Raw genomic sequence first — 144179 nt, 5'->3', positions numbered from 1 at the left:
ACGACCTGACTAATCACTCCGGGCCGTGGCTTCCCAAAGTGATAAGGTAATGTAAAGCATCCCTTCTTTCGGAAAGTAGTATACCACTTATTTTTTTCCAATATTACGCGTATCACTGTTCATTAAAGTGTGATAAAGTACTTGGAATTTATCATACGTTATGAGGGTTTTGCCTCAAATGTGAGAGTTTCGGGAAATTCTACATCTACATTAATTCTTGGCATGTATACCTATTTTCCCTTCCTCACCCAACAGGGGTCGTTTTAGCAAAGCTAGGTTTGATTATGAAATAACTACTACGGTCGTCAGGCATATTCATTAATTTATAATTTGGTAGTTAACTTCCATGTGTTAATAATATGTATTATTCCAACGCTTTTCTCTACATGGCTAAGCCGCTAAAGGCTTAAAAACTATAATTGTTTTGTGCACGGGCAAGACATAAGCATATGGACATGTTGTTTAATCGCGCCGTAAGAGCATCGTAATCTTTATGGATCAAGCCCACTCCATCTAGTTAGGCTTTTGATTAAAGATTAAAAGTTGTTCTGAGTCAAAAATTGTAAATCCTTGTGATCGATTGCTCGGTGACAAAGAGTTAGGTTCTTAAACCCATCTATCGGTTGGTTTTTTCGAGTTCATACTTGCCTGTGATATAGTTCTGACAGTTTAAGAAGCTGACCCATAATCGTCTAAGTTAAAGGGAATGTGAAAAACTGCCAATAATAATAAGAACAGTATGTAGGCGAAACTTAAGTTTTTTCAGTTTAAAATGTGAATGTGCGTGAGTTTGGATGTTTGTTATTCAATGCCACTTGAAGGCTAAACGTATTTAGTTTTGAGTCGGATTGTGAGTATTTGCAACAAAACTATTGTTAGCAATTATCATGCCAAACCAGTCGCGAGAAAAAACTTAATTATAAACTATTGCTGTATTTCTGCATTATAATATTTTTTACTACTTTTCGATATACGGCAAAAAGGGAGACTCATTAATTTTGTATCTATGTACCTACATACTACAACCATATATTTATGAAAAAACCTGCACCACCAATTGGCTAAAATTACTCATCTTTTAAAAACTTACAAAATCCACACGATAATAGCTAAAGACGACTTTATCATTCCAAGAACATTTCTTAATATGTTTAAATTGTATTTTTATTTGAAGTCCGCATATATTCGAAGCAAAATCATGCAACCTTCACCATGGGTGAGATAATCTCGCTGCTTTAACGGTCTGAAAACGATACTTACTTCGATGTTGGACGGATCTGCAAACAGGCCTAGTTCACACTGTTCCTTTCCATGGTTCTAGCTGCATTATTTATTAGTTGTTAAAGAAAACTCCCTTATGGTCTTTATGTAAGAATAACCTAATAATTCACTAATGAAAAGATTCGTGGACGTAGACAATGTGGTTCCGGAGAAAAGCTAATGTACTATTGTATTAAAACAAAGGATATCCACGAAGGTATATCCTATAATAGTTATAAAATACAAATACCTTACCCCGTTGTGGGCGGATGACGTTTCCTGAGTTGTTAAAAATGGATGGTATTTGACAAAGGACCATCGTCATTTCCGGTGGGTGGCGGATCATTATTTTTGAAGTTTAACCGATTAGGTGCCTGAAAAAAAGAGAGTGTGGGTCGTTTTCCTCTTGAAGAGATTTATGATTTATGTCCGGAGAAGGATAACGGAAGAGGGAAGTTATTTTATCTGAAAAAGGAAGGCGCAACAACTTCCTTTTGAGGAAATAAACCAGGAAGCTCCCCTAACATTGAATGATATTTCGGAAGTCCCAGTTTTAGGAAACGACTCGCGTCCAGCGAATCATCCGCTCTTCATAGAATTAAATCCTAACTCCCAAAACTTTCTTAGAACGAAATGGTCGTAACTGTCCGGAAAACCCAGAATAATTATGATTCAGAAAAATCTTCTCGGACCAAATTACTTTCCTTACTCCGTGTTTGAAAATAGTTTATTTTACGTTTGAAAGCAGTTTATGTATTTAGATGTGTAGAATACGAATATAACATTTTTATGCAAGAATACTTCAACCTTAAGACAAAACTTAAAAAACGCCGCTGATCCTCAAAGTGATGGAAGTTCATAGCGTCAAGTTGTTGAAACGTTTCACGCGCAGCTTTCTTATACTTAACAAATGCAATGAAGGGGGATTAATAATAAATGGTCTTGAAAAAAGACAATACCAGAAGTTAATGACTTCTTATCCTGGGAAGTATTGGACACTAAGACTTTATATAGTATCCATCCCTGTTAGTCAAAATTGCTTATGGCATTCGTAAAAGAGGGTCAAAAGTTTCCTCCCCACTAGGAAAACGATCTAATCTACTGAAAAAATCCCACGCCGCGAGGCTGTGGCTCTCAAACTTTGGGGCGGGTTTAAAACTTCTTCAGCGCCAATCGTTGAAAAGCCGTCTGTCTTGAACTCTATGAAAATCCATTACAATCCGTGGGCCTAGGACCCCACACTAGTTTGAACGGAATTTCTAGCAGTCTATTAAAACAGCTGTTCTTGTCACCGTTTCTGATTCGTTACCTCAAACCACAGGACACTGCGACATTTTGTTATTTATTATTTAATTTAATTTAGAATATTAATTAAGGTTCGGTTGTCTAGGGTTTTTATAATTTTGATTATTAAATGTCAGCATTGGTATATTAAAAATAAGGGAACATGACTCGGGGAATTAAACTTGGAAACACGTGTTTATTCAAATAATAAAAACAGGAAATTGTAATGATTGCCTCGTAAGAGGTTTAACATAATAACTTATAATCTTAATAGTTCAAAATTGTTCATATTAAGTTTAGGCTGGTTAACCCCTGAAGATTTCAAAGTTTTTGGGCACTCACGGTTATTTACGCGTGTTGGTTGTCCTTGGTCTTTTGTTGTTCGCACGCGTGGAGAGACCTCGCCGATGCTGGGGCACCATTGGTGCCGGACGGTTCGGTACTTGGTTCCGTACGGTCCTCAACCTCAAGATTTGTTCGGCCGGAGCTTTGGTGTTTAGCGGCAATGACTCAGCGTTTCATCCAGGATACCGCGTTAGGCTGTTCGGTACTTTTTGGACGGCCATCGGTTATTCGGTTATTTAAGAGTCCGAGCTCTGAGCTTTAGAGAAAGCTAGCGAGTTAGAGATTGTCTAGATCTAAACTGTTGTCTATTGTTTGTGCCCGGCTTTTATAGCCGGTACCTTGTCCTTTTCCATGAAAAGCTCGACAGCGATTGGGTAGAAGTTTTTGCGCTTTCGTCAGAAAGCCGGACCGTGGTTGGTTGGTTTCTTTTATCAAACCCGAATATTCCGAGTGCGACCTTTGACCCGTTGGATCGCGGGTCATCCAACTTTGCAGGTGTTCGCATCGCGTATGACTTCGCGCACTTTTTGTTGACCACAGGGGTCCGTGATAAAAGATGGGGTTAACCAGGGGGGTGTAACCAGCCAAAGGGAGTTTTTATAAAAATAAATATAGTATAATGCTTTGAAAGCATTTCTTAAGGTTAAATAAATATATATAGGTTCAAGAGTGGGTATTGAATGGTATAAAATTCAAAAGTGGATATTGAATGGTATAAAATTCGTCACAACTCTCCCCCACTTAATTTTGAACGTCCACGTGAAACAAACTTCGTGGTTCATTAACAGGTTCCAAGTGAATAATAATCAAAAAAAAAATCGTATACGTAACTATGTACAATGGCCATAATGAAAACATCAACAAATGAAATTGTAATAATAATTAAAAAAAACTATCCTACCTAAATTAGATTACAAATAAAACATTAAAACAGGGCAGAACATCATATGGTAAATTTAATAAGGGGCAATTAAATTTAAAAAAATCTATACTAGTACTAGTCAAAACAATAGGAATTAAGTCCTAGAAGCAATTAATTTACGAACAGATTGCTCGTCCAGTAACTGGATTGCGAGGTCTGAGGCTACGATAATTAGAGGGGTGTTCATTGTCGCTTAAATCGGCAGAGAGTTCACTATCATCGTCTAACGCGCTACAAGACTTATCAATGTCAGCAGTACGCACGACTGGCAAAGGTTCTATGACCTGGTCAATTTCTTGGGTGGCAATACGCGCAACCGGCAAAGGTTCTAAGACCTGGGTAGTTTCTTGGTCGGCAATACGCACGACAGGGGAAGGTTCTATGACCTCCCTAAGGTCAGACTCGGCATCACGCGCAAAAGGCTGATTCTTAGGACAAGGGGTGGCAACACGTTCAATGTGTTGTTTCAATTCATGAATGTGAAACGTGCCTTTGAGAACTCTCCCACCCTTAACACATTTCAATCTGTAAGTTAGTGGTGAAAGTTTCTCAGCAATAAGAAAGGGGCCATCCCAACGGGGAGCTAGTTTTGAGGTGAAACGAGCGCCGGCGGACGACAAAAAGTGGGTACGCTTATATACTAATTGGCCTATGGAAAACTCAACATCGCGATGGTGCTTATTATAATACGCGGCTTGACGCAGTTGCGCGGCCGCCAGATTTTCTTGGGCTTGGGTTATCGCGTTTTCTGTGGTTTCTTTAATAGCTATAGCGTGGGAATGTAAGTTAGCATCATTGATTACGTCATCAGGGGATAAGGGGGTACCTATGTCAGCAACAGTACGCAATTCGCGGCCAAAGTTTAAGAATGCAGGTGTGAATCCTGTGGATTCCTGTGTTGCGGTGCGCAGGGCCATGGCATATTGTTGGATACCAATATCCCAATTCTGGTGGTTTTCCTCTACGTACGTCGCAATCATTGTTGACAACGTACGGTTAATTCTCTCTGTCTGGTTAGACTGGGGCGAGTAGAAGGAAGTGTACCTATTATTGATACCTAACACACGGAAACAATCTCGTAAGATTTTCGAGACAAATTGTTTACCATTATCACTAACGACTGTCAAGGGTAAACCGAAACGGGTAAAGACCTGGTCTACTAATACAGTAACTATAGCTTTGGTCGTAGCTCTGCGTAAGGGAAAGATTTCGACCCATTTGGTCATCATATCCGTCACGACAAGGAGTTGGGTTATGCCGCGCTTACTGGGAGTATAGGGTCCTTTTAAGTCAATTCCAATGACGCTCCATGGGTCAGTTATTTTGGCTGAACGCATTAGGCCTGCAGGGGATTGCTGGGGGACTTTGTGCCTTTGGCAAGCTTCGCAAGAATAAACATAGTCCCTCACAGCTTTGGTCATACCATCCCAAATATACCTCTCCTTCATGCGTCGAAGAGTTTTAAAATTTCCTAAATGGCCAGCTGACCTAACGTCATGGGTTAATTGTAGTACTGTATGGTAAAGGGACTTTGGGACCCAAATTTTATAATTGTCATCAATAGGTGCAGCGGAACGGGGCAGTCGATGTAAAATCCCATTAATTAATTTGCATTGTTTTGCTAACTGAGAATCATTATTTTCACCTGGGGGCAAAGGAATGTTATCGGATAGGAATTTCATAAAAGGGCTAAGGCGATCGTCCTTAGCTTGTTCTTCTATGAAAACTTCCGGCGAAACGGCTATAAGCTCAGGGGGTGCTGCCAACGCAACGGCGATTACGCCATCGGTTTCTGAAATCGGGGTCGGGGACGACTCTTCCTCCATGGCCGCTGGTAAACGTGACAACGCGTCCGCTATCACATTTTTATCGCCGGGAATATGGTGCACGGTGTAATTAAAAGCCTGAAGCTTTGCATACCATCTCGCGTATTTGCCGGTAGGGTCGGGTGTTTTCAAAAGCCACACAAGAGCTGAATGGTCGGTATAGAGGTCAAAGTGAACGCCTTCAACATAAGGGCGAAACTGACCCACCGCCCACACTGCAGCCAAGGCTTCCCGTTCAGTGGTACAATAATTTTTCTCAGCGTCACTAAGGGTACGACTAGCGTAACGTACAACAAGTAGTTTGCCATTATGTTTTTGTAGTAAAACGGCGCCAATTCCTGAATCGGACGCGTCCGTTTGGACAATAAAGGGTTCTTTAAAGTCGGGCGCGACGAGAATGGGGGCTGATGTTAATTTGGCTTTAAGCGCATTAAAAGCGGAAAGATGGTCCTCGGACCAAATAAAGGGAACATCCTTATGAAGTAACCCAGTTAGGGGGGAAGCCAAGGTGGAAAATCCTTTTACAAAACGCCGGTAGCTCGCCATCCCCATGAAGGAGCGTAGCTCTTTAATATTTTTAGGGGGCGCTAAAGCACTAATCGCGCGGGTTTTCTCGGGATCAACTGAAATTCCCTCTGTACTAATTACATGCCCTAATAATTGGGTTTTATTGACGCAAAATTTGGTCTTGCTAGCCTTAATGGTTAGCCCTGCGTCAGCTAAGGTTTTAAAAACTTTGGACAATGTAGCCAAGTGTTCCTCAAAAGTTTCTGATATAATCAGTAAGTCATCTAAATAGGCGCTAACACCTTCTAAAGCTAAAGGGGCAAACAAACGGTCAATCATCCGCTGAAACGTCGCGGGGGCATTGGTAAGCCCGAACATTAGGACTTTTGGCCGGAATAAACCTCTGTGTGTAATAAACGCGGCTTTATCACGGCTTGCGGGGTCAAGAGGGACCTGCCAGTAACCGGCTTTCAAATCTAAGGTTGAGATGAACTTAGGGGAGCGTACTGAATCAAGTATGTCGTCAATGCGAGGAAGGGGGTAGGAATCTTTAATTGTGACTTCATTTAAAAGGCGATAGTCAACACAAAGACGAGATCCACCATCCTTCTTCGAGACGAGTATACAGGGAAAGCTCCACGGGCCGTTACTAGGTTCTATTAAGTCTTGACCGAGCATTTCGTAAACTATTTCGTCAATTTTCTCCTTTTTGAATGGAGAATAGCGGTAGGGGGCGCGGCCTATAGGGGTTGCGTCACCTGTGTCTATATGATGCGTTATAGTATTTGTACGACCAGGTTCTGTAGCAAACAAGTTTCTATGTTCATAAACAACTTTGGATAACAAAGAGCTTTGGTATTCTGACACATGAGCTACAGAAAGAGCGGCTTTTAATTCAGCCTCGTCGATTTCGACGTCAGTCATATGACATAGTGAAGGGTAGCTTGATACCTGCTCGTTTGCTACAGTTTCCTCGGTATAGAAATCATAGGATTTCGTGGGGTCACTAGACCAAGCATAACGCATTTCTTTGTAATTAGCTATAAGGCCACACTTCTGAAGCATGTCCATTCCTAAAATACACTGACAGACTAAATTTGGTACAAAATAAACAGTATTGGATTCAGTTTTATTAGGTAAAGAAAACTCGGCTATGGAAGAGCCAGTGGAAGTTAAGCGTGTTTTATTCGCTAATTTTATTCCTAATTTATGCCTATTTCGGCGATTACGAGTTAAGGTTAATTTATTTTTAAAACTTTCGTCAACTAAGGTGAAAGAAGATCCAGGATCTACTAGGGCCTTGCATTCTTTACCATTAATACGAATCTGAATCCAAGCTAATTTCGGGAGATCACAATTCTCGCCCGAAATATTTCCTAAGAGTGGGTCTAAATTTAATTTCCGGGGGGAACGACCGAACTTTTCCCTCCGGTTGTTCCGTTTCCCTGGCGGTTACGAAGGGGACAGCGGGGTTTGATATGACGAAGTTCTCCGCACCTGTGACACTGCGGGACAAAGGGTTTTGCGTTGGCATTCAACGGCTTACTACTTGGCTGCTGTACCTGAGTTTTATTCTCAGCTCGCCTGGGACAAAATTTTTGATAATGCCCGTGACCACCACAATTCATGCACGTTAGCGGCGCTTTCTGAGAGGGGGCCGAAAAATTTGAGTTTGAAGGCTTGGTCTTACTAGATTCTCCGCGGGGGTCAAAAATGGCATGCTCTGTTAGAACGGCGTCGGACAATAACTCTCTTACACGAGTGTACTTTTTAGTAGCTAAGGGCGTTCTAATATCCGTTCGCAAATTTCGCCTAATTAACCTTAATTGATCGCGGATTGATAGGGGCTCTGAAAGCTTACGCATAAGGGCTAACATAGCTTCAACATAATTGGATGAATTTAACCGCTCTTTTTGGTGGCGATTATTTATTTGTTCTAAAATATGCTCATCGTCTATATCTAGCTGGAATTCAGCCGTAATTGCGGATGAAAATTCACCAAAATTATCGAATGGGGGCTTAGTTTCGAACCACTCCCATGCCAAACCAGTTAACATGCTAGGCACCCAACGTTTAATGAAAATATCCTCAGGACAGTCGCGACCGGCAAGGATTTGGCGCGCTTTCGTCAGGAATTCCTTAACGGAAGTGCTATTAGTGGCACCAGAGAAACTTGGCATCGTTACAGAAGGTAACCATGAAGTTGGTAGCCCTGAGTGGGGCGGAGAGGGATTTGAATTTGAATTATTTACTAAACCAGTTGTCGAAGAACCAGATACAGAAGGATTTAAACTAACAATACTTGGCGGGTTTATACCTACTCCTTGGGTACTAATAGTGGGGATCCCAGTACCTAATAAGGGGGCATTTAAATTGGGATTAAAAGAACTACCCTGTGGCGATGGAAGGGGTGTGTTTCCGGAGTTACTCGAGGGGCTACTAACACTTGTATTTATCGCGCTAATTACAGGGTTGGAAACAATAGGGTTTCCAGCGTTAATGACGGCAGGAGTATTAGCGGGTGGGTTTCCTACAATAGGAGACGGGGTGTTTGAACCTGAAACGGAGCTTGGTATAGGAACAAGGGGGATACCACTAGGTTGGGAAACAATGGGACTTGCAACGTTTACTGGCGTAGACCCTATTGGAACTTGATTATTAAGGCCTGGGTTTTGGCCATTTTGCTGTGCCGCGATATGACTAGTAAGGAAGGCCACCTGCTGCATTAGAGCATTCATTTGTAACTGAATGGCGGCCAAGGGGTCATTGGAAGTAGGCGGGTTTAAACTCGGGGCAACGGTCCCTGATACTATAGGAGCTAACGGTAACGGCGACGCTGCGGTGACGGCACTAACAATAGCCGAAGCGGGCGGTATCGGGGCATTTTGCGTCAACGTGGTTTGGGTCAGCGATAAATTATTCGCGGGGCTGGACGACACATTGGCGCTACTAACGGGCGGTACGGGAAGCGTCCCGGTACCGGTACTCGCCTGGGACATACCGGCGGAATTTGAATTGGCTGCCATAGATTTACGGCGGGCTATACTAATTTTCTTTACTGAGGAAAGGGGTAAGGAGCTATTTGACGTTCTACGGGAAGCGCGCTCGTCTCTCTCAAATTGTTTAAAAGCTCTATAGCAATTATCACAACTAAGTTGGCGACTATAGTGGGGCAAACACTTAGCGTGTTTTGGCGTAAAATTCATGAATTGAGATTACCAACAATACCAATAAGGTTCCCCAAAAACAAAATAAGGTTAACTAAAATTTTGAAAATTATCCTTTTGACCTAACAATTAGAAATTTTGAGCTACAGGTCCTACGATTAAACAAATTACACTGGCTAATATTGCCCGTATTCTACCCTAAGAAATACGTAATCAGATTAAGTGAACAATTAACCGCGGGCGCAAAGCTAATATCTCAAAGTCAAGTATTTAACGCATTAGGGCCCTAATAATAGCCCTAGTGAGTGACTTAGAAATAGCCACAATGAACATTGGTTACTGCAAATAGGGGGGTTTCGATTTTAGATTTAACTAACTTGCTAGCTTAAATTAATTACTAGAAACACATTCCAAGGTTTAAAACTGCGAGTCATTAAAATCCCAAGGACGGACCCCCAAAATGCGACATTTTGTTATTTATTATTTAATTTAATTTAGAATATTTATTAAGGTTCGGTTGTCTAGGGTTTTTATAATTTTGATTATTAAATGTCAGCATTGGTATATTAAAAATAAGGGAACATGACTCGGGGAATTAAACTTGGAAACACGTGTTTATTCAAATAATAAAAACAGGAAATTGTAAGGATTGCCTCGTATGAGGTTTAACATAATAACTTATAATCTTAATAGTTCAAAATTGTTCATATTAAGTTTAGGCTGGTTAACCCCTGAAGATTTCAAAGTTTTTGGGCACTCACGGTTATTTACGCGTGTTGGTTGTCCTTGGTCTTTTGTTGTTCGCACGCGTGGAGAGACCTCGCCGATGCTGGGGCACCATTGGTGCCGGACGGTTCGGTACTTGGTTCCGTACGGTCCTCAACCTCAAGATTTGTTCGGCCGGAGCTTTGGTGTTTAGCGGCAATGACTCAGCGTTTCATCCAGGATACCGCGTTAGGCTGTTCGGTACTTTTTGGACGGCCATCGGTTATTCGGTTATTTAAGAGTCCGAGCCCTGAGCTCTGAGCTTTAGAGAAAGCTAGCGAGTTAGAGATTGTCTAGATCTAAACTGTTGTCTATTGTTTGTGCCCGGCTTTTATAGCCGGTACCTTGTCCTTTTCCATGAAAAGCTCGACAGCGATTGGGTAGAAGTTTTTGCGCTTTCGTCAGAAAGCCGGACCGTGGTTGGTTGGTTTCTTTTATCAAACCCGAATATTCCGAGTGCGACCTTTGACCCGTTGGATCGCGGGTCATCCAACTTTGCAGGTGTTCGCATCGCGTATGACTTCGCGCACTTTTTGTTGACCACAGGGGTCCGTGATAAAAGATGGGGTTAACCAGGGGGGTGTAACCAGCCAAAGGGAGTTTTTATAAAAATAAATATAGTATAATGCTTTGAAAGCATTTCTTAAGGTTAAATAAATATATATAGGTTCAAGAGTGGGTATTGAATGGTATAAAATTCAAAAGTGGATATTGAATGGTATAAAATTCGTCACAACACAACTTAAAGTTTCGTTACTTGCACGCTGCTGGCGCGCAAATCAGCCTGCCAGCACAAAACGAGAGAAGCGCCGTAGGTGGCGCGGTGATCGGACCTAATAAGAAGTTGGCTAACAGAGATGGTTCCGGATATGGTTCCAATACTTCCCAGGATAAGAAGTCATAAACTTCTGACAATACCGATAAGAATATTCTTTGGGTCTCGTTAGTGAGATTATTTGAACTTCGGAAAGCGCCTCCCGGGTTTTAATAAGAGATGAAATAGTTCTAGACCTTGAAATGTAAATTTGCGAAATAACGCAAGAAAACATTGCAAAAACCCGGTGAAAATATTTTCCGCTGATTTTTGTGCGATTGTAGAAGGTTCTAGCCAGACGGCAAAAACAAGGGTCGGCAATGGGAGTAGACACGGAAAATGCTGTTGAGTCGATTTTACGAAACACACCGGTTTGAAATGGCGATGGTTTAGAAAGAATGCTTCGAAATGATTAGCAAAAATTCGGTTGCGATATAACTTTCGCGCATGCGTATGAACTTGGTACTATAGTGCCCCATTTTATGTGCGTGGAACTAAATACAATTTAACTAGCATATTTTAGGGAATTCCTAAATTTTTCCGGTGCTATCAAGCTTTTTTGAAGATTGGTTTAGTACACCTAGAAGGCAGGTAAATGAAATTGTTATATTTTTCACTGAACTTCGTCAACAACGTCTCTAGAATCCCCTTGATACTTGAATAGCCAAATTACATTAGTGCCAGATTCTGATTCATTCGATTTGCTTTTTTTGGTTGCATTCGAATAATAGAAAAATTTTCTGATTTTCCACAAATTGCAGTAATGAGACAGATCCAGTGTTGCACACGTTATAAATGGAACCTAACCACCTAGAGGGATATTAGACCGACATTTAAACCTCGTGCCCCCGCTTAATATTTAGTTCGTTGTAATCTACTTCTCTCTAACGTGGCGTATTGTCAGTTCTAGCATAGCCCACTTGATCACGCACGCTGGCTGCACGCGCTCTAGAAGCCCGTCCAAACGATTTTTTTACATGTTAACTCGCGAATACGGCGCGTCACATAGGTTCGGTCTAAAATTCAAACCCGTCTGGTTTTAACATGGGCCTCTATGGAATGGGAGCAGTTTTTTCAACGTTTTTGACAATATTAGTGCATCTACTGGTTCAAATCTCTTGATTTTTTAATGAGACGTGTATTGAAAGGTTTGATATTATCCTGTAAAATTTAAAGTCTCCAGCTATAATAGTTTTTTTTATAAAAAATAAAAATCATCACATAGTAGAGAAATTGATAGTAGAGAAATCCTTCATTTTCTCTACTATGTGATGATTTTTATTTTTTATAAAAAAAAACTATTATAGCTGAAGACTTACATTTTACAGGATAATATCAAACCTTTCAATACACGTCTCATTAAAAATTCAAGAGATTTGAACCAGTAGATGCACTAATATTGTCAAAAACGTTGAAAAAACTGCTCCCCTTCCATAGAGGCCCATGTTAAAACCAGACGGGTTTGAATTTTAGACCGAACCTATGTTATTCTCATTTTTAGGGTCGATTGAGCGGGCTTCTATAGCGCGTGCAGCCAGCGTGATCAAGTGGGCTATGGTTCTAGAGAGGCAGAGCGAATCTTTATAATAGCAAGAATTTATTTACTATAAGAATGCCTAAAAAGGCGTCCGGTGCGCGCGTGATAGTCGACAATCCCCCCTCATGGGTGGGGGAGGCTGGAAACGGAGGCGGGGCTTAATATTTTCTCTTACTCTATGTTTTCCACCATCTATCTCTTTTACCTTTTCATTAAGCCTTGGTTTGGTTTTTGGAACTCACGAAATCATAAGTATAGTATACACTTGATTCGATTTAGAAAAAAATAATAGAACTAACGATTTTCACGTAGAGACACGTATTCAAAATCCATTAAGTTAGGTTCAAAACCTTTAACTAACTTGTTAATGGCAATTAAAAACCATTCGCACCGCTGGCAGCCTCCATTTTTTGTTTACTTTGCTCGAGGTTTTTTTTCTCTATTCGGAATACGTCAATCGCGTGTGTATGACCTATCCCTACGGGATCCAATAGAGTAATTTCTTTCCCATATACGGCAACGTCATAACCCTCTATCTCTTACCTTAGTGATATCCCCCCTCCCCTTCCCTTCCGGGGGCAAATAGTATTCTCTAGTACAATGTTGCCCCTAACGTAGGGGATACACAGTTCACTCCCCCTCTCAACCGAAATTACTCTATAGGAAAGCGCAGAGCAATGACGGACATGAAAGAGGTGGGGCTTATTTGTCCACTAACACCGGCGTAAGAGTAGAAGCGTAAAATCTCGCTACTTAGGCATTCTAATAGTAAATAAATTCTTGATAATAGACAAATTATTTGTGTCGGTTGACTTAATTTTGACCTGGCGTATCCGCGGAGTTACGTCAAAAGCACTCTATCCCTCGTAGCTGGCAGTTCCGGCGTGGTGCTTGTCACAGTATGGTCATGGGGCTTGGCCTCGTGAGCTGAAATCGAAGCATCCAATCTGAGGGGCTTTGTGTGTTTAATAACTCACCCGGATGAACCTCGGGGATAAAAGAATGGCCGAGGGGATAATCACTACCAGACCCTCTATGCACCGATTACGCGTAATCCTGCCAAGAGCAGGAAATTTAGATTACCTGTTATCCTTTTAGTACAGTCAAAGGTACAGTCGTGTACACTGATTACGCTAAGTGGCTGGCCCCTCGAGAATGACTAACGGATCAGAGTGCCGCTGCCTGTTTTTCAAAGGAAGGAGATGCTTTTTATACATAAATTATGACCCATCTGACGCTAAGCTCTTTCTTCTTTCGCCTAATCGCCTTGGGTTCATGGGGAAATTGATTTTCAATGTTTGGCCGAATTCGTGGAAGAATACGCCTCTCACTTTTATTCTAAATTCTTCAAGGAATTCTCGCAAAATTAAGTGATTAAAATCAGCTATGATTCTCGGCTTTTCTCGCAATCCAAAATATACTAGACTGTTTTCCGTTCGGATCATTTATGCGCGCTACAAAATAATCGATATAGTTCCTGAAAGAAAGAGTTTGAAAGAAGAAGGTATATTAATCTTTAGTGCAGTTCAAAAATTTAAATTCATTTATTTTTTTATTCATGTTTAACCAAAATTTACATTATGTCTAGTCAAAAGACAAGATTTTTTTTATCACAAGTTCTATTTTCTATGGGTAGGGTTATTAAAATTTTGACTAATTACTATTGAGACGATATCTAATTATAATTATAATTAAATTAAATTAATATTAAAGTTAAGTTAATTTAACTAATTCATAACGTTCCAGGAGTTGTTTTTTTGAAACAATTTTGATTTGAGGAACGTGCTTCAAAAATAGAAAGTGGGGGTTTATTAATGTTCAAGAGGAAAGACTGCATGAATAAAGTATATTTCCAATGTGCTGCGTGTCCCCTTGAATATTAATCCCATGGCCTTGGTGTCTTTGATGATTCCAGTTTCCAATTAGCGTAACTTTTCAGTTTATCTATTAGCACTTCATTCACCTGTGATTAAATTACCATGGTATAAATATTAGCGAATAATGCCACGTCTTGTTTTGGACCCAAGGTTGAGGTTCCTATATATAATCTAGGATTATATTTAATTATGAATGCCCATGTCGTAGGTTTAAAGATCAAATAAAAAAAACTGAATCAGAACGGGTTTTGGTTCCGTTGTCAGCGGAGCACTTAAATTTCAGGGGTAAGAGTCTCAGAGACATAAAGGTGGTCTTAAAAGTGTCCCCTTACAAAAATGTTCTTAAGAGTTCTAAAGGAATTTCTTTGGAACCCTACGGAGCCCTTGGGATAATTTTCTAAAGAAACTATTTCCAAAGACTTCCTTGGAATTTCCTAAAGAATTCTTGAGACAAATTTCGAAAGAATGTCTTGGGATTATTTTCTAAAGAAATTCTTTAGGGATTCTAGAGATAAATTTCTTAAGAAGGTCTAGGGATTATTTTCTAAAAAAATTCATTAGGAATTCTAAAGATAAATTTCCAAAGAATGTCGTGGGATTATTTTCTAAAGAAATTCTTTAGGCATTCTAGAGATAAATTTCCAAAGAACTTCTTGGGATTATTTTCTAAAGAAATTCTTTAGGAATTCTAGAGATAAATTTCCTAAGAAGGTCTAGGGATTATTTTCCAACGAAATTCTTTAGGAATTCTTGAGATCAATTTCCAAAAAAAGTCTAGGGTTAATTTCCCAAGGAAATTCGTTAGGAATTATTGAGATAAATGTCCAATGAAGCTCTAGGGTTTATTTTCCTAAGAAATTCTTTAAGAATTCTAGAGATAAATTTCCAAAGAAGATCTAGTGTTTATTTTCCAATGAAATTCGTTTGGAATTCAAGAGATAAATTTCTAAAGAAGGTCTAGGGTTTATTTTCCAACGAAATTAGTTTAGAATTTTAGAGATGAATTTCAAAGGGCCAGATATATTGCAATTATGCTTTACATATAATTATCTAAACAATATTTTTACCCTAATTGTTTAGCTAAAGTTTTCCTAGATAGATATTAACTTGATGGTTAAAAAAATTAAAAACTTTCACGAAGGCTATAAGACTCAGCAAGCGCTGAAATGAAATGTTATATTTACCCATTGTTTTCTTTTTTTATCTTTTTTTTTTTGCCTTTAATAATCCGTGAGGTGTTTATGTAAAGGATGAAATAGATTGAAAGTAAAATAAGAGTAATTAAAATCGTTATGTTTAGATTTACAGGGAATCTAAGCTGTCAGTCGGAATTTTTGCTTAATTCTCTTATGGCATGTTTTATCTTTATTTCGAGCGTAATTAGAGTCCAAAATAAATATTTTTTAAAAAACATTGTAGAGAAAATTAGGTTAAACGCGTTTCTGATACTCGAAAAACTCTCAGTGAATATACATTATTAAATTTAACAACAACGTCTGTATCTACTGCTTGGCCATTAAAGCCTCCAAAACCCACTTAGTACCCCATACAATTGGACAAGTTTAAAACTTTCTGCCGTTTACGGATGTTTTTAAGTCGATTAAATGCCTGACTTTATAAGCCATTTCACACTGCATGCGAGAACTTCCCTCGCTATAAGGGGTGTAGTTCAGCATATAAGAACTACACTCCCTGTATTGGGATATGGTTTTCCATGTGAGAACTATCCTAGTTTCAAGTGACTAAATGAATTAACCCATAATCTTCCCTATATATTTCTCAAGAAAATTCCATAGACATTTCCCACGAAAATTCCAAAGACATTTCCCAAGTAAATTCCAAAGATATTTCCCAAGAAAATTCCAAAGATATTTCCCAAGAAAACTCCAAAGATATTTCCCAAGAAAATTCCAAAGATATTTCCCAAGAAAATTCCAAAGATATTTCCCAAGAAAACTCCAAAGATATTTCCCAAGAAAATTCCAAAGATATTTCCAAAGAAAAAGGGGCCAATATTCCCCAATTTTCTAAAGAACGCCTTAAGGATTTCCAAAGAAATTTCCCAAGGAATTTTCTTAAGAGTTCTTAAGAAGATTTTTGTAAGGGTCAGGCGCCTGACTTCAAAAAGTACGAAGATCAAACTTCAACTCTTGCTTAGACAGGAGCAGAGTAAACATATTTTCAACACTCATGATGTCAGCAACCGTTCAATAAGTCCCGTCTAAAATACCCTCTTTCTGAAATCTTTATCCCCATCTCAAGCTACCGAGATTTTTAGGTCGAAGATGGCAACTTATATTCTAGTATACCATGAATATGTTGTCAAAAATGACAAATCAAGTGTCAACAGAATTCAAACTTTTGAAAATAAATTTCTTTAAATCCTACTAATTCCACGGTTGGATTAATTATTTCATAATGTCATAGTGCACGTTAAAGTTACAGGGTTCATACAAAACTGGGAAACCAAAAAATGCAGTTACTATGTGACCTTGCACCTAGGAATATCAGGGAAAAATATGGGAAATAAGGCTGGGAATGTCAGGGAAATCAGTTTTCTAAAAGTTGTATGAACACTGAGTTAGCCATAGCTACAAACCCATATTACACGTTCATGAATATACATAATATATCGGAAGAAGATGTTGCAAGTTTGAAATGTGTTAGGGTTGTAATTAAAGGGTGTAAATTCCCTTTCTAATCAACACTGTTGTCTTCCATAGTAATGCACGGGTGTACAAAACACGTCATGTGGAAAATGACGCTTTTTTGATTCCACGTATCACGATATTTTTATTTATACCTAGTCTAAAAAGAATGTAAACTTTGCTTACCTCCATCTGAATCAAAAGGAGCGTGAAAAAGAATGCATATACATTAATTATTGAAAATTTGAAAATACTGAAGAAGCCCTACTCCAAATAAATATAAGCTTGGCAAGGAATGCATACAGTTAAAAGGAATAATTATGTCCCCGTGTTAATTTTTTTGGTTTTGCTAGATTTTTAAAAAACCAATTTATTTTCACTATTTCAAAATTAATATATTTCTGATCAGTCACTTGATGGTATAAGAGAGTAAGGACGGCCTTATAACCCAGGTTTTACCCCCCTTCTTTCCCCCCTTCAGGGGGGGGGTAAAACCCGGGTTATAAAGCCATCCCTGGGGTGGGGGGATGGGGGGGGGAATCGATGACGTCACGTGATGGTGTTGGAGGGGGGGAAGATGGGGGAGGGAAATTGATGACGTCACGTGATGGTGTTGGCGGGAAATTTGAATTCTTGAGCCACCTGGTGGTGGTTTTCTTGATGACGTCACGGCTAATTTTTGATGACGTCACGTGGCTGGTACCTGTAGGGATAGGCTCATGCTATGGTAGATCCTGAAAAACATAGGCTTATGCTAGGTTATTCTAGGCTTATTATTATTAAGAATCGAATTTTAGTCAAAAACTTTTAATGAACACAATCAATTCCAATTAATTCGCGAATGTACGCGTCGTTATTTAAGCAAATGTAGAATAAATTATATAATTGTAGTTTACGCGTCAAGTTTTTGTCACGAACCAAGTTACAAAAATCTTCGAAAATGCTCGAAGGAACTATACACGCCGCTAGGAAATTTTTTACACGGTCGTAATCATTGTGAGACATAGTACCGCGACTTACATAATATTTTTGATATATATCATTCATGCGTTTTACAATAGCTTCGTACATGCATTTAATAACTTCGGCTTGATCGTTTAAAAGCTTGAAGTGAAATCTCATAAAACTAAATTTCTCGTTCAGTTTCCCTGCCTCGGCCTTTGTTAGAGTGAATACGCTGCCATCGTCGAATACTATACTCCCCTCCATAACGGTTATTTTTATTTTCAAGTTCAAGTAACGATAATTACCCAGGTCGCCAGTCTCCAAAGCTGAATAGATCTCCGTCCACTCCTCCATAAATTCCTTCAAAACGTCTTCCGAGATTGTAACAATAGTCCCGTCCTTCTTTGTCAGAAGTAAGCTTGGCTCGAATCCATTTACACCGAAAACGGCATAGCAATCAGCCCCAAGTCTAACACGGGCGTTCACGCGGTAATCTATGATCTTGGTGGGCATTCTTACGGCAGGTCCTTACGGTTTAAAAGCTGACGACTGAATGATTTTTATTGCGTGATTTTCTTGAGTGCGTACTTGATAATTAGCCTGAGGGTATATTGACTGGTGCTTTTCTTTTTTTATTGCCCTTTATGGGCTACATACCACCCCCTAAAGTCGCGATGGTTTAGTACCTTAAAGGGGGGCGAGGGTAAACCTTTTGTATATCAATGGAATCTGAGTGATTTATGACTCACACAAACATGTTAAGACATTCCATCGGCTTTTTATTTATACGTAATATTTATACGTAACCATGGTCAGACGGGTCTATGGCCATAAAAAGGGGCAGAACTTGAACAAAAGAATTTATCCCCATCCGTTTTTATTTTTACTATAAAGACGTGTTTTAATGGGTTTAGGGGTATGGTCGAATCAGTTGTATTGTTATGAATTCAATCTATTTTCGGATTTATTGCTTTGTTAGTCGGTGACTCTTCCTACCACGAAACATTTAATTGTTTCCAGGTGTTTGCCCCTAAGGCATTATCTTGACAAGTCTCAACATGTTATGTCTTTGTTGCGTTACCCGAAATTAAAGTAATATTTTTAAAATACCAAAATGCAAATTCAACTAGGAATACAGTTACGAGGATGAAAGTAACGGCCACTATTTTCCCTGGCTTTGAAAGAGCTTCGCGAATTAACGTCTGCTTAGTAACAGCATCCATTACAATCTAACCTTTCATCCCCTTATTTGGGATATAAATAGCGTCTGATTTGGTCAGGACCTCATTTGATTGTTAGACACCGCCAGGATAAGATGAATCGAGAAATTACCCGTCTAGAAACGTTTGGTGCATTTGCGAGTACGTTTGTAAAACCGTCAGAACTAGCCCGTCATGGGTTTTACTATTTAAGTTCGGGGACGGACACTGTTAAATGCCATTTTTGTGACTTAACGCTACGAGGATGGGAACCTAACGACAATGTTTTCGAAGAGCATCAGAAATTCAAGGCAGACTGTCCACTACTTCAAGGATTACCAACAAATAACATACCTATATTCATCCAAAACCCATTGACTAAAGACATGCCACCAAACAGAAAGTACAGAGATGTCCCTCAAGAAGAGTGGGAGAAAGAAAAAGTCATTCCGCCAACCCAACCCATACCAACAACACTTACTCCGAATGACGATATTGTACTAAGAATTAAACGCGTTAATCTCGAGAAAGCTATAATTGAAATGTTTATTCAAGAACTTTTGCGACATGAAAGTTAGATCCAATTGTTGTAATATATTCCATACCTTATTACGTTTTATAAATTATAAAAGAACCAGTCAAAAAACTTGAAATATAACTCGAAATAAATATAATTTTTTTCCTTAATTTGTTCTTTGTAATACTATTATACCTACTACAGTCTTGACAAAACCTTTTCAGTGGTAATAGTGTAGGGTGTTACTTAGCTTTTCCCAACACATTTCGTGTTAAAAGTAAAACGTTTTTGAACATTTACATTGCATTGTACACACACGAAACGCGTCATTTAAATTTTTTAAAATCCCATAGGAATACATGTGAAATTGAATAATCCACCGACACGAAATCATTCATGTACGTGGCAATTGACTGACACGAAAAGCGTCATTTGAAAAAAACATTTCAAATGTTTAAAGCGTTGAAATAAATTCTAACTAAATTTATCAAAATCATTCCTATTTTCAGTCTTGAGAGTTCCTCAAAATTATTTATGGCTTTTAGGGATGGGGGGAATGACCTCGGGTCCCTGCGATGCGTGGGAATTTATTTTTCTTTGATTGGGCCACCCCACAGGTTGGTTTATGACCTTGAAAAGGGGGGCTGAACTTGAACAAAAGCATCTATTCCCTTTGTCTTTCTGGGTCATTTCAAGACTTCTATGGCCTTTAAAAGGGGCTGAACTTGAACAAAAGAATTTATTTTGTCAATTCTTTAATTGGACCCCACACCAGGTGCTTTAGTTCCTTAAAAGGGGGCGTGGTCGAAACAGTTGTATTGTTATCAATGGAATTTATATTTAGAGTGTTTTATGACTAGCCCAAACGTGTTAAGACATGTTTATGACATTGAGGGGGATCTATTTTTTTTTTCTAATTGTATCACGAAAGTATAAAAGGGCGGATCAGTCTAGGCTACTTATCAGTTTACTTCTGACCGCTGTTGATGCAAGCCAAGAAATCTTCTGCTCCCCAACAAAACTTGTGAGTTTTTCCGTGCCCATATCCTAGTGCTTTAGTATTTTTAACTGTTAGTATTGGTATTTGACTCTTAGTATTTTAACTTAATTTTCACAAGTGTTTTCAATTTAACTTAAATTTTTTACAAGTATTTTTTTTATAAGTATTTTCAATTTTTTTATAGGTACATTACTGTTTTATTGTTTTAGCATTAGTGTTTTAGTATATTTTTGTGTTTTAGTATATTTTTGTGTTTTAGTATTATTATTTAGGCCTATTCAGTTTTATTATTAGTATTTTGCGGTATTTGTATTTTTAAATTATCGCAATGGCCAACTCTAATGTAGAAATTGAACTCCCCATTGAAGTTGATAGTTTTTTAGTCGACTTTCCAGACTCGTTAGAAATAGCCTTTTTAAATGCCGATGACACGTTTATGGCAAACTATTCTACACCCCCGTCTATGTTTAACATTACCCCGCAGTCTAGGGCAAACCATAGCCCTCTTCATCCTTTGTCCCCTCTAGAAGAGGCGTTTCAAAACGACGACGTTTCTTTCTTAGATGGTTATACTACCCCTCCTATAGCTCCATCTCAGAACGAGTCAATGGATTTGGGGGAAGGACAGGTAGGGGGTGGGGTTCTTACTCCTCCACCTCCACCCCCATCTCCGCTAGTTGCACCACCAGGTGTAAACGTACTTTCTAGCGGGGTAGTGTCCTTCCCCAATTTTAATCTTGATGGATGGGAAATGGAAGTACAGTTTAACAATAACATCGTTGAATCTGTAAGCGACTTCCTAGAGTACGTTTTGGACGACTGTTTACCCGATGACATGATTGCAATTTCGATGACAAGCATTAATAATCCAGGCATTCAAACCGCAGACTTTAGTTTTAGAAGAAGGGATCAAATAGATATTGGATTCATACTAGAAGTAGTGGCTGATAAAGCCTATAATTCTGAAGGGGGTTCAAAGTTTTTTCTCGGTCCTATAGGAATAACCATACAGCGTGTGAGATTGCCCCAAGGCGCCTACCGATGCAAGGCTATTGGAATCTGTAGCTTCGAGACTTTTGCCAGGGAGAAGAAATGCATTGTTCAGATCAAGAACAACGATCGCCTATGTCTCCCTTATTCTCTAGTTTTTGCTAGAATACACAGGGATCATACATTGCATCCCCTTGACAAAAGCCTCGAGGCGGATTTCAAAACACTATGTCGTCCCACTATTAGGAAAAAAGCAGGAGAGAGGCTTAGGAAGATGGCGGAGGAATTAGCCTTGGCGGCGGAAATACCTTTGGACGAATGCTCGGGGGCGGGTGCTCTACCTAGATTTCAATCATACCTGGTTGATTACCAATTAATAGTTTTTACGGTTAGAGCAAACGTCCCCTACCGCATTTTCGGCGACCCTGATTTCATTATCGGAGCCGATGGTAATCCAAAGCCGAGGCTATACCTTTTTAACTATCAAAACCATTTTGACGTCATCACCAAACCTAAACCTCTCTTCAATTTTCATTATTTCTGCGAGAGGTGCCTTGTGGGCTATAACCATTTAAACTTGCACGCCTGCAATAAGTATTGTTATTCCTGCCAAAGGGCCGAAGATTGCGAGGGGGAAGAAATTAGATGCGGTACCTGCCATCGCGACTTTAGGGGGCAAGAATGTTTTGACGCCCATAAGGCTAGTGGAAGCAAAACCTTATCCGTTTGCCAAAGGGTTTTTAATTGCCCCCGATGCGCGAAAACAATAGATATGGGGAAACGCAAGTCACCTCACAACTGCGGTGAAGTCTATTGCGTCATCTGCAATAAATTCAACCCACACCCCCACTATTGTTTCATGCAGGTTACCGACTCTAAAGCCCACCCTGCGGCTAAAAAAGCTAAGACCCATCCTTCGGTTACTATCTTTTATGATCTCGAATGTGTTCAAAATACCCCAGACCCTTCAAACCCTAATGCTTTCCTACACACTCCTATCTTATGTATTTCTCAAAAAATTTGTGATCAATGCATTCTCGAGAAATCCGATCAATTTACTTGCGCCACCTGCGGGCCTCGAGAACGGGTGTTTCTCGGGAATGATCCTGTTCTGGATTTTTTAAATTATCTTCAAGAATTCCACAATTCTCCCAAAATAACCGTTATAGCACATAATGCGAAGGGGTACGATTTACAATTTCTGTACAAAGCCATGTTAGCCATCAAAGCGTGGCGCCCTCAAGTGATAATGACGGGAACGAAGATTATGCAAATTCGATATGAGAATTTGACATTTATAGATAGTTTAAATTTCATCCCATCCCCCTTATCTAGCTTTGTTTCCACTTTTGGCTTAGACCCTAGTTTAAATAAGGGATATTTCCCGCACTTGCTCTTCAACTTTGTTCCCGAACACGTGTTTGATCCAAAAGATCCTACGAGTACAAATTATGTCTTGAGGGAAAGCATGCCTCTTTTAGAATCTTACGCGCCAGACAGGCTAACCGAAAAACAACGTTCGGTTTTAATTTCTTGGTACAACGAACAAGTTGAAGCCAAAAAAGGTTTCTCTCGGAAGACGTTTTGAAGGAATTTATGGAGGAGTGGACGGAGATCTATTCAGCTTTGGAGACTGGCGACCTGGGTAATTATCGTTACTTGAACTTGAAAATAAAAATAACCGTTATGGAGGGGAGTATAGTATTCGACGATGGCAGCGTATTCACTCTAACAAAGGCCGAGGCAGGGAAACTGAACGAGAAATTTAGTTTTATGAGATTTCACTTCAAGCTTTTAAACGATCAAGCCGAAGTTATTAAATGCATGTACGAAGCTATTGTAAAACGCATGAATGATATATATAAAAAATATTATGTAAGTCGCGGTACTATGTCTCACAATGATTACGACCGTGTAAAAAATTTCCTAGCGGCGTGTATAGTTCCTTCGAGCATTTTCGAAGATTTTTGTAACTTGGTTCGTGACAAAAACTTGACGCGTAAACTACAATTATATAATTTATTCTACATTTGCTTAAATAACGACGCGTACATTCGCGAATTAATTGGAATTGATTGTGTTCATTAAAAGTTTTTGACTAAAATTCGATTCTTAATAATAATAAGCCTAGAATAACCTAGCATAAGCCTATGTTTTTCAGGATCTACCATAGCATAAGCCTATCCCTACAGGTATCAGCCACGTGACGTCATCAAAAATTAGCCGTGACGTCATCAAGAAAACCACCACCAGGTGGCTCAACAATTCAAATTTCCCGCCAACACCATCACGTGACGTCATAAATTCCCCCCCATCCCCCCCAACACCATCATGTGACGTCATCAATTCCCCCCCCATCCCCCCTAAAGGGTGAAGGTATAGAACCAAAAATTTTACCCCCCTTCTTTCCCCCCTTTCAGGGGGGGGTAAAAAATTTTGGTTCTATACCTTCACCCTTTAGGGGGGATGGGGGGGGGAATTGATGACGTCACATGATGGTGTTGGGGGGATGGGGGGGAATTTATGACGTCACGTGATGGTGTTGGCGGGAAATTTGAATTGTTGAGCCACCTGGTGGTGGTTTTCTTGATGACGTCACGGCTAATTTTTGATGACGTCACGTGGCTGATACCTGTAGGGATAGGCTTATGCTATGGTAGATCCTGAAAAACATAGGCTTATGCTAGGTTATTCTAGGCTTATTATTATTAAGAATCGAATTTTAGTCAAAAACTTTTAATGAACACAATCAATTCCAATTAATTCGCGAATGTACGCGTCGTTATTTAAGCAAATGTAGAATAAATTATATAATTGTAGTTTACGCGTCAAGTTTTTGTCACGAACCAAGTTACAAAAATCTTCGAAAATGCTCGAAGGAACTATACACGCCGCTAGGAAATTTTTTACACGGTCGTAATCATTGTGAGACATAGTACCGCGACTTACATAATATTTTTTATATATATCATTCATGCGTTTTACAATAGCTTCGTACATGCATTTAATAACTTCGGCTTGATCGTTTAAAAGCTTGAAGTGAAATCTCATAAAACTAAATTTCTCGTTCAGTTTCCCTGCCTCGGCCTTTGTTAGAGTGAATACGCTGCCATCGTCGAATACTATACTCCCCTCCATAACGGTTATTTTTATTTTCAAGTTCAAGTAACGATAATTACCCAGGTCGCCAGTCTCCAAAGCTGAATAGATCTCCGTCCACTCCTCCATAAATTCCTTCAAAACGTCTTCCGAGAGAAACCTTTTTTGGCTTCAACTTGTTCGTTGTACCAAGAAATTAAAACCGAACGTTGTTTTTCGGTTAGCCTGTCTGGCGCGTAAGATTCTAAAAGAGGCATGCTTTCCCTCAAGACATAATTTGTACTCGTAGGATCTTTTGGATCAAACACGTGTTCGGGAACAAAGTTGAAGAGCAAGTGCGGGAAATATCCCTTATTTAAACTAGGGTCTAAGCCAAAAGTGGAAACAAAGCTAGATAAGGGGGATGGGATGAAATTTAAACTATCTATAAATGTCAAATTCTCATATCGAATTTGCATAATCTTCGTTCCCGTCATTATCACTTGAGGGCGCCACGCTTTGATGGCTAACATGGCTTTGTACAGAAATTGTAAATCGTACCCCTTCGCATTATGTGCTATAACGGTTATTTTGGGAGAATTGTGGAATTCTTGAAGATAATTTAAAAAATCCAGAACAGGATCATTCCCGAGAAACACCCGTTCTCGAGGCCCGCAGGTGGCGCAAGTAAATTGATCGGATTTCTCGAGAATGCATTGATCACAAATTTTTTGAGAAATACATAAGATAGGAGTGTGTAGGAAAGCATTAGGGTTTGAAGGGTCTGGGGTATTTTGAACACATTCGAGATCATAAAAGATAGTAACCGAAGGATGGGTCTTAGCTTTTTTAGCCGCAGGGTGGGCTTTAGAGTCGGTAACCTGCATGAAACAATAGTGGGGGTGTGGGTTGAATTTATTGCAGATGACGCAATAGACTTCACCGCAGTTGTGAGGTGACTTGCGTTTCCCCATATCTATTGTTTTCGCGCATCGGGGGCAATTAAAAACCCTTTGGCAAACGGATAAGGTTTTGCTTCCACTAGCCTTATGGGCGTCAAAACATTCTTGCCCCCTAAAGTCGCGATGGCAGGTACCGCATCTAATTTCTTCCCCCTCGCAATCTTCGGCCCTTTGGCAGGAATAACAATACTTATTGCAGGCGTGCAAGTTTAAATGGTTATAGCCCACAAGGCACCTCTCGCAGAAATAATGAAAATTGAAGAGAGGTTTAGGTTTGGTGATGACGTCAAAATGGTTTTGATAGTTAAAAAGGTATAGCCTCGGCTTTGGATTACCATCGGCTCCGATAATGAAATCAGGGTCGCCGAAAATGCGGTAGGGGACGTTTGCTCTAACCGTAAAAACTATTAATTGGTAATCAACCAGGTATGATTGAAATCTAGGTAGAGCACCCGCCCCCGAGCATTCGTCCAAAGGTATTTCCGCCGCCAAGGCTAATTCCTCCGCCATCTTCCTAAGCCTCTCTCCTGCTTTTTTCCTAATAGTGGGACGACATAGTGTTTTGAAATCCGCCTCGAGGCTTTTGTCAAGGGGATGCAATGTATGATCCCTGTGTATTCTAGCAAAAACTAGAGAATAAGGGAGACATAGGCGATCGTTGTTCTTGATCTGAACAATGCATTTCTTCTCCCTGGCAAAAGTCTCGAAGCTACAGATTCCAATAGCCTTGCATCGGTAGGCGCCTTGGGGCAATCTCACACGCTGTATGGTTATTCCTATAGGACCGAGAAAAAACTTTGAACCCCCTTCAGAATTATAGGCTTTATCAGCCACTACTTCTAGTATGAATCCAATATCTATTTGATCCCTTCTTCTAAAACTAAAGTCTGCGGTTTGAATGCCTGGATTATTAATGCTTGTCATCGAAATTGCAATCATGTCATCGGGTAAACAGTCGTCCAAAACGTACTCTAGGAAGTCGCTTACAGATTCAACGATGTTATTGTTAAACTGTACTTCCATTTCCCATCCATCAAGATTAAAATTGGGGAAGGACACTACCCCGCTAGAAAGTACGTTTACACCTGGTGGTGCAACTAGCGGAGATGGGGGTGGAGGTGGAGGAGTAAGAACCCCACCCCCTACCTGTCCTTCCCCCAAATCCATTGACTCGTTCTGAGATGGAGCTATAGGAGGGGTAGTATAACCATCTAAGAAAGAAACGTCGTCGTTTTGAAACGCCTCTTCTAGAGGGGACAAAGGATGAAGAGGGCTATGGTTTGCCCTAGACTGCGGGGTAATGTTAAACATAGACGGGGGTGTAGAATAGTTTGCCATAAACGTGTCATCGGCATTTAAAAAGGCTATTTCTAACGAGTCTGGAAAGTCGACTAAAAAACTATCAACTTCAATGGGGAGTTCAATTTCTACATTAGAGTTGGCCATTGCGATAATTTAAAAATACAAATACCGCAAAATACTAATAATAAAACTGAATAGGCCTAAATAATAATACTAAAACACAAAAATATACTAAAACACAAAAATATACTAAAACACTAATGCTAAAACAATAAAACAGTAATGTACCTATAAAAAAATTGAAAATACTTATAAAAAAAATACTTGTAAAAAATTTAAGTTAAATTGAAAACACTTGTGAAAATTAAGTTAAAATACTAAGAGTCAAATACCAATACTAACAGTTAAAAATACTAAAGCACTAGGATATGGGCACGGAAAAACTCACAAGTTTTGTTGGGGAGCAGAAGATTTCTTGGCTTGCATCAACAGCGGTCAGAAGTAAACTGATAAGTAGCCTAGACTGATCCGCCCTTTTATACTTTCGTGATACAATTAGAAAAAAAAAATAGATCCCCCTCAATGTCATAAACATGTCTTAACACGTTTGGGCTAGTCATAAAACACTCTAAATATAAATTCCATTGATAACAATACAACTGTTTCGACCACGCCCCCTTTTAAGGAACTAAAGCACCTGGTGTGGGGTCCAATTAAAGAATTGACAAAATAAATTCTTTTGTTCAAGTTCAGCCCCTTTTAAAGGCCATAGAAGTCTTGAAATGACCCAGAAAGACAAAGGGAATAGATGCTTTTGTTCAAGTTCAGCCCCCCTTTTCAAGGTCATAAACCAACCTGTGGGGTGGCCCAATCAAAGAAAAATAAATTCCCACGCATCGCAGGGACCCGAGGTCATTCCCCCCATCCCTAAAAGCCATAAATAATTTTGAGGAACTCTCAAGACTGAAAATAGGAATGATTTTGATAAATTTAGTTAGAATTTATTTCAACGCTTTAAACATTTGAAATGTTTTTTTCAAATGACGCTTTTCGTGTCAGTCAATTGCCACGTACATGAATGATTTCGTGTCGGTGGATTATTCAATTTCACATGTATTCCTATGGGATTTTAAAAAATTTAAATGACGCGTTTCGTGTGTGTACAATGCAATGTAAATGTTCAAAAACGTTTTACTTTTAACACGAAATGTGTTGGGAAAAGCTAAGTAACACCCTACACTATTACCACTGAAAAGGTTTTGTCAAGACTGTAGTAGGTATAATAGTATTACAAAGAACAAATTAAGGAAAAAAATTATATTTATTTCGAGTTATATTTCAAGTTTTTTGACTGGTTCTTTTATAATTTATAAAACGTAATAAGGTATGGAATATATTACAACAATTGGATCTAACTTTCATGTCGCAAAAGTTCTTGAATAAACATTTCAATTATAGCTTTCTCGAGATTAACGCGTTTAATTCTTAGTACAATATCGTCATTCGGAGTAAGTGTTGTTGGTATGGGTTGGGTTGGCGGAATGACTTTTTCTTTCTCCCACTCTTCTTGAGGGACATCTCTGTACTTTCTGTTTGGTGGCATGTCTTTAGTCAATGGGTTTTGGATGAATATAGGTATGTTATTTGTTGGTAATCCTTGAAGTAGTGGACAGTCTGCCTTGAATTTCTGATGCTCTTCGAAAACATTGTCGTTAGGTTCCCATCCTCGTAGCGTTAAGTCACAAAAATGGCATTTAACAGTGTCCGTCCCCGAACTTAAATAGTAAAACCCATGACGGGCTAGTTCTGACGGTTTTACAAACGTACTCGCAAATGCACCAAACGTTTCTAGACGGGTAATTTCTCGATTCATCTTATCCTGGCGGTGTCTAACAATCAAATGAGGTCCTGACCAAATCAGACGCTATTTATATCCCAAATAAGGGGATGAAAGGTTAGATTGTAATGGATGCTGTTACTAAGCAGACGTTAATTCGCGAAGCTCTTTCAAAGCCAGGGAAAATAGTGGCCGTTACTTTCATCCTCGTAACTGTATTCCTAGTTGAATTTGCATTTTGGTATTTTAAAAATATTACTTTAATTTCGGGTAACGCAACAAAGACATAACATGTTGAGACTTGTCAAGATAATGCCTTAGGGGCAAACACCTGGAAACAATTAAATGTTTCGTGGTAGGAAGAGTCACCGACTAACAAAGCAATAAATCCGAAAATAGATTGAATTCATAACAATACAACTGATTCGACCATACCCCTAAACCCATTAAAACACGTCTTTATAGTAAAAATAAAAACGGATGGGGATAAATTCTTTTGTTCAAGTTCTGCCCCTTTTTATGGCCATAGACCCGTCTGACCATGGTTACGTATAAATATTACGTATAAATAAAAAGCCGATGGAATGTCTTAACATGTTTGTGTGAGTCATAAATCACTCAGATTCCATTGATATACAAAAGGTTTACCCTCGCCCCCCTTTAAGGTACTAAACCATCGCGACTTTAGGGGGTGGTATGTAGCCCATAAAGGGCAATAAAAAAAGAAAAGCACCAGTCAATATACCCTCAGGCTAATTATCAAGTACGCACTCAAGAAAATCACGCAATAAAAATCATTCAGTCGTCAGCTTTTAAACCGTAAGGACCTGCCGTAAGAATGCCCACCAAGATCATAGATTACCGCGTGAACGCCCGTGTTAGACTTGGGGCTGATTGCTATGCCGTTTTCGGTGTAAATGGATTCGAGCCAAGCTTACTTCTGACAAAGAAGGACGGGACTATTGTTACAATCTCGGAAGACGTTTTGAAGGAATTTATGGAGGAGTGGACGGAGATCTATTCAGCTTTGGAGACTGGCGACCTGGGTAATTATCGTTACTTGAACTTGAAAATAAAAATAACCGTTATGGAGGGGAGTATAGTATTCGACGATGGCAGCGTATTCACTCTAACAAAGGCCGAGGCAGGGAAACTGAACGAGAAATTTAGTTTTATGAGATTTCACTTCAAGCTTTTAAACGATCAAGCCGAAGTTATTAAATGCATGTACGAAGCTATTGTAAAACGCATGAATGATATATATCAAAAATATTATGTAAGTCGCGGTACTATGTCTCACAATGATTACGACCGTGTAAAAAATTTCCTAGCGGCGTGTATAGTTCCTTCGAGCATTTTCGAAGATTTTTGTAACTTGGTTCGTGACAAAAACTTGACGCGTAAACTACAATTATATAATTTATTCTACATTTGCTTAAATAACGACGCGTACATTCGCGAATTAATTGGAATTGATTGTGTTCATTAAAAGTTTTTGACTAAAATTCGATTCTTAATAATAATAAGCCTAGAATAACCTAGCATAAGCCTATGTTTTTCAGGATCTACCATAGCATAAGCCTATCCCTACAGGTATCAGCCACGTGACGTCATCAAAAATTAGCCGTGACGTCATCAAGAAAACCACCACCAGGTGGCTCAACAATTCAAATTTCCCGCCAACACCATCACGTGACGTCATCAATTTCCCTCCCCCATCTTCCCCCCCCCTCCAACACCATCACGTGACGTCATCGATTCCCCCCCCCCATCCCCCCACCCCAGGGATGGCTTTATAACCCGGGTTTTACCCCCCCCCTGAAGGGGGGAAAGAAGGGGGGTAAAACCTGGGTTATAAGGCCGTCCTTACTCTCTGGTATATTATCCCCTTTTTATGCACTTAATGAAAAAGATGAATTTCACTTACACAAGGCAGCTTATCATTGTGCATGAAAAATTCCGTGTAAAAGATAATTAAAATTAAAGTTTTCTCCGCTTTTTTACGCACTTAGTGAAAAAGATGAATTTCACTTACTTAATTGAGCTAATCATTGTGAATTAAAAGGTGCGTGTTGAAGATAATTAAAATTGAAGTTTTTTCCGCGTTTCACGCGATAAATGAAAAAGATGAATTTCACTTACCTAAACCTTATCGTTGTGAATTAAAAATTGCGTGTAAAAGATAAATAAAATTAAATTTTCCTCCGCGTTTTTAGGCACTTAATGATAAAGATCAATTTCACTTACGTCCGACTAATCATTTTGATTTAAAAGGTGCGTGTTAAAGATAAGTAAATTAAAAATTTCAATAAAAATACTTTCCAATTACTATTAAACCGCATATATAACTATATTTTTTTCTTATTGTATAGTATCAATTATTTGAGCAAGTAAAAGTCTAAGTCGGTTTGTGGCCATTTTCTTAACCTCGTTGCCATTTTTCTAAACCTTGTTTGAAGTTGTTTCCATTTTTCAAACTACTTCTACTTTCATTTAGGTGTTATAAGCATTTTAAAACCAAGATTGTTTTAGAGCTTTCTTACTAGCAAGTGAATTCGCCAACTCCGCTAGCACGAGAATGGCAATAGAGAATGCAGCAAAGAGGCGAAACATTTTGTTGGAATACATCTTGCAGAGAAATTATATTACTGATCGGCTATAATAACTATAAAATATCCCGTATTAAAAGGATAGAGTGGCGTTTGTTAGTCAAAACTTGGATTAAAGTGATATTTGTTATAGGTTGATGGACGGTTTTATACTCTTTAAAGTTTAACTCTATTAAGCTTCGACAGACGTGGGAAATAGGGATCACGTATTGGCCTATTTTCATATCTCTTTCTCGTGGCTAGCGGAAATAAAACCGCATACCATGGAGAACCCACACAGGGGAGCAGCAGTTCAATTAAACTGTTTATTTTCACCTATGATACGCTGGAAAATATAGTTTTCAAGTTTTTTAAAATTCATCTCCACTAGTAAATCATCCTAACGTTTATTCCAAGGCACGTTTCATCGAAATGGTGCCAAATATTCAAATAAATTGCTTTCCACATATTCCGGTTTTAGAGTGTTGTTATCATTAAAATAATCCTGCAACGGCTCTCTTTTCTCATATATGGAGCACAACAGTACACTCTCCGCTATTTGAGTTCATTGATCTAACGAAAAGTGAAATTTTGCCATATTTTTCATCTAATATTTCGAATTAATCCTTATTTCATATTTTTAATCATTATGGAAAACGGTGGTTTTAATTGAAGTTCCACGGGTGTTTTGAAAACGGGGGAAGATGACGTCCAGGAGGAATATTTTACGAGTATTTTTGTTTTTGGTAAGGGACCGTCCATAAACTACGTCACACTCTTATGGGGGGAGGGTGTTTGTAAGTTTGTGACGGTCCGTGAAGAGGGGGGAGGGAGGGGTCCTTCGATGCGTGACGTCACATTTGAAATTAATTTTACTACGAAGTCAGTAAGAGGTCGATTGACCCTTTTGTTATAGAAGAAAAAACACCACGTTTCAAAGTCCACCGTGAGATTGACCTCTACAATAATTTAACAAAAATTTTTTTTCATCATCGCTTAAATAGTAGAAACTGTAAGCTATGATCTTAGGTGTAGCCAATTTAAGCAGCGCATTTAAAATAAAGAGACCCGTTCACTGCAGAGCTAAATACACGTACGCATAAGGACTGCTAAATGTAGTGTCAGCTTGAACTCTCAAATGTCACTGTTTATTCGCCACTAGCATTAGCAAGGATGAATCGGATCCTCCATCGGATGTAAATGGTGTCGTTTCTTTCGCACATTTTTACCTCTCCGAGTGACGTATGTCACGGAGAGGTATTACACCGGCCGTATCTGTCTGTGTGTCTGTCTGTCAGACCCCACGTGACCGCGTTCGCAGTTTGCGTATCGGAGCAAACGTGTTCCCAATTTCCGGACTGCATTGACAGTTCACGGAAATTTGGGTTTGTCTCCTCTGGCTATTCTACTTGAGTTCCAACACCACCAGCTTTGGTTTTCGTCCACTCCACATGGACACTAGTCTGTATTTGCTAGCTTCCAAGCACAAACATCTTCTGTTCTTCGTCAATTTCACCTTGACACCAGCTTCTATGCACCACCATCTTCTGTTCTTCGTCTATTCCACATTGACACCAGCTTCTATGCACCACCATCTTCAGGTCTTTGTCCATTCCACCTTGACACCAGCTTCTATGCACCACCATCTTCTGTTCTTCGTCAATTCCACATTGACACCAGCTTCTATGCACCACCATCTTCAGGTCTTTGTCCATTCCACCTTGACACCAGCTTCTATGCACCACCATCTTCTGTTCTTCGTCTATTCCACCTTGACACTAGCTTCTATGCACCACCATCTTCTGTTCTTCGTCAATTCCACATTGACACCAGCTTCTATGCACCACCATCTTCAGGTCTTTGTCCATTCCACATGGACGCCAGTCAGTCCATTCTGGCTTCTTTTCCTTCGTCATCGTTTGGTTTCAAGATATACGCGGCGATCGGCTAGGGTTACGAGAAACGTCTAGCCTCCCAATGGCAGGGCTTCCACCATCGGTTCACGCGAATGCGTTTTTTTATCTATTATTATAATGGAAACGAATCGTGTATATACCCCAAAATTTGAAGAAAGCGGGCAAGAGGGGTACCCTTCACTTTAAACGTCAATATTAGCAAAGTTTCGAAAGAAAATAAGAACAACTTTATTTTAAACGATTTAACTATTTTTAAAGTTATTTACTGGCGATTAAAATAATTAATATCATTTATATTTAATTAATTATTTAAGATAAACTTATTTCTATGTACTGACACAAGTGAGAGTTAATATAGAACGAGTAATGAAGATTGCATCTGAATCGAAACACTACACGCATATCAAAGTTAATATAAAGCGAGTATGGTGAAAAGATCTCTTACAAAACGATAACATTTTCTTTTTGCAGAATATTAAATGGAAATACTTAAATATTTTTCGGCATTTCGATTCTTTTATTAGTTGTTAGCTATAAAGCTCTGTTTCATCTCAATATTCCAAGAACATCTTTTGATATTAACATTTAAAATTTGGTGTTTACTTTTTAATTCATCTTTACTACATTTATATATAGTGTAAACGTAACTTTTAGCTTCATTAAATAATAAGGATGTTAATACTTCAACTCTCCATACGTGTTGAAACGACTGGGTCTATGAGATAAGATAACCTAGATCTTAACCATAATTGACCTTGTTTCATGTCCTCTTATAGGAGGTCTTAACGGTTCAGATTGAGCCGAAAGTTAAATACACATTTAAGTGATAGATATTAGGTCCTCATTAGAATTATTGTGGATACGCAGGAAATTATTAAAACGCTTTAAACTAAATGATCATGGCAATATCTCGCCGATTAGAACTATGTATTTCCGGTTTGTCTCATTGGCTTGCGGACCTGTGTTTGGAAAGTAAATTCGTCTCGGCTCGGAGAGGTTTAGTTTGGTTTCCCAACTTGTTACTTTAAACAAGTTTATTGAGAAAGTGTTTCAAAATTAGCACATGCCACATGCAGAGACAAAAGTGAAGAGCATATCAGTAGAGTGTAGACCAATCAGACATTCAAACGAGTTTAAAAATGATTCTACACTTCTACAAACTATAATAAGATACATTTCGCAACTCCTTCTAGAACCCTAGCCATTTACTGAACGTCAAAACGATCCTCCTGCCAAGATTTTTGAACTATCAAAGCTGTCACTTACACCAGTGCCCTTTACGATTGCAATATCCATGGCGTCGCGTGCATCACGCTTTCATGTGTATATAAAGCAGACGACGGAGTAAACATAACAAGTTTGGAAACCAAAATAAACCTCTCCTAGTCGAGACCCAATTCAGAGGTTTTGTTAAATAATTAAGTAAATATAATAAATATTATTTTAGTCGTCATTAATTTACCTTAGTTCCAGTTAAATTGTTTTGAGATACTTTATTCCAAAAATAATTTTAAACATAGCTTTTTGATTTTTTAATTCGAGCGTCTGCCTCTTTAACAATGTTTGGAAATTTAGAGGATATAAGGCGAAAAAATGATAAGTAAACCAAAAATTGCACGGACATTTGACTGGTTAGACGTGTTTTTGTAATCCTAGCTGATCGCCGCGTTCTTCTTAATCCTGTCGATGGGAGTGGAAGCCAAAAATTGCTTTCTGCGAACGCGGTCCGAATATTGTGAATACGTTTACTCCGATTTGCCAACTGCCAATGCGGTGACAGACACACGCACACAGATACGGCCAGTGTTCTACCTCTTTGTGACGTCATCGTCACTCGGAGAGGTAAAAGTCCCTCAATTTCCCATGACCTTTTTGGCGTATTTTAAATTCCCCGGTTTTCAGGTTCTCTTGATTATCCCTGACTTGTGGTGCCATTACCAAGTCTACATTTCGTTCCAGTCGCTCCAAAACTTCCCCATGCCCGTATTTCTATTCCCGACCAGACGATGGAAGCGGGTAAGGTAGGGAGAGGGATTTTTGCGGAACACGGGAGTATCTTATTTCCGGCACTCGTGGCATATTTCTAAAATTATTCGGAAAGCAATTTCCGCGATTGGGCGAAAAAAAAAATGCCAGAAGACCACGGTGGTTCTTCTCAATGTTTCTCGGCAGCACTACACAATGGAAGACGCAATGTTACTGAACCCTTTCATAGTAATCCTAAGTAACTATCGAAATCAGGACAATCATACTTGCCGGCTGCTTACATTTCGCTAATATTATTGGCTTCTTTATGATCATACAAAAGTCTTAATTTGATAAGTAAACGAATATTAATATACTTGAATTCGATAACAAGAAATGAAACGACGAAAAATTTATTTTAAACTTGATGTGATCGGAATTTATTCAATTTTACTCAAAGTTCGATCCGATTCAATTTTAGCTTATGTACTTGATCTTGTCCAAATTTAATGCAACTATGAGAAAAATTTCTTTCAAATTTAAAAAAACCATTTGAAAGTTTCTTTTAGTTTAATTAAAGTTTTAGAAAAATCTTATTCAAATTTAATTAAAATTTTAGAACAATTTGTTTAAATTTTAATAATACCATAAAAACAAATATGATGAACTTTGCATTAGGAAATGGTCTATTTCATAGCCTACAATCAGGCTTTGTACCAGGACATTCGACTCTTACCGGTACAGTTAATTTACACGAAAGAATAATTAATGGACTAGAGAATAACAAGTTTGTGGGCATTGTTTTTATAGACTTATCTAAGGCGTTTGACTGTGTAAACCATCAGGTCCTCTTGAACATATTGAAAAATTGTAATCTTAACTTTTACTCATTACTCTGGTTTAAATCTTATCTCGGAAATCGTAGACAACAGGTTTGCCTTAATGGTAGTTATTCGGAATTTGAATATCTAAGATCTGGTGTTCCACAAGGTAGCATACTGGGCCCGTTATTATTTAACCTATATACTAAAGATAACCACACGGCTGTTAAAGAGTCCCATCTTTTAGAATATGCGGACGATATGGCCATAATAAGTTCTAACAGTGACTCGGGGTCTTTGATCTCCGAACTCGAAACTGACGTAGATTCATTACGACTAGCACTCCTACAAAAGGGCCTAAGAATGAACGTCCAAAAAACGGTCTTTATGATATTCTCTCCATCTCAGAAAATGAAGTTAGAGGTCAGGGACGTGAAAACACTGGGTAATACCGGCGTCCAAAGAGTCTCGATAGTGAAATATTTAGGTATATATATAGATGAGAACCTCAAATGGACCAATCATATTGACTATACTTGTAAAAAAATAAGAAAACGTATTTACTTATTATATCCATTCTTCTGTGCCCTGGATAAAAACTCTTTATGTATTCTTTATAATGCATTGATCCAACCTTTGTTTGATTATTGTGATATCCTCTATACTACCTCAAATAAGTCTACCTTAAATCAATTGCAAATACTACAAAATGGTTGTGCGAAACGCATTTTGCGTAGAGATAAATGGTGCTCGGCTTCAGAAGCTAGAACTGATTTAGGGTGGTTGAATTTAGTCAGTAGACATCAACTTCACCTTCTTACTCTAATGTATAAAATTATAAAAAATGAAACCCCTGAGTATATCCGCAGTATTTTCAACAATTCCCTTAATGGCCCAAAGAAATATCTTACAAGAGGTAGTGTTCAAAATCTATATGTCGAGGACTCTAAGAATAAGTATAGTCAAAAAAGTATAAAAACCAGAGGGGTAAAACAATGGAACACTTTGCCGGAACCAATTAAGAAATCAGAATCAATTTATATATTTAAACGAGAACTCATAAACTACTTGAAATCTAAAACTTAGCTTATGAAGATTTTGTTGACTGTAAAGGTAGTAAACTGGTAACAAAATTGTAATTTTAAAGTCAAAACTGTAATTTTAAAATCAAAACTGTAATTTTAAAATCAAAACTGTAATTTTAAAATCAAAATTGTAATTTTAAAATCAAAATTGTAATTTTGAAATCAAAAAATTTTAATTTAACGCTGGACTCCCTTGTAAACCAGACTTTAGCCTGAATGGGATTATCCAAATAAAGCTTTATTATTATTATTATTAAGTTACTACTTCTCATTTTACGGTAACTTGTGGAGTACCGCAGGGTTCATCACTAGGACCGCTCCTATTTAACATCTACGCGTATGACTTGCAGTTCGCTATTACGCAGGCTAGGTTGTTTCAGTTTGCGGATGACATTAAAATATGTAGATCTATAGATTCCCTTGCTGACAGCTTGCGGTTACAGGGCGAGTTAGACATTATCTCTGTATGGTGTGATACCAACAACATACCTATCAACCCCACAAAATCGGTGTATGTAAGCTATACGAGAAGGGTTTGCCGCGAAGTACTCTCTAAGTATAAAATTAACAATTTAAACATCCCACAGACAGCAGTTGTAAAGGACCTAGGAGTTATATTTGATAGGACACTTCTTTTCAGAGAACATATCCATTTCACAGTCAGTCGTACTCGTCGTACTTTAGCGGTTATTTTAAAACTATCTCGTTCACTTCACTCACTAAAACATTTCAGATTATTATATCTTAGTTTAGTTCGATCTCGAGTTTTATACGGATGCTTAACGTGGAGCGGTTGTAGTCACTATCTTCGTGATAAAATGGAGGGTGTGCAAAGAAAGTTTATTGAATTCTGCCATACGTATTTCCTAACAGACCAAGAATATGTTTATGCTTCCCTATTAGAACATTTAGGTTTAAATTCTTTGGGGTACATCTGGAACCTTGAAGATGTGAAATTTGTCCATAGGTTACTTAATGGTGTTTTCGCATCACCAACCTTACTATCCCAACTTGCCTTTTTTGTGCCCACTACCCTAAGACGGACTACCACGTTTTACCCTTCAAGAACAAAATTAAACCCTATACTACGTATGCAGAAAACCTGCAATGACCTCCAGGACAAATTTGACATTTTCTCTGCAAAATTGAAAGATATAAAGTAAAAAAGTAACCCAACTAACATTCTTCCTCAGTTTTGGCTTATTCTTGTTTATAATTGGCAAACAGTGTTAATGGTCAATAATTATGACAATACTCTCTGATTTGTATATGATATCAGTATGACAATACCCTCTGAATTGTATATAGTGTAATTATGACAATACCCTCTGAATTGTATATAGTGTATTTAACGGTTCTTTTTAAGATATATTTGTTATTATGTATGTACTATGAATACCGGTTGATATTTTCTGTGAATAAGTGTGTATTATCTCGTGAGCTGTAGTAGCTTTTATTATACACAATAAACCAAATTTTCATTTCATTTCATTTCATTATTATTATCTAAATTTAATCAAAATGTGATTTTAATATAATTAATGTCTAAATTGATTACATTCAATTAAGAAGGATCAAATTTTGAGCTATTTTTACGGAAGTATTTGAAAATGTCTGAGCACATGTCCCGATTAGACAATTTGTCTTTTGAAAGATCTGAGTCGAAATATTCTTCATGTTGAGTCTTAAACCAGGGCTCGTTTCGAAAATAAATAGGGTAGACTGTTTTCGATTTATCGAGGTAATGAGCCACAACGTGTACCCAAGTTCCCAACCGTAGACTCTGAAGGCTTTAGTATCAGGTGTCCCATGTCCCAGGAATACTTTTCTTAACAAAACTTTTTAAATCAAAACTCCATCAAACTTGAAATATGATATTCCTTTCAGATCGAACTACGCGACATTAACACCGTATTCAGCGGAGTAATTTTACTAGAGTTAAAATGAGTCTCTTTTAAAAGTGCATTATTTTGCAGCTGTCTCTATTAATACGATTCCATAATGGCAGATTGAATTTTTCTTAACATTACGCAAACTCTGAGGTATTCTGCCTCTAGGAACGTAGTTTTTTTCGACGCGTTGCATTTTTTATGCATCATTTTATTTGATTTCAAAGTTGTAAAAAGTTTAGTTTAAAGAGAAAAGAAAATAGAATCATCATGCAAGTTGGTAGTTTTAAGACTATTTAGTGTCCAGTTCCTTAATACACCCGGGCCTTGCCGTATAATTGCGGATATTTCAGTTTTGGATAAAAAGGTTTGAGTGAAATATGGCATCTTAGGTCTTTGTTGCCTAATGGTGGAAATACATGTCGCGTCACCGAATTAGACGAAATGATAAGTGGAATTGCAGTGAAAAAGAAATAGTCCACCTAGCTCTGTGAAATGAAGGTTTACTTTTGTTGTTGACCTATATAAAACTTGTTGAAGATATGGCCAACCAACCAGTCAGCCGAAAACCCAAAACCTTCCATCGATAGAGTTGACACATGCTTTAGGGATGTCTTTATCGATCTGACTAATAGGTACGTGTAGGCGTAGTAGACTTCTACCGCCTTCTCACTAGAACACCCAACAACATCGAGAGATATCGTGCTAGTAACCCATACTCTTCTCATCACTGCCTTCCCGAGTTTCCATACAGGAGTTATTTATTACACTTTCTGCTCACACTTATGGAGATTATTATACACACACAAGCTAATAACACTCTGTTTGTATTAGTTGTTAAAAGGCATTGATAACACTGTGAGAGAAGTAGTGCAGTGATTAACGCGCGTACTTAAATAACTTTTTGGCATTAGCTGCGTTCAGCAGAGCTCAACGCTGTTAGCCGTGTCCTAGTGAACGGGATTTTGTTTTTGGGGTTTGACGACACGCTGCTCAGCGCTGAACCAGCGCGGTCACCAAGAAAATAGTCTTTTTTTGGATCGCATGACGTAGAACGCGTAGTTCTCAGCTTGGCGAAACAAACATGGAGGAATTATTACAAATAGCTCTTGCTTCTTCTGGTTTCCTGCTCAAGACAAGGTTTTGAAACTGATATGGTTGACTTTTTCCAAAAGTTTAATTTTGAAGTTAAAATACATCTTTAATTCCAGTATAACCAAAGCCTAACTAATCCTCAACCCGGCTTAATCTAACCGAACCTGAACCCAACCTAATAGTATAAACGCATTTTATCTTTTGTTAGCCATACTTTGATTGTAAAAACAACTTGTGTAAAAACACACAGCCTATATACAACATTTTTAACCAGCTGTTCTAATATCAGGGGATAATTGGTTTCATTTCTCTTGAAATCTCGTTGCGTAGTCAGAGCCGCGCTTTCCCAGCTAGTAGCTGAAGCGACTTAACGCGTCATCGATTTTTAAGCTAAGCTCCAGACGGGAAATATCATAATCTCCCTCGGCCTTAGTCCGCCCCGATTTAGACCATCATATCAGAAGCCGATTAGGCTTTACACATGAAGTACGTAACATGTGCCTGGGGGAGCTACACGATATTCTCTAAGCTCCTAGGAAAGAACCTCCCCTTACGCGGAGGGAAATAGTTCAGTAACGCGGCTCCTTCGGATCCATCCGATCCTTCCGCCTAAAGAACCGATTTACCACGTACCTAAAATCGAGAACTACTATAAAGACTGAGTAGGGTATCTAAAATATTATTTAGATAAAACTGTTCACAATACCAAAGTTTATTTGGGAGTAAGGCGTTAAAATGTTATCAATCTGGGGAGCTTTTGCTTGGACTATTTAAGACGCCGTGCATCTGTTTTTTAACGAGGTATTTTTCTGTTCTCGCCGTTAAGCTTTGTCCACATTGAACTCGCGTTCGCGTAGTCACGCCTTCGTCTATTCGCATCTTTGCAAAAGATCACGAAAAACATTTGCACTTCTGTTCTGATACACGCAAAAATTTTGCTTTACCAATTCTGAGAGCCAATAAAGTTTGAGCAATCATTGCCCCATCTGCCATTCTCCATCGACGTTGTCCAAAGAGAAAAACGAAACTAATCGCCCTCCCTTCCTCTCGTCTGTGATTGGTGCTTTTCTCGCGAAGGCGCGAAATTCTTGACCTAGTCGCAAGAAATTTGTATTTTCGCGAGGTGAGGACGCAAAGTAGCGAAAACCCAATGTGGACAGTAGTGCTATCTTGCAAACAAGCAAAGCGAAGATGCGAACTTGCAAAATGTGTCAGTCAAGACAGGCCTTTACCGTTACGGCAAGCCCGGCCGCCGGCAGCTCGAGATGCGCCGCTCGGCCTCAGCCGCTGATATCTAGCCAAGGCTTATTTGTAGTTTTCGTGTTTAATTTTATTCGCAGAGCTATTTCTCTGTTGAAATTTAAAGAAAATCTTATAATATTTAGTTGAAGACTGAAGACTAAGTAAATGTCTCAAAAAATTTCGAAACTTGAGCTTTAAAACGTTGAATATTTTATAACGACTACGGAACGATACCGCAAATTCGCCTTCCGGGCCTCCCAAGGTCGAGTAGAGGTCTCATGCAAGAAAACAGTAATAGCCGTCGCCTATTGGTCTGTCATTGAAGAGGTTATCTATGGTTAGGGGGCTCATGATTGGTTAAAAGCTTTTTTGTTCGTCTGCTTAGTTTTTACTTCGGGAATATCATGAAATCCATGGCCAAAGGTAGGGAAAAGTGGGACTTACGTACTTTATGTGTGAAGCATAATCCGCTTTTGATCATATTAATCTTAGCCTATCACCGGACGCAACTCATCCACGAGCATCAAACCACCGTCATGGAAACGTACGGAAATATATGTATATGGTTACCCTGGTCAGGGTTGCCACAAAAAAAATCCGAAAATAATTCCTCGTCAACTTTTCTACGCATTCTCTGTTTCTTTTGATATTTTTGGCAAAAAGCTAGTTGTCAATGTTAAGAGCGTATTTCTTACAAACCGATCAACTCTTCACTTTTGAATGTATTTATAGTAAACCCGCAAAGCTTGAAAGGTTAATCCCAACAAATTTTACCCACAAAATTAATATACTACCTTGACTTTGTTAAAATTCTTAAAATACCTTAATTGCACTGTGGCAATCGTGTGCACATTATTGTTGGTTACCAAGGTAAAGTTTTTTGAACTAGTTAGTCCAGAAGCAAAATATTTCTGAGATAATAAATTAATTATATACTTACATTCTACTAACAGCAAAGTAACCCAATGTTTTCCGTCATTACATTTTGGAATGACATTGTAAAAGATGGCATGGAAATAATAAACTAATCTCCGGACTGGTCCCACCCTTTGTTCTCCCATAGATTTGCAATTAATAAACTGGTCCCGAGGAGCAGTAACCCCACTTCTCGAATTCAAAAACTAGTAAAAGCAATTAATAAACTGGTTTTCGACCAGTGGAAGTGTGCTATTTCTCAGACTGTCCCCTAGCCCTGGTTCCAGTATAAAATCGTCTTCTAGTTTAACTGCTAAAATGTTTTCATGAAATCTATTTCTTTCCTGAGTGCACGAGCCTAACACTAACAGTCGCTTAAGTTCGAGTGATACTGGTATAATATTGTAAGCTATAACTGGACAGTAACTACTAACATAACTATTAGTTTTATCATTTATGATAAATAATGTTTAGATATCTCTTCATATATTTTTGCCTTGTTTCTGGTTGTATTTTAATTATTTTTATGGCACAAAATTGTTTTTCCCTCATTCATAATTAAGCCGGATTTTTAGGTGGATTTTTTTAAGTGGAAAAATTCGGATTAAACCAGGTGGTTTAAACCGGACTGGGTAGGTAGTTGCCAACCCTGTCCAGGATACTAAATATACAAGTTGGGAAATCTAAATAATACCTGTCCTAGTCGAGAGGATGACTTCCTACAAACATTTTTACCTAATATGTACTTATGGCGTATGTTGTCATTAAAGTTTAAATTAGCAATTTACACTCGATTGTGAAACTATTGTCCTTACATAAATTGAAAGGGTTTAGGCGTAAAGTACAGTTGTAGTTTACTGGTTAAAACTTGAAAATGCCTCTTTTAGAATTTGAAATTCGTGGAAACGATCAATTAGTATTACCTATTCAAATACAAAATGATACTTGATTTAATTCCGAGCTAATTCTTGAATTAATAATACACTTCATTTCACACTAGCAAAGTAAGTTAGGGATATTGAGTTTTCTTTTAAAGGGATGTACAATCCGTTTTGTATGGGCGTGTCTATAAGACTCAAGAACTATATTTTTTAGTAGTAGTGTTACTATTTCCTGGAGTAGTGATTAGGCTGTCGTCTGCTTGAACGTCTGTTTCTACGGTAGATGCCCATTCCCAATGCACTGATAATGCTACGAACTTCACGCATGCTCAGTAGAGCTATATTTGATGGAAGATAAGTTTGATATAGGCCCCGCCCATACATAACGGATTGTACATCCCTTTAAAAGTTGAAAGGTTATATTTTAAATACAAAACAATTTTCTGCTTCGCTAACATCCAAACTAAATTATCTTACTTTCGTTTCAAAAATTTGTTGATTGATTAGTTTGACCGTCGTTTTCGTGAAGGCTTTGACTTGCACGGCAAAATACAAATAACCGGTTGTAACGTGAAATAGCGCGGATATTATTGAAATTTATTACAAATGGTCAAAAACAGTTTATTTTTGATGTAAAATGTCACCTTGGATTTTAAAAACGAGTCATTTGACATTTCGAGCTAAATTTAAAATTAAAAATAGACTTTAGTTTTACACGAGTCAAGTTAGTTTTGGTTTCTGATATCGAATTTTCTTGCCAAAGTTCAAACGTTCAATTTTAAAGGAGGCTTGAAAGCATTAAGTTAAAACCGAGCTTTAATGTTCATAAACTAACTCCATTAGGAGGATAATTAACTAACTTTGTTCAAAAATCATCCAGCCGTAATATCATTAAATGACGTGTAATATGAGCCTGCTTGTAATAGAATTCAGTCTTGAAAGGGTAAATATTTCCGTACCTATCGGATTCTCTTCTATGTCCAACTCTAGCCAATCTCGATTCGATAAAACTTTTAGAACTATTAAACAAATTTTCCGGGTCTAAGATGTCGTTTAATAACTATAACAGTAATTAATAAATTTCATTGTTGAGTCAAGCTTCCAGATTTCGTCTAATTTTTCCGCGATTCGTTTTGAACCCCAGCAACAGTTTAGTAAGTGCGAGTGAGTGGTATAATAACGCGTTATACCAAAACTCTCCTATGGTACAAGTCGAGAATGATTTGATGCCATAACTGTACTTATTCTCTGAGCTCTCTTAAAATATTATCGATTCTAGGTTTGTTAATTTTGTCTTCACCTTACCCTTAAGTTTCTAGCTAATTTGTGAACACTTAATTGGCTTGTGTCAAATTAAAATTGACCTCGACAGCAGTATACTGGATTAAAACCGCGCACTTAAATGTTTACGCGAAAGTTCATTTTAGACGCTAACTTAAACCAGAAGAAGAATAAGTTCCCATCCTATTTCTACTAAAACCAACAATTATAGTCTCTTTCCGTGAGTTCATAAGATATGTTCCATAAGCTTGTCACTGGTTACTGAGAGAGCTTGTCATGAAGCGGCGTTGGTGAAACGTCATAGATTCTCGTAAAGCGACGCATGGTGCGGCGCTGTCAAAGGATAGGACAGACTAAATAGAAAGATGGACTGCAACACAGAGTGTAGTCTGCAATTGTCGCTTGTCGTTGTCGAACTAGCTCTCAGTAAGTCTCTAGAATTACGAAGTATTGGTAGTGTCATACTTATGGAACATACCTCATAAACTTATGCTGCTACTAAAAACAATCACTTTACAGGGTATAAGTTAATTATAAGTCAAAGCAAAAATAACATTTATTACATTTCTGTTTGAGTTTAGAGAGTCTAAGCTCCTCCAATATATTTTACTACGACTTAACACACTCTTTTTGTCGCTGTATGATAGTATAAACAATCGCATATCAATCAGGTACACTTTGCAGCCTTCAGAGGTTTCGCATGGCACACGCTTGGATTTAAGTGGAACCCAAAATGGCAATGAATCCATTTAAATTTCTTGGAAATACTCGATATTTTAAATACAAGTAACTCTTTGCCTATTAAAAATCGTAATGTGGTCGTCGATTGGAAAATAATTTTTTTAGGTACGCCGAGGAAACTCCACTAAACGTGACGACAATTACTGTGAGTTTATGGAAATCCGGTGGCGTGTCTTGGAGAATGATTTTTCTTCGTGGAAAAAAATGTTTAAATATTTCTTGTCAGGAATCGTGGGAAATGGAGCGTCCGAAGTCATCTTACATATTTATAGCGGAATATCTAAAACGATCCTTCAACATGCGGTATTTTTCATATTACATGGAATTTCATGGAAATTTAAATTGTGTCGAGACTAGAGCGAGAAAGAATTGCGTTGCTAGCGTCTAAGTCCTCGCTAATCGACAAATTCTTTGCTTTGTTCAACTCGATTAATTTTGAATTTTAAACCAATAATCGAGAAGTATTTGTTTATACGTTAAAAAATTTGAGAAATCAAATCGGTATTCAAATCATTTCGAATCGTAAACAAGAAACCCTTAATCTCACAAGCAACAAAGGGTTTCTTATATTCTTTGAAATGTTAACTATCTCTCTGAAAGTAGTTTTAGCTAATTTATGGCCAATTTTAAACTTACGTTTATATCTCATAGTAACATAATTTTGTCGATGATTTAGACTATGTTACGAAGACCATAAAATTAGCTTTAATGAAGTTACCAACCTATACAATGAGCCTAAAGCTTTCAACGTAAGTTAAACTGAAAGATAAATAGGAACGAATTTAATTAAACTGTACGCGGTACACTGTAAAAAATGAGCGTGCTTTTGGCATTCAAAAATGGTAGCGACCGTTCAATTTTGAACAAGCCTCTATTGATGCATTCAGATTTAACCAGAGATATTCAATTTTGAACGAGGAGTGTTTTACGCGTTCAAAACTATCCATTAGCATTCGTTTTTGAACAAACTACCGTCATATTGATTAGAACTTAACTATAGCATTCATTTTTGAATAACTTATGTATTACCATTCAAAAATTAATCTTTATCCCATTCAATTTTGAATAACCACCTTGCGCTAATGAAGCGTTCAGTTATGGTAGTTATGGCGTTCTATAGGTTATATAAGTATTAAAAGAAGAGCGTTTTAGACGTTCAAATAACAAATTTTTGCGCATTCAGACGAGGATGTTAATGGCGTTCCAACGAGATTGTTTTTGACACTCAAATGAGAGCGTTATGGGCGTTCAAACGAGTGTGATATAGGCGTTCAAACGAGAGCGTTATGGGCGTTCAAACGAGTGTGATATAGGCGTTCAAACGAGAGCGTTATGGGCGTTCAAACGAGTGTGATATAGGCGTTCAAACGAGAGCGTTATGGGCGTTCACACGAGAGTGTTTTTGGGGTTTAAACGAGTGTTTTGGCTAGAAAACAACACTATAAGAAAAACAGCGTTCAATGGGTATTCAAAAGTGGGATTGTTCACGAGCTCGAGCCAGCTCGGGTTCGTGACGAACGAGCCGAGTTCGAGCCGAGCCGAGCCGAGCCGCCACTTTTGCGGCTCTATTAATTAACGAGCGTCGAGCGAGCTTTTTTATGGTCGAGCCGAGCCGAGCCGACAGGCATCGAGCCACTACGACTCGCGAGCCGGCTCGCGAGCTTGGTCACTGATATAGTGCTTCCCTTTTAGTCTTTATTCTCTCCACCAATAGCTTTCCGATGTATTTTTACACGAAATATAGCGTGGGAAAAATCTCTCGTCTCTAACCCTGAGCACATTTTACCGAGCAGGTTTTACTGAACCTCTACATTCCTAAACATGAGATGGCATTTCGTTCTCAAGTTTGACGTTGGTAGTAGCAATTTTTTTAAAAATGTATATATTAATCGAGCCAGCTTGGCTCGGCTCGATCATTTTCGAGCCGAGCCGAGCTAGAGCCGAGCCAAGACCCAGCTCGACTCGAGTCGAGCCGAGCCGCCGGTTTTTTGAGTCAAGCCGAGCCGAGCTTTTAAAAAGCTCGCTCAGCTCGGCTCGTGAACAGTCCTATTCAAAAGTAAGCGCAATTGTTCATTATTGAACAGTTTGGAAATGTCAGGCGTTCAATCAGGAAAAGTGTGCAGTATCATCCAAGATCTTGGGTATCAAAACAAAACTTTCAATAATAATCCAATAACATCTCAACAATTTACTGTAACTTGCTTATTTACCCTGAATTAAATATATTATTTGTCTGTATAAACATCATTATATAATAATATCAAAGTAAAGGTTACGGATTATGGTGTATTTCACCAATCCCTTATATTTACATAGGCCTTCAAATCGGTTGATAACGTAAAACGCCTTCAAATCGGTTGATAACGTAAAACGCCTTCAAATCGGTTGATAACGTAAAACGCCTTCAAATCGGTTGATAACGTAAAACATACTCCTTTATAATTGAGGGGAACTTGATAATGAACACGTCCCTTAAAAGTGGAGTCTCTCTTCATAAAATTGAATTATTATTCTACACAACGATTAATATATATGTGTTTCAAGTCCACCCGCCCTGAGAAGATGTACTAGCTTTAAACACATTAGATTTCTTCCTTATCAGTGCCTACATTTAATATAGTTTGGCCTACCATAAGGAATTCAATAATGAAATTTGAAATCGAACTTCTCTATTCAAAATTGAACGCTACTACTGTTAAGTTTCGATGCTTCATCAAACGCTTGTCCACCATGTATTGTTAAATGGTGAACTGCTCAATTTTGAACGTAAGCAATTGAATATGAACGCTCGATCAAACTATCCGATGTTGCTCAATAATGATTGCAAAAACATACAATATTAAACGTTTAATTTTCAATTTAAATTTGAACAGTTTCGTGCTTAAATTTACACGATATACTAACCTTTTACGTACCGTTCAAATTTGAATGCGTGACCGTTTTATTTTGAACAATAGTGATCTGTTCAAATTTGAACGCAAAGAAACTATTCAAATTTGAACGTTAAAGCGTACCACCACAGTGTTGGGGCTATGCACGTCTAAGCATTCAAAGATGAATCTCACTTTTTTACAGTGTACGCGACAATTTGGTCTCGCCGTTATGGTCTCGCCGATTTGGTCTCACCGTTTTGGTCTCGCCGTTTTGGTCTCGGGACAAATGGGTCTCGGGTCAAATGGGTCTCGGGACAATTGGGTCTCGGGACCTAACCCAACCCAACATTGTTTGGGGGTAAGAAGATTATTTATATGAGTATTAAAAGCCCGCCTTTTACCACGAACAATTTATTAGCAGTAATTGAAATATTTTGGAAAAGGTGTCAGATAATTAATTGGAGAATTTTTTGGAAAAGGTGGCAGCTAATTAATTGGAGAATTTTTTGGAAAAGGTGGCAGCTAATTAATTGGAGAATTTTTTGGAAAAGGTGGCAGCTAACTATTAGAAGAATATTTTGGAAAAGGTGGGAGCTAATTAGTAGGAGAATGTTTGGAAAAGGTGGTAGCTAATTAGTAGGAGAATGTTTTGGAAAAGGTGGTAGCGAATTAGTAGGAGAATGTTTTGGAAAAGGTGGCAGCTAATTAATAGGAGAATATTTAGGAAAAGGTGGCAGCTAATTAATAGGAGAATATTTAGGAAAAGGTGGCAGCTAATTAATTGGAGAATATTTTGGAAAAGGTGGCAGCTAACTATTAGGAGAATATTTTGGAAAAGGTGGCAGCTAATTAGTAGGAGAATGTTTTGGAAAAGGTGGTAGCTTATTAGTAGGAGAATGTGTTGGAAAAGGTGGCAGCCAATTAATTGGAGAATATTTTGGGAAAGGTGGCAGCTAACTATTAGGAGAATATTTTGGAAAAGGTGGCAGCTAATTAATTGGAGAATATTTTGGAAAAGGTGGCAGCTAACTATTAGGAGAATATTTTGGAAAAGGTGGCAGCTAATTAGTAGGAGAATGTTTTGGAAAAGGTGGCAGCTAATTAGTAGGAGAATGTTTTGGAAAAGGTGGCAGCTAATTAGTAGGAGAATGTTTTGGAAAAGGTCTTAGCTAATTAGTAGGAGAATGTTTTGGAAAAGGTGGCAGCTAATTAATAGCAGAATATTTTGGAAAAGGTGGCAGCTAATTAATAGCAGAATATTTTGGAAAAGGTGGCAGCTAATTAATAGGAGAATATTTAGGAAAATGTGGCAGCTAATTAATTGGAGAATATTTTGGAAAAGGTGGCAGCTAACTATTAGGAGAATATTTTGGAAAAGGTGGCAGCTAAATAGTAGGAGAATGTTTTGGAAAAGGTGGCAGCTAATTAATAGCAGAATATTTTGGAAAAGGTGGCAGCTAATTAATAGGAGAATATTTTGGAAAAGGTGGCAGCTAATTAATAGGAGAATATTTTGGAAAAGGTGGCAACGAATTATTGGGACCATTGCTTTGGAAAAGGTGGCAACGAATTATTGGGACCATTGCTTTGGAAAAGGAGGCAGTTAATTAGGTAACCAAATAATCACGAGACCAAATAGTCCCGAGACCAAATAATCACGATACCAAATAGTCCCGAGACCAAATAATCACGATACCAAATAGTCCCGAGACCAAATAATCACGATACCAAATAGTCCCGAGACCAAATAATCACGATACCAAATAGTCCCGAGACCAAATAGTCCCGAGACCAAATAGTACCGAGACCAAATCGGTGAGACCAATTAGTCCCGCGACCAAATCGGCGAGACCAAAATGGCGAGACCAAATTGTCCTGCTCCGAACTGTACGAGTTTGCCTGTTAATCTATACTCTGGTTTAAGAAATCAAATTTTATCATGATTCCCGGGCCACTGACGATTTTCGATGGTCGACAGGAGTATTTCAGTCCGTCTCCGGTGTACGAAACGGCTAGGATGATTATCGTGTCGGCCTCCCCCAAAAGAGTCGTGTCCACATCCTTATCTTTCTTAAATATGGACACTCCAGTAAATTTTGCAATCGAGTCGCTTCCCAATTCATTGAACTACATTATTCCCTTAATTAGGTGGTGATTTTAATGGTGTTTACCTTGATGCTTTTGTCACTTTTGCTCGTCATTCACTCCGTCGTAACCAACAAATACCAATCGGTGTCCACCAAGAAAGTTGTCAAGAAGCTGGCCCAAGAATCCCTGGAAAATGTCTGGGAGAACGCCTCGCTCTTGTGCGCCGAACGTAAGCAATCCAGAGCTTGTTTACATTTGATAAAGAAATTTCCCATTACTTCAGATTTCCACAATCCAATTAGCGGAGAATACCACCGAAAGATGGCTAGCGCTTTAATCTGACATAACTACATTCCCTACAGCTATTCCCTCCATTTTGCCCCACGTTACTCGTCGTCTGCTCGCTTCGTCGTGGCTGATCGGAGTGACTTTCATTCTGTTTTTCTTGAGTTGTTTCTTGCGCACGGAGTTCACGACGGAAAGCTACAATTGCATCGATACCCTCTCGGACTTGATCAAATCGGGAATTCCACCTGTCATGTTCGAAGAATCTGGAACCCTCGAGTATCTGAAAGTATTGGTAAATAGACGTTTCCGTGTTAAATTATTCTCCTCTTCGGAAGTCATTGTTGCGTATATTTATAGGCAACGCGGGATCCAGTTGTTAAAGAATGGCTTGACGCGCTGGATAAGAAGAGCATTTACACCAGGCCTGAGGAATATTTTGCGCTTGACGCGTACATTCCTCTTCTTTCTGGAGAAAAAGCTCTGATCACGAGAGACACTTTTCTGATTTGGTTCTTGGGACAATTCTTGACTTTCGATTACGAGAATAAAGAATTCTTCCTGAGCCACGGAGGACTTTACTTTTCGCGACAAGAACTGGCCTTCGAATACTTGCACCTCATGTTCAACGCCACTTGGATGAAAAACAACCCCATCATTCACGAGCTCGTCCAACTGATGTCGGTATGAGTGTTATCGTAAAATGATTAAGGGGCTTGAGGAATGTTTTATTGCAGCGTGGAACCGTTATTCGAAACGCAAGCGTTGGACTATCTGGATCTTGAGATGCGTCATTTATATGGGCATGTCACTTGGAAGAGACCAATGAAAAGCGCGGCTGATTTGGACCTGAGCAGCGTCAGCGTTCCCTTCTACTTACTTTTCACGCTGTTGTCGGGAACAGTAGCCGTGCTCATTACCGAAATTATCTTCAACCACTTTGCTTAGACGTTAAATATTTAATATGTCACGAGACGAATTCGATTTTGTTGAAACGCAAAAAATAATTTTCCACTTCAATATAGAACACCAGCAACGTAACAACTCCATTCTACGTCACTTTCAATTTTACCTTTAACTAGGTGGTAATTACGCACTAAAAGATCATTAAGGTTTAAAAAATAATTGCAATATAGTCTAGAATTAACTAGCAGTCCAATACAGATTAAATGTCTTATATTAATTGACACTGGAATATACAGTCCATCAATAGTGAAGGAGTGTGTATATTGGGCCCAACTGACTGAAAAGTATCTAAGAACATGGTTTGTACAACATTTGGTTATACCCTTCTGCTGAGTAAAGGTACAAAACGGTTTTAGATAGTTCAAAAACAAGCTGGTCCCTCGGTTTAAAGTCGTACTCTACATTGTTGGATATTTTCTTGTTTTAGGGGCCAATGTTTGGGGGCTGTACAATCCATGTTATTTTATACTTTCCACTCAGTTGGGCCCAATAAACACGCTCATTAACATAGCACCCTATATATATCGTTTTTGTCTTAAAGACAAAAAGTACACTGGAAATTCCGGTTGAAAACTGAAAAACGCACATGTTGAATTTGACTTCAAAAGGTAGATGCAAATAAAAATTGGTTTTTAAATGTAAAAGTTCATCGTTATTTAAAAACATCTTCTCGAATTAGAAAAATATTTCCAAGTGCATGCCCACTTCTTAAGAGTAACGTAACTGAGAATTTTCAGCCCTGAGCGTTGATTATTATTAAGTTAGTCAGGGCATCTATAGATTGAGCTGTACAGCTAATACGTAAATGCATACATACAGCCATACAAGAGTGTCCTTATTTAAGATCCTCGTGGTGTTATTAGCGGGCGTTCAATCCTTTAGAATAGAGTGGCTCTTAATATGGTAGAAGCCAAGGGTTGAATGAGGGAAGTTTGCCTTAGGGCTTATTTCTTTTGGGAAGCCCATAATGAGGAGCCAACGCTTAGAAAAGCGATGACTTCAGCAGACTCTTCTTTAAATATAAGCGACGATAAGCATCGAAATACATAAGACACTAACACCAAAACTCCCCCGAAGTCACAATCAACTATCAAATGCAGTCTCTATTACCAAAGGCAAATAAACAGTGAGGATGTAAGGAGATCCAAAGTAACAACGTAGAACTCTTTGCTGATCCATTCCCTATCGGCATACTAAGGGAAAACTCGCATTTGGATATCAAGGAGAGTACTTCTGTAAACCGAATTACAATTACCAACCAGGTTTTCATTACGAAACCTTTGATAACTCCAAGAAATCAAAATATCGAAAGTCGAATCAATTGTTTTTTAGGGATGAGATTAAAAAGTAATATTGAAGTAAAGATCTAATTGATTGATTTTGAGAGTAAGCTGAGAAAGAAATATATCAAGATTTGTTTGGTGTGTGTTTATTTTACTGAGAACACACAAGCCAATGTTTCATTAAACTACCCAGTTCTCAATTGCTTTCTTTTAATTCTATTTGCTTTGGATTGATGGAACTTCCGAAAATAGCCTTATGAGGCGCAAGAAAAAAAAATAAAAAAATTGCAAATATTTTTTTTTGGGGGGATATTGATTTTCGTTTGAGATTGGCGGTCGCTCGGTCCTGAAGGAAACGGGTCCAGAGTAGTCAAGCGTTTCTTTATAGAGGGCGCCGCTATTCATTAACGCGGCAGAACAATTTTATCTTTTGAGCCATCGGCTTCGCGATTATGATTGAAAAAATTAACCGACAGTTTTATTTTATCGTCTGCGTTCTTATGATGTGCGGTACCTCACTACTTAAATTCTGTCATATCCAAGTAGCGGTTTTCCTTCCTTTAGAGACCATCTTTAGCACCATCTTGCTTTCAAAATAAAATTAATGTTTGCAGCGATAGTCTTTTAGTAAGTTGTTTTATTATCAACATCCAGTCTCAAAGCAAAGCGCAAAAGTCGGCAAGCAATTTTCCCCCCTTTAAAGGTCACTTTTTTGCGCCATCTTGCGCTTAAAAGAAGCAAATACAAATTAAGCTGTCTGAAACTTAATTTTCCCAATAATTGCAAAAAATTTAAATTAGAAGATGACTGTTCACTTAAAGGGATAGGATCAACGTTTTCCGACTAGTACAAGATGAGGGCAGTTTTAGGTAAAAAAAATGTGCCTAAAATTATGTGTGCCTAAAATTATGTGTGCCAAAAAAAATCGAATTAAAACGTTTAAAATTAAGAAAAGTACGTTAGATATTTTGAAATTCAAACTAGCCGCGAAATACTGCCCGACTTGTTTTTCACACTATGACGTTGTAAATGTCTCTTGATTCATTGGTTGTTTGGTAATAGGAGAATGTAGGGGAACTCAAGTTGAGGATAGTAGGTTTTTTTTTCCGTCGTCTGCTACAGGAGCCAAATAGAAAATGTCATCGTCGACGTCGAGTCGTAGCTCGGAATCCGAAATATCAGACGGGCCTGACTCTGTAGTAGAATCCGATAGTTTAGACTCGGTTGAATCTTTCGAAATTCGTGAGTCAAGTGAGGAAAATTCAAGTTCGGATAATTCGTTACTTGGTAGACTATGAAATGACAGAGATTTGTCCGAGTCTGTATTGGTACAGTCAAAAACAACGCACTTTCTACGACATTTTGGCAAAGGCTTAGTTTCCATGATCGATTTTTTTATTCTAAGTGGCCCTAAATTCAAGCTTTTAAGATTTATTTTTCAAATTAAATGTGCTAAACCTCTTACTTAAACGATTTAATTGCTATGAAACTATTTAGCTTCTTTCACGCCTCTCAAAACACGTAAATCGAAATAAAAGTCAAGGCCAAGTTTATTTGTGATCCACAAGTGAAATAGTATGAAAACTACTGTTAGTCGTAAAGCTACCATATCTTCAAACAAGAGGAGCGTATGGAGGGGTGGGTAGATGTTTCAACCGTGTTTTTTCCAAACGACGCAGGAGGGGGTAGTGATCGGAGCAGTCCCAAAAAACAATACTTTTAAAAATTAATTAAAAATAGTTAAGTTATTAAAAGTATCAATATATATATATTTTTGAAAACGTAATTTTAGGTTCTATCTGATTTTAAAATATGAAATCTTTTCATTAGTAGCCAAAACATCGATTCTATCCCTTTAAGGTTTGTAAAGTAGTGATAGGTCTTAAAAACAGTGGATGTTTGTCAGCGTCTGTGAGAAAATGAACTTTGACCTAATATTTAAATTGACCACTAGTGGCGTCCCAATAGCTCAAGCCTATTCCAGGAATCCAGGGTAAGCTTCTTTTTGGAGTTGGGAAAAGGCGCAGTCTAGTTTTGGTTATCATGAATGACAGTTCCTGTACTCTACTCACCCTCACCTTTAATTTATTTATTAGTTGTAATATGTTTTAGTTGATCTTGTTATCGTTTAATTAAAAGCAAAAGTCCATAATCCCCCTCGAAGTACTGAGATGTAACGGTTTATACTAGTGATGCCGCGAATATTGATTTTGCCGAATACCGAATATTCGGCCATGCTCTCGGCCGAATCACCGAATATTCGGGCGTGAGATATGTGCAACTCGCGCGAAACCGGTTATGAGCTGTAACCCGTTCCGCGAAATACGTACATCCCCGCACGGACCGCAATGGGACAGGTCTCATCATGGAAGAAGAAGGGTATGGAATGGTGAGGTGAATAGGCAGACGGCTACGCGAAATGTAGGGGTCACGTGGGAAAACTCTCCTCTCCTCTCGGCACTAGCTGTAACGTGATTACTGCTCTGCGCAATATTGGCGCGCAAGCAGAAAGAGGGATACACTGTTTAGACATGGAAGAACTCGCGTAGTTCTTCCATGGTTTAGATCCGCTCTCTACCGCCTCTGCTACAGCGCGCCTGCGCGGAAGCTTTCAACGTTGGTGATATACTCGGGAAGGAGGGAATGAAAAGGGGCAAGTAACGATTTTTCGACGCGCTCTCTTTAACACTATAGGACCCGTCTATAGCGTTTTTAGGTTTTTGGTTTATTTGCGAGTAGATCGTGTCACTATATGCTTTCTTTTATTCATCACAACTTACCACTGGTAGATTATAAATATTAAAGTAAAAATTGTTATTGAAATAAATAATTTTTTAGTAATTTTTCCGTTTTTTTTTCCTTCATGATTGGAGATTCGGTATTCGGCCGAATATTACGAAATATTCGGCCGAATACCGAATACGAAAAAAATGGCCGAATAGGCCGAATACCGAATAGTAACCGAATATTCGTGGCATCACTAGTTTATACCCTGGCCGTCTTCAGTGTGGAAAGTTTGTACCAACCCCGCCGTTTTCCGACTAGTTTTGGGGAAATATTTTCCCCCCTTTCAAGCCGGGCTTGGCGCCAAAAATATTTTTGAGAGGGTAGTTTTTTCACGGACGGAGTGACGTTGGGTAGTATTGTATGGAACGCCGTTTCGGCCAAAGTTATGTACTTGCTAGGTTGTTATATAGTACGAGGCAAGTTGTTATATAGTACGAGGCAAGTTGTTATACAGGGTGGCTTCGGTATTTGTGGCCAATAGCTTCTATGGGATAGTATTATTCCACTGAAAATAGTATGTTTCCTACCATATTGTGTTGCAGGATTGATAACGTGAATATTAGATATGTAATGCAATAGACTGCTGTAATCGAAATAATGTTTAACGTATTGCCTACAGTTTAAAGGGAGGGTGAAGTAGAAAATCAAGTGATTTTTTATCGATTTTTCTACTAATTATAAGACCAGTCTGCATAGTCAAACATCCAGGAAATACTTCCGAATGATTTTAAAATTCAAATTAGGTTCAGATTTTAAGGATAATTTTAAAGAAGGTCCTCCGGCCAATCGCGTAACGTCTTGCCTTTTTATTAACAAAATTCTCGTGGCATGTTACGTGTTGAATGAAATTTATCATGAGATTTGATAAAATTCATCATGAGATTTGATAAAATTCGCGCGCGACGTGACAATCGTGGCGCGAGACATGGAGCGTGCCACGAGAAATTTGTTAATAAAAAGGCAAGGCATTACGCGATTGGTCGGAGGACCTTCTTTAAAATTATCCTTAAAATCTGAACCTAATTTGAATTTCAAAATCATTCGGAAGTATTTCCTGAATGTTTGACTATGCGGACTGGTCTTATAATTAGTAGAAAAATCGATAAAAAAATCACTTGATTTTCTACTTCACCCTCCCTTTAAACTGTAGGCAATACGTTAAACATTATTACGATTACAGCAGTCTATTGCATTACATATCTATTATTCACGTTATCAATCCTGCAACACAATATACTATTTTCAGTGGAATAATACTATCCCATAGAAGCTATTGGCCACAAATACCGAAGCAACCCTGTATAGTACGAGGCAAGTTGTTATATAGTACGAGGCAAGTTGTTATATAGTACGAGGCAAGTTGTTATATAGTACGAGGCAAGTTGTTATATAGTACGAGGCAAGTTGTTATATAGTACGAGGCAAGTTGTTATATAGTACGAGGCAAGTTGTTATATAGTACGAGGCAAGTTGTTATATAGTACGAGGCAAGTTGTTATATAGTACGAGGCAAGTTGTTATATAGTACGAGGCAAGTTGTTATATAGTACGAGGCTAGTTGTTATATAGTACGAGGCTAGTTGTTATATAGTACGAGGCTAGTTGTTATATAGTACGAGGCTAGTTGTTATATAGTACGAGGCTAGTTGTTATATAGTACGAGGCTAGTTGTTATATAGTACGAGGCTAGTTGTTATATAGTACGAGGCTAGTTGTTATATAGTACGAGGCTAGTTGTTATATAGTACTAGGCAATTTTTTATATACTACGAGGCAAGTTGTTATATAGTACGAGGCAAGTTGTTATATAGTACGAGGCAAGTTGTTATATAGTACGAGGCAAGTTGTTATATAGTACGAGGCTAGTTGTTATATAGTACGAGGCTAGTTGTTATATAGTACGAGGCTAGTTGTTATATAGTACGAGGCTAGTTGTTATATAGTACGAGGCTAGTTGTTATATAGTACGAGGCTAGTTGTTATATAGTACGAGGCTAGTTGTTATATAGTACGAGGCTAGTTGTTATATAGTACGAGGCTAGTTGTTATATAGTACGAGGCAAGTTGTTATATAGTACGAGGCTAGTTGTTATATAGTACGAGGCTAGTTGTTATATAGTACGAGGCTAGTTGTTATATAGTACGAGGCTAGTTGTTATATAGTACGAGGCTAGTTGTTATATAGTACGAGGCTAGTTGTTATATAGTACGAGGCAAGTTGTTATATAGTACGAGGCAAGTTGTTATATAGTACGAGGCAAGTTGTTATATAGTACGAGGCTAGTTGTTATATAGTACGAGGCTAGTTGTTATATAGTACGAGGCTAGTTGTTATATAGTACGAGGCTAGTTGTTATATAGTACGAGGCTAGTTGTTATATAGTACGAGGCTAGTTGTTATATAGTACGAGGCTAGTTGTTATATAGTACGAGGCTAGTTGTTATATAGTACTAGGCAATTTTTTATATACTACGAGGCAAGTTGTTATATACGTGGACTTAGATTTACTTTTTCGAAAAATTGGGAGAGGTGAAGACAGTAATGGCATCACTATATATATGAAAATAGCTACGCTAAGGAAAGAAATGTCATTTCCCTCGTGAGCTTGGACGGGGCAAAAAACGAGCGAAGCCGGTTTTAGGGGGACGAGAAGCAGCATTATATATTGGTGAAATTTCAGGGGTATTGTACCGCACCCCCCGATTGAGTGGTTTTCTATTGCACTTAGGCTGCGTTCAGTAACGCTCATTGTAGACCAAACGCGTTGAGCTCCGTTGATCAACGTGACGTCATGCTACTGAACGGTTTTTTGCGAACTTTGCGTTGTGTCGTCTGCTTACTGTACATGGAAATGTATAAGCGAGGGCCTGCTAACCGAAATAAGAGAAAACTCTGACCAGTAACTTAGCCAAGGCTTAATCTTTAAAACCCAATAAGTTTTTAAGCTTCATAGATATAATCGAAAAAAATTCCATAAAATACTATCAGACATTATTCTTTCGCATTCAGTTGCTGCTACACCGATTTTATTAACATTTCCGAAATTATCCGTCAAATTAACCTCTCGAAATCCTTCAGGGAGATATGTTTCCGCCATTGCCACTACGTCACAAATTGCGTTGGTCAACGAAGTAATCGGCTCTTACAGCCGATGACTTCGATGCCTCTTCGCTTACAATCGTGACGTCAAACCGGAAGTTATGAAAATCGTTCAGTGGCGAATGCGCATTCAACGGAGCCTCCGTTGAGCGTTACTGAACGCGCCCTTAGTTTTATATGTAGGGGTAAAGTCTATACCGTTTGTAAAGAGGTCCAACGCCTATAGAGTGCTGTCAGAAGCCCCGGTTTGACGTCACCCACTATGTTCCCATAAAGAACAAGGCTCGTAATAGTAGCCACATCGTACCGTAATTAACAGGCATACAGAAAAAAATTTGAGTGAATAGCCCCTCGATGCGCTACCTTTAACTGTTGTAAAATTATTACTTAAATTTTTTTACTTCTGTTATAATTATAATAGTGTGACACGAACGGTAAACGTGAGTGAGTACCCCCACGATGCGCATCCTTTAACAGTGGTAAAACGATATACCAGAAAACACCCATTAAAATAAGTACTGAAGATCAGAGTGAATAGCCCCTCGATGCCCTAACAAAAAATTATAACCCTTAATCCTTTACTTACGTTATAATTGTAATATCAGAGGCCCCAAGCTAGTACCTTCTTTTAAAACTCTTCTTGATTTTTGGAGAAATAGACGTAACTTCCAATAATAAACACCGCCTTAAAACTATTCTAAATATAACGTCGGTTTATACTTCCTTTTGCTTCTTAAAAATTCCCCTCGATTTCTTTGAATTTTGCAATAGGGGAGTGGGATCTTGGTGGGATAAAAAGCGTGAAACCCTTATTGTCGACGGGTGACAGGAATTTTAAAGGGAGTATTAAACCGTCCATTTAAATTAAGGCAATACCATAATCCCCTCTCTCTCTCTCTAGCTTTAAATATATCGAGCAAACGTAAAACACAATTCTCAATGTTTAACTTTACTAGTACAAATAAATCCAATTCTTAAACTTACTGTTATAATTCCCTTCATTTTAAAATACACGAACAAAAAAATATCACCTCACCACAATTCTCTCCCATTCACTCTCCCTTCAATGACGATCGAAAATTTTTATACTGTCAAAGGCAGTTCTCTTTCACGACGCCGCCAACAACAGGCCAGGTCAAACTAAGACCCACATCGTAGATGTTCATCATACGATGTGGCTAAAAAACGGAAACAAGCATGGCCTCCCTTTGCTAAAGGCAGACTGGTGACGTTTAACATTGGTTCTTACGTCACAACTGACAGCACTCTATAGTTGGCAGTCTAATATTCGAGCATACCTAGCTCTGTTGACTAGATGGTCTCTCTTTTTAAAGTTAGGGAAAACCAAGGATGTATGGAGTCAGGGGGTATGCAGATGGAGGGTGGTGAATTTAACTACTTGTTTTCATTTTTCCCTATAACTTCAAAGGGCCAATGGTTTATGGAATTGTTTGTTAAATGTTTTTGCGATAATAACAGCCTCGACGATACATTTATTCATACTGTATCTATTGAAAAATGAATACAAGCATTTTGACTTTTCTGTTATTCTCTATCGTTTCCTCTTGCCACTAGTCCCTACCACAAAAAATGGTATAGGGGGGGGGGAAGTAGAATAAGGCTTGGCGGGAGAGTTCCACGAGTGCTGTTTTTGTCACGTACGTAAAATCTTGAATTTTGGATTTTTTATCAGTTTTCGGTTATTGTTACCTCTCCATTTTTTAATATATTGCTCATATTCAGAAGACTAAGTTATAAAATATTCTTCATAAAAAAATTTGATCTTAACTTAAACGATATAAAAAAGGTTTTTTCGTATTTAAATAAAACTACTGGGTCCCTAACCCTAATATCCACGCTAGCCGCTGTGCCGCGTTGAGTTCTGGGAAATTTCCGTTGTCATTTTTTACAACCTCTCAGACACGCCCTCTGTTCGTATAGGCTCCCTTGTGTTCGGGAAATTCAAAAGCCAAATAGAAACGCCCCTGATATCTGTAATTTTTTACAAATTTCCCGAATTGGCCATTTTTCGGAGAGAAAGTATGGTGATATTATTAAATAAAAGCGGTGCACGTTGTTCGTCAATAAAAAGGAGCTTAGGAGGAATAAGTCAAGACTTGGTTGGCATTGGTATACATCGTAAACATAATATTGATGAATGATTTCATTAACCTCTCTAGTACCTAGTTCTCACTCACCTTCTGTTCACTAACTTTGAAATCATTCGGCAACGAGCATTTTCAACCAATAAATAACATAAAAAGTGCGCTTCAGCTAATCTACAATGCAAATAGCTACTGGATACTGTTATTTTAGCGCATTTAATCATCAATATTTGACTTCATTTGTCTTTGAACCAAAATGGAAGTACTGAATTTACAACATTACCAAAAAATCGGTTGTAATATTATACGTTTATACGCATTCGCATTCATACATCTACGGTGTACATTACAAATTGAAAATGTTACGTGAGAAGTTATTAGAACATTGAGTTTAAATTGACTCATGAAAAGGGCGCGGGCTGGTTTTCAAAAATTGCAATAGGGGTTTTTACAGCGTATAAGTCGGTTGGTAGTTCTCCATCAAACGGTGGTGAAGGCTGAACGGAGAAACAAATCTTCCCTTCCCCTGAAAGATATTTGTTCAAGTGTTATAAGGATGTCTCGGGTGAAGTAGGCTTAGTTATTATTATTAACCTGGTTCTACGATGCAATGTTCAGAAGCGGTAGCGCATCTGGCCATAAAGACAATAACGGCGACAAGAAGAAAAGTTTCAGGACGCATATTTTGTCTTTGACTCTTAGTACAAGAAGATCATTAAATATCCCTTTTGCCAATGCAGAAGTACAATCAACTTACCATAATGGTCGAGAAAGCAAAGTTAAATGGTTCTCTTTCCAAGTTTCAGCTCATTTTCTAAAATACTTTTATCTTAACACTCAAAACAACCTCGAAAGAAGTTGATAAAGCTGTAGGAACGAAAGTGTATTTAGAAATAATTTTTCTTATCAAAAAAGTATTTTGTTTATTTGTGAAATACATTCCAAGATAAATGCGGTCACACGGCAGTTATCGCTAGAATATTGGTATAAAAAGTTGTTGAAACAATTTTTCCATTCACAGAGACTCAATTCTTGGGTAAAGTTTTCAAACATTGCTGATGAGTTGTAAAAGATCGTTTTGTCAGTCACACACTCGAAGCGTTGGCCCCTATTAAAAGAGTTCAGTCGCATAAAACTGATAGTATAAAATTAAAAAAAATATAGCAAGTTAATTTGAAATCTCTCATTACAGCTATGATTGTAAACAAAAAACTCGGATCGGTATCGGTTTCGGTTTCTGGTATAACAAGATGAATCGGAATTAATTGCAATGTCATCATAGTTTAATGGTAGGTGCGCTAGATTGGGTGTGAGTAAATGAAATTATTGGAACTAATTTTAAATTCAATAAAACGATGTTGAAAAAGGGTTTATTTCCAAAGCTAAACTTACACGTTTTATGCGGGCTTAATGGTTAAGGCTTCGCAGACCCAACATTGAGGTACTGAACCTAACCACTCCTTAACCCTTCTCCAGCACGTCTACGAAGTTGGGTTAAATTTGAATTGTGGCTGTGCATGACGAAGAAACCTAAAAACAATCCAACTTTCGTTGTCCCTTTACTTTTATCACTATATATTGATTTTTATTCAGGGTCCTAGTCTAGGTTAGGGTCGCTGCGTCTAGGCCAATATCTGTAGATACTCATTTAATTTGGCCGGCGGCTACCATTTCCCGCGAGAACTATAATAAAGGTAAGGCCCTCTGCATTTGCTCCCATTGTAAAACGTCATCCTCACAGTCGAGTGAAGATTTCCACATTTTCTCAGTCTACTACTGTTATTTTCCCACGAGGTAAAATTTAAACAACCTATTAAGTCTTTAACGAGATTACTCTAGATAAGGACCGGCTTCCCCAAGGAGAATGTATAAGAGAGTCAGACAAAACACATGTAGTCCCCCATTCCAAAAACGGCACTGTGCCCTTCCCCGGTTACCATGGTTACCGCTTCCCCCATACGGCAAGAGAGCGTACATTCTCGCGCATGCGTTCCAGCCTCTTCGCTGTAGCCTCATGAGCATGTTTATCGTTTAGAAAAACGTCCCTCGTTTCCAACAACGCGCGCCATTCCCAACGGCTTGCGTGTTGAAGTTGCGCGCCACTGTATGTGGTAATTGTTTCACTTTAATACCTCCCGCTTTTCCAGAACGAATCTCCCCTCTTATACATCCTCCTTAGGCTCGTTCATGAAAATAGCCAAATAAAGTATAAATTTTTAGATACACGTGGTTACGAAGTATACCTTTCGTAGCTAGTGCGCTTATGCCTCGTGTATGTGAACCTTTAATATTCGTGCACACGATTTCAAGAACACTTCAAACCCTATTGGTAAAGTGAAGAAAAGGTTTTTTGGTAGTAGAGTTATATGTAGCACGAAAAAGGTTTAAAGGGTATGCGAATTTACAATTTAATAATTTTCCCACGAAAGTGGTATTATGTTACACTTTCAAGTCTCTACTTTCAAAATATCAAGTTTTTAATATAATTGAACCAATGTTTCTATTTTTGAATTCCATTGAAAAATCACGAAAACTCAGTTTCGTTATATCAACAATTTTGTCTTGCCGAGTTTGTTTGCCTGTTTGATGACATCACTATGACGTTGAGGAAAAAAGCGCGGGAATCCTATACGCGCGAGGTATACGCGTCTCTAGCTTCTCTCCAGTCTAAACTCTGGGTCTGATCGCAGAGAGAGTGGCACCATCTCACGTGAAAAAAAATATATTTGTGACGTCGGACTACAGGGAAACGTTTTAGCCTTTCATAAAAAAGGATTTCAAATAATTCCATATGAAGGATTTTCAAATACATATTACCAAATAACCAGAAATCGGAGAATTAAAAGCTTGATATTTTTGAATTCACAGAAATTATTTCTATCTTTTGTTGTATAATCACAGGTTTTTCAAACGAAGCTTCTCATACCCTTTAAGGTCTTTAAGGTACGAATAATTTAAAGGAAAGGACCACCACATTTGCATTTCATGAGGCCATGATAAGAGGGTCTAAAATTTGCTATTATTCATTCCAAAAAAGAAAAGAATTTAGATCCTGCGTTTAATAATCGATTTACACTCTACTATTTCTGTAAAAGACGATAAAGCAAACCTCACCACACGTAGCTATTACATAATCGTTTACGTCACTTGTTTTCTCCATAAACGTTCAAACAATGTACTTTACCCAAGGAAACTTAAAGATAAGGGACACAACATTCAACGCTTGATGTAGTTGCATAGGAAAAACAGATAGTGGGGTATTCAGTAAGATGAGCGTCATTTGACTCACTATCATTGCTTCTGAGAAAACGACTATAATATTAATTGGCCCCGCAGTATATTAGGAGAGTACAAAGGCAAACTCTCTTATTATTAGTAAACAAGTTCGCCCTACGAAATCTCCGATAATATCCAAGAAGCAAAAATATAATTCCTAAGGCTCTAGTCGAATGACTCAAACTATTTTCTGCTGACAGGAATTAAAATTACTTTATTTGACCTTAATTGAGGAAAGATATTTTTGAAAAATAAAATGAATTGTATGTTAATTTGCATGGTTGGATTTTGATCAAACTGCACTGTTGATAACTGTAACACTGTGGAAACGTTTCAGCTAATATTTGGTTTAGTTCTTCAAGGTTTGCAATTAATCAGGTAATCTTATTCAAATCAGGCAACACTTGAACTCAATGGTCATGCCGAAATAAAGCATCGTTTCTTTGAATTTGATTTTTTTTTTTTTAAAAAAAGGTTAGGGTAGTGACGACTAATTTTGAAACAATTTTCGTAAAATATATAGTGAAGAGTACCAGCAGAGGGCACTAAAAGAATTTCCTTAAAATGTAAACCGAGTCTGTTGAAGTCGCTTCCTATTGGTAAAAAAGAGGGTATCGAAAGTGTTTGACTCGAACCAGTTAATAAACGATTCCCGGGTAAGAGTGAATCGTGAACATTATTTTATTCTCGGTTTCTCCTCCTCGCCTCCTTTCTATTACATAGCGAGTATGTTAAGAACTGCAAGTCTATAAATTTGTAAAGAAAAATGTCCCGAGTTAAAGATATCAATTTGGTCCGCAGATTATAACGTAGGTACTCCCACTCATTGTTTTGAGATAAATTCTATTGAGAGTTGAGGAATTTTTTGGTCTCAATCAAATGAGCCGCAAACATTTTGTTATAACTTCCTTAAATTCCATAACCTTCTCGCAAACTGAGGAGGATACGAAACCCTATATACAAATCAAGTCTTTAACTGGAAAGTCTGATCATTTTGAAAGTGATACTTTCTAGGGACTCAGGTTCAAAAATAAAAATTGCTTTTTTCGTGCGTGGTCTAGCTCCGGAAAAAGACATTTACCAAAAATAAAGGCTTGTTTTGAGGCTGAAAAAAAGGGGGAGAGGAAGGGGGGTTGGGGTCCGTGGTCGCGCTGCGTTAGTTCTCGCGACGAGACCAAAACATAAAACATGATTAATGCACGCTCTCTCATACCCGTCACATGGTTCACAAGTATCTGGTTCGATTTTCTAAAATGTGAAAACACACAAGGTAATAGTAAAATAGTTTTTTTTAATCTAATTAACGGGAACGGTTCCCAGCAAGTACCCATAGCATATTTTAGTAGGAAAACTCATATACTATAGTATCTTAATACTACTACCTCGTGGAAAGGTTAGGAACTGTCGCTGCATGTCACTAATTTAATTCGATAGAGAACCAGCAAAGAAGTGATTCTTGCCCACCGAGTTCAGAGTTGAGTGAGATTAGATAGCCTCTCGCCGTGCGTCTAATTTTGAACAGTTTTTTTTTCAATTTTACCTGAAAAACTTCAGATGCTAAAGTTTTCGTCCCCCAACGGTATCCTAGATTTAAACAAAGCTTGAATTCAACTTACAAAGACCTTGATATCCCAGAGTTCCAATTATCCCCTTGCATACAGTGCATTTTCAAAATGCTAACCCATATAATGTTTGTAACTTCCATAATAAAACGATTGCTTTACCCTCTGCTTATTCTTCACGGTATATCGTACATCCATGTACTGCGGTTTGGAGTTTTACAGGGGAAGGTAGGAATTACATTATTACTTTTACCCCTGGAGTTTTGGCACTTGGATGTTTTTTTCTTAATAAAAAAGGATAATTAAAATTATCAATTCTATAATTGAAGACTGTCAACTTAATTCAGAAAGAAAAATTTATTGTCTCATAAGACCAAGGCTGCGTTCAAGAAACACCAACGGGAAAAAACGGTTTTTTTTCTCCTATGAGTTTATTTTGGCAACGCTACGTCATATATTGCTCAACACAATTTTGGTGCGTTGTTCCGTTTTGACTAAATTGGCGTCTGCTTCAGCATTTTAAAACAGCTCGTGAAAAACCAAACCTTAACCAACTTTATTGAGATTTAAATAATTTTGGCTAAAGCTCTTTTGAAAGCAAATTAGTGGTTTGTTGGTACTAATTATTTTCTAGTAATTGTGGGCAATTTTGAAACTTTTCTGAATTATCCGCTTTTTATTAGCTCGCGTAGTCGCGTTGACGTTTGACGTCACGAAACGGATGCGCTACGAAAGAACCTGCTCCACTAGCCGATTACTTTGTTAGCTACGTGACGTCAAAACCGGAAGTGAAAAAAATCGTTAAACAAAACATCCGACTTGCGAGTTGTTGAACTCAGCCTGAAATTTAAATTATTAAAATATAGCGAGCTTCATCGATTATATAACTCTAAATAGTTAGGGAATATGGTTGGATGATCGTAAGGAAGAACAGTTTATAGTGAGACACAAAGGATTACCAGGATCTGAAGTAACCATGATCAGGTCCTAGTGGTAGCTTTGTAATAAAAAAAGAAACAGGCTAGAGAAATAGTGCGAGTTAATGAGAGTATTTGACAAACGCGAATATACGGACTCCCCTAAAATGAAAAAAAAAATCTTTTTTTATCGTGGAGCTTTTTTCCCCCTTGAAAAAAAAGAAACAAAATACGAATACTAGTAAATTCTAGGTAGTTTGGTTTTCATTTTTAATTACGGATCCCTAGTGGGTTTTTCAAAAGAATCACTGAAAATAATAATTATGTATTGAATTTAGGTTTAAAAACAAAATATAATATTTGAAAAGTTTTAAGTTTACAACCGAGAATATAGGAACCTGACACAAAAATGACAGTGCTATTTTCTACTATTTTAGGTCCAATAAATTGGAATAATTGGTTGTTTTATTATCAATTTCAATATCTTCTAAACCAGGCCTCTCGTTCAAGGTACTCTGAACCTTTCTGTTAAGTAATTATTTTACGCCTTTATATTGACATTAATCTTCAAAACTGCCTGCTTTCATATTTTCTAATAATCGACATACAGAGAGCTAGGCGCCATCTATCCTAACTTAAAAGAGCCGGCAAATACAACAACGGGACGTGATGTGCCCCGGGAAGAGGGGCACAATGAATATGACCCTTTATTTAAAATAAAATTCAATATTCTCTCTTTATTTCCTGTATTTTTCACAAAGTCAAGGACTCAAGGTTTCCAATATAATTGTTCTTTATTTGAAAATTCTTCTGCATACCCTTTTCCATCTGGGTCTCCCTGTCTTCTTACAAAGTATATATGTTCCTGAAATCATTAGTTTTCTTTCCAACAGTTCAATAAAGGTTTTTGCCTAACCTATAATTTAACTCGAAAATATAGAATAATTCTACAGTATATCCTATCAATAAATGAGTAATAAAGTTTGCACCTCCATTACGCATCAGGAAGCTGTTTTATTAAAGCCGCGTCCCTTGGAATTACAGTGACATTTCCATTGCACGGAGAAATGTTTTCATTCGGAATCCCTTTGAGTCCTGAGGCTTTTCACGTGTTCATATGAATATGGAATCTCTTAAAGGAATGGTTCACCCTACAATTTTTTATTTTTTATTGGAAAGATCATATAAAATTATGGATATTTAAATTTATAACCATGTATTTATCCACAATATTAAGGAAGATATGAGCAAGTAACGTAATACAATGGCCCCTTCGCGTTAGGCCATACTGTGAGGTGCCTTTCTGTATTTTCAAAAATTTCGCCAATTTCCTAGTCTAAAATCTTATTGGGTTATGCTCACCCTCTGTTGGCCAATAATGTAACTTTATAAAGAGTGAGACGATCCATAAAACGAAATTTAAGGGAACGTTTCTAGCAGCAGACTACGTTTAAAACGAGCTATCTTACTGGTGGAGTGTACGAGCCAATCATCGATTCTTCTTCTAATTATAATGCATAGTGAAACATTCTGGAGATACATCCGAATGATTTTAAAATTCGAATTAGGTTCAGATTTTAAGGATAATTTGAAATAAGCCCCTCCGACCAATCGCGTAACGCCCTGTCTTGTTGTTTACTATATATTGGCATGTTTCTAAATCCTCATTTTAATCAAAACTATATACTGCTTATATATTATTTCTAGCAATATTTACTTGAATTCGATATTTCTCTCTGAAAAGAGCCCCCTGTAGAAGGTTGTATTAGACGAATTGGAGATTGACAGCTTGTTTTGAACGTCAACAAGCCTTCCTGCTTGCAATGAACGGCAGGGAACCGTCGTCCAACCAGATAATATATTCCATCCCGCTCCCTTTTACCAGCGTTTCTAATACGTTGACTTCCCTTCCATTAAAGACGCCAAGGAAAAATTTTCGCAAAAATTATGATGATTTTTCGATCAACTATTATAAAAAAGGAAAAGAATTTCTTAAAAATAAGAGTAATAATGGATGCACCAACTACAAAGGTAAACTTAAATAGGTGGAATTTCAAAACAGTGCGGATGTCACGAGTCCTTTTCCCAATCGCATTTTATCAAAATTCTCTTATATCAAAAGCTTCCAATACTATATAAGAATCCCGTGAGCTTTAATATTTCTTGTTCATTTTAAAATTGTATAGAAACACGCCGGAATCGCTCGCGTCTCTTGTTGAGCTTAAATCAAACTCCAATCGTATACTAATAGTTTTAGTGTGGAATATTTTAATGTTACGTCAAATGTAATGGAAAATAAATGAAGCCTTCGCATCCCGCCTTATTGAAATTGCCCGCAACCCAATCAATTACGTATAGACACAAGTAACTCGACAACAATAAGTATGAAATGCACTCAACGTTAAAAATGGAAGTACTTGTGTTAATTGCCGAGAAACGCCAATTCCAACTATTGATAACTCGATTTATTGTTTATATCTCCATAAACACTAGCTTGTGTTAGAAGCAATCAATCCCAGTTTGGGTCAGGGGTGAGAGCCAGTAGGTATAAATACCCTCCAAACAGTAACGGATGGAAGGAAGTAGCCTCTGTCCAAAACATGATGAGGAACACCATTTGTGTAAAAGAAATAGCGTTAGTTCAATGGGAAATGCATTTGATACTTACTTTTACTATGATACTTATGTTAAGAGGAGTAAGTGGGCGGGAATGTATGAACGTCCTGGATGTTTTTGGAGCAAAATGTTTATGTGATAATCATTTAATTGAATATCAATAATTACTTTCTAGGCCAATCTGCCCCGTCAATTATAATGGAACCTTTTCCGCCTCGTATCAATCCGCGCCATAAACCGCGTCAACTTTTGCCCTTAGTTAGCTTTTGCATTTCATTTAACTCGTTTAGATATGGAAGCTAAAACATAACGAGGTCACCGCTATTAGATCGCTTTTACACTAGACACTTTTAAACCGTTGTCAATCGTTTAGGAAAATTCAAAATGATAACATTTTTGTTTTATTTATTATTATTGTTACCAAAGGGTTAGGCCTTTTCAAAGTGAACACGGCTTTAGCGCATCTACACCCGTTTGGTTCCATAATTGTTATTTTTTTTCTCGCTAATATATTTTCCTAAAATTATTTAGGCACTCCTTAGAAAGGAGTTTACTGTTTTTATATTGACGTCGGAAAATATGGGTTGAGCCTTTATCAACGAATAGAGAAATTAATATGAGAAAGTACATCCAAATATGTAAATTCCTTATTTTACTGATCATCTTTATAATTAAGAACAATAAAAGAAACAATTTTTTTCGTTCGAGACTATTACGTGTCAAATTAGAAAACAAACGATACTTTCTCTACTTACCTAAGTTAATTTACTTATTTAAGTGGCTACGTTCTAATTATAAAAGTCATTAAAAAGCGGTACGGTAGTGGCCCTTGGGACGTGCCTGAACCACGAAAAACCCGGTTAAACCCTGGAACGGATTCCTTCTCCCATATTTGAGTTTAAGAAATAGCGAAGCGACAAGTAGTTCTTCTTCTTCTTAAGAACTAACTTTGAAATGGGGAAAAAGTTACGAATGCACAAGAGTTAGCTCTGGAAAGCCGATCAGCCAGCGAGCCATAAGGGTTTAACGTTTTTATTAGCTGATGCCTTTTTTTAAAGATGACTGCCGGCATTGAACTGTGAAAAACGTTGGCAGCCACTAAAAGGAAACGTATAAATCAAATCTCTATGCTTCCATTTTCCACGCCAGAAGTCGCTACCCACCGAAACCATGCCAACCACTTGACACCTACAAACTTCCATGCCCTCTTAAGTTGCAACGTCTTATACCAAAGAGCAAGCGTCACGTGTAATGTGTGCGTCTTTTATTTGAAAATCAAAGTTGAGTAAAGTAGTTGGAACGTGTGAAAAAGTTGGCGTATCTGGAAGTGGCCTAACCGTTTTGTTATATTTCTCCGCTGTGTACGGATTAAAGCGGTTATGGTTTCAACCGTTTTTGGAAAGATTTCCACAGACCAGGAAAACTTTCAAATGTTAGCAAATTTAAAGTTTTTCCGAAGTGGCCCTCTAATATAAGATTTGGCACAAAGATCTGTTTATTTAAAATCTTTGCATAAAGTCAATGAAAGTCGGGGAATTTTGAGAATTTTAATAAAGTCCCTGAAAATCAAAGTAAATAGAAGAAAACTTTTCAAGTCAAGTTTAAATCTGAAAATACAACCTGTGGCAGCGATGTTTAGGATCAGCGAATTTTGCTTACTATATTTTTATTGTGAAAAAGACAATGCATCATGGAGAACATAAGCCACAATATAGGCCAAAATGGAATGAGAAAAAATACAGCACTGAAAATGTCTAACCCCGTTATGTGGGAATCCGGCGATTATATTACCCCAGGATTATTTGGTTTATACCCGATTGCTCCATAATCTCTTATCCACATTTCATTTAAATTTACGATAGAGGACACTCTAGTCTTTCCTTTTAAACTCAAGTGCAGTTGAGATAATGTAGAAAGCCGGTGCTCTTTTAGACATCCAGTAGAATTCAAAATAATTAATTTCATGATAAAATGTAATTTTATTATTAATTAACTTTTCATTTAATTTAGAGGGACTAGATCGATTAACAGTAAAATCAGTTGATTGAATTAAATATTGATTAAGGATTGAGTGGATAAAAATAACTAGAAAAAAATTTCAATATCTGGAACTTCAGTCAATTGATAAACCTCACACATATCGTTTGTTTTTTCGGCCTTGGTCCAAACCAAGACGTTATTTTATAATATGTGTGTTGAACCGTGAACATGGCGTCGTATCTTGCACGTGGGATGATCTAGACCGGACTGTAAGTGTAAACTTTAGTAAATTATCCTCTTTCGGAACGGCAGCTTAAGTTTATATGAGTGCAATAAATTCTCACTCGTTTTTACGCTCGAGGTATTTCCAGTTTGAAAAGTTCTAGCCGGTCTGGAGTTCCAGTAATTTTGAGATCCATGAATTTTCTTCGATACTGCCTACAGGTAAACTTTAAACTCGATTGAAAAACAGAACCAAAATATTTAAAATCAATAATTTTGGTCTAGGCCTAGTGCTGAATAAATCTGGGAGCACGGCAGTGCTCCCCGCCAAGTCGAGCACTGACATCCTTTTCTCGAAGCAACTCACGGCACTTTTAAGACCACTGTAACTTCGTGATGGGTTTAGGTAAAAGTCTGAAATTTTGCTTGCCGCGAGGACGGTCAATCCTAGCTATAGTTTCCAAATTTCAAGTTCCTACCCTATATACTTTTCGAAATATTGAAGGTGAAATCTACCTTATTTTGTCACTCACTCACTCACTCACCGATCATCAAAATTCTAAGGTACTTCTAGGGTAGATAGAAACTTAAAATTCAGGATTTAGTTTTCATTTATTTTATAAAGCACAGAAAAATTGAAACATCCCGAAATTTTTATAAAATTGTTCTTTAGTTCTTTATTTTAAAACTAGATGGCGCTGTCGTGTTCTTGTTGAAAGGACGTAAAAGTCGTAACTGATGCTACATTCTTATATTAGGATATAACGTACTATCTTTTTTGCATATTCTCTAGGGGTCGAAAGGGGTAATTCAGCGTAAATATGGACAAGCGTTAGCAATTATATTGGCGAACGAAGTACGGCGAGAGGGTCTTGTTTTAATATAACTACCGAAGTATAACGAGAGGGTCTACAAAAAGAAGTGAGATCCTATGAAAAACATTAACATGTACAAAAATGGGCCAAGCCTCGCCTCGTGCCGTTTCCGCAGTAAAACGTTCTGAGATCCCATGTAGAGCCAAGTCTTCCTTTTTGTTCTTATTCAATCGCCAATTTAACAATTATGTTATAAACTAAGTCCTTTTCCTAATTAATAACCAATATTCTTTGACTATCATTATTATACATCTTTGTTCGTATCAAAAATATCGTGACTTGGCAATCGCAGGTAAGGAAGGGAGTCGAGGGGATATTCACTAAATCTTCGCCAATTTTAAAATAATCGAAGGGATGTTCACTAAATCGTCGCCATTTTAAAATAATCGAAGGGATGTTCACTAAATCGTCGCCAATTTTAAAATAATCGAAGGGATGTTCACTAAATCGTTTATGGCCTAGTGGATATTTACAAGTTTATAAGGCGAGTTATGCATAACCTTACGTAAGGGTTACTGGTCCCGGGACCAGTTTCATATTTAAGACATCAGGGGTCACTGGTCCGGAGGACTAGTTCAGAAATAAACCTTATTTCCAAGCCTGTACCCCGATACCTCCGAGAGACCGCATTTTCTCGTCGAAAATATGATCGAATTTAGTCTAGATGTCGCTAGTGCGGTGGATAATGAAATTCCGGCAAACTCTGCCGCGTAATTTAAATTTACGAAAATGAACGCGAACGCGAAACAGCCAGCCTGCCTGCCTGCTTACCTGCCTGCCTGCCTGCCAGCAAGCCAGCCTGCTTCCAGGGGTCGCCGTATAAAGCTGTTGCTATGGGCAAACAGCTTAAAAAATGGATTAAAACGTGTCGTTGTTCGGCGAGACCTGCTGAGAAGATTGTGTCATGGCGTTTTCCATTGGGCCAGTTTTCCGTTGCTGCCTCAGGCGGAAAAAATCCAAATTTGATGCCGTTTTTCTTTGGGCAGATTTTTACTGCCGGAGGCGCTCGAAAAACTTTTGCATATTCCATTGTTTTCAGTTTAGTATTGATGAGACGCGGTGCATGCTCTATTGGTAAAATAAGCCTTGAACTCCCAGCGCTATTGCAGCACTAATGACTTGCCAACACGGCAATAATAATTCGAAACATGGTGCTTATAAAGTCCATCGGAAGACGATTTCATGGGGATATTGTTTCATAATTATCGTCTGCCCGAAAGTCGGCGTGCTAAGTAGTGATGTAATCAGCGCGGAGCGATTGAGTAATCATCAGGCATATTTATGTCCCTAGAAAAAAATGTAGGTGGCGTTGGTAAAGCCAAGGCCCAGTTGAATATCCGCAAGGATCTCAAAGGTCGAAAAACAAAGTGGGCGTGGTAAAGAGCATCGAAAATGATCAAAGAATGGCACTGCGTAAGCTCTAAATTGAGTAGAATTGAACTGAACTTCTTTTCGGAGGGGAATTTCGGCTTTCACGCAGCAATTGGGGTCAATGGGAATGTGCAGGTTTTCCAATGGATGATGTATACCACAGCATTTATTGTGGCGTAATGATCACGTGATCCTAACAGCAATGGATTGTTGTAGCAAACTTGCATTTATCGGTTCATGATTCGAATTTAACACCGTACAGGAGTACGCAGTGTTTACTAGTATAATACCTAGCTTCTCCTGAGCACAGCTATTTTCTACCTAAGTCTGACAAAAAGAGTGTTCCACTGAACAATGACTAAATAACTTCACTGTCACAGGAATGTTCCATTGAAATTTGCGATTGTCAATAATTTGTTTGATCCGGTATGAATAAGCGGCAATTTTCAAATCATTATTGTCGTGTTGGCAAGTCAGTAGTGCTGGCATGTCGCTGGGAGTTCAAGGCTCATTTTACCTATAGAACACGCACCGCATTTCATCACCACTGAATTTAAACCCAACGGAAAACGGCATCAAATTTGGATTTTTTTTCCCGCCTGTTTTCCTTTTTTAAGTTTGACAAATTTTTTCAATGCTTTAACGTTTTCCGTTTGAGAAAAATACTGGTCAATATTTTTCAGTTAAACAAAACGTTTCAGTCGTTTACGGTTTTTAATATCACATAAATCGTGTTCAGATGTGTCTTTCATTTGGGCATGCGACATTGATCCTAGGCGTTTTCCCTAATTAAAAAAGAAACATAAGCCATTCTAAATCGAAATTATAACGAGATAACAAGCTTCACACTAATAACGACACTAACGGCGGTCTGAAAGCCATAACCATCAACCGGAACTTCCGTAGGTTAACGTAAGTCCAGATCCGGGTTAATGGGCAAACTATACTTGTAAAACTGAGCTGTAGATGGCGGGCTTGGATGTCTTGGAAGAAAACGCTTTTTACAAAAGTATAACCTACGTCCAGTACTTATAGGGAGCTGTAATATGATCCACTTATGCTATAGTCTATAGTCAATAGTGGTGGTGGTGGTCGCGTTAACCAGGCCTCAATGGGAAATCTGCCGAAACTATAATACGATTTGCATTAGTAATGATGAAGCGCCCGACGTTAAATTAATTGTTTCCAATAATAGCCTGCCAGCCAGTGTGTTCTTAATTCGAGAATACCTCGAGTCAGTAAATAATTAAAATCTGAATTTAAAATGTAAGTGAACTTCGTATTACCAGAAGCCGATTAGGCTTTACACATGAAGTACGTAACAGGTGCCTGGGGGAGCTACACGATGTTCTCCAAGCTCCTAGAAAAGAACCTCCCCTTACGCAGAGGAACAAAATTCGGTAACGCGGCTCTTTCGAATCCTTCGATACTTCCGCCTTAAGAACCAATTTACCTGGTACGTAAATTAGGGAACTACTATAAAGACTGAATAGGGTGTCTAAAATATTCTTTAGATTTAAACTATTCACCATACCAAAGATTATTTGGGAGTAAGGAAAAAAGATCTTATCAATCTGGGTAGCTTTTGCTTGGACTATTTAAGACGCCGTGTATCTGTGTTTTACGAGGAAAGTTTTCTGTTCTCGCGGTTACGGCGAGCTCAGCCGCCGGCGGCTCGGGAATCGGGATAGCGCTGTTACCTAGCCAAGGCTTAGTGTAGTTTTCGTCGAGTCTACTATAATTCGCAGAGCTAATTTTCTGTTGAAATTAGGGTACTACTATAAATATTGAGTAGAGTGTCTGAAATATTCTTTAGTGAAAACTATTCACAATACGAAAGATTATTTGGGAGTAAGGCAAGAAGATCTTATCAATCTGGGTAGCTTTTTCTTGGACTTTTAAGACGCCGTGTATCTGTTTTTACGAGGAATGTTTTCTATTCCCGCGGCTACGGCGAGCTCAGCTGCCGGCGGCTCGGAAATCGGGATACCGCTAATACCTAGCCAAGGCTTAATTTAGGGTAGTTTTCGTGTCTACTATTATTCGCAGAGCTATTTTTCTGTTCAAAATTAAAAAAAAACTCTTATAATATTTAGTTGAAGACTTAATTAAATAACTCAAAATTTTCGAAACTTTAAAACAATGAATATAATATAACGACTAACGAACGATTACGGTATTTTGCCTTCCGAGCTTTCCGGTTATGTCGACGGCGAGGTCGAGTCGAGGTCCCATTCAAGAAAATAGTAATAGCCGTCGCCGATTGGTCTGGCATTAAAGCGGTTATCTACGGTTAGGGGCTTATGATTGGTTAAAACCTCTTTTTTTCGTCTGCTTAGTTTTACTTCGGGAATATCATGAAATCCATGGCCAAAGCTATGGAAAAGTGGGACTTGCGTACTTTATGTGTGAAGCATAATCCGCTTTTGGTATTACGGGGATTGTCGGTTTCGTACTTTATGTGTGAAGCATAATCCGCTTTTGGTATTACGGGGATTGTCGGTTTCGTCTTAATACCCCAAGTTTAAAACCCTATTATTTAAACAATAAACGTAAAGAGTTAGCGCATTCCTATCCTCTTCTTCGACATTCTGATAATTGTACGAAGTATAAGTGAACGAAAATGGATATAACAGAAAGTGAGGCATGGAGTAAAGACAGAGCAGGCAAAAATCATGTGAATCGTAATCATTGCATCTGAGCCGAAAAAAAGAAGAACAAGAGGTATAATTGGGGTAAAATTTCGCGTAAGAATACGAGCGCGAGTACCTTTTCCAACCAGGTTTGCGAGCTATGAAATCTACGATAATATCCAAGAAGCAAAAATATCATTTCTAACGCTTACTGCGAATGTCGCTTAAGCTGAGTTGGCTATTTTCTTCAGAAGGATATTAACAAGTCGCGTAAATAAAGATTTTGGATTAACTACGTGTGGTTGGGGATGGGGAGGGGATTTTATTGTCGTAGGCGCTAACATAGTGTAGTAAATTTTTTTTATTACGCTTAAGTAATATACGAGATGGCGAAACGGTTGGATTATATTTTAGTTTTTATAGGCATTGACTTACAAAACTAAATGAATCTTCTTAAACAGGCATACAAATGATGAGCGCAATAGCTACACAGAAAAAACAAGATGGCCCCGGCCAGATTACACTTTTGCGCGCCCTCTAGTGACTAGAATTAGTATTACTATATTCATTGACCCCGACAAATTTATAATTTTCAGGTTTTTTTCCATTGTTTATAAAATAGCATTCCGATTATGAATAAAACCAATCTAGTAAGAATTTGGTTTACAGTTTAATTAAATAAGTAATTAACTGTAGTGTTCAAGTCTTGGTGGATTAATTAGGCTAGATATACTAATCAATATCCAAGATTTATTCTACCATATGATTATGGTCATTCGTTACATTGGGTGGCAAGGATGCCGCTTGAGTGCGGATAAAGAAGCGAGGAGTGTTCTCTCCTATACGCGATGTACGAGGTTACCTCCCATTTTTAAAATGTGAGTAGTTTTTGGTAATCGCCATCTAATGAGCGAATTCTGTACTTTGATTTTATTCCGTATTTTAAAAATGGCCGCGGACAACAACAATCTTTATGACACAGAGTTAACCCTTTGTCAGGTCCCGAATGAAGTTTGCAAACCCATGATCTCCACTCCCTTAAATCCCTATCACTACTTTTACAGCCAAGAACGGAACATGTTCTACCCCAGCTTGCCATTTTTACTTTTCAAAACTTACTAATTACCAATGAGAATTAAAAAATATGTTCAAATCATCGGATTCACCGAGCCAAAGGATTTCAGACGATGGTTTTGAACTTCCTGCTTTTGAACGCTAGATGGCTTTAAACACCGACGTTTAAAGAGACAAAAATACCGAATTTTACGCTTTACTTCGACGCTAGATGGCGGTATCAAAAACTACTAAGACGCAATGGCAGCCCCCCTTGAATTTGCCTGGTAAACGACAATTAGAAAATGGGGGCTACAATCAATCGATATCTGAGGATGGGGCGCCATCTAGGTTGTGTTTGGAATAGGCGGGAATTACGAATATAGCAATACTCTCCCGTGAGATTAAAACCCAGTGACTGTATGAGTCTTAAGATAATGTGAGGGTTTAACAATAAAATTCGAAGATCATTGGCAACTTGTAATATTGCGCTATGCATTTGTAACAGTTTGGTTGAGCTTAATGAGGTAGATTGTAATTCAGATTTAACTTTGTTTAAGTCACTATTTTATACTGTCCTTTATGAGGTTATTGTTATTGTGGTGAAAAGTTTGTTTAAAGTCATTATTTATACTGTCCTTTATGAGGTTATTGTTATTATGGTGAAAAGTTTGTTTAAACTCATTATTTATACTGTCCTTCATGAGGTTATTGTTATTATGGTGAAAACTTGGTTTAGCTGCTGTCTCATAGGTTGAGCCTTTCAGGCGCTCGTCTGTTTCGGAGTGGGTTGCGGCGAATTGGTGTCGCGGATGTGGTGGTGGTCCTTGGGACCAGTGACCCTCGCATTAATTATTATTTTACCGGTCCCACTATAAATTAAATTTCTAAAATGGTGAGAATAAAAAGCACGTAAAGACACAAAAGTAAAGAAGCAGGAAATTCTAATTGAATTTGAATTTTTTACTGTAGGAAAAAGTAGCATATAACAATCCATAACAGTTAACTTTTATTTCTTATCACAATTTTTCAACTAGTTGCCACTAAATATCAATCAACATGTCTAATGATATTTGAAGTTCTTAATCCTTTTCTGAACTAGCCTTATTCCTTATTGCATTTTCCATAAATTCAGCGGCAATATCTTCTCTCGCTATCAGTAAGCCAGATCAAAATCTTGTAATGTGACCATGCACTACTGAGAAATACGATTACTGACAACTAGTACTGGCTATGGTCTAGACTGTCGACTACAAGAGACTCATTCTAGAGTATAGACGCTAGACAAGATCAATAGTCAATAGAATACAAAACTTTTGTAGGGAAGTTGTAGCCAAGGAGTACTAACTACCTAGGAGTAGAATTGGTAGAAAATGTGTTGAGCTAGAAAAATTCTAAAAAGGAACCCCGAATTTATAAACTGGTCCCACCGTCTATTTTTTCCAAAAACCCTAATTAATAAAGTGCTCCCTGATACCACTGACCCCAACTTTTGGAATAAATAAACTGGTCCGAGCAATTAATAAACTGGTTTGGGACTTGTAAACCTGTCTTATTTCCTACCCTGTAGTGACGAGCCCATGATGTAAACAATAAAGATGGCCGCGAGCTACGAGGTTTAAGCCTCGGTCTTTAGTGTATCGGGACGGGGGGACGGGGAGACGGGGACTCGGGGTCCGAGTAAAATTGTCCATGCCCATGCCTTTTAATAATTATCTTAATGTTCTTTTTATTGATGATTGTTTATGCCTATTAATATTTATCTTAATGTTCTTTTTATTGATGATTGTTTATGCCTATTAATAATTATCTTAATGTTCTTTTTATTGATGAGCTTAAGTTGTAAATTTTTAATTTGATACTTTCAAAGTAACGTTAATTAAACCTTCAATACCTTGATTTAAATTTTCATTTATAATTCTTATTTAATTTAAGGATGATGTCAGTTTGTAAGTCTCGTTAATTTAATTCCCCCTTTCCCACAGAGAGGGTCTGAAAATTTAAATCACTTGGCAGAGACTGGAGATCTTCAACATTCAGTGACAGACTCTGAATCTCAATGGGCATTTAAAAAACTGTATAAATTTAAATTGAAATTCCAAATTATAATTAAATACTTTTTGTTTGATATGTTGATATTAACGTAATCAATCCTTGAATACTCTATTGGTACTATCAACACCATCGTTAAATTTATTACTTAAATAATATAATTTTTTTTAAATATAATAATCAAATTAGCGACTTATAATTAGTTAACTTTAAATGAGTATGTTTCACTGATTAAAATTACATTTCTAAAAATTGTTAGGTTGATAGCACTTTCATGTTTCATGTAGAAATTTCATATTTCCGTGGATGGAGAGATGAACACGTTGATTCCGTTTGTCGTTGATTGAAATTAGATTCATTTTGATCATAAATTTCATTTTATATTTTGAGTTGTTGATTTTATGAGATTGTTGATTTTATTTTTATAATTATCACTTACGTAACTGTTATTAGTAGATGAACCCAGCGAGAGCGGAAACTGCCAAAATGATTAGTTAATTTTGCAAAGAATCTGCAATTTAATTCTGCAAAAATCTACCTATTATTTTATGTCAGTTCCGTTAAGTGATCATTTAATTTTAAACTTGCCAAACAAATAGTGAGCAATGGTACCTCCGTCCCAAACTAGTTATAGTTTTAAAACGCTGACTCGAGTTTCATTTTGTTAATACATTTAATTTTATTAGTAAATTAAACTGCCTAACTTTTAAGCAGACGAGTCTTAAAAAGCGATATCATTGGTGAAATTAGAAAACTCTCTCTGCTTAGCGCGCCTTCTGTCGGGGAGAACCTTAATTTCTTTTTTGATTAATATGATAATATTAATTGTAATGTTTAAGTTCCCAAGTAGAAATCTAATCTTGCCTAGGATTAAAAAGATATATAATAATTATAAATTGCAAAAAAAAATTGCAAGCAACTGTCTCTCCTCCTCTAGCGCGATACAATATATATTCGACAGCATCCAGTGGCGGGCGTCGGGGAGGTGGGGGGTCCATATCTAAAGCCAGACAGTTGCACAGTTCTCTCTCTCTCGTCTCCCGCTAAACCCACGCAGTAAGTGCGGGCGTCGGGGAGGTGGGGGGGGGGGTCCATATCCTAACTCTCTCTTTCTTCTCTTCAGTATAATTTATCTCGCTTTATATTACAAGCAAGCGTGGCTTCGTGGTAGAGCGCGCGGCCGGGCGTCTTCACTGACGTCTCGTATGGATTGGGATATCGCGGGTTCGAGGCCCGGCGCCGACGGGAAAATAATTTCAATTGAAATTAAATACGTTACGCCACCTATGAGGTGTAACGTGAACTACGGATGAATTTCGAGTCGAAAATTCGCGGGAAATTTGAAATTCAAAATATTTATTTAGCTGGAAATATCAGACCGCGCACGCGAAAAAAGGGGGAAAAGGGGGGAAAAAAGGCGCCCAGCGTTCCAGCAAGGGTCGGAACAATACTTTCGCTGCTCTAAAGAGCGCAAAAGTAACAACGTATAGGTTTTGAGCACATCCATTTGATTTAAACATGTTGAAAATCTAAACCCCTAGATTTGAAGTGCGAAAACTAAACACCAACTAGTACCAATGGGTGTAATAGCTAAACGTATAAAAACTAAACACAACAGCGTATTGAAAGCCTTTAAAAACACGTTTAAAATCTAAACTTATCGTAAAGTGGGCATAAACCGAAACGTCAGGGTTTAAACGTGATCGTACAGTGGGCATAAACCGAAACGCCAGGGTTTAAACGTGTTCAAAACTTACTCTAGGTGTAAAGGATATTGACCTCATGTAGTTAACTCGAGCATCTGAGGAAGAATAGTTAATATTTTATTTGGTGAATCGGTTTTAACCCCTTCTCATGCCGAGAGGCCAAGGTTCAGAAATTTGGCAATGGGGTACATTCATTCGCTGGTGCTTGACACGTCAAAAGTCAGAATTTACTCACAAATATGCCATATTAGAACTTCGCCCATATTTAGTAAATAAATAAAATTTTATTTTTATATTAGAATAGAATAGAATAGAAGTTTATTGTGCATAAAAAGAATCACGGAGGATTCACGGGATTATACACAGAAAAGTGGGTATATACATGTATTAGGAACTGATTACAATAAATTAAGGAAACAATTAAATATTAAATATTAAACAGTCCATAGTGTAGCGAACAATAATAAACGGAAAATTTGACTATATTTACAGAATTAGGAACTATTAACAGAAATTTGAAAAAAAAAAAAGAGTTTAAAGCGAAATGCACAAAAATCAATAGAAAAACCGTCAAAATTTTAAGAATGGGAATCTATTTACAGAAAGTTGAGAAAACATTAAAAATTAATCAATTCAAATTTAAGTTCGCAAAATTGAGCAGAAAAAATATCAAAGGTTTCAGTAAATTTGTTACACGTACCTTGCATTCTAATTAAGGGGTTTAAGCTAAATTGCGGTAAATAAAAGGTGGAGCGGGTTCGCGAAGTCCGATTGACATGAAAGTTCAATTTTTCTAAAAGGGTAGGGAAAGTTACAATGTGATGGGATAAGCTTGTATACAAATTTTATTTCATAAAGATTTAAAAGACAGCGCAAAGTAGGAAGGGCGAGAATTTCGAGTAAGGTCATGTAGTCATAATGAGCCTTGGGGATAAAATGCGTATGGCAATACTCCACAAATTTTCTCTGAATTCGCTCAACTTTGTCAAATAGATGAGCGCTAACGCCACCCCAAGCAACCCATCCAAATACGGCACGAGATCTGACAAGGCTAAGGTATAAAATTCGGAAATGTACGAGAGAGCCAAGTTTACGGGTAAGTTTTAGGGCTACACCGAGGGTGCGCCTACATCTATTAACACATCCATGGACATGGTCAGTAAAAATGAGATTCGAATCAAAGATAACACCAAGATCCTTGGTCTTATCTTTGAAAGGTATGACAGAATTATCAATAATGTAACTAGTGAGAATGGTTCTACTTATGCGTCGTGTGTAGGTAACATGAACCGATTTTAACGGATTTATCGGTATATTATTAAGTTTACACCATTGGGCAACAGCGTCGATATCCCTTTGCAAGAGCAATCTATCATGGTCTGAATTAACCATTTTAAAAATTTTATTATCATCGGCAAACTGAAGCAGGTTGGAGTGAATAACTTTGAATTGAAGATCATATAAATATATATTAAAAAGTAGAGGCCCCAGGGACGAACCCTGTGGGACTCCACAATTTACTGGATATGTCACTGAAGTTAATGAGCCATTGCATTTAATTACGTTTGTACGACTGTGCAAATAGTGACAAATCCAATACAGAAGAACACCGTTAATGCCAAGAATAAATAACTTATCCCGTAAAAATCTATGAGGAACTCTGTCGAACGCTTTGGCCAGGTCTAAGTAAATTACGTCGACCTGACCACGAGTCTCAACCACAGGGGCGACAATGTTCATGAAAGCAGCGTGATTTGTGTCTACGCTTTTGTTAGGGACAAAACCATGCTGGCAATCATTGGGGAACATAGTAAACCAACGCTGGACGTGGGCATGCATTACCATATCAAAAACCTTAGCCAGTGCACACAGTAGTGAGATAGGACGGTAATTCTTAGAGTCACAGGCGGCACCAGATTTAAATACGGGTACCACAACAGCCTGCTTCCATAGGGAGGGGAAAATGCCAGTTGAAAGTGATAAATTAAAAACATGTTCCAACAGAGGTAGGAGGATATCCCCACAACCCTTGATGACAAAAGGGGGAACACCATCGATCCCTGTTGAGAACTTAGCCGGGAGTTTAATGATGGCCTGGCGTATGTCAGCCAGCGATATGGTTTGATTGGAGTAAGGGTGTGTAACTAAGAGAGAGGCATCAAATGTGTAATTGTCGGCTGGGTTCGTATTATCTACAGCAATTGCTGAAAAATGGGTGCGGAAAAGTTCCGCAAGCTTGTGAGGATCAGAGACCAACTCCTTTCCCAGTTTTAATGCAAGGGAATTGGTCCTATCCCGAAGGTTACCCTTGACAAATCTCCAAAATTTCTTTGGATGCGAAAGAGCATCCTGGCACATCGACTTGAGCATAATGGCACGATCACGAGCGAGAAGTCGCCGAGCATTAGCACGAAGTCTACGAAATTCAATAGCATCAGTGATCGCACCAGTACGCTTCATTTTCCGAAAGAAGTAACGTTTTGTGCTAAGAGTCATTCTAAGATCCGAAGAATACCAATGGGGATATTGCGATTTGCCGTGCTTAGGTCTTTTAGGGATTGCCAGATTCATGGCGTCTACGAGACGATTAGTAATAATATCGACACAGTAATCAATTTTGGAGGAAGTAAGAACGTCAGTCCAATCATAATCGCGAAGGGTGGTATAAAGGAGATGGTAGTCCCCTTTAGCGTACGCAAAGGCAGAACCCCGAGGTGGAGACTCAGGGCCAAGGTCAATGGTAAGTGTAACAGAGAAAGGCGGGTGAAACTTATCAATTGCAACAAATGGGTCAGCAAGGGGTTCAACTAGTAATCCATTATTATTAGTTATGCACAGATCTAAGAGATTAACTGTGCTAGAAGGTATGCTAACTTGGGTCAAATTAAGAGTAAAACATAAATCAAAAATTGGTGCTGCTTTAGATCTTACGAGGGAAGAGCAGCCCTGACTGCTACAAAGCGTCCAATCGACGCCCGGTAAATTAAAATCGCCAAGTAAGATAACATCGGTCTCGGAAGGGTCAATGTCTGTTAACAATCGGTTAGTGTACTGTTTATACTCTAGGTCGGATAGGCTGGGGGGAAAATATTTAGTACCAAGAATTAACGAACGACGGGATGCTAGTTGAATTTCGACAAAGACGCTTTCGGAAGTGGACTCAAGGTCATGCCTCCGATGGCAAACAATAGAACGCTTAACAGCAATCAGGGAGCCCCTTAACAGCAATCAGGGAGCCCCCACCCCTAACATTATGATAGAGAGGGTCAAGGCGGTCGGCACGATAAACAGTGTAATGCGACGGAAAGTAATCACAGGAAAAATGTAAACTGTTCAACCAAGTTTCTGTTACACAAATAATGTCCAAGTCCAGATTAGCAATGTTATGTAAAAATGTCGCAGATTTAGTACGAAGTCCGCGAACATTTTGGTAGAGAGAGATTAATCAGTAGGATGTTCCGATGTAGTACTAAGTTCAGAGCTATGCTTGTGAGAGTCCCGGGGAATACCATTGAAATCCGTAAGTATGCAATGTAAAGGCCATATTGAGGGATCCGAGAGTTTTTCAAACTCTGTGGCATCAGTACAGGTCACGTAAAATGAAGAGTGGTCTGCGTCAGCGTTTTTTGGTTTAAGTCGAATACAATGTGCAGTCATAATACCAGCTTCTTCAGAGAGTGTGTCTTGTAATTCGTTGGAGAGCAAAGATACGTCGAGGCGACTAACAAAGATAGCTTTAGGAGCACGGCCACGGCCCCCCATCGGGCGAGTGACCGCTTTGAGCTTAGTGGTAGTGGCAGACCCAGTCTGAACAGGCTTGGATGGTTTTTTGGATGAAGCCAAACGGCCATCGCGGGGCAAGTGAGGAGCAAAAACAAATGCGGCAGGGAGGGACAGTAAAGTTGGTGCACAATAATGGAGATCGTTGATGGGTGGTCACGTCAGCAAATGACTTCGGAGCACTTCGCTCTAGTTTCTCACGTTCCAAAGCAGCAACCTTGGTTTCTAGTGTGTCGATACGTGCAATAAGAGATGCATTGAATACTTCAGCTGCTTCCAATTTAGCAAGAATACGATCCAAAACAGAGTTTGGGTCCCGAGTAAGACTCTCAGCTTTCAAAAAATGGTTCAATGCATCATGAATAGCATTTAATGGAACAGGCGTGGAGGGATCGCACTCCGAGTCCGTTAAGTGACTATCTGCACCAACACTGGTGTTACCAGTGGATCTGCGGGTGACTCCATTTTGAGATTTACAAGCGGTACAAGTTAAAGTTTTGTCCTTGTGACATTTTTGATGAGCACGTTTGCCACAACCAGCAGAGCAAACAACAACCGATTGTTTTCCGAAAAAAAAACAGCCGAGCAAATAATGCAAGTATCCTTAGAACCAGCCATAATGGCTAAGCAACAAGGAGGTCAAAAATCAAGAATTTGTTAGTCAGGTCTCAAACACAGTTATAGTAATAAACCCAGTCATGAGTCCGGCGGAACAAACGACACGAGCTTATCAATATGGCAATTTGGCAAACCGCTGCCAGTAGAATCAAACTAAAGACTTTGAAAACGCGAAAAATAGTGTAAAAAACAGAAAATTAAGTTTAAATACCGTGAACGGAAGCAGGGCCGGAAATAAGCACAGGTCACTGGACATTGTCCAATAAAATTTAAAAATGTCCCATAATTTTTTTAAAAACTAATAGGGTCACTGGACATTTGACCAAAAAGTTTTTCAGAAAATTTGTCTATTTGATAGCTTGACTCTGAAGATGCAACACTATTTTTCTACACTCCAGTGGACAATGTCCTATAAATTTTCCAGCCAAACAGGGGGTCACTGGACACATGTCCTTTAAGAAATTTTTCTTATTTCTGGCCCTGAACGGAAGACTTTAGAAGGCGATCGGTGCAAAAAACCGGAGACGGAACGGTGAAAGAACCGAAAAGCGAAAGCAAAAACCGGAGCGCGAGCAGGGTTGGAAATAAGGTGAATTTTTTTAGTGGTCCTCGGGACCAGCGACCCCTCATGTTGGAATTATTAAACTGGTCCTTGGGACCAGTGACCCTCGCATTAATTATTATTTTACCGGTCCCACTATAAATTAAATTTCTAAAATGGTGAGAATTAAAAGCACGTAAAGACACAAAAGTAAAGAAGCTGAAAATTCTAATTGATTTTGAATTATTTACTATAGGAAAAGGTAGCGTATCAAAATTAAAAACAGTTAACTTTTATTTCTTATCACAATTTTTCAACTAGTTGCCACTAAATATCAATCAACATGTCTAATGATATTTGAAGTTCTTAATCCTTTTCTGAACTATCCTTATTCCTTATTGCATTTTACATAAATTTGGTGGCAATATCTACTACTATTACCCGGAGCTATAAGGTTTATTGTAAACCCTAGCTCGTCATCCCACACGGAGCAAAAAAAAAAAAAATCTTCTCTCGCTATCAGGAAGCCAGATCAAAATCCTGTAATGTGACCATGCACAGTGTATTGCCTAATACGACTACTGACAACTAGTACTGGCTATGGTCTAGACTGTCGACTACGAGAGACTCATTCTAGAGTATAGACGCTAGTCAAGATTAATAGTCAATAGACTACAAAACTTTTGTAGGGAAGTTGTAGCCAAGGAGTATTAACTACCTAGGAGTAGAATTGATAGAAAATATGTTGAGATAGAAAAATTCTAATAAGGAACCCCGAATTTATAAACTGGTCCCACCGTCTATTTTTTCCAAAAACGATAATTAATAAAGTGGTCCCTGGGACCACTGACCCCAGGTTTTGGAATAAATAAACTGGTCCGAGCAATTAATAAACTGGTTTTGGACTTGTAAACCTGTCTTATTTCCAACCCTGAGCGCGAGCTAAGCGGCTAACTGAGACTCAACGCGTCGTCTGCTATATACAGGGTGTTTCTGATAAGTCTGCCATAAATCAAGGGGCGTGTTCTTTGGGTCAAACTGAGTGGAAAGTGTCAAAGAACATGGGGTGTACAAGAATTTGCAACGAAGATATGGCCCCCAAACATTGGCCCCTAAAACAAGAAAATATTCGAAAATGTAGACTAAAACAAATTCAGCCTTATCAACTTGTTTAGAAATATGAGACAATTTCAATAGTTTCCCTCTAACATCGTTATTGAACTTTCACCTGGCAGAAATGTATTAAATGAGTAGAAGTAGGCTTACTCTAGTAAAGTAAATTCAAAGTATCATGGTACCTTTCGGTTGGTATTACTTTTATTCTTAACAAGTTAACATGGACGTTACAGGTATTGTTCAAAATGTCCACCAACGGCGTTAAGACAAACATGAACCCGTCTTTCGAAAGATTCTTGGACATGTTGGAAGATTCCTGGCATGTTCCTGATTGTTTGACAACCTTCAATAATTCGTCTTCGCAAGTCTTCCTCATCACGGACTTCATTCTTGTACACGATGTCTTTGAGATGACCCCAAAGATAGAAATCGCACGGATTTAAATCCGGAGATCTGGCTGGCCACGCAACTGGTCCTCCACGCCCAATCCACCTCAAATTAAACGTAGCATTAAGATGTTCTCTAACTGCACGGCTGAAATGTGGGGGTGCCCCGTCGTGCATAAACCACATGTCACGAAGTAATGCTAACGGTATGTCCTCGAGTAGTTCAGGTAAAGTGTCTCTTAAGAACGTGAGATATGCTTCACCATTTAGTCTGGGTGGAAGAAAATGCGGACCTAGTAAATGATTACCGACAATGCCGCACCATACGTTTAAAGAAAATTTAAATAAAAAACAATGCTGACAGTCATGAGGCAAACGTAAAAACTAAACGGTGGTTTGCTATAAAGTAACGCGATGTTGTTGATAACTTCACAGTATCACTTCGAACGAACGTGTGGTAGTACAGTATGGCGTATACCAATGCAGAATATGCAGACATGCATCTCATGTATGGACTGGCGCAGGGCAATTCAGTGGAAGCACAGCGGCGATACCAGGAACAATTTCCGCAACGACGCATACCAAATCGTCGTACGTTCGAGGCTGTTGACAGGCGCTTGAGGGACATCGGACAAGTACAACCCAACAACGTTCGAGAGCGAGACATTCCAGAAGACATGGAGGAAATCGAGGTGCGGCATTGTCGGTAATCATTCACTAGGTCCGCATTTTCTTCCACCCAGACTAAATGGTGAAGCATATCTCACGTTCTTAAGAGACACTTTACCTGAACTACTCGAGGACATACCGTTAGCATTACTTCGTGACATGTGGTTTATGCACGACGGGGCACCCCCACATTTCAGCCGTGCAGTTAGAGAACATCTTAATGCTACGTTTAATTTGAGGTGGATTGGGCGTGGAGGACCAGTTGCGTGGCCAGCCAGATCTCCGGATTTAAATCCGTGCGATTTCTATCTTTGGGGTCATCTCAAAGAATCGTGTACAAGAATGAAGTCCGTGATGAGGAAGACTTGCGAAGACGAATTATTGAAGGTTGTCAAACAATCAGGAACATGCCAGGAATCTTCCAACATGTCCAAGAATCTTTCGAAAGACGGGTTCATGTTTGTCTTAACGCCGTTGGTGGACATTTTGAACAATACCTGTAACGTCCATGTTAACTTGTTAAGAATAAAAGTAATACCAACCGAAAGGTACCATGATACTTTGAATTTACTTTACTAGAGTAGGCATACTTCTACTCATTTAATACACTTCTGCCAGGTGAAAGTTCAATAACGATGTTAGAGTGAAACTATTGAAATTGTCTCATATTTCTAAACAAGTTGATAAGGCTGAATTTGTTTTAGTCTACATATTCGAATATTTTCTTGTTTTAGGGGCCAATGTTTGGGGGGCCATATCTTCGTTGCAAATTCTTGTACACCCCATGTTCTTTGACACTTTCCACTCAGTTTGACCCAAAGAACACGCCCCTTGATTTATGGCAGACTTATCAGAAACACCCTGTATATGTATATATATATATCTATATATATATATTAGTTTGGTTTATAATATAACTGGGTTTAGTTTTGAGTTATGAATTCTAATTTTAAAAAAGTGTTGCTCATTAAACGGTTTGACTCACGCTAAAATTGCCTTCAAAAATGTTTCAGTGCCATTTATGTTGTGAACTGTAAGTTTAGATCAGAGGTTTAGTAAATAAAACCGATCAAAATATATTATTTGTTATCTTGGCGTACCAACGTAAAAACAACAAAATGGGGTTTCTATTAAAAATCAAGATGATTCTAAACTTGCAAATGAGTGTATAGAATATGTTTACACTTTTTTAAGCCTTTCTAGGCACCTGGGACCGGTCAGTTCAACGTTTTTGCTAGGGGACGACCACGTTGGCTGTTTTACCTTTACCAGGGTACTTATATTTGTACGCGGCTATCGGCTACGGTTACGAGAAACGCCTAGCCTTCCAATGGCGGGGTCTTCTTCCAAATGTTCACGCAATTGCGATGATCTTATCTACAGCTGCGATTCGAATCCTTTATACACTACCTATTTGAGTATGGCGAAGTAACAGGCGTATGCTTCATTTCAAACGTCAATATTAGTCAAGTCTTTCAAGAATATTTATTGTTCTTTTTTAAAACGATGTAAAGCTCAATTAGGCGAACAACTAACGAAGAAAATATCAAATAATAATTATATATTTATTTTAATATTTAAGATAATCTTGTTTCTCAATTCAAAATTAATACGGAAAGAGTTAAAAAGCAGTGTATGTTTTTGTCTGTGTTTGACGGGCCGTTGTTACACTAGCGCGCTGCGTTAGCAGTTCGCTTTGCTTTGATGTGTAAAGAAATCCTACAGATCCTTAATATTCACTTTTTCCATAATATAAAGTGAATATGTGTAAATATTTTTCGTAACAACGATGCATTTAGTACTTTTCTAGCTTTAAAGCTCTGTTTCATTTTGATATTCCAAGGATATTTTTTAATATTATTATTTGAAATTGCTGTTTATATATTACTTAAGCTATACTACATCTGTATATAGAATAATCCTTGCTATAAAGATTTCAAGAAGGAAGCTTAAGCCTGGCCTTAATCGGGTAAATAATGTATTATCCGCAATAGGCTTAGTGAACCAAAGAGTAAATAATTGAGACCTGAGGTGAACTAAACTGTGGGTTTTTATTTTCGTGTCTGTAATGAAGGGACATTAACGGTTCAGAGTGAGCCGAAAGTTAATTACGCGTTTAAATAATCAGGTTTAGATTTAATGTTAGAAGAATGCATTGTGGCGGTAATTAGATCAGTGAAAGGGCTAATCGTTATCGGGTTATAGCTTAGAAGTTTTCATTCTTATTATGGTGCGTATTGATTTTCAGTGCGTCTAACCACAAGTCAGCTTTGGTGATATTTAACGTTAACACTCATGTTGGCAAACTAAGAAAATCGTTGAGGTGAAACGAGACAGTAGTGTTTATACTGCTAACCAGTTGTGAATGTAGCTATAAGAATATAGGGTTAACAATTGAGGCGTAGACAATTGGGCCTTTTCAAACACATAAAAGTTATATCTCTTCAAAATCTATGCATTTCATTTCCTGTTTTCTTCCCATTTACTGATTTAAATGTGTCCAAGACATATCTTTATTGGATGTAAATGTCGTCTGCTTTACTGTATATTCGCTATGCTTGAAATACTGCTTTAATAATTCGTAAATTTTTACTTCAAAAAAGAGAAATAATTCTATTTCTAGGTTAATAAGTTTGTAGTAGTAGTCCTCCTTTTGACTCGGAGAGGTAATATTTTGGTTTTTCCAACTTATTACACTAGTGCAACGCGTTAGCAATTCGCCTCGTGTAAAGAAATGCTACAAAACCTTAATATTTTCTTTTTTCATAATTTAAAAGTAATAGAATTTATTTTTCGTATTTTCGATGCCTTTGGTAGTTTTGTAGCTAAAAAGATCCGTTTTATTTTTATATTCCAAGAATAAATTTTATATTATAATTTGAAATAGTTGTTTATATATTACTTAAGCTATACCACATCTGTATATTAACGTTAGAAAAATACATGCGGGTTAGACATAAACGTTTTCAATCTGAACGCGTTTGAAACATAAACGTTTTCAATCTGAACGCGTTTGAAACATAAACGTTTTCAATCTAAACGCGTTTCAAACATAAACGTTTTCAATCTTAACGCGTTTGAAACATAAACATTTTCAATTTTAACGCGTTTGAAACATAAACGTTTTCAATCTTAACGCGTTTGAAACATAAACATTTTCAATTTTAACGCGTTTGAAACATAAACGTTTTCAATCTTAACGCGTTTGAAACATAAACGTTTTCAATCTTAACGCGTTTGAAACATAAACGTTTTCGATCTAAACACGTTTCAAGCATAGACGTTTCCAATCAAAACGCGTTTGAAACATAAACGTTTTCAATCTAAAAGCGTTTGAAACAGATACTTTTTCAATCTATGCGCGTTTGAAACGTAAACATTTTCAAACTATGCGCGTTTGAAACGTAAACATTTTCAAACTATGCGCGTTTGAAACGTAAACATTTTCAAACTGTTGGAACTCCTCCAATATTGGAAAAAAAATATAATCTACTAATATGTTATCGTTTTTTACCTATCACATGTTTTTTAAGTTATCTATATATACCAAATCTTAACAATGTAAAAGGGCATTCGGTCTAATGGCGTAATAAACTAAAGTTGTTTTATTGTTATCTCTTGCGTTCTCTCTCGCGTTCTCTCTCCATGAGCCGTTACAACAGTGGTGTCAGAAGTGGGATGTCACTTTACAGTCTTCGGGTATAGTCGCGTTACGGACTTCGGGTAAAGTCGCGATACCGATTCCGGGAACATGCCGAAGCAGGAAAGCGGATCCTCCGAGGCCTCCTCCTCGTTCGCTCTGGGAGACGTGTTGAACGCGTTTATGCAGCAGCAAGTAGCGGCCCAGAAGCAGAACCAAAGGATCATCGACCTTCTACTCCAGAAAACCGGAACCTCCGGTCCGTCAACTTTGACATCAGCACCCACATCCACGATAGCTTGCCTCGACATTCCAATCTTCGAGCCTGATGAACACGATGGCGACAAATTGGAACAATGGCTGAAGAGATTTGACTATCTCGTGGATATTAGTGTCCCAAATCTGACCGACGTTGCCAAAGTCAAGTATCTGGTCTCGAAACTGTCTAACGAAGCCTTCAGCGAGAATTATCGGTCCTGTATGCCCAAAGAGCCAACCGACTACCCGTATGCAACGACAGTAGAGAATCTCAAGAAACTTTTCGGGAAGAAACAGACACTGTTCATAGAAAGATTCAACCTAATGCGAATCCAGCGTCACTTGGATGAAGATTATGGCCCGTATTTTAATCGCGTTAAACTACTTCTAAAGCGTTTCTATTTCTCCGATTTGACCGAAGATCAATTCGGAATTCTGGTTTCCCTCTGTGGACTCTCCCGACCAGAAGACGAATCCATACGAACCAGAATCCTGCAACGACTAAATACCGAGGCCAACATTGAACTCAAGAATGTAATTGACGAAGTCCTGACCATCGTCGCTACGAAGACTGAACAGACGGTTTTCCAAGCAAAGGCCACGCCGATCAACAGCTTCCGTCGTCGGAAGACTTCTGTACGGCATCCTTCCAGATCTCCCGAGAAGCGGAGAGCCAAGTCATCTCAAAGATCTTCGAAACCGCCGCCATACGCCTGTTTTCGATGCGGAGAAATGCACTGGGTCAGGGAATGCACGCACGCTAAGACTGAATGCCATAAATTCTCTCGAACAGGTCACGTCGCTAGTCAATGCGAAAATCAGAAACGAGTATCCGGACACCGGAAACCAGACAGAAACCAGATAAATACAGTCAGCCTGAATTCCATGCGACCTTCGAAACTCATAACTGGGGAATTCTTGGTTAACGACGTTCCCGTAGTTTTCTACTTGGACAGTGGAGCGGAAGGCAACATTATCAATGAGGCGACTTACGAACGAATTGGTAAGCCGAAGTTAACCCCCTGCAGCGAGCAAGGAGTGCTATTCGATGGATCAAGCACTACATTCCTTGGGAAAGCAACGGCAAAATTTAAACTGGGACCAGCAGAAATTCAACACAGCTTCTACTTGGCAAAAGACGGATCCCTAAACCTACTGGGAGTGGAAACCCTGGATTTCTTCGGTCTTCTGGATAGCTTACGACAATGCTCCCGACTCGGTACTCAAGCCATTAATCTCTGTACCGCCTCACCTGGAACGCCTCACAGATTAAGAGAAGCAGACTGCATTGCGACGCTGAAGGATGAGTTCCCGGATGTCTTTGAGGACGGTTTGGGGCTGTGTACTAAAGCGAAAGCCCGCCTTACTCTCAAACCCGGAAGCACTCCAGTATACCGTAGAGCCAGGCCAGTTCCGTTCGCTGCTCGCAAAACTATCGAAATGGAGATCAAACGCCTGGAAGAGTCAAATGTCCTGAAAGCCGTCGAGCACACTGATTGGACAGCACCAATCGTAAGCGTAAGAAAACCTAACGGCACCACCCGTCTTTGCGCAGATTTTTCCACCGGCCTGAATGAGACCATAGAACTCAATCAACACCCATTACCGTTGCCGGAAGACATATTTGCGACGCTCAACGGGGGAAAACTTTTCTCCCAATTGGATCTATCTGAAGCATACTTACAAGTAGAACTAGACGACGATTCTAAACCGCTTTGTACCATTTCCACTCGTCTGGGAAACTTCCAATATCAGAGACTTCCGTTTGGGGTGAAATCCGCTCCGGGAATTTTCCAAACCATAATGGACCAAATGCTTGCTGGACTTGAATTCGCAACAGCTTACCTCGATGATATAATCATTGTCAGCCGTAACTTCGAAGATCACCAGCGACACCTCAAAGAAGTACTCTCCCGTATTAAAGACTATGGATTCCGCCTTCGCCTCGAGAAATGTAAGCTATTCATGACACAAATAAAATATCTGGGATTCATCATTGATAGCGCTGGTCGACGACCCGACCCCGAGAAAATCAAGGCTGTTGTCCACATGCCAGCACCAGTTGACCTGCCAACGTTACGATCATTTTTGGGAATGGTAAACTATTACCAGGTCTTCGTTAATAATATGCGTTTCATGAGACAACCACTGGACGAATTATTGGAATCCAAACGGACTTGGTCTTGGACACCTAAATGTCAGCACGCTTTCGAGGAACTGAAGATGACGCTTCAATCAGATCTCCTTTTAACGCATTATGATCCTACACTGGACATCATTGTCGCTGCTGATGCCTCCGATTATGGACTTGGGGCGGTCTTCCAACATCGCATGCCAGATGGGTCAATTCAAGCTGTAGCTCATGTATCACGGGAATGACCCCTGCGGAAAAGAACTATAGCCAAATCGAGAAGGAAGGGCTCGCGCTTACCTTCGCGGTCAAGAAGTTCCACAAAATGCTCTATGGGCGACGTTTTACTCTGCTCACGGATCATAAACCGCTGCTAGCAATCTTTGGAAGCAAGATAGGCGTACCGGTACATACGGCTAACCGTCTTCAACGCTGGGCACTCATTCTTATCGCCTATGACTTCAAGATAGAATATCGCAAGACTACCTCTTTTGGGCAGGCAGACGCCTTGTCCAGGCTTATCTCGTCACATTCCTCTCCGGACGACGACATCGTACTCGCAAGTCTCCAAGTCACAGACGATGTGGAGGCCATAGTCCGACAGCTTCCAGTCACTTTCCATGACATCCAATCCTCTGCCCAGGCGGATCCGGTCTTACAGAAGGTCGTCGGGTATATTCTTAATGGTTGGTCGACCTTAAAGAATCTCCGAGCGACACCAGAGGCAACTGCCCTCGAACAATTCCACAGAAGGAAGGACCTGCTTACTATCGAGCAGGGTTGCGTGCTTCTACAGGATAGAGTGGTAATACTTTACCCATTACGAGCAACAGTTCTGAAACTACTTCACCGAGGACATCCTGGAACCAGTAGGATGAAATCTTTGGCTCGCGCTCACGCCTACTGGCCTTTTCTGGACGCTCAAATTGAAGACTTCGTGAAGAAATGTTCCAAATGTCGCTCTGCAGCAAAGTTGCCTGTCAAGACTCTGTTGCATTCCTGGCCGAAAGCCGTGAAGGCCTGGCAGAGGATACACATCGACTACGCCGGTCCCCATAACGGCCACCAGTATCTTATAGTCGTCGATGCCTATAGCAAGTATCCCGAGATTTTCGACATGAAAACCACCACGTCATCCGCCACCATATCTGTCCTGAATAATCTTTTCGCACGCTATGGTTATCCGGAAGTACTGGTGAGCGATAACGGAACCCAGTTTACTTCACACGACTTCGCCTCGTTCTGTTCCCGCAAAGGAATCCAGCATATCTTCTCCCCGCCCTACCATCCGCAATCTAATGGGCAGGCGGAACGTTTCGTGGACACCTTCAAGAGGGCACTAGAGAAACTCAAGGGCGAAGGAGATGTCCCTTATATGCTAGACGTCTTCCTGCTGTCCTATCGCTCAACCCCTAACTACAGTATAGACCAGAAAAGCCCTGCAGAACTCTTCTTGGGCCGAACACTTCGTACCGAGCTAGACCTTCTACATCCACCGGTCTCTCCGTCATCAGAACCCAATCCAACCATGGAACGACAATTCAACCGTCATCATGGAGCTCGACGACGCACCTTCAAAGTCGGAGACCTAGTCTATGCTCGGCAACACCAGTCAAAGACGTGGTATCCAGGGAGAATTCAAACGGTCAAAGGCGTAGTTTATGATGTTCTTATGGATGACGCCACTAATAAGAAGTTCCATGCCAATCAACTTTACCACCGTCTGAACAACGATCCAAAAAGCAATCCCTACTCGGTATTCATGGACACATTCGATCTACCCATCCCAGACCGAAGAGTAGATCCCGACCGAGTTCCTGCTGGGACCACAGTGCCCGCTCCCGAACGCCATGTACGGTTCAACTTACCAGACGCAGACTCCGAGGATGAGGAAGTACGGCGGTCAGAAAGAGTAAAGAAGATACCCGAGCGACTCATTATGGATCCCCGCCAGAAGTCCTACGATTTTACTTAAAAGGGGAGGTGTTGGAACTCCTCCAATATTGGAAAAAAAATATAATCTACTAATATGTTATCGTTTTTTACCTATCACATGTTTTTTAAGTTATCTATATATACCAAATCTTAACAATGTAAAAGGGCATTCGGTCTAATGGCGTAATAAACTAAAGTTGTTTTATTGTTATCTCTTGCGTTCTCTCTCGCGTTCTCTCTCCATGAGCCGTTACAACACAAACTATACGCGTTTGAAAAATAAAAATTTCAGAACTAAACGCGTATACGCTGGGCTCGTGCTTAAAAAGGCGTTGCATTTTCCCGTTTAGGAAAACGTTTAGAATCTAAACATCGTTTTTTCTGTGAGGCTGGTTGTTCGTATATGCTATAGAAAAAGTATTACGTAAAAGTTTTTTTAAGAAGAAGGTATATCCCGATTAGGCGTGTTTTGAAACTAGTTTCATATTTTTATTGCGTTTTCGTAGTTATTTAAGACGGGTTAGTCACTTGAATAATCAGGTGTACAAAACCACAAAAATTGATTACATGGTTTCCAGAATTCTTAGAAAATCATCAGTTATCACAATAATTTTTGTGGGTAATCAACGGTAATCAGAAATCTCCGATAATCACAGGAAGTCACATGAAATCTTGATTTACTAGTAATCTATTATGTTTGTATGTTATAGTAATGAACTTGGATCATTAATTAACTAGGAACATATTTTATTAATACTTAAGAAATTGTGAAGGTTTAAATTGTATTGTTGTATAGTTAAAATAGTTATCATTTACATGGCAATAGAACGATCTATCCTCGGCGGGAGTCACTTCCCAAGTGCCCTAAATTTCCCTAGCCTTTTACACTTCTCCCCTGTCCCTAAATCCTCATGCACTAGCGCCATCTATTATACATATACTTCAATACCTTTCCCCCCTTTTTTTGTTTTGTTTTGTACATAGTAAAGAAGTAATTAGTTGTCTAAAATGTAATCTTGAAAACGGACTGGTTTGCGTGTGGTGTGTTAAAAAGTAAATCAGTCGTGAACTGAATTTCTGTATTTTTATATTACTTTTATTTTGTATTCTGAATTTTTCTGTATTTACTTATTGAGATTGTGAACTTTTGGAAGCACGTCTTTGGTGGTACAAAATTTTCCATGATTCAAGCGAATCTCGAGCGACGAGAAAAGAGGACCACCAAAGACGGGGACTTTCCATTCCTAGCGCGGTAGCCTCTCTCTCTCTCGACCAACATGACTAAGAGGGTTTTCACTGACAAATAAAAGGTGAAGGGCTTAAAGAAAACCAAGAGAGAGAGAGGGGGCATTGGCGACAATTTTACTTCAGTACTTCACTTCGAACTAAGAACTCGTACGCGTATACACGAGAAGTTTTTTCTGCTACTCTAGCAGTGCGCGTATGGAGTAATTTTACTAAACGATTATCATTAAAGAACTGTTTTTTGTTACTTTGGTGCAGTTTTTGGACTAATTCAACTCGGCCCTTAAACCGAATAAAACTTAATAAATGTTGTTTTTTCAGTCGGCAACATTTATAGCGAAAAATTAGCTCTCCCCTATAGCTCACGGTAAACCTTCCCCACATTATGGTGCCGAAACCCGGGAAGTAAGGCGAGTGTGAACTTTAAAACTACCATTAACTTTAAGTGATAGTATCGTAAGGACTAAAGCGAAGTCAAAATGGCGGAATCGGCGACCGAACTTAAAAGACTAATGAGAACGCGAAAGGTCTTACGCGTATCAGTGCAATCAGTGATTAACATTGTCGAGGCGGAAATGAAAAATGAACACCCAAAGGTCGAAGCTTTCGAGCAAGCGATTGCTTTGTTGGACTCAAAAGAGCCAGAATTAAAGGCTCTCGACGAACAAATACAGACTATAATGGAGGATACAGAGACGGAGGAACGATTGGAGCAGGAGCTACAGGAAGCGATCGTGATGGCGGAAAGGTTGGTCATATCCCGTAACCGGGCCAAGAGATTCATAGGCAAAGAAAATCAACCACATCCTGGAACTACACATCCCTACCAGTCACCTTTAAGACCTCCAAGTGCCCAAAGCGAAGAAAGAAGCTTATCAGTGCGCCTTCCCAAGTTGGAAATTCCAAAATTCAACGGGGACTTCTCCAAATGGCAATGCTTCTGGGGACAATATGAAGCTTCCATCCACAACAACGAACGCCTAGGAATCTCAGATAAGTTTACATATCTTAGGGGTTTAGTGGAGGGTGAAGCCGCGGTTTCTATAAAAGGGTACACATTAACTGAAGCGAACTATTACGCGGCTATTAAACTTTTGAAAAATCGGTACGGCAAAAAATCCGTAATCATAAGTGAACACAAAAGCAATCTATTAAATATGCCGGCAGTTTCTAGTGCGAACGATATAAATGGACTTAAAAAACTGTACGACACATGCGAAGTTCAAGTGAGAAGCCTAGAGGGGTTAAACGTTCCCCAAGAACATTACGGTTCATTTTTAGTCCATATTCTGGGTGGTTTACTACCTCCAGAAATGGTGTTAGAATTTAGCAGAAATAGAGAGGACGAAGAGAGTGAATGGGAAGTGGAGGAGCTATTGCAATTCATAAAGAGAGAAATTGTATGTTTGGAGCGGGTTAATGCGGTTAAGAGAATAGACAAATCCAAAGAGCATAAAAAACCAGTAGAAAAACCGAGCTTTCAATCTAGACATACAAACTTTGCAGTGAAGCAAAGTATTCCCACCGTCGCTGCCTTACATATTGGCCTTAATGAGCAAAACAATACTACATACCAGGGAAATAATTTATGCCCAATTTGCGATAGCTCTGACCACAACCCAATAAATTGTACCTTGTCTATAGTTGAACGTAGAAAGAGAGTTTCGGACAAAAGACTTTGTTTTATTTGTATGCGTGGGCGGCACAAGGCATCAAGGTGCCATTATAGATATCGAAATTGTGGTTCGTGCGGGAGAAAGCATAATCAAGCCCTATGTGAAGGTGATACAAACACCGCCCCCCACCAAAACGTCCAGCCGCGTCAGTCCACTACCGGGCATCCGCAAAATAACGGTGCTACATCGGATTCGGGAGCGCGACAAATTTCAGCCGCGGCAGTCGTAGCGACATCTATAGCTAAAACTCATCCTAAGGAAGAAATCCTTCTTCAAACAGCGCGAGCCAAAGCGATTGGTCCAACAGGAGACTTCCAAAAGACTAGAATATTTTTTGACGGAGGCAGTCAAGCCAGTTTCGTTACGCAATCTCTCTCCCAAAAACTCAATCTGAAGGTCATAGGAGAGCAGCCCATCAATGTACACAAGTTTGAAGGGGAAGCCCCTGTTAGAACGACCCGAAAAATAGTTGAACTTAAGGTTCAACACGAAAGCGATCCATCCAGAGCTACCGTAATTCGAGCGTTTGAGGCGAAATCCATTTGTGGAGCCGTATTCTCAGTACCTAGTGAAGACTTAATTGGCGAAATGGAGACACGCGGATTAGAAGTAGCTGACTATCCTAACGGAGATGGATATCAAGAGGGAAATCCTATAGAAATTCTAATCGGGTCCGACCATTTTTGGGAAATTGCAAGCGGAAAGACGGAGAGACTAGGAAAAGCCCTAGTAGCCCTGGATACGAAATTCGGATGGGTGGTGCAAGGGCCCACCGGAGTCACTACGATGTCTGAGGAAATAGCCTCGACCATAGGCGTAAACCAAGTTACCATAACAAGGGACATACTAGAGCATATCCCTTCCGAATCTGAAGAATCCCTATCAAACCAGATTCGATCCTTGTGGGAGTTAGATGCCATGGGAATTATTGAGACTGGAGAAGCCAATAATTTAGAGAACCACGAAACCTTGAAACAGTTTGAGCAGACGATATCTTTTGATCAAGGGCGATACCAGGTGGTCTTCCCTTGGAAGAGCAACAAAGACCAGTTGGGCGACAACTATGTAATAGCGCGAAAAAGAACCGAAAATCTATTACGAAGGCTAAGAGCAAACCCAAAGCTATTCAAAAACTACAATGACGTCATAGTCGAACAAATAAAAACGGGAATCGTTGAAGAGGTACCACCCGAAGAAGCCATCGTTTCAGACCCAAATCGAGCGGTCTATTATATCCCTCACCAAGCAGTCATCAGGGAAGATAAAGACACCACAAAGACTCGCGTCGTCTTGGACGCGTCTTCTCACGCGAGCGGCGTACCATCACTAAACGATTGTATGGAATCGGGACCGAGCTTGATACCAGACCTCTTTGATATACTAATTAGATTTCGCGAACATCGAGTAGCTTTAAACGGAGACATTGAGAAGGCATTCCATCAAATTTGTATCAAACCGGAAGACCGCGATGCCTTACGTTTCTTATGGGTCAAGAACCTAGAATCTGAAAGCGATAAAGAGCTGACGACGTACCGCTTAACTAGGGTACCCTTTGGTGTTACCGCTAGTCCCTTTTTACTGTCAGCTACCATCAAGCACCACGTGAAACAATACCAAGATTCTAATCCAGCAGCGAGCAAGACCCTCGCGAGAGACTTTTACGTAGACGATTTGTTTACCGGCGGAAAAAACTACCAAGAAGCCTACGCTCTAGCCATCGACTCGGCAAAAATTATGAATGGCGCAGGAATGAACCTTCGCAAATGGAGGAGCAACTCTAAAGAACTTAAAGCGCTTTTAGGAATTCAGCAAGAACCGGAAACGAAAAATGACTCGCTGACTAAAACTCAATCTGTTAAGGTTTTAGGGCTTTCCTGGAACGAAGAAAATGATACTCTTATTTTTGACGTTAGCGCCCTTCTACAATTCCTAACAACCAATGACAGCACTAAGCGATTCGTCCTAAAAGCAGTAGCCAGAATTTTCGACCCCCTCGGGTTTTTAACGCCGTTCACTATAAGGGCAAAAATTCTTATGCAGGCACTATGGCAAAAAGGCCTACAATGGGATGAGAAATTACCAGAAGAAATAGCGGAGAAATTTCAAACGTGGTGTGAAGAGTTGCCTAACATTCGCTACGTACAAGTACCAAGGTTTTACCTCCCAAAGGCTCCAGAGAAAATGTCAAACCCAACCGAACTCCACTGTTTCGTAGACGCCAGCGAAAAGGCTTACGCTGCGGTTGTCTATTTGCGCTACAAAGACCTCAGCGGAAATTATTGCGCCACTCTCGTTGCATCAAAGGCAAGGGTAGCGCCCTTAAAGAAACTTACGCTTCCTCGTCTAGAGCTTATGGGTGCAGTCATAGGTGCAAAACTTACCAATCGTCTACAAGGGCAATTAGAGACGAAACCATCGAAGGTCACAATTTGGACAGATTCCATGATTACCTTACACTGGGTGCGTGGATCGCCTAGTCAGTGGAAACCGTTTGTAGAAAATCGGGTGCGAGAAATTCAGGCTATAAGCGACCCCCTTAATTGGAAACACTGCCCTGGCAAAACTAATCCTGCTGACTTACCTACTCGTGGCCAAAAATTAGCTGACTTAGCAACAAATCCCCTTTGGTTAAATGGACCTGAATTTCTGAGAGAGCCAGAATGTCTAATTAGCAACCACGAAATCCAAGACTTAAATGAAGAAGCAGTTAGTGAGGAGCTACGATCCAAAGGCCTAGCGGTCGTTCAAATCATAAGTTCAAGCGAGTTGCCAAGAAAACCTATTTTCAGTATAGAAAACCAAAGTAAACTAATTCGAGTTTACCGAGTAACGGCGTGGATTAAGCGATTTATAGAAAACGCCAAGGCGAAGACTAAGGTCAGTGGACCGCTTACATCAGAAGAGATAACAAACGCAGAAAAGTATTGGGTTTCTCAGGCGCAAGAAGAAAGCTACCCCTCGGAATTGAAGTCGCTTAAAGAGGGCACTCCAATCGACAAAAACTCGTCCTTAGCGACGCTCAACCCTTTTTTGGATAAGGATCGACTAATTTCAGTGGGCAGCCGACTAAGCAGTGAAAATTTTACTTATAGAGAACTACATCCTTGGGTACTTTCTGCAAAACACCACTTAGCCAAATTAATAGCGTTACACCACCATCAACGACTAAACCACGTCGGTGTAAGCGATACACTGGGAGAAATAAGGGAACAATTTTGGATCCCAAGAGCTAGAGAAATGGTAAAAAAGGAACTTAACACAAGTACGCGATGCAAGATCTTTCGAGCGAAACCAAGCGCAGCAGTCATGGGTCCTCTTCCCCCAACAAGGACAACACCAGCTCCAACATTTGAAGTCTGTGGCGTGGACTTCTGCGGCCCATTATATGACAGAGAAGAAAACAAATGTTACGTGGCTCTATTTACATGTGCCGTCACGCGCGCGGTCCACCTTGAGGTGGTATCGGACTTGACAGCGGAATGTTTTCTTCTTGCCTTTCGTCGCTTCGTGGCGCGACGTGGTATGGTCAAAACCATGTACAGTGACAATGCGAAGACTTTTAAGCGTGCCGACGCGGATCTTGCCATACTATGGAAAAATTTAAAACATCCGGAAGTCGCGGACTATTTTAGCACTCGTCGGGTCACGTGGAAATACATTGCTGACCGAGCCGCCTGGTGGGGCGGCTTCTGGGAGCGCCTGGTTGGCAGCGTTAAGGTTGGCCTCAGAAAAGTAATTGGGTTAGCTCGACTAACCTTGGAAGAAATAGGAACCGTCCTATCGGAAATAGAAGCCACAATCAATTCGCGCCCAATTACTTACATGTATGAGGAGACTTCTGAGCCAATCCCCCTCACTCCAGCTCACTTTTTAGTCGGTCGTCGTTTGACCGTTCTACCTTCTAGAGTTTTCCCACGAAACGAACCACCAAGGGTATCTAGATTAGATTTAACTAAAAGATGGCAATATCGCCAAACCTTAATGGAGAGATTTTGGATTCGATGGAAACGGGATTATTTATTGGAATTACGATCTGCCCATCATCGAACCAAATGTCAGCCCACTAAAGAACTAGAAGTGGGAGACATAGTAATGATAGAGGAAGCCAAAATGCCTAGGCTTATGTGGAAAATAGGTAGAGTTAGCGAAGCAGTCAAAGGCAGGGACGGAATAGTTAGGTCATGTGTACTAAAATTGCCTAATGGGAACACAATACGCCGCCCCGTACAACTACTATATCACCTAGAGTGTTAATAAAATTAATTTGCATTTAAATCTTGACCTTCCGTCAAGGTGCGGGAGTGTGTTAAAAAGTAAATCAGTCGTGAACTGAATTTCTGTATTTTTATATTACTTTTATTTTGTATTCTGAATTTTTCTGTATTTACTTATTGAGATTGTGAACTTTTGGAAGCACGTCTTTGGTGATACAAAATTTTCCATGATTCAAGCGAATCTCGAGCGACGAGAAAAGAGGACCACCAAAGACGGGGACTTTCCATTCCTAGCGCGGTAGCCTCTCTCTCTCTCTCTCGACCAACATGACTAAGAGGGTTTTCACTGACAAATAAAAGGTGAAGGGCTTAAAGAAAACCAAGAGAGAGAGGGGGGGCATTGGCGACAATTTTACTTCAGTACTTCACTTCGAACTAAGAACTCGTACGCGTATACACGAGAAGTTTTTTCTGCTACTCTAGCAGTGCGCGTATGGAGTAATTTTACTAAACGATTATCATTAAAGAACTGTTTTTTGTTACTTTGGTGCAGTTTTTGGACTAATTCAACTCGGCCCTTAAACCGAATAAAACTTAATAAATGTTGTTTTTTCAGTCGGCAACATTTATAGCGAAAAATTAGCTCTCCCCTATAGCTCACGGTAAACCTTCCCCACATGGTGCGACTAGGTCGAGAATGATTGTAAACTTCTTGTTGTACGTTTTCGGTTGTATCTGCGACATCAAGTGTGTGGTTGATGGAACGGATGGGAGGTACGGTTGTTGCTTCTTCTGGGATAGGTGATTGCCTATGGTTGACATTTGTGGTTTCTACAATTCTTTCCTCCTGAGCTGCTGGCTCGATAGCGTTCCTGATCCTATGACTTTGATTAGGCATGCTGATATTGGTAACCCTGGCAGGAATGGGCATAACTGTTATGATACGGTCAGGAATGATAGTTTGTTTTGGTGGTAGTTGAGTGTTTGTTTTAGTTGTGATGGATGTGTTTACAGTGGTCCTTAGTTGATTGACATGTCTCTTTACGATGCCGTGGGCTGTCATTATTTCATACATCTTGTTACCCACATGGGCTGAGATCTTGCCCAAAATCCACTTGGGACCAATTCCATAGTTGCGGACGGATACTGGGTCATCTAGCTTATATGGCTTGTTATTTGCGGATTCTTCATTGGTTTTAAACATTCTTGGGTTTCATGTATCCAATTTCGTTAAGATTGTCCTCCCGCTGGAGACCGTCCCGATTTATTAGGTGTTCGGCGGTAATTGAATAAAATCTTATTCAATCGTTCTCCAAGGGTGCCTTTCTTGATAGTCACTAATCCCTCATTGATGGCTAAAATTTCTTCGGTGACATCACCCGTAACTTTCTTCAGAGTCGATTTGATTGTTCTGACAGACCGTTCAGCTTGACCATTTGAAGCAGGATGATATGGTGCAGTTGTGATATGATTAATGCCGTTTTCCGTTGCAAATCTTTTGAATTCCTTGCTGGAGAAACAAGTCCCATTATCAGTTACTAATGTTGGCATTATACCATATCTCGCGATGTGTGCTCGCAGACTTTGTATGACCGCAGCAGTGGAGGTTGTACTAGTTATATCTATTTCCATCCATTTCGACTGTGAATCTACTGTTATTAGAAGATACTTCTTTTCAATTGGTCCAGCAAAATCACAATGCACTCTTTCCCATGGACCATCTGTAATCGGCCATGGTGTGAATGTCGCATTCGGCATCGATGCATTTATTCTACATCTCTCACATGATTTAGCGGTTGCTTCCAAATCCTTGTCGATATTAGGCCACCATATTTTCGAGCGTGCTAACGATTTCATGGCTACTATACCCTGATGGGTGCTGTGTAGCTCTTGTAGAAATTCTTGTCTATGTGCAGTCGGTATGACGATGCGATTTCCCATCAAAAGTACCTTTTTTATGTTTGATAACTCTTGTCGTCTCCTGTGATACACCGCCAGTTCTCCTGACAGTTTAGTTGTTGGAGGCCAACCGTTTTGCATGTAGCCTCGTACTTCTTTAAGTGTGGTATCGGATGACGTAGAATTCGCCAATGTTTGTATCGAGAGTGGTGCGTTATCAACTGATTTTACCAGGAACACGTATTCCGCTGGTAGAGGAGTTAGTGCGTTGGTTTTGACTGGTAACGGAAGCCTGCTTAACGCGTCTGCGTTTGCATTGTGGATCCCTTTCCGGTAACGAATTTCGTAGTTGTACGCAGCAAGGTGGATAGCCCAGCGCTGTAAACGAGCGGCTGCCATGGCAGGAATAGGTTTATCCGGTGCCAAGAGATAAATCAGAGGCTGGTGGTCCGTATACAGGTAGAATTTGCGTCCGTATATGTAATCCTTGAATTTGGTAACACCAAAGATTATTGCCAACGCTTCTTTTTCCAGATGGGAATAGTTCCGTTCAGCTTTGGTTAAACTTCTGGTTCTCCATATGGGATATAACGGCACCCACACCCCATGGTGAGGCGTCAAATATACATCTTTACCAAGATCGTAATGGGCGAGAAAGTTTGAATCTCGGAGAGCTTGTTTAGCGTCTGTGAAAGCTTTGCGATGCTTTTCTGTCCATGACCAAATGGTCTTCTTCTCAAAAAGCTCATATAACGGTGCCAGCTTAGTTGAGGTGTTTAGAATGAATTTCGCATAATACATGAGCAATCCTACAAATGAGCGCAATTGCTCAAGGTTTTCCGGTTCCGGCGCATTCATGATGGCCGTCATTTTGGACGCTTGTGGATGAATACCATTCTTGTCCAAGACGTGTCCAAGGAATTCAACTGATGTCTGTAGGAAACAGCATTTTTCTTTCCGTAGTTTCAACCCATTTACAAGTAATATTTGTAAAACTTCATCTATAAGATGTAAGAGTTCTTCTTGTGTGCGTCCTCCCAGTAAGATATCATCTTGAAAAGGTGATATTCCATGTTTTCTGCGAAATAACGTCTCGATGTGTCGTTGAAATAACGCTGAAGCAGATGCGATGCCAAACGGTAACCTCTTGTATCGAAACAAGCCTAATGTTGTGTTGATTACCGTGACATCTCTAGAGTTTTCATGGAGGACTAGCTGATTGTACGCGTCCTTTAAATCCAATCTGGCAAAGAATTTACATCCCGCTATGGCGAAAATATCTTCTGTTTTTGGAAGTGGATATATCTCTATATCCAAAGCGGGATTGACTGTCATTTTGAAATCCCCGCAGACTCGTACTTTCTTTTTACTGTGCTGACCTGGGTCCAGCGTTTTCGTAGGAGGTTTTAGTACCGGGACAATTGGTGAAGCATATTGCGAATGTGGTACACTTTCGATGATCCCGAGAGATTCTAGTCTTCTTAATTCGTCTTCCACAGCCTCTTTCATCGCGTAAGGTACTGAGCGAGCTTTACAGAATTTGGGTATGTGATCTGCCTTCAAATTCAGCTTGACCTTCACGTCTTTTAATTCTCCTAGTCCAGGCGTAAAGAGTTCCTTATGTTTGTCGAGAATGACGTCTAAGGTGAGTTTTGGAGGAATGTTAACGGCGTTAATTCGTGTTGACGATTGACTCAATACTGAGGGTATGACGTCTAGATTAGAATATAGCCAAGTGCGGCCACAGAGATTTTCCTGTTTGCTTCCCTGAATGATTATCAAGGGTAAGATTGCAGTCTTGCCGTCGTATTGGACATTTATCCTGGCTTTACCAATTATGTCCAAACTTTATCCCGTGACTGAGCGCAGTATCTTCGAGAAGGGTTCCAACGATGCGGTCTGTGGAATTTTCTTAAAGACTTCTTCCGACATAAGGGTATGACCCGAACCTAAGTCTACCTCAAATATGAATGGTTGTCCGTTTAGTCGACACGTTATCATTTCCTGTGGAGGTGCTTCATCTTCTCTTTGTTTACAATGTATGTCAAGAGGCTGGGTTCGTTCGACCCTCACCTGCCCCACAGGATACTCATGTATCGGAATAGAGAAGTCCTCCTCGGAAGAGCTGTCTTGCACGTCAATGTGGTTAGCGCGGTTATTGTTATGGTTGTGATTACGCGACTTTCGAGAGTAACGTTTCTTATTTTGTTTGGATGTAGTGGTAATTCGGCATGCTACAGGGAGATGACCCTTTTTCTTACATGTGTTGCACGTAGCGGTAATAAAGGGACATTTTGAGTTTATATGATCTGTTCGCTTACATCTCGAGCATTCTGTTTGGAAGTTACTTCCTTGTGAAACTGTTTCCCGTGGAGCTGTGTACGTCTGGCGCTGTTTGCTTATGTTTTGGGCCTTTATTATTATTATCAGAAGTCAATGACTTCTTATGGAAGTATTGGACACTAACCATATCCGCAACCATCTCTGTTAGCCAACTTGTTTTTAGGTCCGATCACCACGCCACCCACGGCGCTTCTCTCATTTTGAGCTGGCAGGCTGATTTGCGCGCCAACAGCGGGAAAGTAACGAAACTTTAAGGTGTGTCCTGTGGTTTGAGGTAGCGAATCAGAAACGGTGACAAGAACAGCTGTTATAGTCTGCTAGAAATTCCGATCAAACTTGTGTTGGGTCCTAGGCCCACGGATTGCAATGGATTTTCAGAGAGTTTTAGACAGTATTAATTGTGATAGTAATAAAGAATTACATATTACGTCAAACAAAAAGAGATTTAATTATCACAAGCATATTATGCAATCAGAAAAGTTTAGATTTTATTTGGAAAAGCTTCACACTTTTGCAATGGACGAGTGTGAAGTATTCAGTTATCTCCAAAAGGGCAATGGTATTAGAACGGAGTTCATTTTCGATTTCAGTGAAGAGGATGATCCTGAAGCCAAAGATGTTATGGAGCTTTTTAATTGTTATATGTGCAGCCTTTATAGGTAAGTGCGTTTCGGTTTATCACTTTATTTGGTATGGTTTTAGGCATTTGGTCTAATATGATGACTGAAAACATTAGATATGTTCACTGCACTCCTGAGACTGATGTTAACAACTGTGATACGAGCGATGATGATTTAAATTCAACTGTGATAGCCAATGATGATGATTTAAATTCATCTGTGATAGTGAATGAATCTGAATTAAATGTGCAATCTCAAAAGCCTAGAGAAATTGTAGTCAGCCCATCGAACTTCAAGGAAGAAACATTGAGTGGAATTCTGAGACTTGGCGGGGGAACAATTGGGGAGATGTGGAAAGTTTCTAAACGTTTAAAAGAATCTAAACGTTTGACTCTAAGGACTAGGATACTATACAGGAAAGTGTACAGGTTGTGCTTTAAAGTTTCACTAAGTGATGAAGAAAAAGAAGCCCAATTACCAACGGAATTGAAACAGCAGGATCGGGGTGGAATGTTTTTCCCGAAACTCTCATTAAGGCCCTTTGTTCAAGAAGTGAATAATACAGTCAGACTCTCTGCAAATTCAGATGCCTTACGAAAACATGGGCAAAATATGATAAAAGTAAGAAAATACCGGGTATTCAAAAAATGGTGGCAGGATAGGAGAACAGTGGGTTCTACGAGTGATTTTGAGTCGAAAATGTACTATGACATTTTGTCCTAAGGGCCACATCCTAAACAAGTTATGATTGGAATGTTTTACGGATGACCCCATAAATTTAAGAAAGGAACTGAATGACGATGCTAATTTAATTAAGGGGAAATCCATAAAACACTCGAATCATAACTTGACAACGTTGGTCCTTAGGCCAAAATGTCTTGGAACATTTTCGACTCAAAACCGTCCACTGTACTTCGGTTCTACCATACTTTTTGAAACCTCCTGTATTTTATAAGGTGCTAAGATGTAATAATTAACTAATGTTGCACTAATATTAAGGTTTGTGTCGGCAACGTCAAGGCGAATAGTCTTATCAAGAAACTCTTCATGGAAGGTGTGGATGCTATCCAAGATCTCCAAAATCAATTTGACACTGAAGCAATTACATTCTTCTATAAAATCTGGTTACGGAAACTCACGCATGCAAGACTTCAAGAGTTTATTAGTATAAAGAGCGCAAATTTATCTAAAGGAGGTCATAATCTAAGGGATAATTTATACGCTCAAATTAAAAAACTGTATAATAAAACCAAAACCCAGGAGGTGACTACTAGGGATGGCGGTTTTCGGAAAATTCCGAAACCGGTATTTGACGATGTCAAATCCGGAATTTACCGGAATTCCGGAATTTTTTGACACTCCGAAAAATCCCGGAATCAATCCGGTTTTAATTCCGGAACCAAACCGCATTGATCCCGGAATCAATACGGTTTCAATTCCGGAATCAATACGGTTTCAATTCCGGAATCAATACGGTTTCAATTCCGGAATCAAACCGGTTTCAATTCTGGAATCAAACCGGCTTCAATTCCGGAATCAAACCGGCTTCAATTCCGGAATCAAACCGGCTTCAATTCCGGAATCAAACCGGCTTCAATTTCGGAATCAAAACCAAAATTACACCGACACCAAATCCGGAATTTAACCGATATCAAAACCGGAGCTATTAACATTAACTATATAGCTATAACTTACATTAGCTATATAACTAATCAAGGCAAGGAAAATAAATTTTGTTAAATTATGGACAGACAAATAGGCTAAACACCATCAGCTTTTATTGTATATTGTTGAGTTTGTTTCCCACGGTGGAATTTAGAATTTTGTTTTTATTATTTTATCACGAAAGAGAGCCAATCCGCCCCTCTTATACACCGACTTCCTAACAAAATTAAAGTTGAATGTGACGCCACGAATAGCATTACGCCAACCTCCCCCTTGTCACGGACTGTCACATATTCCGAACCCCCCCCCCCCTTGTCACGGACTGTCACAAATTCAGAAACTCCCCCCCCCCTTTAAGAGTGTGACGCCGTTTATGGAAGGTTTCCATTTGTATTATTTGAAGAGATGAAGATTGAAGACAATAGTGGTGTGTCTTACTCTTGATTCTTGAGTAATGTTGGCTGAAAACATTCCGTATGATCCGGAATTCCGTACAAACCGGTATTCCGTATGATCCGGAATTCCGTTCAAACCGGTATTCCGTATGATCCGGAATTCCGTTCAAACCGGTATTCCGTATGATCCGGAATTCCGTTCAAACCGGTATTCCGTATGATCCGGAATTCCGTACAAACCGGTATCCCGTATGATCCGGAATTCCGTACAAACCGGTATCCCGTATGATCCGGAATTCCGTACAAACCGGTATTCCGTATGATACGGAATTCCGGTTTTCAACTTGGAAAATTCCGTACCGGAATTTTTCGGAAAATTCCGGATATGTTCCGGAATTCCGGAAATTTTGCCATCCCTAGTGACTACTGAAAGTGGAGAAAAAGCACAAATGGCGAAAGATGAGAATAAGAAAGCTAAGCCAGGAAAAAAGCAGAGTAAACCCAGAACAGCCAGCAAGACTAAGCAGCTCCGAAAAACACAAAACAACAATTCAACCACAATAAACCCCAAGAAATCGGCTAAGACTAAACAAAATCAAAACACAAGCGTAGAACTACTCGAGTCAAATCCAAAAAACCATTCTAACAAGTGTAAAACTAATCAACTCAAGACAAAATCAATAAACAATTCTAACCAGTGTATGACTAACCAATCAAGTACAAAACCGAAACAAAATAACGCTAAACAGAAACCCAAGACACAACCAAAACAAAATAACGCTAAACAGAAACCCAAGACACAACCAAAACAAAATAACGCTAAACAGAAACCCAAGACACAACCAAAACAAAGTAAACAGCAACCAAAGACACAAAGAGATCTACCTGTAGAGAAAGACCTAACTAAATGTGATAGAGTGCAATCTAGTCCTAAACCTCCAGTACAAGTTTTTAAAAAGAGAAAACTTAGTTTTTAAAATTGAAAATCTCTCTTCAGTCATAGCCCAGAAAGTGTTTATTAAAATTAAATAAACTCCTCTCTGCAATACAATTTAAAAGAAACAACTAACCTTGACCTTCAGAACAAAAGTGACATAGAGAAACATTTGTTTTATAAAAATAAACATTTGTTTTACAAAAATAAACATTTGTTTTATAAAAATAAACATTTGTTTTATAAAAATAAACATTTGTTTTATAAAAATAAACATTTGTTTTATAAAAATAAACATTTGTTTTATAAACATAAACATTTGTTTTATAAAAATAAACATTTCAATTTGTTTTATAAAAATAAACATTTGTTTTACAAAAATAAACATTTGTTTTATAAAAATAAACATTTGTTTAACAAAAATAAACATTTGTTTTATAAAAATAAACATTTGTTTTACAAAAATAAACATTTCTTTTACAAAAATAAACATTTCTTTTACAAAAATAAACAATGTTATAACAAATTTTGAAAAGAGAATTATTTTTTGTCACTATTTATATTGAACAAAATGTTGTAAAAAATGTTAGTTATAAATCATTTTCAGCTAGTCCTAATTTGTCGTCCCTGTACGCTTTATTCGAGAAATTACCACTATGGATGTTTCTTGCAACTTTGATAGCCTTTTGCGAACTGCTGTAATTGGTGCCGCTTAGTTTGCTTCCGCTTGCGTATTTAAGCTGTGCGAATAATGACTCGATAGAACTTCCGTTTAATCGTGATGGCGTAATGAAATTCGTAGGATAACGGCTTAGAAAATCTTCTGAAAATTTTAGGAAACCGAAGACTGTTATGCGGAGCAAGTCCCAAGTTTGCCAGGCTAGGAATTCCTTTTGTTTAGGATCGTGCAAATTTATATCTGGTTTTGCTTCTAGTATTTCAGTTAGCCAATTAGAAAAATACCGATATCCAGACCTAACTGATTCAATCGCTTCATCTTGCATGGTAAAAACCTTTGACTTGGATAGGAATCCATTCTCAAAGAGCTCGTTACACGCTTTTAAATATAGAAAACATTCGTAAGCACTGTTGCGGTCCCTGAGACATTGATCAGGACTGTGGGAGTATGCGTATAATTCTGACAACACCTGTGGCTGCTGCATAATTTTAGCTGGAAGGACATTTAATTTAGTCCAGGAATCTCTAATGATAAAGCTGTCATGCATTTTTGGAACGTAACGCAGGATGCCGCGTTCTTGTCTTTCTTTCTCGCGGTTATTCAAGTCAATTAGATTTTGCCAACCAAACGAACCACCTTCTCGTTGAAAAGATTTAGTTTTATTGCTTTGTGATGAATATAAAGCGTTTATCAAACTTTTCAATTCGTGTGACGGGCATATTAGCCAGTAAATGTTTCGTCCAGGCTGAAACGGGTTTTCAAAATAAGGGAACAGTTCATAAAGTGTAGCAGCATCATTCACGTCATAGTTAAAGGCCTCTTTTCCTCCCATAGTTTTCTTGATGACAGCCAAGTTTGAACTCGCTCCATCGCATATCAAAGCCGAGGTTCCAAAACCATACGAATTCAACACTCTCACTGTTTCCAAAATGCATGGAAATAGTTTATCTTGACGTACGGGTGTTCCAAAGGTATAATACGGCCCTATTAGATCGAAACCAGAAGTAAGATCTCTCCAAAGAAATTGTAAGATATACTGTGTTGGCTTCGGGTCTGATGCATCTGACGAAATATCATTCAAAATTGGAAAATCTTTTTCTTCCATAGCGAAGCCCATGAATTCATGGCTTTTCGAATTCCATATTAATTTGTCAATTACTTTGACCTCGTCAAATACTAAAGCACCATCTCCTCTGGGAACTGACTGATTTTTTTTATGTTTTTGGGCCTTTAGGCTTTCGTATATGGTTTGCTGTTCGCAAAGATAAATATGGTTTATACCAGGTGTACTGTCATAAACTTTTGATCGTTTTCTTAAAGTACTCGGAGAAGGTAAACTGAAGATTTCAAATGACTGTAGCGCTTTGTAAGCAGCAGGACTTCTGGAAAAGACTGCCAATGCTATCCTAATGGTCACTGAACTGTATCGGTTACCATTACTTCCGTTTCTGCAATTTTTCTGATCCGTGTAAAAAGCGGCTTTATCAGCCCTTACTTTTTCTTCGTTATCTCTTTGCCAAGCAGCCCTCAATAATTCACGATTGTTTCCAGATTGGCTTATAACGTTATCGACGTCATCCTTAAAATCAGCATTTAAACGTTTCAAAATCGAATCTATTTCATTTGACTGTTCATTGTTCAATAACAAATCTTTATGTTTTAATTGACTTTCAAGCTTTGCTACTCTATTGCTCAAGAATCTTCTAGATTTCCTGATGCTAGCCAGTCTAGCTCTCAAGCTCCTTGGAGTTAGGTTTGAAATTGGGAATTTACTGTCAACTTTGGTTCTTTTGATTTTACGTTCTGGTGTTACTTCACGTTTTCGTTTGTTCTTGAGTGCAAGACCTTTTGCACTTCTATAGCAAAATCTACACTGGCTCACTTTGGATTGTTTTCCAGAGGCATAGAAAATGGTACACAGAGAAGACTGTACCCTAGGAATCGGCTCTACAAATAATTTATAATTGGGACCGAATGCAACATCACAGTTTGATTTAATGCCCGGGCAAAAAGTATAGTTGTCATCCAATAATAGTTGAAATGGTTCTTCTAAAACTTTCCAGTCAATAGAATAATTTTCCACTGAAAACACTTGCCGCACTTCCACAGGGCGAAAGGGAATGACTATAGTGCACTTTCCGGTTTCAGAAATATTCATCTGAACTGGATCAATATCTACATCCATAAGTCCTACTTTACTGCCATTGATTACAGAAATTGTGTTTTCATTCCGGATGTTCTTATAATACTGAAAAGAATATGTGTTGTGAGACAGTTTAACCATCTACTAATTCATTTAGTATAATGCTAGATATCAATATATAAACTTAGTGATATACCCGTATATTTAGTTTTAATGTTTGGCATTTAAGTACGATATCTTGTAAACATTTTGATCCATGACTGTGAGATGTGAAAATCCCCTTTTCAATCGGTGTGGTTATTAGGTCATTAGTTTGACTCTCAGCATTTACTGCTAATCCCAAAGTTTGCGATTTGAAATCTAAATTTATTCCAACATTAATATTTTGCCTATATAAGGTTAATTAAACTAATTTACATACACTGTAAAAAATAAGCGTACTTTTGGCATTCAAAAATGATAGTGGCCGTTTAATTTTGAACAAGCCTCTATTGACGCGTTCACATTTAACCAGAGACATTCAATTTTGAACAAGGAGTGTTTTAGGCATTCAAAACCTACCATGAGCATTCATTTTTGAACAAACTACCGTCATATCGATCAAAACTTAACTCTAGCATTCATTTTTGGACAGCTTATATATTACCATTCAAAAATGAATCCTTATCCCATTGAATTTTGAATAACCGCCTTGCGCTAATGAAGTGTTCAGATTTAGTCGTTTTGGCGTTCTAATAGGATTGAAATAGTATAAGTATTAGTATTAGTATTAAAACAAGAGCGTTTTAAACGTTCAAATAAGGACTTTTTGGCTTTCAAACGAGTGCATTGTGGTTGTTCAAACGAATGCGATATGGGCATTCAAACGAGTGCGATATGGGCATTCAAACGAGTGCATTATGGGCGTTCAAACAAATGCGATATGTGCCTTCAAACGAGTGTGATATGGGCGTTCAAACGAGAGCGATATGGGCGTTCAAACGAGAGCGATATGGGCGTTCACACGAGAGCGATATGGGCGTTCACACGAGAGCGTTATGGGCGTTCAAATGGAATTGTTTTTGGCTTTAAAACAACACTCTAAGAAAAAAGCGTTTAATGGGTATTCAAATGTGAACGAAATTGTTCAATCGCAAAAGGTGTGCAAAACAAAATTAATTCTACCCTAAAATTACTTCATTCCACTGCTCTTAATTTGTACTACAAATATAGCTTTCATTAAAAATACATTAACTTCTCTACAATTTACTATAACTTGTTTATTTACTGTGAATTAAATATGTATTTGTCTGTAAAAACATAATTATACAATAATATCAAAGGAAATGTTACGGATTATTGCGTATTTCACCTTTCCCTTATGTTTACATAGGCCTTCAAATAGTTTGATAATGTAATTTATTGCAACAACGTTTTAATCGGAAAGAACTTGATAATGAACACTTTCCTTAAGTGTAGACTTTCTTCATATAACTGAATTATTATTTAACACAACGATTGATGTGTTTCAAATTTACCAGCCCTCAGAAGATGTACAAGCTTTAAACACATTAGATTTCTTACTTGTCAGTGCGTATATTTAATATAGTATGCCTTACCATAACGCATTCAGCGATGAAATTTGAAATCATATTTTTCAAATTTCAATGCTTCATCAAACGCTTGTCCACCATGTATTAATAAATGGTGAACTGCTCAATTTTGAACGTAAGCAATTGAAGATGAACGCTTGATCAAACTCTCCGATGTTGCTCAGTAATGAATGCATAAATATTCAATATTAAACGTTTAATTTTCCAATTAAATTTGAGCGGTTTTGAGCTTAAATTTACACGATATACTTACCTCTTACGCACCGTTCAAATATGAATGCGTGAGCGTCTAATTTTGAACAATAGTGTTCTGTTCAAATTTGAACGCAAAGAAATTATTCAAATTTGAACGTTAAAGCGTACCACCACAGTGTCGGGGCTACGCACGCCTTAGCATTCAAAGATGAACCTCACTTTTTTACAGTGTACCTTTTGTTGTTGGTTTGATAAGACATTGTACCCCGACAGCTTTGAGATTGGGGTTAACCTTTTTCTTTTCGTAAGCCTTTGGCACAGGCGTTTGGGTTTGACTAGTTTTAGTCCTTTTTTTAATATCCACTTGGATATATCTACTTTTCCTTAACGGTAAATTGATATTTAGATTACACTGAGTCCCCAAAGAATTTACTGCTTTTTCCATGTTTTTTAACAACTTTAATTCAGTTTAAATAACACGAGAACCGAGTTTTTCCGTTTGTTTGACAATGACAATATCGCGGGTGTAGCAGACGGCTTTTCAACGATTGGCTCTGAGGAAGTTTTATACACGCCCCTCAGTTTGAGAGCCACAGCCTCTTGGCGTGGGATTTTTTCAGTAGACTCGACCGTTTTCCTAGTGGGGAGGAAACTTTCGACCCCCTTTTACGAATGCCATAGGCAATTTTGACTAGCAGGGATGGATACTACATGTAAAAAAGTGAGGTTCATCTTTGATTGCTTAGGCGTGCATAGCCCCGACACTGTGGTGGTACGCTTTAACATTCAAATTTGAATAAATTCTTTGCGTTCAAATTTGAATAACTTCTTTGCGTTCAAATTTGAACAGAACACTATTGTTCAAAATTAAACGCTCACGCATTCATATTTGAACGGTGCGTAAGAGGTTAGTATATCGTGTAAATTTAAGCACGAAACCGCTCAAATTAAATTGGAAAATTAAACGTTTAATATTGAATATTTATGCATTCATTATTGAGCAACATCGGAGAGTTTGATCAAGCGTTCATATTCAATTGCTGACGTTTAAAATTAAGCAGTTCACCATTTAATAATACATGGTGGACAAAGCGTTTGATGAAGCATTGAAATTTGACGTTGAATTTTGAATAGCCTAGAGAAATTTGATTTCAAATTTCATCGCTGAATGCCTTATGGTAGGGCATACTATATTACATATATAGTATGTCAAACGAAAGAAGAGCCCTGAGAAATTTGTCCAAATTGGTGTCGCCACCATCGACCCCATAGTACTTTATCAACTTGTTTTGTTTTGTCAATAGTCGTCTGTAATATAGTCTGCTATAAACAGATAGGCTTAATCGCAATAGAACCAATACATTTTGCAATATATATTTAATATGTTTATGTTTCATGGTTTTTTACGATCATCGAGTATTAAAGAATATAAAACAAAATTAACGACAAGACACCAGTTTTATCTTTGTTGAACTAGCATTGCAATATATTTTAATGACATAATAGCAGACCATAATACAGACGACTATTGACAAAACAAAACAAGTTGATAAAGAACTATGGGGTCGATGGTGGCGACACCAATTTGGACAAATTTCTCAGGGCTCTTCTTTCGTTTGACAGACTATAGTAAATACACTGATAAGGAAGAAATCTAATGTGTTTAAAGCTTGTACATCTTCTGAGGGCGGGTGAATTTGAAACACATAAACTATAATCGTTGTGTTAAATAATAATTCAGATGTATGAAGAAAATCTGCACTTAAGAAAAGAGTTCATTATCAAGTTCTTTCCGATTATAACGTTGTAGCAATTTTAAAACTATTTGAAGGCCTAAGGGAAAGATGAAATACGCAATAATCCGTAACATTTCCTTTGATATTATTGTATAATGAGGTTTATACAGGCAAATATATATATAATTCAAGGTAAATAAGCAAGTTATAGTAAATTGTTGAGAAGTTATTTTATTTTTAATGAAAGCTTGTTTGTAGTACAAATTTACAGCAGCGGAATCAAGTAAATTTAGGGCAGAATTAATTTTGTTTTGCTCACCTTTTGCGATTGAACAATTTCGTTCTCGTGTGAACGCCAATATCGCTCTCGTTTGAACGCCCATAATACACTCGTTTGAAAGTCAAAAAGTTCATATTTGAATACCTATAACGCTCTTGTTTTAATACTAATACTAATACAATCCTATTAGAACGCCAAACGACCATATCTGAACGCTTCATTAGCCCAAGGCGGTTATTCAAAATTGAAATTGAATGGGATAAAGATTCATTTTTGAATGGTAATGTATAAGTTGTTCAAAAATGAATGCTTGAGTTAAAATTTGATCGACATGACGGTAGTTTGTTCAAAAATAAATGCTCGTGACTGGTTTTGAACGCCTAAAACACCCCTTGTTCAAAATTGAATGTCTCTGGTTAAATGTGAACGCGTCAATAGAGGCTTGTTCAAAATTGAACGGTCGCTATCATTTTTGAATGCCAAAAGCACGCTTATTTTTTACAGTGTATATAAAGCCCTAGTGTCCAATACTTCCCAGGATAAGAAGTCATTGACTTCTGTTATTATGAGAACCAATAGCATTTACCATGGACGTCGCTGTGTCCGCGCGGGTGTGGGACTTCATTTGTTGCGCGTTATATGCAGCCATCTCTATCTTCTGGACTAAGTCAACAGCTGCTTGTAACTTGATATCATCCTTTTCCTCAGATAAACGATGCTGCATATCGTCATCATTGATGCCGCATACCAGTTGATGCATTATCATCTCGTCTAAATGTTTTCCGAAACCACAATGAACCGATAATCTTCTCAGTTCCGCTACATATTCTGCGATTGATTCGCCATTCTTGCGACATCGCCTGCTGAATTTTAAGCGTTCCACAATCCTTGATGGTTGTGGATTAAAATGTTTGTCGAATAATCCCGCTAACGTTGTGTAAGATGATGTCATTACCGTTGCCGGGTATATCAAACTGTTCAACAGCGTTAGAGTTGGTGCTGGTAAAACTGTCAGAAGTACTGCATTCTTCTCAGCCTCCGTAACTTTGTTTAATAGGAAATGAGCTTCCAAACGCTGTGAGTATTGTGACCATGGCTCAACGTCCTGGTCGAAATCCGGTAATTTGCCCATTGTTATACGACTTGGTCGAGACTGTTGGTTGTTTACTACGTCGTCTGTAGTAACCTGTGTCCCTGTAGCCATGTATTGAGTAGAAGGACTTGGTACTGTTCTACTTGTTCAAAAATGGCGGCTCCCTGGGCTATGTTTGATCAACGTGTTCAGGCCAAGGCTTAACGTTTTGCCGTGTTGCTTGATGTTGTTGGTCAGATTACCGTCGAAATTGTTTATTTCTGTGGGATGATCTTGTGCCTATTTTGCTATTTAACTTGCCTTCTTTCTTGTGAGTTCACGCTGAATCACTCCCACCTTCTTCATAAAGAAAACGATGAGAAGAGAAACAGAGGTATCTCCGTCGCCATTATTATGTTTGTATGTTATAGTAATGAACTTGGATCATTAATTAACTAGGAACATATTTTATTAATACTTAAGAAATTGTGAAGGTTTAAATTGTATTGTTGTACAGTAAAAATAGTTATCATTTACATGGCAATAGAACGATCTATCCTCGGCGGGAGTCACTTCCCAAGTGCCCTAAATTTCCCTAGCCTTTTACACTTCTCCCCTGTCCCTAAATCCTCATGCACTAGCGCCATCTATTATACATATACTTCATAATCTTTTGTAATAACCTCGGTAATCACACATTTCGTGAAATTATCAAACATAATCAATCGAGGAATTCGAAAATCCAAAATAAAAATCTTAATCTGTTGAAATAGAAATAATCACTGCATGCACCGAAGAATCCAGTGGTAAACACGGAATTCACCAAACATTCACCGGAATTCAAGCAGAAATCTGCGGCAATAACTTGAAATCAGTGTAAAGATTATGAAAATCACCAAAAATAATCGTAACCACGGAAATCAAGGAATTCATTCAGTGATCATCGGAATTCACATTAAAAATTCAGAAATCAGGTGTACAAAAAATTTGGCTTAGGCAAAGAAATAACATAGCGGATTGAATTACCACATTTGACTGTAAATCAATTGACGGCGCTTGGAACCAAGGGGTAAAATACTCTTTTAAGAGGGAAACACATTTTTATAATTTTTATAGTCAATGGAAAATAATTTTACTCTGAAATTGTAAAGTATAACCTCGCGCAAAACCTTTAAAAATGAGCTCCTTCCCAGTCTTTAAATAAATTAGTTAGTGTGAGGTTTTATGTTGTCCACCAACAAACACACACACACCCACACGTCCAGTGTAAAACCTTTCCGTGACGTCATCGTCACTCGGAGAGGTAAAAATTGCTTTCGGGACAATAAACTTTGCAACTTTAATGGCAAGGTAAAATTAAGGGAACTTCTCGCGTTGGAGAGTGAGCTCTCAAAGCCCATATTTGGAAGAGACACGATACCCTTTTCGTCACGTGTCCATTTTTTGTTAATTTCCATTTTTTGATTTATCTTAAAACAGCAAAGGTGTTTTAGCTGTTATCTATTTTAAGTTACATATATTTTTTTACATTGGTATATTGGTTTATTTGGTTAATTTTAGACCTATATATTAGTTTTTCAGGATTATTTTATTTTTATTTTATATAGGTAAAATTTCTAAAAACAGTTTAAAACTTAAAATTTCGGCGCGACATTCGCAACATGTTTAATCTCTAGAATATTTCCACAGCAGTTGAATTAGAGGCTATCATACTGCTCTTATTTTAATTTTTTCTACTTCTGGAACGATTTTGCAGACGCGAAAAAAATTATTTTCTATAAACTTTAAAAATATCTATAATGTACAATTGCAGTTTTAAAATAGCTGGAAGAAGGATTTCTACTTTTGAATACCTGCAATATGTCTATAAATGTGTATTTAGAGTTTTAAATTGGCAGCTGGATCTCAACTTTCCCATAACTTTTGCAGAATCGCGCTGCATATTTCTGCCAGTATAGACAGTTAATAATAATCAGAAAATTTGCAGTTCTAGAATTGCGGTGAAATTTTTCCGTTTTTTCAGCTGCAGAAAATTTAACCTTAATGTATACCTATTACAGCGTGGTAGCGATAAAAAAGCGTGTATGCAGATGAATTGCAGCTTATAATTTTTGTAAGGGATTCGCCAATCAAATTAATGAAAGATTCAAACTAGATTGACACTAAAGCAGTTATATTAGACATCCTGGTCCGTGCGTTATAAATAACGAGTCGTTATTTTGGCTCGCATTTTTACTTGGTAAAAACACTGCAGCTTTTGAATATTAGTCGAAAATTTTAAATAAATATGACTATGTTGCATGTAATAAATTTATCCATGATAACATTATATTCATGATGTTTTCAGACCAACAGTGGAGGCGCTTAGTTGTCAACTTTTAATTCATTTAATGAGAAATTGTTTAATACGGACAAAGGAAGAAGTAGCAATAAACACCAAGTTTTGTTTCAAAAATTAATTAATAATCCAGCATACGCTCATGTACAAGCAACTATTTTATTACACGCTTACGAAACGAAAGGCATAGGGTTTCGCAATAGTTTTGCGGGAACAAATTAAACGCGTTTTGAACCATCAGCACTAAATCTTCGTTATGGTTCGGAGTTCGTTGATCCTTGCGTTGAACTAAGGACAAGGCCAGGGTCTTCCTTGACGATAAAGGGATACCAAAAGTGGTCTGCCCACATTTGAATCCAATGGGAAACGTTTGGTCAGCAGTAGTTCTACGGATGGAGAAACGAATTCCGAAAAATAAAGATCTACTGCTGATGGTTGAAAATGGATATAATTTGCTACCGCGAAACTCTTGCGAAACCCTATGCCTGTCGCTTCGCAAACGTCGAATAAAATTCTCTAGTTCTGAAAATGGCTCATCATAAACAAAACTTGAATAAACACGGAATGCAATATGTTCTAAAATAAATAAAAATATGCTCTCATTCCTATACTAAAACTTTGCGTTATAAAACACTTTTATAATAACTATGATATGAAAATTGTGAAGGAATAGGTCTCAATTACCATTCTGCGTAGCTAAAAACCGTTATATGTAATACATAACTTTCTACCTGGTGAAATTGTATGGCCCTAAGGGCTAAAGCATAGCGTCTTTGCGATGAGTTAATTGCTCGTACCATCTTAAATATTGTCGATAATTACATGGCGCCATTTTTAAACATTATTTTACACGTAAATAAGAAACAAATTGGAGCAGAAACTTTCCTTTAACTAAAGAGCGTTGCAATTGTCGAAAGGCTGCTTTTGAAAACCACAAGATCATTATAAAACGCAAACAAGCGGGGAAAATTTAACGCTTAAACGGTTACGTGCTTGCTCGATCACAGGGCTAATACGCCGAAGTAAAATGGAAATAATAGCGGAGTGATAAGGTAAGTAAAGCTTCAGAGATGTGAAAATAGTTTTGTGTGCTCAAGGTTTGGCAGAATACAGAATGATCTTTTTGTAACGCCAACTACAGACACAAATTTTACTAGTTCAGAGAAATCTAGTTTCGGCCGATTATCGGAGAAGACATTTGTAAAATAATATCCCCCGGTTTCTGTTCCGAAAAGGTAAGTTATCAATAATTTTGGAAAGTTTCGGTTCATTTGCTGGTATAGTTACGCAAGAAATTCGCTTTGGTCCCATTGAACCGAATTCCCATTCGACAGTAGGGTTTTTTTTTGGGGGTCCCATTCGATCGAACGTAGCCAAAGGTGCGATTTTATTATAGTCCCATTGGACCGAAATTCTATTGAACTGGAAGAAGACATACTGTGTGGTTTTGCATTAAATATATTTTTAATTTCAAAACTTATTATTGTTAAAATAAATGTGAGTTGAAATGTATTACTGCACTCCTCACCTCACCTACCCTAGCCTAACCTAACCTAACCTAACTTAACCAAACGTAACCTAACTTAACCTAACCTAACCCAACCCAACCTTGTTTGGAGGTAAAAAGATTATTTATATGAGTATTAAAACAATTTATTAGCAATAATAGAGATATTTTGGAAAAGATGTCAGATAATTAATTGGAGAATATTTTGGAAAAGATGTCAAATAATTAATTGGAGAATATTTTGGAAAAGGTGGCAGCTAATTAATAGGAGAATATTTTGGAAAAGGTGGCAGCTAATTAATAGGAAAATCTTTTGGAAAAGGTGGCAGCTAATTAATAGGAGAATATTTTAGAAAAGGTGGTAGCTAATTAAAAGGAGAATATTTTGGAAAATGTGGCAGCTAATTAGTAGGAGAATGTTTTGGAAAAGGTTGCAGCTAATTAATAGGAGAACGTTTTGGAAAAGGTGGTAGCTAATTAATAGGAGAATATTTTGAAAAAGGTGGGAACTATTTAATAGGAAAATCTTTTGGAAAAGGTGGCAGCTACTTAATAAGAGAATGTTTTGGAAAAGGTGGTAGCTATTTAATGGGAGAATATTTTGGAAAAGGTGGTAGCTAATTAAAAGGAGCATATTTTGGAAAAGGTGTCAACGTTTTATTGGAACCAAACCTAACCTAACCTAACCTAACCTAAGCTAACCTAACCTAACCTAACCTAACCAACCTAAGCTAACCTAACCTAACCTAACCTAAGCTAACCTAAGCTAACCTAACCTAACCTAACCTAACCTAAGCAAACCTAACCCTAAGCTAACCTAACCTAACCTAACCTAACCTAACCTAAGCTAACCTAACCTAACCTAAGCTAAGCTAAGCTAACCTAACCTAACCTAACCTAAGCTAAGCTAAGCTAACCTAACCTAACCTAACCTAACCTAACCCACCCGAAACCAAAATATTAAAATTTTAATTTAATTTTTAAAGACATTGATGGAACTACCATTAAGAGTGCACTTCATTTTAAGCACAATTTGTTTATTAATTCTATATATCTCTTGCCTTGAAAGGAATGAAAGTGAGCGTTTTAATTAGTATCACGAAACATTTACTTTTAATATTATTAACATACCTTTCGGAGATTCGAACCAACAACCTATGGCTTCGCAGTCCAACTTCGCATCCACTACACCACCGAATCGCTGACGGCTACGGTGTTTTAAGTTATATTCATGTATTTTTTAGGGGCATATTCGGACGATTGGGATTTCGGTCCATCGGGAATATAGCCATTGGGCTGGAAATCTAAAATCATTGCGGGATATTCGGTCGAATGGGATTTCGGTCCATTGGGAATTCGGTTGTAAGGAACGATACCAGAAATTCAGTTTAACATGTGTGAAGTCACGCTGCTCGAAACGAAAATTATAGAAATAGGCAAAAAAATGTAGAAAATTGTTTTCAAAGATCGCGTACAAAGCTATTTCTGTTTGTTTCATTCCTCTACAAGCGATAATAGGGACAATTCTTCTTTACAAAAGATAAATCAGAACTCCAAACTAAACCCCAGTGATTATAAGAAACAAGCGTTGGTAACGGTAGCGAAGTTTGGCCTAAGTCTACAAAGAATTTACAAAAAAATGTTTTAGTGGACAAAGACTAGAAAAAGTAAGTGATAAGAGAACAAAATTGAATGACCAAAGTGCCAGATATTAAAATATTTCAGTTTAAGACATGATTATAATATACATAAATTATTTGAAAAATATACTAATCTTCGTTTTTTTCACCAAAATTACATTTGCATTGTTTTAGAAAGACAGATTATTCATTCTATATTACTTTTTGGTGGCGTGAAAAGTATAAAGTCGACTAACTGTTATACGAGGAAAACATTGTAGAACAAACGTGAATCACGAAACACGTAAATGGACACCAACAAATGGTGGGCTGTGTATTTTTTTCACTATTGGGCTTTCCAGTATAAAACGTATTGTAGTTGAAATTAAACGCTACAATCCTTTTAAATATCACTAACGAGAATTTGTTTGAGTCTAGAAATCTATCTGTAAATATTAACGATGTCGCGTGTATTTTTTTATAGTAAAGCTTTGACACGAACTTTCATGATACAAGATTTTTGGCAAATGTAAATTTGGTGAAAATAACTAAGATAAGTACTCTTTTCAAATAATTGATGTTTTATAATCATATCTTTAAACTGAAGTATTTTAATATCTGTTACTTCGGTCATTCCATTTTGTTCTCTTATCATTTACTTTTTCTAGTCTTTGTCCACTAAGACTATTTTTTATTAATATCTGTTCCTTCAGTCTTAATTTTAATTAAGATTGTTAAGAAACTTGCATTTTTAAAATCTGCACTAAGCAGAAACATAAATAAAGGGGAGCGTAAGCATAAGGGACCTAATATTGCTAGTTAGTTCCTAATGCTTTCAGACACCAGTTAATCAGTTATCACCAATAAGATTAATTTATCACAAAAAACTATCACTGAAAACATTAAATTTTCATACTAAAATTATTTTGGCCATTCTTTAGTCCCTGGCTTTGAGTATTAAAATATTTAAAATAACTCTGAGGATTATCTAGAATCATTTCCACTGATATTTCAAATTCAGAAGAACCAGAGTCATGGTTTCAGTCTTTCAGATGACTGGCTTGGGCTTCGGTTTTCGTTTTAGAAGTCTGAGACAAAGTTTCTGCCTGCCAGCATAGCCCACTCGATCCGCGCTCAAGGACGAAAGCTTCTCGCGCTATATAGCTTGCGTCGTGGAGTGGGCTATGCTGCCAGTCATTCGTGAGTGTGAGGTCTCCTGAGTACCGACTCCCTAAACTCTTAAAGAACTCCTAGATCTAGGCCTTGCCGCCGTGGCCGGCTTATGTGAGTAGTTCTGGTTAAGACTTTGTCAAGACAGCCCTTTCGATCACGCAGCTTGCACGCGCTATAGGATATAGAGCAACTTGCGTGATCGAGTGGGCTGTGGTCAAGCTATGCGTGTGAAACCTACGTCATCAATGACGTCGACCAAATGATAGACGTATCTGAAAAGCACAGGGTGGGAAATAAGAAACTTTTTTGAACTGCAGCAGGGTGGGAAATAAGGATTTTTTTAAACTGGACATAAGACCAGCGATCCCCCCCTTTGCTTTGGAATAAATAAACTGGTCCATGACCATTGACCAGCGCGCGTCAAGAATGGGATAATTAATACATTTGAGATAATATCTGGACCATGGTTACCCTTGGGTTTTCTTAGTGGTCCCATGGGCCACTGACCCCCCTCTAATTTAATTTTTAAACTGGACCAGGCAATTTTCAAAGTGGTCGTTTGCCCTGTGCCACCCTATTTCCCACGCTGGACAAGGAAACATTTCTCATAAACGAGAATGGCCATCATTGTTGTGTAAGTGACAGCCTGGCTGATAATTTTAGCCAGGGAGCACAAATAGAATGTCAAAAAAAATTTATTTGGAGTATCCTGAATTTGAAAACCGCGTCATCACTTAGAAACCAACTATGATTTGGAAATAATTTCCATTACTTAAACATGTATTAGAAGAAAAACTTAGTTTTAATATTTCTACAACTTTTTTACACATTATTAATTGATGTATAAATTTAGGTGCAATACAATTTTGTCAATACACAAGTGGTTGCAGCATCCATTAAAAGTCTGATTACATATTATTCCCAGAAGATGACGTATAGCAAGGAAGCGAGAAAATATGTCATCGACTATTTAGGCGCTAGGTAATAGCATGGACGGTTAACAACCGGTTTTCCCTGGGCGATTTTCTTTGCAAAATGAGTGAAACACGAACAATCCGTTTTCGCAAAGGTATTTGTCGCGTGTTGGTTCTCATTCGGTGGAAAGGCAATTGAACCTCCTAGATCCGATTCGTGGATCCAGATGTACGTTTTTTTAAAATCCTTTGCGCGTTGCAGTTTTCGCACATTTTTACTATATTTCAAAGACTATTGAAGGTAGCGCTCTGAAATAAAGTGCGTTATAATAGTTTTGCATTCCTCATTTGTATTTTATCCGTTTAACAGTTGTCCTTTGCAAACCGGAAGTGTCAAAATTAACATTTTTTAAAATATTGTATTATCGTGTTATAAATGTGATTTTCGAATTCCTTGGGGTCGATTCATCTTGAAACGTTTTCACCAAATTCAATGCGGATGAATAGGTCACGAGTAATCAGCCTTTATTTAAAATATGGCAACTTTGATTAGAGTGGCGATAATTAATAATCGAGTATTGAATCATTTTCGTGATAATGCTTGTTAGATGTTATGGCACTTTATGCATATATATGTTGTTCTTGTGGCGCAATACTTTGAAACAAATCAGACGTTCATTAAAGGGAAGGTGAAATGGAAATAAAGTGATTTTTTATTGATTCTTCTACTAATTATAAGACCAATCTGTATAGCGAAACATCCAGGAAATAACACCGAATTATTTTAAAACTACACGAGAGCCCCTCAAATAGACAAATTTGACTATTCCATAAGCAAAACGGTATGTTCCTTTTCAACCGAATTCCCAAATGGACCGAAATCCCATTCGTCCGAATATGGCCGTAAAAACTACATCAATATAACTTGAAACACTAGAGCCGTCAGAGATTCGGTGGTGTTGTGGATACGGTGTAGGACTGCCATGGATTTTTAGTTCGAATGCCCGAAAATATGTTAATAATATTAAAAATAAATGTTTCGTGATACTTATTAAAACGCTCACTTTTATTCCTTTCAAGGCAGGAGATATGTAGAAATAATAAGCAAATTTTGCATAAAATGAAGTATAGTCTTAATGGTAGTTCCAACAATGTCCTTAAGTTTTAAAGTTAAATTAAAATATTAATATTTTGGTTTGGGGTAGGTTAGGTTAGTTGAGGCGAGGTTGGGTTGGGTTATGTTTAGGTTATGTTCGTTAGGTTAGGTTCACCGTAGATAAAACGTAGTTAAAATAAGGGAAATAATACATTTTCAACTCATATTTATTTCAAGAAAAATAAGCAGTGATAAGGATAAAAATATTTTTAATGCAAAACCACACACTAGGTCTTCTTCCAGTTGAATGGAATTTCGGTCCAATGTGAATGTATTATAATGAAAATTGCACCTTTTGGCTACGTTCGGTCGAATGGGACACCACAAAAAAACTCTTCTGTAGAATGAGACCAAAGCTATAAAACAACTTTAGAGTAGATAGCTTCCATACAAGGAACATTCGCTACTCGATTGAGCGCCGCTAAATGGATCTTGGGGTTGCTATAGACTCCCGTGTTTACTGCAAATGTGAGGCTTAATAACAAAGCCAACCGAAATCAAAGGATTTGCATAGGCGAATTTCACAACTGACGTTCAAAGCTACCGATGGAAAAGCCTAAAAAATTTCATGTAAAATAAATGAAAGCCGGTAACAATGTTCGCAACTGAAAATTACAGATTACAGATAAAATAAGCCCTAACGGTAAAAACTTGAAGATGGCTTCTCTGCGATGCTGGCCTGCTACTCTTATCGTTTATTTTCTATGGCAAAAACATTAAATTCGGGCAACGATGCGTAGTACAAAACCGAAAAGAAAAAGTAAATAAACAACAATGCAGTTGCTAGCTCGAACATTTTTAAAAATATTATTACCTAGGTCGTGATAAATGCAGTGAGGGAGTGATTGGGATATTAGGGAATTTTGTGTTTTAAGATTTTTATTATGATGGAAAGAAAACATGCATGTTTAAAGAATTTTCGGAAGACTTTTAATATCTTTACTGATAATTAGTTAAAAGTTGAAAAGTATTAATAAAATTTGGACGAAAATTTTAAAATAACAAGACTTCCTTCGAGTCTCAAATTGAAGAAAGTTCGTTTTCTTTATTGAACTATTTCTTACAAACAAGACTGTCACTTTCAGTTTCAATTGTTGCTTAATATTTTATTGGACCTTTCCTAGCCCTTAAATACATTCTTAATCTTTTATTAAAACGCTAAATCGGGTCCAAGTCGGGCGAGAGAGTGGGCCAGTCCAAAACGTAAATTCTTTCGTTCTCCAGAATTCTTGCAACGAGTCGGGACGCATGGGCTGGGCAATCGTTGTGCTGAACCTGAAACCATTCACTAAAAATATGATTTAAGTTAGTCATGGATAATGATTAGCTTATTAATATTACTACCGGTCACGTTGTGGGCTGGTTAATCACATGGAGAAAGGACTAACTGCGAACAGGGCGGATCTATTGAATATTACAATGCTTTACCTCCTAGTTTCATTAGAGTTTATGTCTGTCTTTTAGGCGAAGATTAAGAATGTGTTTAAGGTCTAGGGGAGGTCCAATAAAATATTAAGCAACAATTGAAACTGAAAGCGACAGTCTTGTTTGTAAGAAATAGTTCAATAAAGAAAACGAACTCTCTTCGATTTCAAACTCGAAGGAAGTCTTGTTATTTCGAAAATGTTCGTCCAAATTTTATTAAGACTTGTACATATTTAACAAATTATCAATAAAGATATTAAAAATTTTCAAAAAAATTCATGAAACAGGCATGGTTTCTTTATTTCATGATAAGTCTTAAAACGCAAAATTCCCCAATATCCCAATCACTCCCTAACTGCATTAATCACGCCCTAGGTAATAATATTTATAAAATGATCGACCTAGCAACTGCTTGTTTTTTTTTATTTTTTTTTGCTTAGCCTCGATGGCCCGAAGTTAGTGTTTTTGCCATAGAAAATAAACGATAGGAGTAGTAGGCCAGCAGCGCTGAGAGACCAACTTCAAGTTTTGACCGTTCGGGCTTGTTTTAGCAGTAAGCTGTTATTGGGGGCAATTCTCTAACTTTTAAACGAGTTATTATAGCAAGTAATAACTATCGTCTAAAGGGTTGATGTCAACCTCGTGTGTTCTATGAGAGCGCTATGTCTAACTAGGTGATTAGTCTTAGGTGATATCAAACCTTGAACGTAAAGTGGCGGATGTCTCGCGAATTCCCATCGTGCTAATAAAAAACAAGGTGGGAAAATTGAAATTTTACCGTTTTTAATTTTCACGAGAGTGATAAATTATCAAATTCTTAAATTGGTCTATAATTTATCGCTCGCTTTATAACTAAATTCCCTCCACAACTTGAGATATCGATCTCTAAGCCCTTTCCATTTCGAGATCAGTTGGTTACTAATGATATGAATATTAATAATGTTATACACAAAACGTAATACGAAACTTACTTGTCCATTGTAGCATAGTAGCGATGGAACTCGTCCTATTATCTTTCATTACATCATCTTTGAAGCTAAAGTGCTTCTTTTCCCAAAGATATGGGTATTTTCTAATTTCTTCTATTAAAACATCAGAATCGAGTTTAGTCATTTTGAAATTATGTCAAAAAGATGAACTGATTAAAAGCCACGAAGGAATTTGATGAACGATAATAATAAGTTCAAAATGGCAACCCGATTCAGACCACGCGGACCCACAAAACCTCGTCACTCGTATACCGCCTATTATTGGTTTCTGCCTACAGTGGAAAAAAAGCGCGCCTACAGATAAATCCGCAACAATAGAAATAGGATCCGCCAAAGTAAAGGATACAGTTTTATCCTTTTCCGAAAAATATGCGATAATCGCTGCAAATTCGTCCATTGAAAACCTGGTGTAAAGTTTCAAAATTATTTACAAATTGATCTCTAAAAACAAAATCTAATATTTTCAAATAGGAACATAAATTGTATATGCGGATGCGAGTTTTCGTCTAATGTCTATAAATTCGTTGTAAGTACTTTAAATAATATGGGTTTTTCAACTAGAGGATTCGTTTCCCCCTAAATTCAGCTTAAAAAGATGACCCCGTCCAGGCACATGTTACGCACTTCATGAGTAAAGCCTAATCGGCTTCTGCTATAACACCTCAGGTGGTGGCCAGCCTTGATCATATAACCCTTAGTGTACACCTCAGACCACCTACCCATGGACAGGCATGAGGATAGGGAGCTAGGTTAGCAAAGTGTAACGCCTGACGAAAGCGCCGCGGTGGCGGCTACTGGAAGTTCATCTCCACAAACAGACTCAAGTGAAAAATATTAATTCTTTATTCTTGCTCCCTCGAGAACAGTGGCCTAATAGGCGTCAATAGATGCCAAAAATCTTATAAATGTGCCAAAGTGAGTAAACCTTTATCATTCGTTTATTTTTAGTTCATCTAATTAAAGATTTATAAACGTTATATTTATAATAGTTTAGTAAATATAACTCTGGGTTACTTTATAAGACGAATATAATATTAAGCCTTGGCCAAAAAACGAATTTTGTCTCTTTAAATGATCACGTGTCACTTGTGGAGATATATTGCGGTCCGCCGACACATGAGGGCGCGTGCTACGCGTTTCAATTCGAAAACCGCGGTTTAACACGGGGATGCCTGTCCATGGGTAGGTGGTCTGAGGTGTGCACTAAGTTTAAGAGTATTTTTTAGGAAAAGTCTGAATTGGCAAATATTTAATCCCTAATAAAACTGAGGAATGCAGAAATTTAGAACTGAAGGAGTACTCCAATCTCTCGGATAACGTAAGTGCAAAGCAAGTAATAACAAGACGGCCCAAGGGCTCGTAATAGTAGCCATATCGTACGAGTGAATAGCCCCTCTATACCATACCCTAATGAGTGGATAACCCCTCTATACCTTACCCTAATGAGTGGATAACCCCTCTATACCTTACCCTAATGAGTGAATAGCGCTATCTTTTTCAATGCTTAAATGATTTACCGTGCATAAAATCAGAGTGAATAGCCCCTCGATTCCCTACTCTAAAGTCTAAACAGTGATTAAATTATAACCGTATAAAATTACTTATGCTGTAATTCTAATGTTCCGGCGAATCGAAGAACAGATAGTTTTTAGAGATAATCCCCTCGATGAGTTTACAACATAGACTTATGAAGATGCACACTTATCGCATCTTATAAATTTCAAACAAGGACTTATGCCCAGAAACTTTTGAAAGAGAAAGTTTAGTTATAGTGATTACGCATTTTAGTGATTATCCCCTCGAATTACCTTTAGCAATGCTAAAATGATCAAACGCATAACGCTCATTTAACACTATGTTAGCTCTATCTAAACCCACATTTGAATTAACCGCCAAAACGTTCCAGTCAAACATAACATAGATGACGATAGCTACCGAACGAGAACGAAACACATGAAACGGGGAAAATCGTTATCTATTTAATTAGCACATAAATAAAAAGGAAATAAATATAAAAACCCCAAACATACAAATTCATAAGTATCCGACCCACAGATAAAAATTCAAAAGTATCCGACCCCACAGATTAAGAGGTACCCCACCCCACATCACCCTGACATTTTAGAGATAAAAATAAATAATAAAAAACTCGGGGTTTCAATCAAGTCTCTATAGCTCAGTGGTAGAATTTCCGTCTACTACGTGAGCGACCCGGGTTCGAATCCCGGCTGCGATCTCAAAAAAAATTTTAATTAAAATTAAATTTCTAACCGAGCCCAGTTACCCCTATGGGTGGGTTGTGGTAATATAAAGTTCATTTTAAGCTAAAATCTGACGATAACGATAGCGAAAACTCCGGCCACTACTGTTACTACTATTACTACTGTTACTACTGTTACTACTGTTACTACGGCTCGGGTCAAACTAAGAGCCTATCGTATACTACGATATGGCTAAAAAGTAACAAAGTAATAGTTCCACTTTTTACTAAATGCTTTATTAACAAGAGCATAAGTTATACAATAACGACTTTTGATTCGCAGTCCTTAATAACTGCATTAATATATAATCTTTGTTGACACATTTTCAAACCCACAAAGGGCCAGAAATAAGAAATTATTATGTAATGTAATTTGAAATTAAGTTTAATCGATAAGAGAAATTTAGTGTCAATTGCTTAGTTCAAACATTTGTTATGATTCGAAATTTTACAACAAAAACGGGTATGACTGCGGCATTTCGGAACAAAACAGAGAGATAAGGACACTTTTTCTCAGGGACGTTCCGAAGGGACTAGGTTTTGGGGAGAGCCCATTTAAATTTGCCAACTAGAAACCAAGGCAAGGAATATAAGGAACAGCATGGCCATCTAATTTTGAAAAATTTTCTTATGCTCCGTTAAACAACCCTGACATGTAACTGGCAAAGTCGTACGATTGAAAAGCCAAATTTGATGTGTCAATTTCGTTACTCTGAAGACTTTTTATAATGTTTTTTGCTGTTCCCAGTCCTGTTTTGTCCTTAGTTTCAAAAACTTCTAACAGTCGCTCTCTAGGAATTCCGAGGTGATTTGTACTCCTAACGACGACAGACAGAACATCTTTATGAGACTTATCAGGCGTGGAATCGGCCATAACGGTAAAAAATGGGCAATCTTTTATTTCTTGTACTATTTTAATCTGAATTGCTGCTCCAACCAACTGTATAAACTCGTTCTGCGATTTTGGGCTTAGGTAGGTCACATGATAAGACCGCATAGTTGTATCGGATAACCATCGCTTCAATATAGGTTTGTGTCTCGATATTAACTGAACAAACTGATTTTAGTTGCCATTTTCATCTAAATCAGATCCTCTAAATGCCAGCCCCTGCCTTCCTAAAGTTCTTGCGACATCAGCCAATATTTTGACTATTTCTGTGTTGTGAGCTAAAACCCTCTGTTCTTCAATTAGAGCTAAACGTTTACTTTTGTCCAATAGTACATCTACGTGACCTTCTTTCAAATTGTAGTGGCAGTAATCGGACACAGCTTTTTTGTGAGAAGATGAAGAAAAATGCAGTTGAAGTTTTCCAAATTTTTCCTTGCCGCTGCTTTTCATTTTTCCACAATTTTTAACACCTTCTTGAACCCAGGCCATTTCGGATTTTTCTTTACCACTTCCGCAAACAGATGGAAATAGATAGCACACAAAACAAAATACTGCATTTTTAACTGTACTGAACTGTAAAAACTCAAATTTTTTATACCACTGGGCATTAAATCTATTTTTTCCATCGCTTAGAAATGTAGCTAACTTAGGCTGGTGTGGGCCTAAAGAAATTAGATAGGTATCTCCTTTGATTATCCGTCAATGAAGTTCTGTTGTCCCTTTTTCCTGGGTCATGATGTACTAGTATATCTAACTCTGATTTTGATTCTGAAGTGTCTTTAAAATGGCTAACGTTCTTCGACTCGAAACTCACTAACAAACTTACGCATCTATGATTAAGTGATTCTAAGTCATCTTTAATTGATTGGATAAAGTCTATTATCTGTATAACAGACAATTTCTCGTTGACACAAGTGGTCTCTGTTAGATAACGCAATATTGTTTAACCATGGGACACTTTTTCAATGAGATCAGAAATATTACCAACACAGACAGTCCATTTTAATGCAATATTTAGTGAATCTTCCGTGTTTTTACTTTCAATTTCTTCAGTTTCCAAGTCATTAATTGTCTAATTGGAATAGCTGAAATTGCACAGGGTTTTGAAGATGTACCTTCACCTAAATCTTTCTTTAAAATAGTGGATTCAGACTCAGTTGATAATTCTAGTTCTTTGTAAACGGTTCTAAGAATTTCCAAATCGGCACTAAGTCTAATATCTGGTAAAGGACTAGTAAGATTTGTTTCCAATTTCAGACTGACATATAGATGACATACTTGAAGATGGCTCTGTCTTTTCTAACCCTAAACCCTTGAAGCCCTTGGTATTATAACTACTTGGTTCTCATGAATCTTCGTGACTCTGAGGTATATCAATATCAGTAGCTTCATTTTTTACGTCGTTTTGCAGCGTCCAATAGATTTGAAGGTGCTCCAACCGTTTTAATATGACAAGCTGCATCGAGAGGTTTCCTATAGTCATTGTTAAAACTGCTTTGCAACTCAAACATTCTACTTTAAAACGATAACTACTCCTCGAACTCATTTTAATTTAGTATGTCGCGGGTAACTTTGAGGTAAGTATTAAGTAAAGAAACTGTAACATTACTGAAACAAACAAGAAATAAAGAGCTAAAGCAATAACAAAATACAATGCCGATATGAGTTAAGAGAAATATGGAAAAAAACCTATGCCTCCGCTTTCCCCCGCAGTGTATCTCAGCTCAGCAGTCTTTCCCCGGGGAAAAGGGCCGAAAGCCCGAAACCGTCGAAACGCGCCTACACTCGCATGATCATAAAGTAGAAAGGCCAGAGAGAATTTAGAGCAACAAAAATTCGGTTTGGGATAAATTCAGAAATCTTATTAAAACAGTTTCCCTACAAATTAAAACTACAAGAGCCCAACAGACAAGAACATAAAATTTTCGTTTTGCCAACTGAGCGTCAATTTGCCAACTCTAACCATTTTTTAACGGGGGAGCCTCCCCCATACCCCCAAGGGATCCCCCCTGCCTATTCCGAATGTATGAAAAGTGTCAGAAATACGACACTGCTTTTAAAGCCACGAAACAGAATGAGGGATCTCATTTTAGTACAGCGACATTTTACTCGAAATTAGCATTCTCATCTGTTCCACCCTGAATAATTAAAATTCTGCAAGCTCATATTGTATGAGTTCGCCTTAACTATTTGACATGGATAAGTTTTTACGAGAACAGATTCTATACAATTTCATGCATGAATATCTCAGCTCCCTTTACCTCGAAACGTCGCATTTATACCCGTTTTCGTTGTAAAATTTCGAATCATAACAAATATTTGAACTATGTAATTAAAACCAAATTTGTCATTTCGATTAAAGTTATTTTCGAATTGCAAAACATATAATATTTTCAAATTTCTGGCCCTTTGTTAGTTTCAAACTATATCATTTTTCGCCAAGGATTGTGTATAAATGCAGTTTTTAAGGACTGTGAAGCAAACTCGTTTTTGTCTAATATCTGTCGCATTTTGGGGGGAAACGTTACTTAGGAAATTGTCGAACTTATCGTCCAATTTCTAAAAATAATGGAATGAATTTTACCTAAATCTTAACTTTCTGTTAGGGAATGGTCGGAAAATACATTACCCTGTATAAAAGCACACTATGCAAGATATTTTCGTTGAAACCGCGTGAAAGTAGCCGATAAATTCAAGATAATTATAAATATTTCCTAGCTATTTCATTGTCATCATTTAACCATAGGCTTAGCAAGACAAAAAGTAGGCCTAAAATGTTTTAGAAAATTGCGTGACCTCAATTTGAGAACCAAAATGGTGAAATTGAGCGCGATATTTGAAAATTGCAGCGCGTGATGACGCGTGGTTTAAAAATAATTTATTTTGAAACCTACATAAAAAGGCCAACTTAACTTTTCACTATGAGAAGTGAAATACTATACCATTTCAGCCTTTACCACTGCTGTAAAGTTTGGTTGTGAAAAAGTGTACCCCCTTGGTCACGAAATCTTGGGTCTAACTCACAAAAATTCTTTGACCTCGCAAATTTAAGCTCCATAGAGATTAATATTAGGAGTTCGGATTAAGTATAAATAGAAAATCACTGACGGAATTTTCTAAATTTTACCTTACATTTTGCATATCGATAAACGAGCTTTACCTGTTGGTAAAATTTTGGAAAGCGTTTCTATGAATCGTCGAACAAATCACGCGCCAATTTTCTTTGATTATGAGGAAGCTATCACTATTTCTAATCCAATCATAAAAGAAACTACAAGTTTACAGTTCCTAATGATCGACCGGAAAGTAAGAAAATTTTAGCGTTGCTGTGTATTTGGTTTGATCCGTTCATTCTAGGTAGGATATTTTTTCTTATATTAGTTTTACCGAATTTTCAATCTGAAATACAGAAAATAAAAAACAGTCGTAAGTTTTAGAGATAACCCGCAGGTTATAAACCTAATTAAACCTATGAGCCGATACCAGTTTTTTACCGATACCGATATATCGGATTAGCCAAATATCGGTACCGATACCCATATATCCGTTTAGCCAAATATCGGTACCGATACCCATATATCCGTTTAGCCAAATATCGGTACCGATACCGATATATCGGTTTAGCCAAATATCGGTACTGATACCGATACCACTTTAAACCGATATCGGTATTGGCCCATCTCTAACAAATATCATCAATGTTGCAATGAATAATCATAAAATATGCGGTTTTGTAACGAAGTAATTTTGGTAACCACGTTTAGAAGATTGGGGTCAGGGGAGTACGTTCAAAATGTTTACTTCTAATGACGATTATATCAAGAAGAGGAATTTAACTTTATGCCTTGTCTGTAGGGGTTTGTATTACAAATCAGGGCAAAACTTAACACCTTCTCAACAAACTTAATTAAAATGAAAGGCTGAAGGAACAGATATTAATAACAAGTTGGGAAAACCAAAATATTACCTCTCCGTGTCAAGAGGTCTACTACTACAAACGTATTTACCTAGATATGGAATTATTTCACTTTTTTGAAGTAAAAATTTACGAAATATTGAAGCAGTATTCCAAACATAGCGAATGTACAGTAAAGCAGACGACATTTTACATCCAATAAGGATAAATCTTGGACACATGGAAATCAGTCAATGGGGAAAAGAACAGGAAATGAAGTCTACGCTTCAGCTGTTTACCCTATATTCTGAAAGCTACATTCACAACTGGTTTGAAGTGTAAACACTATCGTCTCGTCTCACCTCAACAATATTCTTAGTTTGCCAACAGGAATGTTACGTTAAATAATACCTAAGCTAAATTGTAGCTAGACGCACTAATAGTCAATGCGCACCATAAAGAGAATAATAAGTCTGTAGTTACTACCCGTTTACCATTAGCCCTTTTACTAATCTAATTATTATTATTTAAGAGTGTATTTAACTCTGAACCGTTGATGTCTGTTCAATCCAGACACGAAAATCAAAGCCAAAAGTTTACTTCACCTCAGGCCTCAATTATTTACTCTTTGTTTCACTAAGCCTATTGCGGATAATACTTGTTATACGCGCCGGAGTCTAGGTCTTAGTTTTCTTCATGAAATCACTAAATCAAGGATTATTCTATATACAGATGTAGTATAGCTTAAGCAATATATAAACAGCCATTTCAAATAACAATATTAAAAAAATTCTTTGGAATATCAAAATGAAACAGAGCTTTAAAGCTACAAAAGTACTTAATGCATCATAATTACGAAAAATACTTCCACATATTCACTTTATATTATGGAAAAAGGGAATATTAATGTTCTGTATGATTTCTTAACACATCAACACAAGGCTAACTGCTAACGCGACGCACTAGTGTAACAATGGACGGACACACACAGACAACAAGAGTAACAAGGAGTATAAACCCATTAGTGGAAGCAGTATTTTTTTTCCGAAACAATCTCGCTTATGTTTATCCTCTCTAGACTTCGCTAAAAACGTATTACTACTACGTAAAATATTAATAGACAGGCAAGGATTGATACCATTAAAGAAGGAGCGCAATATTATTCATATTTTCATTTCATATACAGAGAAAAGAAATTATTATGTTTCTGAGAGGAGCTTCCCATTTTGGTTGTTGTTTTGAAAAATATATCGCAATGCACGGGCCTTGATAGATATAGGAGGCAATGAATGAAATATATCGCATGCACGGGCCTTGGCAGATATAGGAGGCGATGATAATCTCTCTCTTTGCACGAGAGGTTTATCTTTAATATTTAAATAAATATAATTATTTTTAATTATTTTAATCTTCAATAATTAACATTAATAATAGTTAAATCGTTTAAAATAACGTTATACCTATTATGATCTCAAACTTTGCTAATATTGACGTTTAAAGTGAAGGGTACCCCTCTTGCCCACTTTCTTCAAATTTTGGGGTATATATACGATAAGTTTCCATTATAATAGTAAGGATAAAGCGCTATTGCGAAAACCTTTGGTGGCGATCCCACCTTAGGGAGGCTAGACGTTTCTCGTAACCCTAGCTGATCGCCGCGTATATCCTAAAACCAAACGATGATAATGGAGTAGAAGCCAATGATACAGATTAGTGTCTATGTGGAATAGACGGAAGACCAGTGGATGGTGGTGGTAGAAGCCAATGATACAGATTGGTGTCTATGTGGAATAGACGGAAGACCAGTGGCTGGTGGTGTTTAGGAGCCAGGATGTACAGACTGGTGTCCAAGTGGGTTGGACAAAGACCAGAAGATGGTGGTGATTAGTAGCCAGTATGTACAGACTGGTGTCCAAGTGGAATGGACGAGGACCAGAAGATGGTGGTGTGAGAACTCAAGTAGAGGAGCCGTTTCCGTGACTGTGAATGCAGTTCGGAAATGGCGAACACGTTTGCTCCGATTTGGAAACTGCGAACGCGGTCACGTGGGTGTAACAACGGACAGACACACAGACACACAGACACACAGACACACACACACACAGACACGGCCGTTACAGAACCTCTCCTGGACTACGTCACACGGAGAGGTAAAAAAAACTGTCTCAGTAGACAAAGACTAGAAAAAGTGAACGATAAGAGAAAAAAATGGAATGACCGAAGTACCAGATATTAAATTTTTTAAGTATAATGACATGATTATTGTTAAATATATTGAGAAAATAAATGGAGAAAACGCGCTTAACTCTTTTCATTTTAAGTATACCTTTAAAATCTTTACCTATGGGATCTGTCAATGTTGAAAAATGGGCAGAGAAGCTATTTTAAGAAAAGGGTCGCCAATTACTTGGAAGCTTCTTTCGGCTATTTCTTATCAGTTATATCAGCATGGGAAATTTTGGGTAAAGTCTTGTAAAGGCAATGGTTTCCGTCTACATGGCGCCAGAAACTATTGCCTATTGTAAAGCCCTCACCTGAAAGGCGAGCGAGCTTCTTGTAAAATCAGAACTGTTTGAAACTTTCTCCTGGACGGACCCAAAAGGTCATTTTGGAAAATAAAGTATTTCTTTTTGTTGTCGTTATGCACTTGCAATTTCTTGAAAGATAGAAATTTGGACTCTGTTTTGAAGTAAAGGACTTGGAATAGTCAATACAAACGCAAACTAGCTCTTGTTTCAGTCCGAGAGTTAGAGCAAAAATTCAACGGCTCTCCCAGAGTTATAACATGGTGTACGAAACCCGGGATTGACTTTAAATAATCGGTAATCCTTGGCTTTAAAATGGATAATGACGAAAACTCAACGAGTGCAAGCGGCACGGGTAATGCTACTCACGCCAGTAGCAATGGACAAAACGCCAAAAAGGCGGCGGCTTTTAAACTCGTGAAATCAGCGAGGAAGAGCATTCGAACGGCAGCAACAAACCGAATTAAGTCGGCGGAAGCTTTATTAGCAATACCAGAAACGGATGTAGAAGATTTGGAGGATGCATTGGAGGCTTTAAATCAAACGGAGGATGATCTAACTCAAATCGACGCAAAGGTGGAAGCCCTCATTGAGGACGAAGCGGAAATGGAAAAAGAAACAGCAGACGCTATCGCCTATAAAGAAAGGCTACTGGATACGAAACAATCCTTAACTAGGAGGATTAAGAAGGCTACAAGGACACCAGCAGGGTCAGCGTGTGGATCGTTTTCAACAATCGTCAGTCCGACCGCGGTACCATCAAACGCGAACGTCGCGTATCAACAGGAAGTCAGACTGCCACAGTTGATTATCCCAACCTATGACGGAACATATGAAAATTGGAACAATTTTTGGGGACGTTTCGAAGCTACAGTAGGTTCTAACCAACGGTTATCAAAGGTAGAAAAGTTTATTTACCTTTCCTCGTATCTAGTAGGCGACGCGCTTCAAACAATAGATGGCTTGACACAATCAGGCGCGTCGTACGATGAGGCTGTTAGGTTGTTAAAAAGAAGGTTCGAAAAATCGGGATATAGTGTTAATTATCATATGAAGAAATTATACAATCTTGAGCCTGTGGAAGATGTGGGTAATCTGAGATCATTGCGTAACTTGTTAGACACATGTGAAATTAGTTTAAGGAGTCTCGAAATTCTAGGGTTTAACGTGAAAGACAAAGCTTCCATTGTTTGTCCTGCCATTATGGCGAGTCTGCCGAGCGAGATTAGGACAGATTATTGCATAAAATATAGGTCTTCGGCTAATAATGTTAATTGGGATATTCAGGAACTGGTTGATTTCATCCGAGATCAAATTGAAAGTAGGGAAATGGCTGAATTTCTGGGTTCCGGGCCGGGGAAAAGCGCGTGCAAAACTAAGCAAGGTAAAAAAGAGGATGAAAAACCTCGAGTTAGTGTTAATTCGGATAGAAACAAGCATAACGTTACGGCAAGGGCTTTCACAGCAAAGGTCAGTAATAATCCGGAAGTTATGTGTTACATAAGATGACGTCACACCGCTAGGCGGCGTGACTAGCAATAAACATAGTTGTACTGTAAACTAGTATGCGCTCAAGTAGACACTAGAAGGCTAGACCTCTCCGAATAAACAAGCTTTACTATAGCTAACCCTAGTCGTTATTTATTCATACACACATACGTAACATGGTGTCAGAAGCGGGGTGCGAAAAGAAACAAGAAATCAAGCGCTGAGCCCAACAATCGAACTAAACGCGGATAACGTGAATTAGACAAATAAGACAAATAAGCCTTTGCGGCAAGTTTTTTTTTTTCCCGCGATTTACATGGCTACGTTTCACGCGCCGGCGCCCTTTACTCCCGGTAAAAATTCGGCGGATGCCTGGGAAGATTGGCTAGAGGAGTTTGATATCTTTGCCAAGGCCACAGAACTGAGCAAGAAAAATGCGGATACGCAAATCAATACCTTCCTGCATATTATTGGAACAGAAGGCTTAACGCAATCATTTGACTCTTTTGTGACTGAATGGAACCATGCCTCATATCCAAACCAAACCCACTATCAACCAGAGGAAATCTACCCTCCGACTACACCAGATAATGATGTTTTTCCGGGCCATAACGCCATGACAGCGGATCAGTCATATCAATCTCCGCCATTAGAGGATCCTTCAGAACACCTGGGGGAAGCGGCACTTTTTGACTCGGAGCCGTTTTATGTTCAGCTCCTTCTTATTGACCAACTTTCAACCCAGACCGACACCAACACTTGGTTGGCAACGATATGCCTTGGTAATAACCCGGTGCACTTCAAAATCGACACTGGATCCCAGGTGAATGTTTTGCCCTACGAAGTCTACCAACAGCTGACAAATCCTCCCATGATACAACCAACATCTCGACGAATCATGTCCTACTCAGGACATCAAGTTCCCATGCTGGGCTGTATTGACATCTTTGCATCATCATCGAATGCCTCTCGTTCTTGCCACTTTTACATAACGCCACAGCAGACCTTACCCATCCTAGGCGCAAGTACATCAACACAATTGGGTCTGATTCAGCGTATCGACACAGAAGCTCACATGCCGAACATTGCCACATCACCATTAGTACAAACTCAGGTCAATGTACTCCAATCACCAAATATTATCGCACACTGTAAAAAAGTGAGGTTCATCTTTGATTGCTTAGGCGTGCATAGCGCCGACACTGTGGTGGTACGCTTTAACATTCAAATTTGAATAACTTCTTTGCGTTCAAATTTGAATAACTTCTTCGCGTTCAAATTTGAATAACTTCTTTGCGTTCAAATTTGAACAGAACACTATTGTTCAAAATTAATCGCTCACGCATTCATATTTGAACGATGCTAAGAGGTTAGTATATCGTGTAAATTTAAGCATGAAACCGCTCAAATTAAATTGGAAAATTTAACGTTTAATATTGAATCTTTATGTATTCATTATTGAGCAACACCGGAGAGTTTGATCAAGCGTTCATATTCAATTGCTTACGTTTAAAATTAAGCAGTTCACCATTTAATAATACATGGTGGACAAGCGTTTGATGAAGCATTGAAATTTGACGTTGAATTTTGAATACCCTGGAGAAATTTGATTTCAAATTTCATCGCTGAATGCCTTATGGTATAGGGCATACTATATTAAATATAGTAAACACACTGATAAGGAAGAAATCTAATGTGTTTAAAGCTTGTACATCTTCTGAGGGCGGGTGAATTTGAAACACATAAACTATAATCGTTGTGTTAAATAATAATTCAGTTGTATGAAGAAAGTCTGCACCCTTTCCGATTATAACGTTAGAGCAATAGGTTATATTATCAAACTATTTGAAGGCCCAAGTAAATATAAGGGAAAGGAGAAATACGCAATAATCCGTAACATTTCCTTTGATATTATTGTATAATGATGTTTATACAGGCTAATGTATATTTAATTCAAGGTAAATAAGCAAGTTATAGTAAATTGTTGAGAAGTTATTGAATTTTTAATGGAAGCTTTGTTTGTAGTACAAATTTACAGCAGCGGAATCAAGTAATTTTAGGGCAGAATTAATTTGGTTTGGCACACCTATTGGGATTGAAAAATTTCGTTCTCGTGTGAACGCCCATATCACACTCGTTTGAACGCCCATAATGCACTCGTTTGAAAGTCAAAAAGTTCTTATTTGAATACCTAAAACGCTCTTGTTTTAATACTAATACTAATACAATCCTATTAGAACGCCAAAACGACCGTATCTGAACGCTTCATTAGCCCAAGGCGGTTATTCAAAATTGAAATTGAATGGGATAAAGATTCATTTTTGAACGGTTATGTATAAGTTGTTCAAAAATAAATGCTTGAGTTAAGTTTTGATCGACATGACGGTAGTTTGATCAAAAATAAATGCTCATGACTGGTTTTGAACGCCTAAAACACCCCTTGTTGAAAATTGAATGTCTCTGGTTAAATGTGAACGCGTCAATAGAGGCTTGTTCAAAATTGAACGGTCACTATCAGTTTTGAATGCCAAAAGCACGCTAATTTTTTACAGTGCAGCTCCGTCAGAAATCATTGCGGAATTCCAAGACGTATTTGGTCCTATGGGTTGTCTGCCCGGATTTCATAATATTACCTTACGAGCCGACGCCAAGCCAGTAATTGTTCCGCCGCGTAGCATACCTCATGCTTTTCGCGAGCCTTTAAAGAAAGAACTTCAAAGGATGGTCGCACTAGGAGTAATTGAGCCAGTTACGAAACCCACGGACTGGGTTCACCCAATTGTAGTAGTCCCGAAAGCTAAAAAACAACCAACACAACAAACGGTTCAGTCTACTAACCGGAACGAAGAAACAGAAATTCGGGTCTGTCTGGACCCGAGAAATCTAAATATATCAATCAAACGTCAACACTACAAACTACCAACATCTCAAGAAATATTTAGCAATCTACAAGGTTGCAAAGTCTTCTCTGTGCTGGATGCAACATCTGCTTTTTGGCAGATCAAGCTGACTGAAGAAAGCTCGTACTTGTGTACGTTTGCCACGCCGTACGGTAGATTCCGTTTCCTACGTCTCCCTTTTGGAATATCAAGTGCTTCTGAAATCTGTCAGCAGGTAATGCATGAGATCTTTGGAGATATTCCAGGCGTGTATATATCGACAGATGACTTCCTGTTGGCTGGTATTGGAATCTCACATCACAACGACATCTTAAAAGCCGTTTTAACACGGGCACGGGCTAATGGAGTAACATTCAGTGCTAAGAAACTTCAACTTGCGGTTCCAAGA

At 38.3% G+C, this 144179-nt stretch overlaps 7 protein-coding genes and 3 long non-coding RNA genes across 14 annotated transcripts in view; 5 read left to right on the top strand and 5 right to left on the bottom strand.

Moving 5' to 3' along the window:
* The first annotated feature begins 48884 nt into the window (after positions 1 to 48884).
* On the top strand, positions 48885 to 52014 carry LOC149692856 (uncharacterized). Its single transcript, XM_089868772.1, has 6 exons — positions 48885 to 49633; positions 49671 to 50163; positions 50223 to 50391; positions 50525 to 50742; positions 50808 to 51127; positions 51185 to 52014. Exons 2-6 carry the CDS (start codon positions 50014 to 50016, stop codon positions 51393 to 51395), a joined length of 1068 nt encoding a protein of 355 aa, XP_089724898.1. The 5' UTR covers positions 48885 to 49633; positions 49671 to 50013; the 3' UTR covers positions 51396 to 52014.
* An 8964-nt stretch (positions 52015 to 60978) lies between these two features.
* Positions 60979 to 61562, bottom strand: LOC149692855 (uncharacterized). Its single transcript, XR_016382884.1, has 3 exons — positions 61446 to 61562; positions 61283 to 61385; positions 60979 to 61214 (listed from the first exon to the last, which is right to left on the bottom strand). It is a non-coding gene; the product is annotated as an uncharacterized LOC149692855 (long non-coding RNA).
* A 100-nt stretch (positions 61563 to 61662) lies between these two features.
* LOC149692854 (uncharacterized) lies at positions 61663 to 79329 on the top strand. 5 transcript variants are annotated; one of them, XR_016382888.1, is made up of 5 exons: positions 61663 to 61807; positions 61881 to 71308; positions 71401 to 71483; positions 71547 to 71667; positions 79179 to 79329. It is a non-coding gene; the product is annotated as an uncharacterized LOC149692854 (long non-coding RNA). The 5 variants fall into 5 exon arrangements; XR_016382890.1 differs by lacking the exon at positions 79179 to 79329 and having other exon boundaries at positions 61881 to 61977; positions 63227 to 71308; positions 71547 to 76428; XR_016382889.1 differs by lacking the exon at positions 79179 to 79329 and having other exon boundaries at positions 61881 to 66953; positions 67054 to 71308; positions 71547 to 76428.
* LOC149692853 (uncharacterized) lies at positions 76871 to 79936 on the bottom strand. The gene is made up of 3 exons (XR_016382885.1): positions 79834 to 79936; positions 78161 to 79769; positions 76871 to 78080 (listed from the first exon to the last, which is right to left on the bottom strand). It is a non-coding gene; the product is annotated as an uncharacterized LOC149692853 (long non-coding RNA).
* A 2319-nt stretch (positions 79937 to 82255) lies between these two features.
* Positions 82256 to 84713, bottom strand: LOC149692852 (uncharacterized). The gene is made up of 3 exons (XM_089868791.1): positions 84523 to 84713; positions 82647 to 84027; positions 82256 to 82330 (listed from the first exon to the last, which is right to left on the bottom strand). Exons 1-3 carry the CDS (start codon positions 84711 to 84713, stop codon positions 82256 to 82258), a joined length of 1647 nt encoding a protein of 548 aa, XP_089724917.1.
* A 13036-nt stretch (positions 84714 to 97749) lies between these two features.
* Positions 97750 to 103200, top strand: LOC149692851 (uncharacterized). The gene has a single exon (XM_089868790.1). The coding sequence runs from the start codon at positions 97750 to 97752 to the stop codon at positions 103198 to 103200; it is 5451 nt and encodes a 1816-aa protein (XP_089724916.1).
* A 3889-nt stretch (positions 103201 to 107089) lies between these two features.
* On the top strand, positions 107090 to 110182 carry LOC149692850 (uncharacterized). Its single transcript, XM_089868771.1, has 3 exons — positions 107090 to 108061; positions 108139 to 108643; positions 109022 to 110182. The coding sequence occupies exons 1-3, from the start codon at positions 107769 to 107771 to the stop codon at positions 109376 to 109378; spliced, it is 1155 nt and encodes a 384-aa protein (XP_089724897.1). The 5' UTR covers positions 107090 to 107768; the 3' UTR covers positions 109379 to 110182.
* A 1278-nt stretch (positions 110183 to 111460) lies between these two features.
* On the bottom strand, positions 111461 to 116496 carry LOC149692849 (uncharacterized). Its single transcript, XM_089868770.1, has 3 exons — positions 115860 to 116496; positions 114035 to 114198; positions 111461 to 113943 (listed from the first exon to the last, which is right to left on the bottom strand). The coding sequence occupies exons 1-3, from the start codon at positions 116068 to 116070 to the stop codon at positions 111607 to 111609; spliced, it is 2712 nt and encodes a 903-aa protein (XP_089724896.1). The 5' UTR covers positions 116071 to 116496; the 3' UTR covers positions 111461 to 111606.
* A 1692-nt stretch (positions 116497 to 118188) lies between these two features.
* LOC149692848 (uncharacterized) lies at positions 118189 to 118845 on the bottom strand. The gene has a single exon (XM_089868789.1). The coding sequence runs from the start codon at positions 118843 to 118845 to the stop codon at positions 118189 to 118191; it is 657 nt and encodes a 218-aa protein (XP_089724915.1).
* Positions 118846 to 141207: 22362 nt separating this feature from the next.
* Positions 141208 to 144179, top strand: part of LOC149692847 (uncharacterized) — an 8180-nt gene continuing 5208 nt past the window's right edge. The window contains exons 1-4 of the mRNA XM_089868788.1: positions 141208 to 142005; positions 142828 to 142849; positions 142917 to 142941; positions 143378 to 144179. The exon at positions 143378 to 144179 is cut by the window's right edge and continues 2144 nt beyond it. Coding sequence (XP_089724914.1) covers positions 141208 to 142005; positions 142828 to 142849; positions 142917 to 142941; positions 143378 to 144179 — 1647 coding nt within the window. The remainder of the gene's footprint in view (positions 142006 to 142827; positions 142850 to 142916; positions 142942 to 143377) is intronic.

The sequence above is a fragment of the Phalangium opilio genome, unplaced genomic scaffold (assembly GCF_054372755.1).
Source record: "Phalangium opilio isolate 3A_F unplaced genomic scaffold, DU_Popi_V2 ptg000024l_1, whole genome shotgun sequence".
In the NCBI taxonomy this organism is placed as follows: Eukaryota; Metazoa; Arthropoda; class Arachnida; order Opiliones; family Phalangiidae; genus Phalangium; species Phalangium opilio.
This window is presented reverse-complemented; position numbering and strand designations above follow the sequence as displayed.

What these genes read in the sequence shown, in the direction of transcription:
- LOC149692850 (XM_089868771.1), top strand. Translation starts at nt 107,769, where the DNA reads ATGGATTTTCAGAGAGTTTTAGACAGTATTAATTGTGATAGTAATAAA. An exon ending in TATATGTGCAGCCTTTATAG is followed by an intron (nt 108,062 to 108,138) that starts GTAAGTGCGTTT and finishes TGAAAACATTAG; the next exon opens with ATATGTTCACTGCACTCCTG. An exon ending in ATGGGCAAAATATGATAAAA is followed by an intron (nt 108,644 to 109,021) that starts GTAAGAAAATAC and finishes ACTAATATTAAG; the next exon opens with GTTTGTGTCGGCAACGTCAA.
- LOC149692848 (XM_089868789.1), bottom strand. Translation starts at nt 118,845, where the DNA reads ATGGCTACAGGGACACAGGTTACTACAGACGACGTAGTAAACAACCAA.
- LOC149692852 (XM_089868791.1), bottom strand. Translation starts at nt 84,713, where the DNA reads ATGGGGGGCCGTGGCCGTGCTCCTAAAGCTATCTTTGTTAGTCGCCTC. An exon ending in ACCTGTACTGATGCCACAGA is followed by an intron (nt 84,028 to 84,522) that starts GTTTGAAAAACT and finishes TTTTCCCCCCAG; the next exon opens with CCTATCCGACCTAGAGTATA. An exon ending in AGACTCGTGGTCAGGTCGAC is followed by an intron (nt 82,331 to 82,646) that starts GTAATTTACTTA and finishes TGGTTAATTCAG; the next exon opens with ACCATGATAGATTGCTCTTG.
- LOC149692856 (XM_089868772.1), top strand. Translation starts at nt 50,014, where the DNA reads ATGATTCCCGGGCCACTGACGATTTTCGATGGTCGACAGGAGTATTTC. An exon ending in TCTTAAATATGGACACTCCA is followed by an intron (nt 50,164 to 50,222) that starts GTAAATTTTGCA and finishes TCCCTTAATTAG; the next exon opens with GTGGTGATTTTAATGGTGTT. An exon ending in TCGAGTATCTGAAAGTATTG is followed by an intron (nt 50,743 to 50,807) that starts GTAAATAGACGT and finishes GTATATTTATAG; the next exon opens with GCAACGCGGGATCCAGTTGT.
- LOC149692849 (XM_089868770.1), bottom strand. Translation starts at nt 116,070, where the DNA reads ATGGAAAAAGCAGTAAATTCTTTGGGGACTCAGTGTAATCTAAATATC. An exon ending in TATCAAACCAACAACAAAAG is followed by an intron (nt 114,199 to 115,859) that starts GTACACTGTAAA and finishes GAATAAATTTAG; the next exon opens with ATTTCAAATCGCAAACTTTG. An exon ending in CATTAAAACTAAATATACGG is followed by an intron (nt 113,944 to 114,034) that starts GTATATCACTAA and finishes TATTCTTTTCAG; the next exon opens with TATTATAAGAACATCCGGAA.
- LOC149692851 (XM_089868790.1), top strand. Translation starts at nt 97,750, where the DNA reads ATGGCGGAATCGGCGACCGAACTTAAAAGACTAATGAGAACGCGAAAG.